The 108502-nt window shown below is 36.7% G+C and overlaps 2 protein-coding genes across 4 annotated transcripts; one reads left to right on the top strand and one right to left on the bottom strand.

The window, feature by feature from the left end:
- The first annotated feature begins 15626 nt into the window (after nt 1-15626).
- OSGIN2 (oxidative stress induced growth inhibitor family member 2) lies at nt 15627-39076 on the top strand. Of its 2 annotated transcripts, XM_046642303.1 has the most exons (6): nt 16478-16665; nt 23750-23904; nt 29234-29370; nt 29954-30145; nt 33170-33261; nt 35821-39073. In XM_046642303.1, exons 1-6 carry the CDS (start codon nt 16622-16624, stop codon nt 36848-36850), a joined length of 1650 nt encoding a protein of 549 aa, XP_046498259.1. In that variant the 5' UTR covers nt 16478-16621; the 3' UTR covers nt 36851-39073. The 2 variants fall into 2 exon arrangements, with proteins under 2 accessions (XP_046498258.1, XP_046498259.1); XM_046642302.1 differs by lacking the exon at nt 23750-23904 and having other exon boundaries at nt 15627-16665; nt 35821-39076.
- Nucleotides 39077-50599: 11523 nt separating this feature from the next.
- Nucleotides 50600-96077, bottom strand: NBN (nibrin). Of its 2 annotated transcripts, XM_046642246.1 has the most exons (16): nt 95904-96077; nt 93856-93986; nt 92548-92696; nt 91931-92090; nt 89488-89591; nt 84416-84533; nt 83357-83550; nt 77524-77621; nt 72376-72505; nt 69812-70087; nt 67291-67735; nt 63565-63636; nt 62030-62185; nt 59354-59467; nt 51990-52039; nt 50600-50785 (listed from the first exon to the last, which is right to left on the bottom strand). In XM_046642246.1, exons 1-16 carry the CDS (start codon nt 95938-95940, stop codon nt 50755-50757), a joined length of 2265 nt encoding a protein of 754 aa, XP_046498202.1. In that variant the 5' UTR covers nt 95941-96077; the 3' UTR covers nt 50600-50754. The 2 variants fall into 2 exon arrangements, with proteins under 2 accessions (XP_046498202.1, XP_046498203.1); XM_046642247.1 differs by lacking the exon at nt 69812-70087.
- Between the last annotated feature and the right edge of the window lie 12425 nt (nt 96078-108502).

Genomic DNA, 108502 nt, shown 5'->3' with positions numbered 1-108502 from the left:
GCGGTCATATAACTTTAGATACGAATCTGGCCATATAGATCGGCATGCAGGTGAGGATGCCCCGGGCTTCTCTCCCTGGGGCAGTCCTAATTCATACCATAAAAAAAGTCCACTGGGTCATATAGTTTGGCATGTAGGCCAGGTCACCTTGGGCTTCTCTAGCTGGGGCAGCCTTAATCCACATCACATACCATAAAAAAAGTCCACTGGGTTGTATAGTTTGGCATGTAGGCCAGGTCACCTTGGGCTTCTCTAGCTGGGGCAGCCTTAATCCACATCAACTATCTCGATTTTGAAGCAAACCTTATACTTCTTTGCTTTTCAATGACTTTTGGATTTGAAATTTTCAAACCGCAAAAGGAGATGAATGTACTCAGGGGGGTTAAAGAACAGATTTGAAATAAGCATTGTCTGAAATATATGGTTGCTGTTTTTGTAGTTTATAACTTAGAGGTATAAACAGGAAAGGCGATAATGATAATAGAGGAGCAATTAGAACTGAGCAGACAAAAATGTCATAGGAAAGTTAAAAGTAGGATGTATTTGGTATAAGGCTGTATTATTCATGCATTCACGAGACTAGGCAGGTGATCTGCTAGTGACAACATGTTTGCTATTTCTAGATCACTGAGGAGATGGAAAAATGCTTGGAACTAAAGGCAGCTGAACTAATTAATTTGCAATGGTGCTTTCAGACTGAAATGTTATATTCTAAGTTTCTGAAAGAATTATACTTTGTGGTCAGCTAAAGATCTTGGAAAGGAATAGACATATTAAACATTCTGACAAATATTTTTCTATTTACAGGGTTTTAAAATCATTAAAATGCCTGCAGTATGTGAGAATCTAAATAGTTAAACCTGTTTTATATAATATTGGGTTGTGATTTTCATTAATAATAGAACATCAAATAATGTTAAATCAACAATGAAAATAGTATGTACTTTTAGAAAATTTAAAAGAAAATTTAAGAATTCAATATATTGAAAAATAAACAGTAAAAACAAACCCCAAACCATTCAAACACAATTAATAACAACATTTAAAAAAATTTAATTTACTGATAACATTTTGATATATTTTCTTCCTATCTTTTTTCCAAACATAAATTTTGGGCATTTTTTTATATATAGAATTGAAATCCTACTGCATACCTGTTCTGCATTCTGTATGAACTTACCATATTTTATTTAACTATTTCTCTGTAGCCAGAAATAAAGAATATTTTAATGTTTACAAATATAAATAATATTGTTGGGAACATCTTTGTATACAGACTTTTCTGAATTCATTGTTATTTATTCTAGATTCCTAGCAACAGAATTGTTATTTATGGTTTTACCTATTTCACTTAGTGTCAATATTTATATATTTTGTTGTAAACACATTTGATTATATGTTATATAAACGTTTGATTATAGTGTGCTGCCTCAGATCCTGATGAGATTATTTGTGCATGATAAAAGGCATATGTTTAAAAACAATGTCTGGAATACACATGATCCCAAGAGTTTCATATATAGGATTGTGCACCTGTATGAATATATTTTATTTGATTTAGCAGCAGAAAATTTACATTCTGTATTTTTAATTCATTTATTTATTTATTTATTTTGGTGAGGAAGATTAGCCCTGAGCTAACATCCATTGCCAGTCCTCCTCTTTTTCCTGAGGAAGATTGGCCCTAAGCTAACATCTGTGCCCATCTTCCTCTATTTCATATGCGGAATGCCTCCACAGCATGGGTTGATGAGTGGTGAGTAGGTCTGCATCAGGATCTGAACCAGCGAACTTCGACCGCTGAAGCAGAATGTGTGAATTTAACCACTACTTGGCGGGGCGGCCCTTAAATCCATTTATTACTTTACTTACTTTGCCCTTGGTGGTCTTCTCTCTGTCGATTTAATAAAATGGAATACAGTATAAAGCAAATAAGCAAAATTTATTCATATGGCTGAGGACCACAGAAGCAGAGAGAATTATGTTTACAGTTAAAAATACTAGATCTTCAAATAGAACTCAGCTAACTCATGACAGGTTTTTTTCCTTTGGAATTAAACTTATTTTCTCCAAAATAGAATCAAATGCTAAAAGCTTGCATATATTATTAGTGCCATTTATGTCTGGAAATAGTAACTGATTGATAAAATAACTAAACACCCCCAAACTGGAGATTTTAATCATTTGGGTTACTCCCCAAGCTCTCCCTGATTTCATTATCTGTTACACTCCCCAAGGTCCACAGCCTCTGTGCCAAATAGTATAAATGGAATGTTTACAGCTAAAGTAAACAAAGTGAAACACATTTTGTCTTTTAGAAAAAAAAGGACCAGTCCTACAGGAAGTTTCCAAAGCAGAAACAGTATGTCTTTCTCACATTTGACTGTTGCAAATGTTCTATTTGTATCATCTGAAAAAGTCTCATCTGTCCAATGTAATCTCTAACAGTCCACAAGACCAAAACCACAGTGAATGACAAAAGTAAAGTCACAGCAATAAGCACGTGAATAGCAGAAGAATCATTTAAAATTTGTTTAACGATTAGTATAACACTAAAAATAACAAAAATTAAAGAGTAATTGTTGAAGCCAGAATATTGGGTTTCTGCTTTTTCTTAGATGTTTAAAAATCAACTCTAGGCCTTAATAAGAATTACATAAATTATAGAGTTGTATTCATCGAGCTATCTAAAAGTAGATAATCTTATCATCAGAATGTTAATCAAAAGTTTTAAATTCTAAGACCAATTGAAAAATGTAAACCTATAAGGTTTTATCTTTTCTTTTGGCTGTCAGGAGGTCTGGTTATTATTTTATGACAATTAACTTCCCCTCTTAGAACTATTGCAATAACTGAAAAGACATCGGACTAGGAAGGGAAGATAATTTTCCCTCTTTTTTGTCTAGCCTAATATTCTGGTTTAAACACGTATTCCTCAATTTTTGTTTATTTTTAGAGTTATACTAGTTGTTAATTTTTAAGTGATTTTTCTATGATTCAGATGTTTACGGCTGTGATTTTACTTTTTACTGGGCGAGTTAACCGTAGTTGAGAGCAGGAAAAGTTGTATCACACTACCTCTAGCCCCACTTTACAGTGTGGTACTCCGCACCTCCCTCATCCTCACAACTGAAGGGTCTCTCCCCATCATTAGGCCCTAGCCGGTGGCACAGCAGAGTAAAGGCAAGTCTATGGCACTTACAGGTTCCCCAGGGAAATGTGGTAGTGATGCGGGGTCGGTGAGCCGCCGAGGAGTCGAAAGAAAGATTTCTTAGACTCTCAAGATCTGGCAGTAGTGCTCTTTTATTTAGAGAATAGTGTGGAATAGCATGGGGACAGGACCCATGGGCAGTCAGAGCTTCTGCTGCCACCGCTTCTGCTGCCCCCGCTGGCATGGGGACAGAGCCCATGGGCAGGCAGAGCTGCTGCTGCTGCCCCCGCTGGCATGGGGACAGGACCCATGGGCAGGCAGAGCTGGTGCGTGGGGACAGGACCCACGGGCAGTCAGAGCTCCTGCTGCTGCCCCCGCTGGCATGGGGACAGGACCCATGGGCAGGCAGAGCTGGTGCATGGGGACAGGACCCACGGGCAGTCAGAGCTCCTGCTGCTGCCCCTAGTTGAGGGTTAGGGCTAAATTTAAGGCATGGGTATGTGAGTCATCTCTTTACAAGACAAAGGAAAAAAGTTAAAATGGTACCAGTGCCGGTAGGGTCCGGCCATTGGGCGGTCCCACAACTTTTAGATAAGAATCAAACCGGATTGAGTAAATGGCAGAAGTCACCGCTCAAATATTATCTTCAACTAAAGACAAAGGAGGATTTTGGGGTGGGGGGTCAGTTACATGAGGTTGCCAGACAGTAAGTGACTTAAGTTCTTGCCTTCCCCATTAAGAGTTTCCAGAGATAAGGCCATCCCCCCTTCCTCCTGGCGCAGAGAGGGAGGCATGGAGATTTCCTTCACAAATGCAATTGTCTCTGATCAAAGGGCAAACAAATTCCACTCCTTGGAGCCTGCTTCTTATCTGTAGTTTTAAAAGTAACCAGCCTAAAAATCCTCGTCATAAACTGTTTTAAAATTAAGCAGCCTAAAAGTCCTCATCAGTAGCAGCCATCAATTTAAAAAGAACCAGGAGAAGGAGAGCATAGGACAGTACTAAGCCAGCCACCAAAGCATAACCCAACTCCTCGTGACTGCTGCAGGACCATCAGTCACTTTCCTTTCAGTTCCACCGTCAGCAGACCCACACTGTATGGGATAGCCAGCTCAGGGTCACCTCCCAAGTCTCATCTTAAAGTATACACTCTAAAGCAGGCTGCAAAGAGAGTGAGCACTAGGAGTTCCATCAGTAGTGAAAGGAAGGATATAGCACCATGTTTAAAGGGAGATCTCACAACTGGTAGAGTTTTACACTTAAAACAATGAAAAACAATACCTTGTAGTGTTATTTATACAGTCATATACTTTATATCATTTTTCACTCAATAACTTTCTGAGGCAAGTAAACCAAGGAAACGAAAATGGAGATACTGAGAAATGCTCTGAGTTGACCAAGCATCATACACAACTGGAATAGAGAATAGTGGGTGAGAGTGTGCGCTGGGGATCAAGACTTCAGAGGTTGTAATCGTGGCTTCACCATTTCTGTAACAGCAGTCAGGGTCTGTAAGTGTTTCCTTATATTCAGTCCCCATGTAACAGCATTTTCTAATCTCCTAATTTGTTTTTAAGCAAAAGGAAAAAACATTTTTGCTTCTAGTTGATACTTATTTAACCTTTAAGCCAATAACATTCTAAAATAGGGGAATAACCTGGAAGAAGCGGCTGTCCTTAGGGGGGGCACTAAATGTAGCGGGTAAAAAGGTAATCACTCATCAGTGATAACTTGTCAGAGGCCAAAAAGCCACTCGCTCTAAGAATGTAAAGGAGCAGTCTGGTAACTTTGTGAGCTGTTCAGGCCACATCCTCCCATTCCCCTTAAGCAGCCATCTACTCGTCCTTTTTGAACTATTTTTTACACTCTCCTCTGTTGCCTGTATGTGACTCAGGAATTAGACCCTTCACTGCTTTATTTATGTCCAATGCCTGATATGCAAAAATGATTTATTATAATGTAATTAGAAATAAAATACATTTTATAATGAAAAAATTTCTTTGGTGTTAAGAGGTTTACATAGATTAATACGTATAATGTTCTTTGAAGTGCCTGACAAGTATTCTGTAAGCGTTAATTATTATGTGCCCCTTCCTTATTCTCACCCACTGAGCCCTTAGACTCAGGCCAGTCTTCTGCATTGCTTACAACTTCTTTTGCCAAATTAACATAATATCTGAGGGCCAGCAGCATCCAAAGACATAGTTCCATTGCTCTCCCAAATTATCCCAGGTCTCATTAAAGGTTCACCTGAGGGAGAAGTCTTGGAGAGAATCTTAGCTCTGCAGTCTCCAGGCCCAGGTATGGCACATTTGAGTTATTTGGAAGTGGCTGCAGGTTCTTGGCGTAAACCTAGTCTTTGTCCTAATGGTAGAAGCCTCCTCTAATTTCAATGAGGAAAGAAGAGGACATGCTGAGGGCTTTGGAAAGGGAGGGTTGTGAGCCTTCTTCCTCGCTCCGCCTTCCTCTCCCATCCAGCCGTCCATGCTCCCATAACCAACCATGTTTCTAAGGTTCATTTGGATTGTTTTGTTTCTGACCTAGCTTAGCTAGCCATTAAGCTTTGTCTTATCTACACAATTACGAGGTTGCTTTTTTCAAAAATATAAGGGAAATATGGTTCTTTAAATTTTTCCTTTTCAGTTTTTTCCAGGTCATGTTTCTGTGTCTATATTTTCAGATCAAACTAGGTTTTCTTAAAACACCCTCTGCAGAAAGCACAACATTGCACCCTCAAGTTCTTTAATTTATTTCAAGATTGTTCAGTTCCAGATAATGAAGTTTTTCTGGAAGAAATTATCTTAAATGAGCTTCCTTCTTAAAGCAGGGACTAGACTGATTTCTAATATAATCTGTGACCATGTGGCATCCATTAGAACACAGCATGGTTTGCTTTCCTTTCTTCTTTGTAAGTATTCCTTGTCAGAGCATTTTTGGAGAGAAGGAAGAGAATTGTGATAGAGATAGGGCCACTATGATCTAACTTTCTGCAGACAAATGGACTTTGACAAAAAGACCTCAACTCCCTGAGCCAACCCAAACTTACATGCACTGGGGGATAAAAACACACGCAAGAGTTCAGAATAGAATTTACCTGGTTTAGATGTTTATGTAAGCTACAGGTTTTACACCTAAATTTTCATCAGGAGGGAATATGGTTAAATATGTTAAGATATAAAATATATACTTTACTATTAGGAAACTTTTAAAGTAATATTTTTAAAGAATGTTTAATGAAAGCAAGATTTTAAAAGTGAATATGTATACATTTATCATGTATTTATATAAGTACATATATGTATGTATACTATAGAAAGGAATACACAAAAATAGTAATAGTGGTTATATTTAGTGGTAGGATTCTTATAATTCTCATTTTCTTCTTTTTTCAGAAATGAATACCCATTTTCTTAACTTTCTGTAATGACCAGGTATTACTTGTAAAGTATAAATTCAAATATATTTTTTAAAGCAAGGCATTGTTAGTTCAAACATGTTTGAAACTTATGTAAATATAAATGCTTTTAAAACATTCCAGACACTTGATAAACCCCAAAACATCTATTCCTAATAATATTTATTTTAAAAAAATTACTAAACTGTATATATCTGAAATATCCTATTTTCCCCCCTGAATATTTGTCCATTGTCTTTAGGTATAATAAAAATTTATACTTTTATAAATTTATTCATTTTATTAATTATATCATTCATTTAGCTTCTGCTTTTATTTGTTGCTTGATTACTGACTATATAGCAGCCTATCAGCATAAGAACATTAGGAAAAGTATCAGTGGCCCTGGAAATCTTTACTTCCAAGAATTCCAGAATGTGAGCTCTGTGCCCACAATTTCAATCCATGCCTTATCTTTAACAAAGATCACTTCAGCTCAGTGTTCCTAAAAGTGACTAAGCTGAATTCTACTTGCTATTCACTAATACTGTTTTGAAGGAGGTGGTAGAAATTAAATGAACAGTTTTCACAATTAGAATACTTAAAATATCTCACTACCTTTTGTTTTACACCATGCCCCTGCTTCCTATGGTACTGATGTAGTACATTGCTAAGAGACCAGAAAAAGCATACAGTGAGTTGATAATAGCAAAGATACAGAGGCTTCTACATTAATTATTCTGCTTTGTTAGAAAGTTTCCTTGTGCTGAACCAAAATTTCCTTCCTTGGAATTCTCCCCAACATTAATGCAAATCACTCTCCCAACCACTAAGAATTCCATTATGTTTCAGCTCCAACTCCTTTGACACAGACTTTTAGAAGGAAATTAATTAATCAAATTCTTCAGGAGGTTAAGAAGAAACCAGCAAGACACTATAACGTATCTGTTTAGACTGGGTTCTGCTGTTAGGTAGAGAAACCCAAAATACCCATTGTTTAAATGAGATAAGTCATCTAGGGTTGGTAGCATGCCTTCACAAACTATTGCACTACGTTTATTGCAGCAGGGAATACTAAGAGAAAGTATTATATAGAGAACTTCTATCTGATAAAGAATTTGTATTCAGAATCTAAATAAGCACATAAAAAATGCTCAACAGTGTTAAACATTCATGAAAAGCAAACTGAAACCAAAATGAGATGCTACTACATACCAAAGAATACCTAAAATTAAAAAGACTGACAGCACCAAGTGTTGTTGAGGATACTGAGTAATGGAAATTTTCATATATTGCTGATGGGAATGCAAAGTAATACAGCCACTTTGGAAAACAGTTCTGAAGTTTCTTCTAAAGGTCAGGATACTCTTGCCATATAACTCAGCAATTCCACTCTTAGGTATTTCCCAAAATGAAATGAAAACATACATCTATATGAAGACATGTATGCAAACGTTTACAGCAATTTTATTTTTAAATTTTACCCATGATAGCCCCAAATTGGAAATAACTCCAATGTCCATCAACTGGTAAAGAAGTTGTAGTTGTTTATATAAAGGAATATGACTCAGTAATAAGAAAGAGGACATTCCAGGGAAAAAGGAAAGCTGGCAAAAGGCTTAAGACAAGAAATATCTTGCTATATTGCTATAACTACTAGGATTTGGAGGTCCCTGGAAAGTTAAGTATAAGAGGCTAAGCAGCAGTTAAAATAGACCACATACCTTGTATGCTATGCTAAGGCCTAAGATTTATATTTTTGGTGAAGGAATCACTCCTACAATTCGATTTGGGCAGGATACGGCAAACAGGCAGGTATTGAGATAAAATAAATAGAAAAGAAAATATTTGTTCAACAAAGCATGCATTGACTTATTGTAAAGGAATTTTAACCTGTGCAAGTAGGCTAGGGAGTCAAAGACAGGGAAGAGAACAGTGGCATCCATTTAGATTTTCCAGAGTGTGTGATTTAAATACATAGGATAGGTCAGATACAAAGGTGTGTTTCTATGTCGTCTCTGTGTGCTTGCATTAGACATATGATTTCTCTTTCAATGTTCAGGTTAACACATTATTAAAGTCAGAGAAGTAGTGACTGTATTGACACTATTAGAAATACGATACTTTTTCAAGCAATTAAAAGACTATCTATAGAGGGAGGAAGAAACATAGGGTAAATAAAGTTTTAACTCTGTTTTACTCCAGGTGTTGGCTCTAATATATACCTTCATAAAATGAAGCCAAGAAGTTTAACACATCAATGAATTACACGGAGTTTACAGACCACACCTCAACGTAAGAAAGTAAAAAGCTTTGTTGAACAAAGCCTACCAGGATGAGTTGGTGATAGGAGTGCCCCAGATAGAAATAAAGTAAGAAGAAAAGCTGCATTATGGTCACCAGGGAAAAGGTGGCACCAAAGAAGTGAAGAGGTAAGGGAGGCAGTTACCAGAGTTGTAATAAAGCCAAGTTATATTAGGGAGGCTTATTGCCAACTGCTGCCTTTGCACCAAGATTCTCCTTGGCTGTCCTGAGAGCTCTGCCTGGGCCTGAAGAGTCCTAAGGAGGTAACCAGATGATCATTTGGGAAGGAAAGGATGTATGTCTAAAGGAATGAACAACAAAGATGGGCCTGAAGGGTAAGTGTGACACAATGAATCAGCTCCAACAGGTTATAACCTCTTCTCCAAGAGCTCATGACCCACTTGGCCTCATTTAATTTGCGCTGTGCCACGTATGTCTAAACTTAGCACAGTGTGGACTCTCGCTGACGTGTTCAGCTCGTCCACCTTGCGCCCTAATCTGGTAACTAGGCTTCTACTGCTAGCCAAAACTCTTGTGCCCATTTTGACTAATTCAAATTAAAAAACAGGCCTGTTTGTTTCATGTAACATTGTCATTTTCTGTTAGTTTTCTTGGTATTTCAGTCTATTCAGAGCTTTCTTGGCTTTGGCTAGTCCCACTCTCACAGAATGGAATCCTGACTCTGAGTAAATTCTACTGCCAAAGTAGTCTTCCTGGCTATAATTAGATATTAAGTATTGTGCATATCAACAGTAAATTCAAGTTCAAAGTACTGGTTTAATTCTTTTGAAAGAAAGAAAAAAATGATTTTACTTTACCCTAGAAATGATGAACATTCAGAAACCATATAATTTTAGACAAAATTCAGTCAACTATTTCAAAGGAGAAAGATGTGTAAAATTCTTTACTTATCATCTTTGTATCTATGATTCAAGTATAATGATAAGGAAATAATTAATAACCCCAAGCGGAACTCACAAGAAGTAGTGAAACAATGAAGGATTAGGAAGACTTGCATATATTACAGAAATTCATAAATTTTAAGTTAACATATGAGAACAAGTTGATATTAGAAGGACCCTTTCATCCTAAGGGAACACATGGATCAAATATAACACTGGATATCTCGAAACATATCAAGAATAAATTATATAATGGTGGAAACTCAGCTTTTCTTTCCAAATAATCTGATCTGTGATGTATTTGACATTATAGTTTTTTCTTTCGAATCTACAGGAAATAAATGCAAAATAGCAGTGGTTGTTCAATAAGAGTGAGAATCTTCAAATAAATTAGTCAGTTGTTAAGTACCTCTTAAGACTGAGAAACATGTCAAGAAGTAATTTAACAGTGAATATACATACAAAAGAACTGGTATATCATAAAACACTTATATTAACTGGGGAGGCCAAATAGTCTTTTAAAACTAAAAGAATAAAGTTAGGAGCAAAATAACAAAAATACACTTTAAAGTGAAAAAATAATGTCAGTGTCCCTATGAAATTATCCCATCTGGTGGCATAAATTGAAATTCTGAAGCCGCTAGAGAGAAATGTAGGAAATGGATCCCTTTCCAAAAGTAACTTTGCCAGGCATCTTAGAATTTTCTATGATTTAATGGGCAAATAAGCTTTGAAGAGGATGATTAGTTAGAAAGAACATCCATAATTATATTTGTTCTATGACTTTTTTGTGGATAAAATGGATTGAGGGAAGGTAATGCACCTTGCAAGATGCTGTTTGGATAAGTTTATACCAACAAAGTATCAATATTTAAATCAAATAAATACACTTGGATCTATTAAAAAAAACTAAAACAATCCGTTTTTTCTCCAGTCAGTATTCTTGATGACTTTGTTAATAAGGCTAAGCCACTATCATCATCCAAATAGAATCTCACCCTGGCACTAAACTGACCACTTAATTGGAACAAACTCTAAAACTACTATATCAATGTAAATTAATGAACTAAGTTAATTAAATTGTCCCCACATTTAATATTATCCTGACATATTAAAGAGCCTAATTCTATGAAAGAAATGAAAATTTTACTGTTTTCTTATGAACTTGAGAGACTGAATATGAAAACAGACCACATACAAAATAGAACTTTAATCCACAACCTGCAGCAACCGGCCCAGGGAGCCAACACCTTTATCCACAGTAACCAGATCAGGAAGCCAGATGGTTATGTCAGAACTGCAGGAAGCCAGATTGCTCTCTCTAATGATAATCCAGGAAGCTAAATAATAAGCTCTGTAACAATCAGCCCCAAATATCCAGGACTTGATAAATAATTGACAGCTTCCCTATTTTTTGTCTCTGCTTCTACTTAGTACCAAGCAGAGAAAGCCAAATATGACCCTCAACCAATCACATGGGATGCCTTGCTTCTAGTTAGTCCGCCTATAGCTTCCCCTTGCCAACAGCTTCCAACCAGGGCATACCTGAAGACTTCCCTTTTTTCCACTAAAAGCTTTCCTATTTGTTTGCTTTCCTTTGAGTTTCTGCCAAAATGCAAGTGACAGTGGCCAACTCCATTTCTATAGTAAGCTCAGAATAAATAGCCTTTGCTTTTCTCATCTCCTTGGTCTTCATTTATGTCCACAACCAATGCAACAAAAAGTATTACTAAGATTAATATTTCACAAAAAGTTAATTGCTAACAATTGTTGAGCCCTTGTCATGAACCATGTACTGTATTAAATGTTCGTACATAGATTATCTAATTTACTTTCACAGTAAATATAACAATGACTTCTGAAATTGGTACTATTACTATATTCATTTTACAGAAGAGGGAACTGAGGCTGAGAGACGATGAATAACTTATTTAATACATAGGCAATGAGTAGTCAAGCAAGGGTTAAAATAAAGACAATCTGATTCTAAAGAGGATAAGTTTCTTTTTGAGGAAGATTAGCCCTGAGCTAACATTTGCTGCCAATCTTCCTCTTTTTTGCTGAGGAAGACTAACTACGGGTTAGGCACTGTTCGACACACTTAAGTTTCATTAGTGAACAAAATAAAAAAACCTATCTTATTGGTTTACATTCTATTGGGAGAAAACAAGCATTACAGAGTAGATACATCAAGTAGGCAAATTATATAATATGTTAGAAAGTAATAAGTGCTACGATAAAAATAAAAGCAGAACAGAGTAAGATTGGGAGTACCGGTTTGGGACAAGGAGGGCAGGTTGCAATCCTAAACAGGGTGACCAGGATCAGCCTCATTGAGAAGGTTATGATATCTGAGGAGTTGAGACAGTTAGCCACATGGATATGGTGGGAAGAGTGTTCCAGGTAGAGGGAACAGCCATTGCAAAATCCTGAGAGGAGATAGCCTGCTATATTTGAAGAGAACAACATGAGGGACACTGAGAATAAAAAGTGAGATTAGAACTGTAAACTGGGACGTATGTGTGTGTAGGAGGCTTTTGATCATTGAATTAACTTTATCAATGAAAATAAGCTACATATTTTCTATTTACACTATAACTATGTATTATAAGGTCAAAGAAGTGAATGTAGTTCTTTTTCAGACTTTACCTGTATTATGAATATCAGAATGAAAAGTAGTTTGAAGCTCTAATTTGTTTTGTCAATTCAATCAATTGTGCAAAAATTGCACGTGAATTGTATGTTAATGATTTGAAGCACGTGCCTGTGGTCCCTTCATCAGAGACTTTTAATTTAATCAGTAGTGATGAGGGTGGGATAGGACGGGGTTGTACCTGGGCATTGGGTTTTTTAAGTGCTCCCTGGTGATTCTAATATTCAGCCATGGTTGAGAAGCATGTGGAAAAGAGAAGGCTTTTTCATTCCTGCTCCCAAGCAGTCTGCTTTGTATGCTCATCATCCTTGCTGCTGCAGCTCACTTCAGTGTCATCACTACCTGGAAGTCCAAAACCACGCATCCCCTCCACAGAAATCCTGGAACCTCTCCAGGCCACCCCATTGGAGGGGAAAGGTAGGACAAGCCAATTTCTCCTTTGCTGCCCCATTCATGAGTTCCCCATAACACCAACAAACAAGAATGGATGTGGGTGTCAGATGACTGAAAACTTTGTGTTAGAAAATGACAAAGTAAGAGGAAGGGTAAGAGAAGAGGGGAGCAACATGGTTAGCATCAATTGCCTAATAAATTTTTAAGAACAAGGCTGTCTAATACTGAATTTCAAATTTTGGCATTGTTTCAGTAGAAAATATCTTGTCTCTCCAAATCTTCTGTTTCACTTATGTGTGCATGGTACATTTCTGGCATACAACAAATATTTCTTATATGAATGAATGAATTCAAATGGGATGAACACAAAAAGCAACAAGCCCATCCTTTCCTCCCATCTTGTTCCCCAGAGGCAATCACATTTACCTCATTGCTATTCTCCTATCTCTAAATAATATACTTATGCTGTTAATTCTGGATGTATCAATGTTAGATTTTGCATACTTACTTTCTGCCAAGATAGATAAGGATTTTACTAAATTAACCACCCCAAATTTTCTCTAACTGTAACATCTAATAAATTATATCACTATTGCTACCTTTTCCATTAATTACATATATACTTAAACTTGTATTTCCTGGTTCAACTATAAACAGTCTCTCTTCACTTTGTCAAATAAGAATATTGTATCCCATACCCCTCTCTTCATCTCTCTTGTTCTCTTTTACATTGTCATGGTTAACATTTACAATCTGTTTTGTAATCATAGTTAAGGGGTTCTTGCTTTGCCTACAGGTGAACTGTAAATTTGAAAATCAGTAGAAGATGTTTATGTTATAGTCACATAAACATTGTTTACTGCCCAGGCAAGTTGTATTCTATATTGGTGTTTTGTATTTTTTTTTTTTTTTTTTTTGAGGAAGATTAGTCCTGAGCTAATTACTGCCAGTCCTCCTCTTTTTGCTGAGGAAGCCTGGCCCTGAGCTAACATCCGTGCCCATCATCCTCTACTTTATATGTGGGACGCCTACCACAGCATGGTGTGCCAAGTGGTGCCATGTCTGCACCTGGGATCCGGCCGGCGAACCCCAGGCCGCCGAGAAGCAGAACGTGCGAACTTAACCGCTGCGCCACCAGGCCGGCTCCTGTTTTTTGTATGTTTTTGTCATATAACCCACCCCTACCAGACTTCTGATTGCCTTTTTACTTTTGTCTTGAATTGTCTACTTTTATGGCATCATTAGAATAGGTTCTCCCACATTTCCAGGATACCGTCACATCTAGGGACTGTTTTGTTTTCTACAGGAAGTTCTCTTACCGCCTTGCAGTCTCCTTTCAGTTTGGATGGGTGGCTCTCAGGCCTGGTGCACAGTTTTTATCCTGGGACTTGCCTTCATTGCTTGTCTGAACTAGTTCTATTGTTCATAGATCCAACTTGCTCCAATTTCCTAGATAATTCCCTTGTTTTGCCAGCCCACATTCTCAGGTAACATCCTAAAAAAGAGTATTTGGGAGCTTTCTCAGTTTACGCTTAATTTTCTTTTTCATTCTACCCCCGTATTTTATCCATAGTTTCGCTTGGTATAAAATTGCAAGGTCAAAGTCATTTCTCTGTGGAACTTGCAGGGATTGCTTATCTCCTTATATCCAGTCCTGTTGATGAGAGGTCTATTACCAGCCTAATTCTCATTCCTTTATGGAGGACTTGTATTTGCTCTCTGGAAGCTTTTAGAATCTTCTATTTTTGCTATTCTTAAATTTTATGATATGCCTACGTGTAGGCTTTTTTCTTTTTCTCGCTCAGTACTCAGTATGTCTTAGACATTTGTAGACTCGTGTCTCCCTTTAGTTCTGAATAATTTTTTTTCTTGTTTAATCCAACAATTTTCTCTGTTCTCTCTGGAACTTTTATTCTGAAGTTGAAAACCTCGATTAATTCTGTATGAATATTTTTTCTGTCCTATTTTCTGTCTCTGACTACTGTTCTCTACTTTTCACATTTTCTCTACTCTTGTAGTAATACAAACAGAGCCCACAAGATGACCTTACAGGAAATGAGACAGACAAATGAGTCATAATTCATGTTTCTCCCTTCCAGTTAGTTAAAGGCTTATCCAGCATCAGCCCTGATGGGTCACTGGGTGAGTGTTACCTATGATGGTTTGTGTTCACTCCCACTTTATTATTGATTTGAAAATACTACAAGAGAACTCAAAGTGAAAACCAAGCAATAAAGGGAAAGTTATACAAAGTACTTATAAACATTCTTGTAGTTATAAACATTTCAATTCTCTGGATTGACACAGCTTTCAAGAATTTAGGTTCTTTAAAAGGATAATGTTATGAATATTGACAGAAAACTTGATGCTTCATTTTTCAAACAACATTCAAGTAAAATGAATGTGTCAAACGGTCAATAATTCAAAGAACAGAAAAACAGAAATTTTGAAGCAGGCTGAGTGCTACAATTTTCCTTTAAGCTCCACAGAATCTAAAATACCTGCTAAGCGCAAGTCTGTTCAATGACAGCATTCAGCAAAACTTGAGAACTTTTAAATAAAACTGTTTAAAAACAGAAACTTACGTATCTTATATTTTACCTGCAAAAATGATTGGAGATTTTTTGGGAGGAGAGATAGAAAGCCATCTCTGTTCAACAAGATATGCAATCAATCACTTCTAGGTTTTTTTCCCCCTCCCCTTTACTTTTTAACACCACCAAATAGGTGTGCTCATTACTCATAACTTTTCTAACTTTTTTGACACCACGATCACCTGGAAGGATTTAACAAACGCATGTTCCTGTCCTTTCCTCCTTCTCGAAACGGACTCGGTCAATCTGGGGGAGGGGCTGAGCACCTAGATTGCTAACCAGCGATACAGGTGAGTCTCACAATCGCGGAAGTTTGCGAGCCGCTTAATTAAAGAAAAGAGGGTGACCCATTCGAGAAGCCAGACTTCCACAATCCGAACTGTTGGCGGTGGGGCGCGGGCACCTGAGGTTTGGTGAGTTCCCCCAGGCAACTGTGATGCAGGGTCAAGAGCGAGAAGCGCGCGGGAGCACCAGGCGCCAGCGCCCGGGCCAAGCGCTGAGAAAGACGCTAAGGAGGGTTTCCGGGGCGGGTATCGGCCTTTCCCGGGCCTCCTCGGCAGGAGGCCCCCGCGGACCGACTCCGGCGACACCGCGAGGCTCGGATGGCAGAGGCCGCACGTTACGCAGGGATTTCCCCTGCGCCGTCCGGCTACCGGGGTCGGCAACTTTTTCTCTTCCTCTCGTCACCCGGCCCTCTCGACGAGCATCCGCCCAGCCCCGCCAAGCCCCCACGCCGCATGTCGGGCGCACGAGGAGGGGGCGCTGGACAAGGCCAGCGCTTGGGCTGCCGCTGCCGAACCCGTACGGTCGGCGGGCGAACCTCGGCCTCTGGCCCGCGCAGCCGCCGCTCCGTCAGGCCCAGCCCCTCGCCCCGACCGCGGCTCCACCAATCGCCGGCCTCGCCCCGCGCCGCACCTGCGAGGAGGAGCCCGCGCGCCGCCGTCGCAGCGTCCCGCCCCGCCCCCACCGCGGCGCCCCGAGATCGTCCGCTGCCGGCGTCTGGTTCCCGGCGGGCGAGGAGCGGAAGCTGCTAGCCTCAGGGGGTCTTGGGCGCGCCAGAGCCCGGCGGGCTGCTGAACCGCAGCTTCCGGGCAGCCGCGGCAACGGCGAGGCGCGGGTGTCGCGCAGATCCCTCTACCCCGAGCGAGCGGGCGGGCGCCGCGAACCGGCAGCCCCGCTGGGGGCGGCGGCCGTGGCGTTCGCGCTCATACGCCCTGTGCGCCGCGTTCCATGCCGGTGTGGTGTTGTCGCTGCTCCCTGGCCGGTCATTTCAGGTGACTTCTCCGCCGGGGAGGGGAAGGGAGCAGGACTGTCCGGCCCGCAGCCGGGGCCGGGGTGGGCAGAGGGCTGGCGGGGTCGGGTCGGGACGGGTCCGGGTGGAGGGCGAGCGCCCGGGTCTGCAGCGGCCTCCCGTCGCGCCCCGCCTTGCCGCCGCTTCCTGCGAGTTCCTACCTAGTCGGGGTTCCCGCCCCTGCTGGGTGGGCTGCTCGCTCCGGGAACTCTCCTCTCTTGTCCCCTTTTCCTCGCCCTGGACCATGCCAGTCATGGGACTGCGAGACCGGTTAGGCCCGGAGCGAGTCGGTCATTGCCAACTGAGACTTAATAAGTAGTGCAAAGTTTTAGTGAAGGGGTGTGAAGACCCTCCCCCACCGTTTAAAATGTCCGTCTTTACGGAAATCCAATAACCTAAGTTACCGGGTTGAAGGGAGGTAGGGAACTATGTTTTATTTTATGTTTGGTAGTGTTTAGTAGTGTGATCTAGTTACAGATAAGTTCTGACTGGTTAAGGTGTTAGTCATTGTAAGCCATATATATTGTAGAAATTAAATGTGGCGATTCTAGACTCACATTCTGGGGCAAGTTTTTAGGGATGATAAGGATAACACATTTTAAAATAAAACTGAATGTATGTTCTAGATCTAGCATGGCTGGCCAATACTTAAGTCAATTGTGGAGAGAAACACCAGACACTTGAAACTGGTTTTAACCCTGTGGCGAAGAAATACTAAGCTTAGCGAAGACATTAGTTAAAAGTACCTTGCTTTACATATGCGACTGCGAAATACGAAACTCTGATCTAGAGTTCTTAAATTTGGGTTCGTAGATAGAATTTAGGTGGCCCATGAATTTGGATGTAAAGAAAGGTGCAAGTCTCTAAATTTTAACCAAAATCTATTATTTTCTTCAATTACGAATATAAGCAACAAATCAGGGTAGTATTTGTGACTTTGTCACCAATAAAAATCACAAACATTTTCATATCACATTACAGTTGCATGTATCTAAAGATACTGTTTATGCTTATTTATTCAAAAATACAGTAATTATACATCACTGAAGTTGTTACTTAATACAGTAGAAAAGTACATATAAAATCACAATTTACTTTTTATAACCATATTTTAATATAATTGGTTTCCTTGTAAATCCTATGTGTCTTTCATGTGTTTGATAATAATATTCAAAGAAGAGGTCCAGAAGCTTCACCAAATTGCAAAAGGGGTGTGAGGCACAGTTCTGGTTTAGAACTGCTGTTGTAATAGAGAGCAATAATGCAAACTTGCCCAGCTTCTCAGTGCGTTTTGTAGAAGTCTCTAAATTCTGGATATTTAACAAAATTGTTTTATGTAATAAACTGCTGGCTTTTAAGTTCTAGGCAAACTTTTTTGTTGATTACTTGACAGACAGTGGTTTGAGAGTATCAGATCTACTTTGGAGAGTTTTGGAAAACAGGTTCCCCTGGTGAAAACTTGTTAAACTGAAGCCCCTGATTAAATAACTCGCCTTTCAGAAAATACTGTCTGAAAGCGTTTTGTCATCTATTGGTACAGTTGAACTCTTAAGATGCAGCTTGGGATTCATATCTATTCAATTAAGCCTAGGTGGTGAGTAACATATGCTTACCTCTTTGTACAGAAGTTTGGAGGACGTGATGAAAACAAAGTATTTGCTATATTTTGATCTTGAGGGATATAGGAAAACAAGCATATTAGCCAAAAGATAGAAGTTTTAATTAATAAACCATATTTCCATTGTAAAAACAGCTCTGTTGCATGTAAAATTTAAAAAATAAAACAATATTTAAAACAGCTCTTTTAGGAGAATTTTTATAATTTACTAATGCTATTTTTGGAACAATTTCATTAGGAACACACATTTTAAAACAGATTGTGACATCTACATTTTGGATCTTGTCAAATTTCTGAAAGGATAGGTGTTGTGAGAGAACTGTCTATTAACTTTCCAAGGGAGAAATCCCCATATTTCTGTTCTGGAAGATGAAGAGTGTGACTGACTTCATTTGTGACTTTAGAACCTTCTTTTCATATGGTAGTATCAGTTTGGTAACAATTTAGGATTATGCTTCCAAAGACTATAAAAATTCAGATAGTAAAGCATTTCATTTCAGTTGGATCATTTAAAGAAGTATTGCTAGATGTGAGACAAGTTTTTGTTATCCAAGTATTATGCCTATGCTGTCCTTGTAAATTTTTTTTTGAGGCTTTGGACTATAGTGTTTCCAAAACACAGGATGGAAGGCCTCTAAAATCATCTTAAATTTCAAGGAGTCTTTTGATGCCTAACAGTAGGTAACTATTTTTCTATGTGTGTAAAACATGTGCAGCAATACTAAATTTATAACTTAGGCTCTGAATTTTTTAGAAAGAACATTTACTATTAGGTCTTTGTTTCATTGTTGCTTTATAAAACCAGTGAACCATATTTTTGCTTTGTTTGCTTCTCTTGCTTCAGTTTTCCTGTCTGTGTTAAACCAGTATTAGATTTATCAAATACCATGCAAGTATATTACAAATAGTTTATACCGATATTATAGATTATATACAGTTTATATATACACAGATTATCCCAAAGACTAGTAGAAAATCAGAACAAATTATGTGTAGAGAATTTAGATAAGGTAAAACTTTGGCTCTACTTTACTTGGTTGTTGGAATAGACTACAGTCAAATTGCTTGAGGCCCACACACAAAAAAACCTACTAGACCTAATAAATTCAGCAATATTGCAAAATACAAGATCATTATACAAAAATCAGTTGTCTTTCTATACACTAACAATGGACAATCTGACAATGAAATTAAAACAATTCCATTTATACTAGCACCAAAAAGAATGAAACTCTTAGGAATAAACTTAAAATATATAAATAATGTAATATATTATTTATAATATCTACGTATATATATTTTATAATATGAAATAAATAATATAAAAATGCATAAATTTAAAGAAGTGTACACTGAAAACTATAAACCATCAATGAGAAGAATTACAGAAGGCCTAAATAAATGAAAAGGAATCTCATGTTCATGGATTGAAAATATTCTTAAGATGGTTGTATTCCTTGAATTGATCTACAAATTCAATGCAAACCTATCAAAATCCTAGCTGCCTTTTTTTCAGAAATTGACAGGCAGATCCATTTGCAATGACCCCACAATAGCCAAGACAATCTTGAAAAAGAATAAAGTTGGAGGATTCATGCTTCCTGATTTCAGAACTTACTAAAAGAAACAGTAACCAAGATAATGTGGTGCTGTCATATAGATCAATGGAAAAGAATTGAGAGTCCAGGAATAAATCCTTACGTTTATGGTCAGTTGGTTTTCCATGGGATCCTCAGACAAAGTCTCTTCGACAAATGGTGCCGGGACAAATGGATATCCACAAGCAAAAGAATGAAGTTGGACTCCTACCTCACATCATATAACTTAAAGTGGATAAGAGACCTAAGAATCAGAACTAGAACTATAAAACTGGTAGAAGAAAACAGGAGTAAATCTTTGTGATCTTGGGTTAGGCAGTGGTTTCTTAGATATGACACCAAAAGCACAGCAACAAAAGAAAAAATAAATTGGACTTGATCAAAAATTATAATTTTTGTGATTCAAAAAACAACATAGAGGCTGGCCCTGTTGCTGAGTGGTTAAGTTTGTGTGCTCTGCTTCGGCGGCCCAGGGTTTTGCCATCGCGGATCCTGGGCACGGACATGGCACCACTCATCAAGCCATGCTGAGGTGGCGTCCCACATAGTACAACCAGAAGACCTACAACTAGAAAACTAGAATATACAACTATGCACTGGTGGGCTTTGGGGAGAAAAAGAAGAAGAAAAAAGATTGGCACCTGAGCTAAAATCTGTTGCCAATCTTTAAAAAAAAGAAAACACACAAAATGAGAAGACAACCCACACATTGGGAGAAAATATTGCAATTTATGTATCTGAAAAGGACTTGTGTCCAGAATATATAAAGAATTTTTAAAGCCCAACAATAAAAAGACAATCCAATTTGAAAGTGGGCAAAGAATTTGAGTGTCTCTCCAAAGAGGATAAATAAATGGTCAATAAGTACATGAAAAGATGCTTAACATTACTAGTTATTAGGGAAATTCAAATCAAAACTGCAATGAGGTGCCACTTCACACTCACTAGGGTAGTTTAAAAAATAAGTGTTGGTGAGAATATGGAGAAATTGGAACTCTCATATATTGCTGTTGGTGTTGTAAAATGGTATAGCGACTTTGGAAAATAGTTTGGCAATTCCTCAAGATGTTAAATATAATAGAGTTTATGGCTCAGTCATTGCATGCACTCCTGAGAGTGTATGCAGGAGAAATGAAAACATTTGTCCACAGAAAAATTTATACGTGAATGTTCATAGCAGCATTATTCATAAGTCAAAAAGTAGAAGCAACCCAAATGTTCATCAGCTCATGAATGAATTAAACAAAATATTATATCTATGCAATGGAATATTATTCAGGAATAAAAAGGAGTGAAGTACCAGTACGTCCTACTACATGGGTGAAGCTTGAAAACATGCTAAGTGGAAGAAGTCAGACACAGAAGGCGACATAATGTATAAGGGGTTCCATTTATATGAAATGTCCAGAATAGGCAAATCCAATAAAGCAGAAAGTAGATTTGCGGTTGCTAATAGCTGGGGGGGTGGCAGGGGTGTATACTTTTGGGGTGATAAAAATTTTTCTGGAATTAGTGGTGGTAATTGCAAAACTAACAACCCTGAACTGTACACTTTAAAAGGGTGTTTTATAATACATGAATTACATCTCATTAAAGGCCTTGTTTAAAAAAAAAAAAAAGGCATTTTCTTTCCAGGCTCCCTTTATTTACTTTGGTCTAGGCCCCAATCAAATAAGCTGTTATGTTTCTTATGTTTTGGGGCTCTTGAAAGCTAGCTGTCTTTCTTGGTTAATAGAAGCCCAACAGGGGAGGCATTTTATTTCTGATTGTCTTAACCTCTCAAGTTTTTTCTTAAGTATAAACCACTTTGAGAGGACAAGTCCAATGTAATGAAAAGTACTTGCTTATAAAATGTATAGTCAGTATATAGAGTTGATAGCTGTATTAAAATTGAGGCCTACCAGAAAAAAAAAGATTTCTTGAGACATCCTGACTTAGAATATTAGATGCCTCTTAATGAGTTATACAAAAATTGTATTCTGCTGTACCTTTAAGCAAAGTGATTTGGAGTTAGTTAGTTTAAGCCAACACTTCTCTTCTAGCCATAGTTTGCTTGTGGTCTTAAGAAACATTTGAATGTTAAGTATTCATTTCACAGTATTTATTTGTAGACTGAAGAAACCGGCCAAGGCATTTTATATCATTGAGTTTTGCTTATAAAGTCAAATATGGTAGTAACTGCTAAAATGCTGTCATTCAAAGGATCATCAGTTGCTTTCAGAGTGTACAGGATATCAGATAATAATTTAAGTAGTCTAGCTTACTAAGTATATATATATATACTCTTAAGTTGACTCTAAGAGTCAACCCCAAGCATATCCTCCCTGTTTTTTAATGTGAAATGTTTAAGGTTTGAAGAAGGAGACATCTGTTTAATTGCCAGAAATTTAGAGTGATGATCATTTTTATTATTTCTCAGGTTATATATATAGAAACACAACACTGTTTGAGGTAAGGATGTCTGGAAGAAACTGAAGATGAGGTCTGCATCTCCTGAAAAAGAATTGTGGCCTTTACAACCACAATTATATTAATCAGGCCTGGGTATCCAAAAGGACTTTGGTCAGAAGCATTCTGAGGGAGCTGGAGAACTGTGTCTGGCACACACTTAGGAGAAATATCAGGGACAGGCCTGAGTATAATACATTCATGTTGAGTTCAGTTGCCAAGAAGCAGAAGCAGGCAAGACAGCTAGTACACCTGGATCTGATAAGATGTAGTAATTGGAATGATCTGAAAGGGATGGATTATGCACAAGATATTTCTTCCAGGGCCAGGGTTGCAGTGTGAGGAAGGGCTTTCTCTAGTAGCCACGACCAAAGAGTATTCTGGCCAAAAGGGGCCGTGTATAGTTAGGGGAGTCCAAATATTCGGTGTAGAAGTTACATCTTCAGTTTAGGAGAGCTGTCAGTGTGTTCTAGGGAACTCTGCCCTATCCTAGGGTATATTGGGAACTTGTAAATTTAAAGGGAAGCAGAAATTTTGGTCTGTGATTCTTTCCACTTATCACCCTCCTCCGGAATCAATGAGTCCGATGAAACAACCCATCCATCCCATGTTTATTGTTTTGGTAATAGTATTAAACGCACTCACCCATTAGTTGGTATTCAGTTTAATATTTCCAGACACTGGCCTGTTGCTAACTATATGAAGATGAAAAGTAACTTGGGGATTCTATTCTGAAGTAATCTCAAATGTAATGTAGAACGTTAACTCTGCTTGGAGTATACTCCATTTATTGTGTGGCCACGTCAGAATGCTAAAACTAGTTTCTAAGGAGGCAATTGAGAAAGAAGGTAGATTAGAAATCAACATTAAGATTTTCCATATTTCATTATCTCCTTGAGAATAAATATGATATATACTTCATTTTTTTACCAAAATGCACAATTTGTAATATATAAGCACAGTAACTTCTCTTTAAAATATTATATGTGACTACTCTAAATATACTGCCGTTAATGCACTCACCTTTTTATCAGTGAGAAAAAAGAAGAGAAACTAGCCATTCCTAGGAGCTCTCAGAGAATTATAAAAATCCTCAATACAGTGCTATGTCTTTGATCATTAAAAATAACTTCTTATTTAGGACTTGTCTTATGTAGGACTTCCCTACAAGGTACTAAAGAGATATTAGCAGCTATTCAGGATTTCTGACATTGGAAGTGGTGTAGGTTGACATGTAGCTAAGCTGTTAATTTGAAGGCATTAATCAGAAGGATTTCCTTTTTTCCTTTTATGGAACTATTGAATATTTTATGGACTAAATAAAATCTGAGTAATGACAGATTTTTATAAGGGCTATATTGACTTTATGTGTCTCATTTTGTTCCATGTTTTTTTTAAAAAAGAAGTTATAGTGACACTGAAACCGAAGGAGAGATTTTTAATTCCTTAGTGCAATATTTTGGTGATAATTTGGGGCGAAAAGTTAAAGCTATGCCATTAGTTGAAGAAACTACTTTACTTGAAGATTCATCAGTGACTTTGCCTGTGGTAGTAATAGGTAAGTTATCGCATTTTATCTCTTAAATTACAGTTATGATCCTTACTACTTTTATAAGTGTACAGTTACATAGCACAAGTTCTTAGGATTGTATTGAAAAGTATTCTTAGGTTGTTTGATATGGTAAAATAACCAATAACCAAATCATTGGAGAGAGTAATTTGTTAATCTGATATTAGATTCTATGTTAGAATACATCTTTTCATTCAAGGATGAATATTACTCTGTTATTTAAAAATATTGTCTATTGGTTGTGTTAATTATATGACAATGTCATGGTAAAGATGAACAACAGTATTCTTAGATCCCTGTACAGAGCATTCTGTGTACGTTATTGGATTATGCCTTACAACCTGACAGCCCTCTGATGTTGTAGGGCTAGCTATAGACAGGGAAACTCAGAAGTTGAATAACTTGTGCAAGTTAGTAACCAGTGCTTAGTTAGTAATGAACGTTATAGTACTCTGCAGTAATGTTTATAATTACCTGAACCATAACATTACTATTATATATCCTTTGTACCACCTCAACAGATATGCATATTAAAAATTAAGCTATATATAGAACCTAATTACTTTAGAATTATAAAGTTTATGATTTAGTTTTATTGCATGTATTTAATTACCTGTCATGTATATCTTTCATCTAATATTCAGACTCATGAAATCAAATAAGTACTATAAGGTGAAGCCAAGCTGAAGGAAAGAATTAGGGGACATAACGTACCATGATGGCATACAACTTCCTTAGTTTCTTTGATAGCCTGTTTCAACGTTAATGGGAAGGAGTGAAAAGTCCTGTCCCCTGACTGGCTTGTGGGAGATGAGGGGAAGGAAGGAAGGAAAGGAGGAAAGCAAGATAGTTCTATGTTAGATTGCCCTCTGGAGGAGATGACAGTTCTTGCAGTAGTTCTCATCCAGGATATCTCAGATCATACCTTGTGTTCCATTTTCCAACTTATGTCCAACCCTGGTTTTCCATCCTGCATGTCTTGGAATGAGTAAATGTCTTGTTCTACCTGGGCTATGGGAGTGTTAGAAGAGGAAAAACTACCTTCATCTGTTCCTGCCCACTGCACTCGCTCCAAAACAGTCCATTCCTATTTTGCCCCAGCTAGCCAATGAGTAGCTTAACCTAATGCATTAGAGCCATTACTGCCGGCAGTATCACCACCAGTCTGAGCATAGATAAAGAGCTAATTTCCTTAATAGAGGTATTGGTTTTGTGTTGTCATAACACTTTTCCACAAACCTAGTGGCTTTAAACAAAAAATTTATCTCGCAGAAGTCCAACACTTGTCTGATTGGGCTAAAATCATGGTATCAGCAGGGCTGCATTCCTTTCTGGAGGCTCTAGGGTAGAATGTTTCCTTGCTTTTTACAATTTCTAGAGGCTAGCGCATTCCTTGGCTCCTGGACCCCTTCTGCATCTTCAACGCCAGCAATGTTGTTTCGCTCTTCATAGTCATGTTTCTGCCTCCCCCCAGCTGGGAAAGGCTCTATTTTTAAGGACTTGTGTGATTATATTGGGCCCATCTGGATAATCCAAGGTACTCTCCCCATCCCAAGGCCCTTAATTTAATCACATCTACAAAGTCCTTTTGCTATGTAAAGTAATAGGTTCTTGGGAGTGAGAGAGCATTCTGCCTATATAGTTCTCTGTGAACTGCCTGTTTCTTTGCCTCTTGTCTGTTGAGTGTTGTTTCTTTTTGATTCCAGAAACTTGGCTCTTTGCCTCACATCTTAACTCGCACTATTTTTCATTTATTTAATATTTATTTTAATTAATAGACTTTATTTTTAGAGCAGTTTAGGTCTACAGGAAAATTGAGCAGAAAGTACAGAGAGTTCTCATATACTCCTTTTCTCCCCACCCCCTGCCGTTTCCGCTATTATTAACATCTTGAATTGGTGTGGTACATTTATTATAATTGAGGAATCACCGTTTATACATTATTAACTAAAATCTGTAGTTTACATTAGGGTTTACTCTTTGTGTTGTACAGTTCTGTTGGTTTTGCTGAATGTATACTGTCTTGTATCCACTGTTATAGTATCATACAGAATAGTTTCACTGCCCTAAAAATCTCTTGTGCTCCACCTATTCATCCTTTCTGTCAACTCCCAACCTCTGGCAACCACTGATCTTTTACTGTCTCTATAGTTTTACCTTTTCCAGAATGTCATATACATGGAATCATACAGTGTGTAGCCTTTTCAGACTGGCTTCTTTCACTTAGCATTAATGCATTTAAGATTCCTCTGCTTTTTATGCCTTGATAGCTTATTTCTTTTTATTACTGAATACTATTCCATTGTATGGATGCTTCACAGTTTTGTTACCCATTCACTTACGGAAGGACATCTTGGTTGCTTCAAAGTTTTGACAATTATGAGTAAAGCTTCTATAAACATGCATGTGTAGGTTTTTGCATGGCCATTAAGTTTTCAATTCATTTGTTTAAATACCTAGGAGTGTGATTGCTAGATCATATGGTTAGACTGTGTTTAGCTTTTTAAGAAACTGTCAAATTGTCCTCCAAAGTGGCTATTATCATTTTGCATTCCCAGCAGCTATAAACAGGAGTATCTGTTGTTCCACATCCTTGTCAGCATTTGAAGTTTTCTGTGTTTTGGATTTTAGCTGTTCTGATAGGTGTGTAGTGGTATCTCGTTTTAATTTGAAATTCTGTAATGATATATGAGGTTGAGCATCTTTTCATATGCTCATTTGCCACCTATGTATCTTTGAGGTGTCTGCTCAGATCTTTTGCCTACTTTTCAATTGATTGGGTTGTTTGTTTTCTTGGGGTTGATTGAGATTTAAGAGTTCTTTGTACATGTTACAAACAAGTATTCTATCAAATACATCTTTTGCAGATATTTTCTCCCAGTCTTGGACTTTTCTTTCTCTTAACAGTGTTTATTACAGAGCAGAAATTTTAAATTTTAATGAAGTCCTGCTTATCAATTTTTTCTTTCATGGATCCTTTCAGTGTTATATGTAAAAACTCAGTTACCAAACCCAAAGTCACTTGGATTTTCTCCTATGTTCTAGAGGTTTATAATTTTTTTGTTTTATATTTAGGTCTATGATCTGTTTCAAGTTAATTTTTGTAAAAGATAGAAGATTAGCATCTAGATTCGTAATTTTGCATGTGGATATCCAGTTGTTCAGTACCATTTGTTGGAAAGACTATCCTTTCTCCATTGGATTGCCTTTGCTCTTTGTCAAAAATAAGTTGACTGTATTTGTGAGGCTTTCTCTCTAGGCTTTCTATTCTGTTCCATTGATTTGCCTATTATTCTTCCATCATTTCCACACTATCTTGTTGATTGTAGTTTTATAGTAAGACTTAAAGTTAGATGGTGTCAGTCCTGACTTTGTTTTTCAGTATTGTGTTGGCTATTCTGGGTCTTTTCACCTTTCCATTTAAACTTGAGAGTCAATTGCCAATATCCACCAAGTAACTTGCTGGGATTTTTATTTGGGTTGCATTGAATCTGTAGATCTAGTTGGGAAGAACTGACATCTTAACAATATTGAGTTTTCCTATCTGTGAACATGGAATATCTTTCCATCTATTTAGATATTCTTTGATTTCTTTCACCAGTTTTAATGGTTTTCCTCATATAGATCTTACATATATTTTGTTTGACTTATACCCAAGTATTTCTTTTTTGTGCAAATATAAGTGCAAATATAAGTGTTGTATAATTTCAAATTCTACTTGTTCATTGCTGGTATATAGGAAAACAATTGACTTTTGTATATTAACCTCATATTGTGTAATATTGCTCCTATTATTTGTTAGTTCCAGGAGTTTTTTGGTCAATTCTTTGAGATTTTCTACATAGATAATCATGGCATTGACGAACAAAGAGAGTTTTATTTCTTCCTTCCCAATCTGTGTATCAAAATTTTATTTCCTTTTCTTGTCTTATTGCATTAGCTAGGTCTTCCACCATGGTGTGTGTTGAGTAGGAGTGGTGAGAAGAGACATCCTTGTCTTAACAATCTTAGAGGGAAATCACCTAGCTTCTCACTATTAAGTATGATATTAGCTGTAAGTTTTTTGTAGATGCTCTTTATCAAGTTGAGGAAGTTCCCCTATATTTGTAGTTGCTAAGAGTTTTTATCATGAATAGGTGTTAGATTTTGTCAGATGCTTTTTCTGTGTGTGTTAATATTATTGTATGATTTTTCTTCTTAGTTTTGTGTCTTTCTTTTTGCTTCCAGGAAATTAGCTCTTTACCTCAGATCTTAACTCCCACTATTTGTCATTTGTTTTTAATTTTTACAAAGTCAAATGGTTTCTTTTTCTTTTTGTCTTTTGAGTTTTGTGTCATGCTTAAAGGCTTCCCACTCCAGCATTATAAGTAGAAATATCCAGTTTTCTAATATTCTTATGATTTTACTTTTCATATTTACATCTTTGAGCTTATTTTATTTGAGGAAAAATATTAGGCAAGGAACAGGATTTTTTTTCCTGATGGCTAGTAGTTGTCCTAGTTGGATTCAGTTTTTGATAGATGAAGATAATAAAGAAGTGGCAGCCCATACTAAAGGAACTAGAGAAATGGAAGTAGTTAGGGTCCAACAAAAAAATCCGGTTTGGTTTTAGTTAAAGCATATAAAAATATAGGAAGGCAGTAATAGGAGATGGAACTGGAAACATGGTTGAGACCAGAACATGGAGAACACTGGGTAGTCAGAAACAAGCAATTAAGGCCTTTAGAATAGAGGGGGTAACATGACGAGGACCATGTGTTACCAAAACTCATCAATGTAGAATGTGAAATTATTTTGGAGTAGGTGAATATGGAGGAGAAACAGGAGGAGATTTTTGTCTTCTGAGTGAGAGTATAGGAGTGAGAATAGCAGACAACTGTATGGATATAGGTTTACAAAGTACGTTTGGAATTAGAATCTGATTAACTTAAGATTTTGCTCGTACCTTACTTTGAGAAGGGATGAGGTTTAAAAAGGATAGGGCACCTAAATGAAGGAACTCATGAATTTGCTTTTGAAAACATTGTGACTAAGTTATTAGTGGGTCAGTCAGGTGGAGTGAAGAAATAGCATGGTGGGATGTATTTTTGGGGAAGAGGTCAGCCTAGAGATCTAATTTTGGGATTCAGTAGCAATAGGGAGTTGAAGCTTAAGTAGATGAGACTCCCAAAAGAAAACAGGAGAAGACAGAAGTCAGAATCTTGTGAATATTTGGTTTTAAGAGTTTAGAGAAGGAGGAATTGGTGAGCGAGAAAAGCCAAGGAACAAGAGTATTAAGATGCATGACACACCTCTCTCCACTTTTTTTTTTAAAAAGGAAATGGACCTTCAGGAATCTGCCTTTCTTATATGTTATCAGGCTATAGACCATATTTGTCATCAGAAGCAATACATCCAAATACAATCTTACATAGTAAATTAGAAGAAGCAAGACATCTTTCCATTGTTGATCAGGTAGTATTATTATTATATTATTATTATATTATTATTATTACATGTCAATCTTTTAAATTTTATTTTTAATACTCAGGTTGTTTTTCTACTTACAGAAGCACTGTGTTTCTTAGCTGAAAATCCTTTCTTCTAAATAACATTTTCTATCATTTTAACTTTAAATTTTGTAAATATGTTTTGCTGAGTTACTTCTCTTTATTTTCCTGAATTGGTTTAGAGCAGAATTCCCTAAATTATTTTATGATGGAGTTTTAATAGGTGCCCTATGCTCAACTAAGTTTGGGAAGTGCTGCTTTTTATTGTTGGAGCATCAAGGTAGAAATATTAAGGTATATTAGCATATTAAAGGCATCTTCAAGTTTTACAGTAAAAGGATCTGATTAGCTTTGTTAAAACCCAACCTTTTCTCATATTTATTTGACCAAAGAATCTAACCAGATCTCAAGGACCATCACTGCTCTGTAGCACACTATCTGGGTAATGCTGGATTAGAGCAGTGGCCTTCACTATTATTATGATAGCTATGTTTGTTTTTCCAAATTCTATCTACCTTTTTTCCTTCTTTTTTAAAAAATTCATTCAGGACTTAGAATACTTGTCTGAGGGCCTTGAGGGCCGATCATCCAATCCAGTTGCAGTACTTTTCGACACACTTCTTCATCCAGATGCTGACTTCGGGTATGATTATCCATCTGTCTTGCAGTGGAAATTAGAACAACATCATTATATCCCTCACTTAGTTCTTGGTAAAGGTCCACCTGGTGGAGCTTGGCATGTAAGTATATTTTTCTTAGCATTTTTGTTATATGTCATCTTGATAAGACCATTTTGATTCTTAAACATTATGATACAATGTTATATGATGTTTACCAAATATTTAGCTGAGAATTTTAATGCTGTTCAGTTAAATATGGGTTAATTACTAGTAGAAGTTAAGCCAGATTTGATTAGTGATAGTCTTAGCATAAGTGTTTCTCTATATTATTTTATAAGAATTATACAGAAAATATTTCAAGAATATTTTGCATAGTAAAACATTTATTCATTTTAGAGTTTACAAAATCTCACACAGTATTTCATGCCAATATCCATTATTTTTCCTGTATTTTCCAGATTGTAAATGAAAAGTATTGTAAAAGAAAGAAGTTGTATTAGTCTGCTTGGGCATGGACTGAGTGGCTTAAACAACAGATACTTATTTCTCACAGTTGGAGGCTAGGAAGTTTTAAGATCAAGGTGTATTTAGTTCATGGTTATGGTCCTTTTCCTGGTTTGCAGATGGCTGCTTTCTTGCTGTGTCCTCACATGGTGGAGAGAGTGCTCTCTCTCTTTCTCTTCTTATAAAGCCACTAATACTACTATGAGGGCACCACCTGCATGACCTCATCTAGCCCTAATTACCTCTCAAAGGCCCCATCTCCAAATACCATTACATTGGGGATTAGGGCTTCGGCATATGGAGTTTTGGGGGTGACACAGTTCAGTTCATAGCAGAGGTTAAGCCAGAGAACCAATAGCGCATTTCATTAGGGAGCAGCAACTAATAATTCTTCTTCACTCTTGTGTCCTTAGCAGTTAGTACAGTGTCTAGTGAGTGCTCATTTCTTGTACAAATAAATAATTTTTGCTATATTTATGAAATAGACTTCATGGGAATTTTAACATTAAATATCCAATATTTAGTACAAACTTCACTTAGATCTTCCTGTATTCGTGCAGTGTTACATGTCTTAAAGTTGTTTACATTTAATTTTTCAACTGATTGTTTCAGGGTATTTGGGGACTTTCTAGATTAAATATATTGCTGACTTTTTTTTTTTTTTTTTTGAGGAAGATTAGCCCTGAGCTAACTACTGCCAGTCCTCCTCTTTTTTTTGCTGAGGAAGCCTGGCCCTGAGCTAACATCCGTGCCCATCTTCCTCCACTTTATATGTGGGACGCCTACCACAGCATGGTGTGCCAAGTGGTGCCATGTCCGCACCCGGGATCCGAACCAGCGAACCCCGGGCCGCCAAGAAGCGGAACGTGTGCACTTAACCACTGCACCACTGGGCCGGCCCCTCACTGACTCTTTTTAATCTTAATTCTCTTTATGGTAATAGGTAGCAACTACCAAATTATCTGTGCCTTTTAACTTAAGTGTTTAAATTTGCTCTATTAATAAGTAACATTCTTAATAAAACTGTATTTCTTGAAAAAGCCATAATATGTTTTTAAAAAGTTTTTAGACTACATTCTCTAAGTTCCTCAGGTTTTATATTGTACTTATATTTTTCTGCTTAGAAAAATGTGCAGGCAATAATTGATCTCTGTTACTTCATTTCTTCCACTTATATATATAGGAAAGTTAAAGTATGGTTAAGCCTTGATTGCTGAAAACACATTTGAGTCAGTGTTAAAGCTGAAATATACCTACAACTTGCTGAATTTTTTTTCATGCCTCATATCTACTAGAATAGGGATATAGATAAACGATATTTGAGCTGTGATCCAGTTGTCAAGCATCACTTCTATGAAGCTTCCTTACTTTCCCAGGCATAATTATTTGTCCCCACCTCTGCATTCTATAATTTATTCTTAATCTCATAGTGCTTGACTGTAGGACTGTTTGTTTAGGCAGTTATCTCCCCTGTGGTGCTTCACATACATTTCAGTTAACCTTGGTTATTACTCAAATGTAAGCTCCCTAAGTCTTTTTCCTCTCATATTAGTCTCTATATAGTTCTGTTTCTCTTGTGATCGAATTTCTCACCACTTTCCTCACTTCCAGACTTTCTATGTCCCTTCAACTCCATTTAGTAATAAACAAGCTTTCCTACACTCATTTCAGTTATGTCCTACTTCTACTTCTTTTCTTGAAAGCTTGCTCTTTCCTGAAGATACCACCCTCGCTCCAGCTCTCTGAAGTGGAGTCTGTTCATTCTCCCATAGCCCCATGTCCTATCGGGTTGGCTAGTGACATTGGTGCTGACTTTATTCCCTATTGCTCTTGTGTAGAAGCCCTTGTTCGTTTGAACAGGTTGTCATTTTCTAGCTTCTCTACCATTCCAGAATGAGCCCCTCAATTATTGAATCTGTGGCACCTAACTCATTGTCTTCCATTATATCCCAACTTTTATTTCACCTTGAATAACTTTACCTTTACGTGACACAGATCCAACACCTTAACGTCTTAGTCTCTTAATCTCTTCATTCTCAATGATCTTCTCTTCCATTCCTCATTAGGTACTAACTCCAGTGGCTCCACTGTAACTCTTACCTTTCCTAACTACTCAACTTGTAAACACCTAAATTCTCAAATCTTCAGGATCACAACTTTCTGTTCTTCCAGCTGCATCACCCCGTTACTTAACACTGTACCTAAACTTGTAACACAGAGAATGTTCCAGGCCCTGATTTTTAACCTCCTTACCTGTCCAGCTTAGGTTCTATAATCCATCGACTTAACCATTCTCCTAATTTCCTTGATCACATGGGCTTGGCAAAAAAAAGCAATTCATACAACTGTGCACTTTATCTTTTCCTATAAAACATTACCAGAAAAGAAAAAAATTCGTACAACTGTGAAAAGTATTCTCCAATGTCAGTTGGGTCCTGAACACTACATTTGGCAATCCTTTACTATTTCCTTATTAAGTTCTTCTCAAACCTCTATCCTTTTTTTTCCACCTTCCTGCTTAGAAATACTCGATTCTTACTTTATAGAGAAAATGAAATCTGAAGTGGGTTTGGCTAAAAAGAAAAAAATCCATGTTACTGCTGAAATATGTTTTTTGATTGTTCATTTTTCTTCAAATAGAATATGGAAGGCTCCATGTTGACAATCAGCTTTGGAAATTGGATGGAGCTACCTGGACTTAAATTTAAAGATTGGGTGTCCAGCAAACGAAGGTAAAGATTAAACTAGTCAAATTCTTTAGTGTACAATGGGAAAGAATCTGTTGTCAAATTTCGAAGTATTTTTGATCCTGTAAATGAATAATATAAATGTGTGTTTATTTCAAATAAAACCTTTTTCCAGCAGTGATTATGAGCTAGTTTACATTTGGAGATGTTATAGAACTAAGCACACAGAGGTAAGGGATTGTCTACAGATTGGGTTCCTTTTGTTTTTTTTTTAAGATTTTATTCTTTTCCTTTTTCTCCCCAAAGCCCCCTGAGACATAGTTGTATATTCTTTGTTGTGGGTCCTTCTAATTGTGGCATGTGGGATGCTGCCTCAGCGTGGCTTGATGAGCAGTGCCATGTCCGCGCTCAGGATTTGAACCAACGAAACACTGGGCCGCCTGCAGCGGAGCGCGAACTTAACCACTCAGCCACGGGGCCAGCCCCCAGATTGGGTTCCTTTGATTTCTTTGTTAATCATGGATTTATCCCACTCTCCTGTTAAACCACTCTACGTTTAGTACTTTCTCATCCACCCATATATCCTTTCTACACTTATTTTGTTAGTGGATACATAACTTCATGTATGCATATCTCATGTATACATACAAAAGTGTTTGACTTTCAGCGTAGAAGAGTGTATATCATTTATAATTTAGAATGATGGAATAAACTAGAATCTGTGAGATTGGCTCCTTGGATATAGAGGTAAATATTTAATAAGAAATATGAAAGTAGGAGTAACTCAAAAGAAATTTCAACTTGGAAGAGTTCAAGTTCATTTATTTTGGGAGAAAGAACTTGAAATTTAAAAAGAGAAATATGAAAAGCCCCATTATTTTCAAGGATAGTAAATATTAAATTAGATAGGAATTACTAATCCAGAGAACCTAGTCTAATTTGACTGCTCACAGAAACAATAAAGCAGGAAGTTGGTTAGAACAGGGCTATAACATTTGAATGCTTGACTTCCTGCCAGGTAGAAACCATGTTAATTCACAGAAATTATCCTTAATTTGAGAAGATTTAAGGAGAGCAAATTTAGACCAGCATGAATAATTGAGATTAAACATTTCACATTCCTTTTGGGTTTTTTAAAATGGAATTTTATATGAGTTTGAAATGTAAAGTTGCAAAATCAGGCAAGTTGTACGAGTTCTTGATTCTTTTTAAGCAAGCAAGTGAAATTGCTCAATATTCTTCCCTTTGTGATGTGGGTAAAAAAGGGATTATGTGATTTATATACCAGCAGTGTTCATCCTTCTAAGTTGGGCATACTCTGTATTGAAATTATATGTGAAAATGAGTCTTGTGATAAATAATTAGCTTTAGTTCCTGCCTTTGCATAGTGTTGAGAAGACTCTTAGATCTCTAGAGAGTGGGCGGGTTTGAATCCTGACTGTACAACTTCTAATGTTGTGACCCTGGCCAAACAACTTAAATTACTGCTGTCAATTTCCTAGTTTGTAAAAAGGAGATAATAATAGTAGTAACTACTACATAGGGTTTCTATAAAAATAGTTAATACATTCTAAATCTTATAATAATTAAATTTTAAGAAGAAATTTTTATGACTTTCTTCCAAGTTATAATGAATTATGTGAAACAATTTGGGTAGGTATGTTTTTATTATTATTTATCTCTAATTGGGGTACAGTGTTTAGGGCTACTAATATCCACTGCTTTAAAGTTCAAGTGGAAAATGAAAGAGGTACTAGTGCATTTTTTCATAAAGAGCAGATTATATTTATAGATCTCTTTATGAGTAGGAAAACACAGAAAGAAATGTCATATCTTATTTACTTAGATGATTTTGTTCAAAAGACAGTTATTTTTGCTCATCATGAAAACAGAAAGCAACTCATTAAAAATCGTGTCAAGATGGTACATATTATCTTTAAGAAGTATATGTATGGGGGCGGCCCCGTGGCCGAGTGGTTAAGTTCGTGCGCTCCACTTCAGCAGCCCAGGGTTTCGCCAGTTCGGATCCTGGGCACCGACATGGCACCGCTCATCAAGCCATGCTCAGGCGGCATCCCACATGCCACAACTAGAAGGACGCACAACTAAAAATATACAACTATGTACTGGGGCCACTTTGGGGAGAAAAAGTAAAAATAAAATCTTAAAAATAAAAAAAGTATATGTATTAGTTAGACTTGCAATATCTCAACAATTGTAATCTAAATAATTCAGTCTAGTTATAGGTTACAATTGTGAGATAGACTATAAAACAGTCTAATTTTCAGATATCCACATTTTAATCCCTTCATTTATTTAATAAGTTATTGATAAAGGCAGCTAATCTGAACAGCTATATGCCAAGGCACTGGGGAAACAAAGATGCATTAAATATAGTCTCTACTCTTATGGGACTTCTATTGATAAAACTAATTTATCAACATTTTTAAAAAGAAAAAGAAAACCTTGCTTTCTTTGTTAGGATAATTTCTAACTTAGTCCAGAGGAATTAAAAAGATATAATAGCTTACTAGGTAGAGAAGTAATAATCATAGAAACTAAAAGTACTATCCGGCTAAGATATTTTTCCTTTCCCTTTTTTAGAAACCTTAAAGGGGATCGAGTTATGCCAGAGGAAATAGCTCGCTACTATAAACATTATGTAAAAGTCATGGGTCTTCAGAAGAATTTCAGAGAGAATACTTACATTACGTCTGTATCAAGACTCTACAGAGATCAAGATGATGATGATCGTCCAGACAGAAATATTTCAACGCAGCATTTACAGATAGAGAAGTCACAATTTATCAAGAGAAACTGGGAGATCAGGGGTTATCAGCGAGTAGCAGATGGTTCCCACGTTCCCTTCTGTCTGTTTGCTGAGAATGTAGCTCTGGCAACTGGAACATTGGATTCTCCTGCCCATCTGGAAATTGAAGGGGAAGATTTTCCTTTTGTGTTTCATTCAATGCCTGAATTTGGAGCTGCTATAAACAAAGGAAAGTTGAGTGGCAAAGTGGATCCAGTGTTAATTGTAGGTTCTGGGCTTAGTGCAGCTGATGCAGTACTGTGCGCTTACAACAATAATATCCCTGTGATTCATGTATTTCGCAGACGAGTAACTGATCCAAGCTTAATTTTCAAACAGCTTCCCAAAAAGCTTTATCCAGAATACCATAAAGTCTATCATATGATGTGTACTCAGTTATATTCTGTAGACTCAAATCTTTTATCTGATTATACGAGTTTTCCTGAACACCATGTGCTTTCGTTTAAGTCGGACATGAAATGTATTCTTCAAAGCATCTCTGGATTGAAGAATATATTTAAGCTCTCTGCAGCAGTAGTATTGATAGGTTCTCATCCCAACCTGTCTTTTCTGAAGGAGCAAGGGTGTTACCTCGGTCATAACTCAAGCCAGCCAATCACATGTAAGGGTAATCCTGTGGAAATAGATGCATATACCTATGAGTGTATTAAAGAAGCTAACCTTTTTGCATTGGGTCCTTTGGTTGGAGACAATTTTGTTCGATTCTTAAAGGGAGGGGCATTGGGTATTACACGCTGTTTAGCTACAAGACAGAAGAAAAAGCATTTATTTGTTGAAAGAGGAGGAGGAGATGGGATAGCTTAAAGCAAGTTTACAAGTAATTTTATATGGACAGTTTACTGTTAAAAGATTTTTAATAGTGGTTTTGCAGTGTACTGGCTTGAATTTTCTGGACTTTGAACTAGCTGGAGAACAGCCTCAAGCTATAGTAACTATTTTTTAAAGTTACAAGAACTTGGTGTCCTGATTTATATTGTAATGTATCAAAACTGCCAGTGTTCAGACAAGTAGAAACACTGCCAATTTGGTATACTTTAAGCTCTCACTTAAGTGAAACATGGTTTTCTTTCAAGACTTACTTTTTGTGATCATTTTTGGTTATGTCTGATTTTAAAATATTACAGCCTTGAATCTATAAAACCATACAGTCAATAGGCCAGAAATTGTCCTCAGTATATATTGGGTCACCTTGCTGCTCAAAGGGTAGTGCAAAGATCAGCATCTGCTTCAGTTGTAACCTGTTAGAAATGTAGGTTCTGAGGCCCGACAATAGACATATTGAATTAGAAACTGCATCTTAATAAGATTCTCAAGGAATATGTATGCTCATTAAAGTTTGAGAGACACTGGTCTAAATGACAGTGGGATACAAGGTTATGTATGCTGGGGGTGGGTTGGGGATAGGAGGCATTTACAACTCAGGTTTTATTTATTTTGAAATTACCAATTATGTAAATTAATTTATTACCAAATATGAAAAGTATTTTTATTGAAACCTTAACAGGTACTTCATATTCTTAGCTTCTAATAATTTAAACAGTCCAATAATGTTGGCATATATTTAAGACATCCAGGAACCTGGCCAGGACTTTTTTTGAAGGTTTATTCTCTACTTAACTAGCGTTAACAATCTAGTTTGCAGTTCAGTGAACTGTGAAAGGAACTACTTATCGCTGTGTGACCACTGAGTTAAATTTGTCACTGAAACTAAGATATTTGGGCATAAGGACTTCTAACATTGTAATACTATTTGGGTATTGCTTTAGGTCAAAATTGAAAATAAGGTTAAAATCTGTCTTCTCCATTCTCAAGATGAGTACTTTGAAATTTATTCACTGGAGATGACAGAGCAGCTCATACTATGGTTATTTATTGAATTATATGCTGTATCTTAATTTATATTTAAGTGTGCTTAATGTCTGTTATTTATACACAAATCCCCAGAATTCTGAGTGTAAGATAAAGTCTTTCTTCTGAAGTTCTCTATGGCAAATTGAATTTCTCTCTTTTTTTTAATTTACATCTGGAATGTGTTTATTGAATGTCTAACTATTCCATTTTTTCTTAGTATTAAAAAATGGACTACAGTATCAGTATTCTGTACATCTTATTGCAACATTCTGTTCCTAAAATATAATTTATCTTAAAATTGTTCAGAATGTACTTCTTCCTCCAACTAGCTGTTTGAGATGAATTCTTACACTCTTGATAAACATGTCAGATTAATTTGATTTTAGCAATATAATCCAGTTTTAGTTTACTTTGATGGCAAATTGTTTTCAAATTAATTTCAACCTACTGATATGGTGTAAAATCCTGATTGTACTTGATTGAGCACTCTCCAGCTTGCCTGTTCTTAGGAGCTCTGAGTGAGTTGGATTGGATTTTTTTTTAATGTCATTTCTAAATTGAAAATGAGATAGCTATAAAGATGGTTTCTAGGAAAGGACAAGAACTGCTGACATCCCCTTGTGTCTCAAGTTTGCTCTTACCCCACCAATAGCATTTTTGAGATGAGAATATTCACCCAAAAAAACCTGATTTCAGGGAAAATAAAGCTTCAGTGAGGCCCTAAATAAACCTGGTGAATAATTTCATCTTGAGTAACCTTCCATTTCTCAATTGTCCCTCAAACTTAGCTGCCCTGTATTGCATATAACATTAAAGCTTTTCTCTGATGTACTATACTCTTATACTCTTAAATTGATCAGCTTCTGTCCCATAATTTCAAATCTTAATTTTCAGTATCAAGTAGCTAGTCAAGGAGAGGGGGAAAACACTAAATATTTGACTAGTTAGTCTTACTATGATGTGGGCATTGCTTCTTCATCCCTCAACAGTCTAGCTCTTGAAAAAAGGTTTAAAAAGCATAATCTCTCTGGGGTTTTAAAAATAATACAATAAAAATAAGATTTAGTCACAGCTCTGTCTTTGGGGCAATCTTGAGTTTGTGAACTTTGTTCAACTTTACTGTTTTTTTTTTAAAGATTTTTTTTCCTTTTTCTCCCCAAAGCCCCCTGGTACGTAGTTGTATCTTCTTAGTTGTGGGTCCTTCTAGTTGTGGCATGTGGGATGCTGCCTCAGTGTGGCTTGATGAGCAGTGCCATGTCCACTGGGCTGCCTGCAGCGGAGCGTATGAACTTAACCACTCGGCCACGGGGCTGGCCCCCAGCTTTACTTTTTTGAAAAACTTCATACTTTTATCATATATGTTTCCATGGAATCAAATTTTAGTTAACAGATTAAAAAAATTAAAGGATTTTAAAATATTATGTTGTCAATGGGAAATGGTGAAAAACTCTTCTAAATAAATCCTGTTATTAAATGAATGCAAGTTCTGTTAAGTTCCAGCTTCTGGAACACTGAGACACCCAGAATCAAACAAAATTAGACTGAATTTAAATGTCATTTAAAAATCTAACTTGGTTTCAGTCCTGCTTATTGCATAAAGCCATTTTGATCAGACCAGATCATATAGTCTTTTAAATTACATTGTATACATTCCTAGTGGAAGAAAAGGGCCAGGGTCCCTAAGCCTAAACTGAAAAGAGTATGTGGAATAAGGATTAAAGAGAGAGTCTACTGATTTGATTGGCCTCCCCCCACCCCCACCCCAACAGGCTAGTCAAGAAAAATGGTGTCTTTTAGGGAAGGAGCAGGGCAAAAAAATAACTGATAAACTAATATTTAAAAATAACCTTCAAATTTAAAACAAAAAATAAAGGGATAGCTTCCTGGTTTCAACCATGATGGAGTAATGCGAATTGGATTTACCCTTCACTGTAATCAACTATTAAACCAAAAAGAACCCAAAACATAAAGCAATGTTTTCACACAGTGGATAGTAGCCCAGGACTGATTTTTGTTTTGTTTTGTTTTTTGCTGAGGAAGAGTCATCCTGAGCTAACATCTGTGCCAATCTTCCTCTAATTTGTATGTGAGTCACCACCACAGCATAGTTGCCCATGAGTGGGGTAGATCTGCACCAGAGAACTGAACCTGGGCTGCTGAAGTGGGGTGTGTGGAAGTTACTTAACCACTAGCCACAGGGCCAGCCCCTCCAGGACTGATTTTTAAGAAAAAAATTTAGAGGTGAGCTCTACAATCATTCCTTCTGCCTGAGGGCACTTTCCAAGTTAACACTGAAAGTGGGGTGTTTCTGGGTGGAAGAAAACATAGTTCAGGGTTCCTGCTGGAATTTCATGAACAGGGTACCAGAGAGAAGGGAGCTCCATAGAGCTAGGCAGATCCAGAAATTTGCATTATGATTCTCTTAAATCTGTCTCAATAATAAACTGAGAACAGGGTGACAAACCAAAAGGCCCGGCAGAGATCAGTAACTAAGCTGAGGTTGAACAGAGATTCTGGATGAATACAATTTTATAAATGGAGTTCTGTCCAGCCAGAGTAGCAAGACCTTGCTGAACACCCACACTCAATTGAGACCCCAAAAAGGCCAAGGCTTGGGAATACAGTTATGCTAAATCCATGTTAGCCTAAAACTAAACCTCAACATGATCAAATTGATTTGCCAGTAAATTAACCACCTGCAAGCACAAAACAACACTCTTTAAAGGAAGATGACAAAATCCAGACTGTCAGCAACATCACAGCATCCAAATATCCAACATGCAATAAAAAATTCCTAGGTGTTAAGATAGACAAAATGTTGACATAACCAGGAGAAAAAAAGTAATCAAAACAGATCCAGAGTTGACACACGTCAGAAATAGCAGGGAAGCACTTTCAAAGTTACTATATAAATATGTTCAAAAATATTAAAGGAAAAGGTTAACAGTGAATTGGTCGTGAATCTCAGAAGAAAAACAAACAAATGAACATTCTACACCTGAAAAATACATTCTGAAATGAAAAATTGACTAGATTAACATAAAAATATAAGACACCAAGGAGAAAAGATCAATGAACTTGACAGGTTAACAGAAACTATCCAAACTGAAACAGATACGTAAAAGGATTAAAAAAAGACGACATATAGGATAAATAACAAGTGGTCTAACACATATAGCTGGAATCCAGGCAAGGAAGAGAGAATGGGGCAAAAAACATGTACAGAGTAAATTAAAGTTGAAAAATTTCTAAATTTGATTTAAAAAATAAAAAGTAACCCATAGGTCCAACAAACTCAAACTGCAAACAGGATACATACAGAGGAAAACACAACCATGCACACCACAATCAAGCTGTTGAAGAACAAAGATGAGAAATTTTAAAAGTAGAAGAAAAAAGACTTAGGAAAGGGAACAGTAAGAACAATAAACAACTGATCAGAAAAAATGATCAAGATGACAGTGGAACAATGTTTTTATAAAGTGCTGAAGCAAAAAATCAAACAAATTCTATGTCTAGTGAAAATATCCTTTAAATTTAATGAAAGCTGAGAAGGTTTGATACCAGGAGACTTGTACTACAAAAACTGGTAAAGGAAGTTCTTCACATTGAAGGTACCTGATTCCTGATGAAACATGTATCTACATGAAAGAAAACAAAGAGTTCCAGAAATGGTAAATAAAAATTATTGTTCTAATTAAAATCCATTTAGTGTTGAAAGGAAAATAATAGTGTTTAACCAGAGATAATTTAAAGTAAAAATTTAAAAACTAAGATTTAGGACATGTCAAGAAATAATTCTTGCATAAATAATGAGATAAGTGGAAGTACATATTATGCAGGAAGTGGTATGTTACATAAAGTAGACTGCAGTACGTAAAGAATGTATATCCTTTTAGCAAGTATTAAAAAAATTTAAAAGGTGTAGCTATAAAGCCAATAGAGGCAATCAAATAGAATACTACAAAATATCTGATTAATCTAAAGGAAGGCAGAAAAGGAGGGAAAAAAGAAAGAACAGACAAGACAAAGAGAAAAGCATGACTTCAACCCAACCACATCAATAATTATATAACATCTAAGAGTTGGTTAAGCACCACCAATTTAAATGTAAATACACTGGTTAAAAAATGAGCTTCAACACTGGTGTTTACAAGAGACTCATGAAAATATAAAGATATTGATAGGTTATAAGTAAAAGTATAGAAAAAGACAGCATGCAAACACTAAAGAGAAAGACTTCAAGACAAGAATTAAATCCAGAAGACACACCCATCTTAAATGAATATGCACCTAATTACTGAGTTTCAAGATACATCAAATGGAGTTCTGATCCAAGATGGTGACATGAGGCTCCTGAATTCACCTCCTCCAATGGATACACTGAATATACGACTACACATGGAACAATTCCCTCTGAGAGAAATCCAGAAACTAGCCAAGCAACTCCTACAGGTTGGGTAAATGAGAAAAAACCCACATTTAAAGGGGTAGGAGAGGCTGAGACACACTCTTGCCATGAACCGCACATCTGGCACAGTCACAAATAATCAGGAGTAATACCTGAGGAGTAAGAGGTTTGGACACATCACCCAGTGCCTCAACTTTTAAGACTTCTACCTGAGGGATGGGCCTCCAAAAGCCTAGTCCTGGAAGCCAATGGAGACTCATAAGACTATAGCAAACAACAGTTCTTAACTGGCTCGGACTTGTGTGGCTATCCCACAAGGGTTCACCTCAGAGGCAGCAGACAAAAACTCCCAGTGTTTCCCTAAAGGGGGATTATTTGCATATCTTAAAAGCTATAGCCTGAGGGTCAGGTTCCTAAGGCAGCACACAGCTAGAAAGACTGCTATCCTTCTCAGAGACCAGCAGATGTCATCTTTGCATTCTCCCTCTGCCTCTCCAAAAGCAGCTGGTGCACATATTTGCCACCCTAGCTTTTGTGGATGCCACCCAAGGACACACTCCTTGGTAGCCTGGCTGTAGTGGCTGGCAGGACTTAAGTTCACAGGTTCAACAAGACTGTAGCAAACAAACAGTTCTTAACTGGGTATAACCCTAGGGCTCAATACAGAGGTAGCAGACAGAAATGCCCTTCTCTCAATCTTTATCTAAAAGAGGCCTAATTGCACATCCTAAAAGCTGCAGCCTAGGAGTCTGGCTTCTAATTTATCTCACATGTAGAGAGAGGCTGCCATCCTCCGCATAGAACAGGGAAGCCAGCAGACACCATCTCTGCATTCTCCCCATCCAATCCAGTGTCTCACTCTAGCCCAATCCAAATCGTCACTATCTCACTGGAAGGAGCTTTTGTTCATGGATCACACAGGACTGCAGCAAAAAAACAATTCTTAAGTGGCTATTCCCTCAGGGCTCAGTGCAGAAAAATCAGACAGAAACACCTAGCTCACAGTTCTATGAAAGGTTATCAACTTGAATACTTTAAAAGCTGCTGCCTAAGGATCCCCAGCTTCCAATCAGCCTGCATCTAGGTGCTGACTGAGAACTTCCCCTTTTGGACACTTAAGAGAACTTGGCACACCCTCAACTACTGGGAGCCACTAAGAACAAATACGGTGACTTGGATAATAACCAAGGGCTAGGGCCTGGCTGAAAAATAAGGTTCATCTCCTACATGAGACCACTCCATCATGACTGGGAGAGGTGGCTATGTTATCTAATATACAGAAACCAACACAGAGAGCCAAGGAAAACAAAGAAACATAGAATATGTTCCAAACAGAAGAAAATAAAAACCCAGAAGCAGACCTTGATGAAATTGAGATACTTGACTGATCTGACAGAGTTCAGAATACTGGTCATAAAGATGCTCACCAAGGTCAGAACAATGCATGAACAAAGTATTTCAACAAAGAGACAGAAAATATAAGAAAGTACCAAACAGATATCACAGCTGAAGAATTCAACAGTGAACTGAAAAATTCAATAGAGAGGTTTAACAGCAGACTAGATGAAGTGAAAGAATCAGCAAACTCAAAGAGAGGGCAGCAGAATGCCACTAACCTGAGAAGTAAAAAGAAAAAAATGAGAAGGAGTGAAGACAGCTTAAGGGACTTACGGGACACCATCAAGTGGGCCAATAATTCACATTATAAGGGTCTCAGTGGGGGAAGATAGAGAGAAAGGGGCAGAAATCTTATTCGAAGAAAAAATGGCTGAAAATCATTTTTGGTTTTGGTTTGGTTTTGGTTTTCATGGGTGAAAACCTAAACTGTGAAAAGAAACAGACACCCAGATCCAGGAAGGCCTGAGAGTTCCAAACAAGAAAAATCCAAAAACACTCACACCAACAAGTTAAAATTAAACTGTCAAAAGTTAAAAACAGAAAATCTTAAAAGCAGAACAAGAAAGACAACTTACTTACAAGCGAAGCCCCAAAGGATTATCAGAAGATTATTCAGCAGAAACATGGCAGGCCAGAAGGGAGTGGAATGATTTATTCAAATTGCTGGAGAAACAATCCAAACTGCCAACCAAGAATACTCTAACCAGCAAGGCTGTCCTTCAGAATCAAAGGACAGATAGAGTTCTCCTGAAAGCAAAAGCTGAAGGAGTTCATCACCATGCAACTGGCCTTACAATAAATGTTAAAGGGAAATCTTCAAGCTGAAACAAAAGGATGCTAATTAGTAACAAGAAAACATATGAAAATAGAAATCTCACTGGTAAAGATAAATACATAGTTAAATTGAGAATACTCTAATATTGCAATGGTGATGGATAAATCTATAAATTGAGAATACTCTAATATTGCAATGGTGATGGATAAATCTAGTATGAAGGTGAAAAGACAAAAGTAGAAAAAAAAAATCTTAACTATCATGATTTGTTAATGGTCATACAAGGTAAAAAGATGTAAACTGACATAGGAAGAGAGCAAGAAAAGAAAGGAACAAGAGAAATACAAAACAATTTACAGAAATAAATTAGCCAGAAAAGAACTAGCAAAAAGGGCAGTAGTAAATTCATACATATCAATCATTACTTTAAATGTAAATGGATTAAATTGTCTAATCAAAAGACACAGTGGCTGAAAGGATGAAAAAAACACCACGAGAACCAACTATATGCTGCCTACAAGAGACTCACTTCAGCTTTAAGGGCACACATATACTGAAAATGAAGGGATAGAAAAAGATATTCCATACAAATGGAAACAAAAAGAAATGAGGAGTAGCTATACTTCTATCACACAAAATAGACTTCTATCGAAAGAGTGTAAGAGACAAGATTATTATATAATATTAAGGGTCAATTCAACAAGAGGATATAACAATTGTAAATATGTATGCACTCAACAAAGGAGCGCCTCAACATACAAAGCAAGTATTAACAGACTTGAAGGAAGAAACAGACAGCAATACAATAACAGTAGACAATTTCAACACCCCACTTTCAGCAGTGGATAGATCATCCAAACAGAAAATCAATCAGGAAACATGGGGCTTAAATGACAAATTAGACCAGATGGACTTAATAGACACCTACAGAACATTCCATCCAACACCAGAAGAATCTAAGTTCTTCTCAGGCACACATGAACATTCTTCACGAGAAGTCATATGTTAGGCCACAAAACAAGTCTTAATAAATTTAAGGAGACTGAAATCGTATCACCTTTTCCAAGCACACTGATATGAATCTAGAAATCAATCACAAGAAAATAGGAAAACTCATAAATATGTGGAGATTAAACAACATGCTACAGAACAATCAATGGGTCAAAGAAGAAATCAAAAGAGAAATCAAAAAATACCTGGAGACAAGTGAAAATGGAAACAAAACATACTAAAACTTATGGGCAGCAAAAGCAGTTCTAAGAGGGAAGTTCACAGGTACAAGCCTACCTCAAAAAACATGAAAAATCTCAAATGAACAATCTGACTTCATTCCTCAATAAAGCAGAAAAAGAACAAACTAAGCCCAAAGTCAGTAGAAGGAAGGACATAAAGATCAGAAAAGACATAAATGAAATAGAGACTAAAAGGACAACAAAAAAGATCAATGAAACTAAGAGCTGGTTTTTTGAAAAGATTAACAAAACAGACAATCTGTCTTATGCCAACTTAATTCTTCAACCAGCCAGAAGAACCTAGAAGGGTAGAGGAAAATTTCTTCCTGCCCTACAGCACTTACACAAACCTAGATAGTATAGCCTACTACACGCCTAGGCTAATGGTACTATTTATAGCTTATGTGGTCCACTGTTGACTGAAACATCATTAGGTAGCACATGACTATAGAAATCCTAAGGAATCTATAAAAAAAATTTACTAGACTGTGAATTTAGCACATTCTTAGCCTCTAAATTCAACATACAAAAGTAATTTTATTTCCATATATAAGCGATAAATCATTGAAAGATGAAATTTTTAAAAGTATCATTTACAATAGTATCAAAATATTAAATATTCAGGGAAAAATTTTAAACAGATGTGCAAGCCTCTACACTGAAACTACAAAACAATGCTCAAAGAAATTAAAGATCTAAGGAAATGAATAGATTTATTATGTTCATGGATTAGAAGACAGAATATTTTTAAGGTGTCGATTGTTCCCACATCAAGTTTTAGATTCAGTATAATCCCGATTAAAATCTTAAACTTTTTTGATAGAAATTGACATGCTTCGAGGACTTATAGTACCTGACTTCAAGACTGACTAAACAGCTTCACTAACCCAAGACAGTGTGGTATGAGTGTAAAGATGGATAAACATGTTAATTTAACAGGACATAGCATAGAAAAAGACCAACCTCTATATGATTAAGTCATCTTCTACAAAGTTGCCAAGGTAATTTAATGAGGAAACAATAGTTCTTTCAACAAATGGTACTAGACTAGATACTCACAGGGGTAAGAAAATGGTGACCCATACTTCACACCATAGTCAGAAATTAGATCAGACATAAATATAAAAATATATAATGTTTATCAGAAAAAACAGAATATTTTTGAAATCTTGATATTGAATCAAATATTTAAGGATAATAAAACATCAAGAATAAAAGAAAAAACTGATAAATTTGACTTTATCAAAATTTAAAGCATCTGTTCATCAGAAGACATCACTATGAAAAACAGTGAAATACGAAAATAAAAAAATATGGGCTAGGAGAAATATTCTCAATACATACATCTGACAAAAGACTTGCATCCGTAATATATAAAGAACTTCTATAACTCAACTATAGTTATTAGGGTAATGCAAATTAAAACCAAAATGAGACATCGCCACACACCCATTATAATGGTTAAAAAGGACAAACACTCCCAATACCAATGTTTGCAGACAGGAGCTACCAGAACTCTTGTACTGTTGTATGTATGGCAGTCTTCCTTAGAAAGGGAGTGTGCACATGACAGAGACCAATATTATTCTGTCCATTATATTCTTCACCTGAAAAATGGAGACCATACACATTCCACCAGTTTCACTGGCTAATTATTAAGCAAGACAATCAAGAGATTCAAATGATTCCATTTCACCTATCACTAAGCCCTGCCAACTCTACTTCTAAGGTGTCCATCTTCTCTCCAGTGTCACTGACCACTATCCTAATTCAAGTGTTCATAACCCCTTATACTATTTCAAGAATCTCTCAATCTTTTTCTTAATGTCTCTTAATTTTGATGCCTATTGTAGAAATTGCAGACTGGCTTACCCCATTCCTCTTCCTAGGGAGGCAGAGAATCTTAAAAACTACATTTCTCTGACTCCCTTGGCAGCTAGAATCCTGTTTACAAGTAAGCAGAACTTGCAAGTTGGTTAATTAGGTTCTGCCAAGTAGATACACTCTCCCAAGATGTGGAAGGTGAAAGTGAGGTAGAGGCTATCTTCCTATCCTTTTTCCTGTTTCTGCTTACAAGGGAAAGTCACAGAAAGATGTTTTCTCGACAGTGTTGTTCCATTCCTCATTCTCCAGACAACTGAGCAGCTGCAGTTATCTCTTTTTTTTTGAGGAAGATCAGCCCTAAGCTAACATCTGCTGCCAATCCTCCTCTTTTTGCTGAGGAAGACTGGCCCTGAGCTAACATCCATGCCCATCTTCCTCTACTTTATATGTGGGATGCCTACCACAGCATGGTTTGCCAAGTGGTGCCATGTCTGCACCCGGGATCTGAACCAGCGAACTCCGGACCACCGAAGCAGAATGTGCGCACTTAACCACTGCACCACCAGGGCAGCCCCTGCAGTAACTCTTGACTTCAGCTTTCTGCTCTCTGGATCAGAGGTACATGGATGTATTCTTTAACAAATAGCTTCAGTGAGACCTCAGCGTCAGCAGCAGCCTGAGTAGGTCTGCTCTAAATTGTTCTGGGAGTTTTTCTTGAAGGCCCAGAGGAGAACCTACTAGCCTAGTCACTTTAAGCATCTAATTCCCTGTATTAAATCCTTTCCTGGTTAAAATACATAGAGTTTACTCCAGTTAGAGTTCAGAATGGAAATGTCTCTAGCTTCTATTTCTTAATATATCTTACATGTAATTAACACACTGATTTAGAAATTCCCATTCAGAAATTGTCCACAGCTCTCCCACTGCCTACTGAATAAAATCCAGATCTCTTGGCCTGAGGGTTAAAGTCTTGCAATTTACTAACAAAACCAATGCTCCATTTTAAACAAGTTTTGTTCCCCTAGTTTGGGAGGCTAGCCCGTATAGTGACAGAGAGATGAGAGCGACATTCAATTCCATGGTTTAGAGCAGTAAAATACCTTCCAATAATTGTTCTCACCTCACATCATCCTCTTATAAAGGGAAGCAGAGTGATGCAAACTATTACGCTCATAAATTCACGGTTGACAGCCTCATAAAAAGGGCAAAAATGTTCAAAAGCAAGTTACATAGGCAGCCTTGTTAAACTTGAGGGAAGAGAAGACTTTACATAAGTCTCAACTTGCTTCAATGTTTTAGGAAAGAATTTGGATCACAATCAAATAGCAGATACCAACTCCCACTAGTGCAACCAACCACAAAGCTTCAGTTATGGAATTAGGAAGAAGTCTAGAAGGAAGATACTCCTAAGTAGAAGAGGGAAGGGGGAATGCCATCCAAAAGTGCTGTTGGGGAATGAACAATTGTGAGATTGTGGCCAAAGGCCAGGCCACCTCCTCCCCTGCCATCAGAAAGCTGGGCTAATCCACATCTCCTAAAGCCCCGGGCTGGAAATGGGGACACAGTTCCCATTCATCTGACTAAGGAAGAAAGGGAGGTGGGCAAGTTAAACCTCCCCCTCTTTCTCCTAAAACATGTAAAGGCTTAGAAAAAAGAGACCCCATCAGGGCCAGGTGAAAAGGTACACAACCTACTCAAGCAGGGAACGTTGTGAACTGAAGTTGTTCAGAGCAGAGCTAACAGCCTTATGAAAATTGTGCAGCACTGAAGGATCTATGCAAAGTAATGGGAAACATCTTCCATCTATTTAACAATACTTTCTATGCTAAATAGAACTTAAAAGGGAATTTTAAAAACTCATACCATCACTTCCTAGAAAGCAGAGACTTTCAGTGTTGTGGAGGGCAATGTTTTGTATATAATACATATTTAATAATGTTTCCTAAACAAAGAATTTGAAAGGATAATGATAGAAAGAAACAAAGAAGAAAAAGCTATAACATTTACAAACTATCTCCTGAAAAGAAAGTCTTCTGAGGGCTGGTCAAGGGTGCAAAGTATCTTTGCCAGATACTTAAATGTGGTGACTTCCCCTGATGGAATACGGAGGAACACTAAATCTTCTGTGAAGATCTAGCAATAGTACAAATTAATTTATGATAGAATTTTTCACGCTATGTTATCTCTAACAACCTAAAAAGGAAAGGTAAGCTTATTAGGGTGGCAGAACCTATGTGAGACCAGGAATCTTTCAGTCAGTATAAAAACCCTGTTCCACTTCCTAGGACATGATGCATTAGTCCTGAGAGTTGATAAAAAGACTTTACCATAAAATACCCAGCCAAAGTTCTCTATATTACAAGATTTGAAAAAAGACACTCATTTTTTCTTACCACTTACCTTTAAGGTAGAAAGAAGACAATCTTACCATTTCTACTTCACAGGTATGAAAACTAAGACTGTAAGAAGCTCAAAACAGAGGTATACTCAGCTCAGTAAGACCACCAAATAGGTCTTCCCATTCTAGTGAGATCTATCCGCAAGCTTGATGAAGTCTTCCATATTGGTTTCTGGTAGTAGAATAATATGTGGGTGACATCTTCACCACTGAGATCCATTTCATTTGGGTCACTTCAGCTCAGGGAAAATTACAGCATAATGGAAAACAAAAAAATTGTGTTCTGATATGCCTATGATCTTCCAAACTATTCAGTGAAAAAGAGGAAGGTGCAGAGACTGTATATGTTATAATTTTTGTAGGAAATTACCGAAAAATGATAAGCACAGAAATTTGAATAGGCATTCAAAACCTCTGGAAAGACTCATAAGAAATGAGTATCATGGATTTTTTCTGAGGAAGGGAACCAAATAACTAGAACAGTGGTAGAAGAGAGACTTTTTAATCTTTCACACTTTTGTACTTTTAGAATTTTGAACTGTGACTACATTAAGTATTCAATAAATAAAAACCACATTTAAAAATGAAAAAAATTACCATAAGGGATGAGATGACAAAGACTGAAAACAGAACAAACAATACTAATTGTTGCACACAAAGGAAGTGGAGTTTTGTGCATTTTATTTAACAAATTTAGCCCATAAAATATTTGTAACTTAAATCTTTTCTATACACTATATATGCATGTGTCCCAGAGGAAACCTGAATTAAATGCTTGATAGGAAATGTTTCTCCATGGCTTCTTTATACAATCCTCACTTATCTTCTCCTTTTTACATTAGGATTGTATCTGCAAAGAAAGCAATGAGGTTAAATGATATCTAGATAAATGATGGCATTTCTTTCAGTTTCAAAGCTAAAGGGTTTTCAAAACATAGTCACACTTTGGCAAATAGAATGAGAATGCTCATTTTATCCTTAGGATCAGATATTAAGCACTGATATTTTTACTTTCATTTATCCTTTTGATGTTGCTTGGTTGAATATTTGGTAAAAATAACATACCACCAACAGAGAAAATTCTGTAAAAGCATTAAAATAATTCATGAAAACAACAGTTTAGAAATAAATGTTTATATATTCAGTACAGCTTCAAACAGACCTGTCATCCCCCACTGAATTAAAGTATACCATTTTCACAGAACATAATGAACCTAAAATAGAATTCCTTTACAAAATTTTCTTCCATAGCAGTTAAACAAATGTAGCTGGGCAACCAGATATTCTCGTTTGACTATGAAAAAGCAGCATAGTTTGTCAACATTTTCACCAATGATTCATATTGTCAATAATGAAATTAAAGAATCAAATTGGCTACAAAGCAGACTCTACTGTATTGTACTTCTTGGTTCTGCCTTTAAGTTTGGGAAAATGTTATTCTCCCCTAGCCAGTATCCACCTATAACACAGTATTTCATGAGTATTTGAAAGCTAATTATTATAAGGTTTGTTGGGCCTGCAGGAATGCTGAAAATACGTTAAATCACCCATTCTATATAATCACCCATTCCTATCTAACTCCTCTAAACCTCCCTCAAAAACTTTCTTCAAAACTTTAATCTGGCCTCTTGTTTTTATGCATATGCCAATTAAAACTAAACAAATGGTCTGCTATTTTACTTGTCTTAATTTAAAACCCATTCATTCATAATTCTACTCAGAGCTGAAAATCTCATAAATTTCTCAACCAAACTCACCCAGCACAGGAAACTTCTTTTGCCTGAATGCCACCATACAAATTTTAAGTATCCTGTGATACAGTACAACTGAATCAACCTCAAAGCCTGAAGTATATCCAGTAAAATCAATTAAGAAGTGCTCAAGTAGTAAAAAGAAAAACATACATTAAAAAACAAAACAAAACATTTTTTAAGTGAAGGACTGTCTATTTCTAGAGACAGAAGAAACAAATATTTAATTTCTATTTCCAATGATTAGAAATTGAATTTTATATAATCTCAAAGATTCATGAGAAAGGTGAAATTAAACTTTACCTGAAAAGATCATCAGCAAGAGACTCTTCTTTTGCATGCTGATTTTGCACCTGTCAAAATTAACATAATTTCAAATATTTGCTCAATGATGAATATATATATAGTTAATGAACTGCTATACTGGGTGGTCACAATCATGCGTTCTTACCTCTACAACATCTCTCCTATTTAACAAATCCTCCATTTTTACCTCATGCCAAGGTTATTGTAAAAGTCTTCCAATTAAACAACTTTCTCCAGCCAATCTCTTCTCAAAGGCAACCAAAACATAATACTGCTAGCTTACTGAGTTTTTAAATATTTTTTCCAGCAGAACACTTTTACTAAATGAAATTTCAGTGTTTTGAGGTCATACCACTGATGCAGGGGCTGAGAGGGCAATATTTACTACACCTTCAACCAGAGCAGCCCTATAAGGTAAAGTGGCTCTCCTCCCCCAGAGTCCCAAGTCAGGGCTCAGAAGCCGCTCAATTACCTCACCCACAAAGTAATTTTAAACACAAACTCCCCAAACTCCTAGAGCACCTTCAAGAGTTAGGACCGGAAAAACACTGTACTGGGTGTGTCTTCCTAAAGTCGAGCTACAATCTTATCACGTGCCATTCATAACCTTTCAATGACTTCTCCTATCTACCAGAAATACCCACAAACTGTTGAGTTTGACCCTTAAAATGGGAAAGGCTCTTCATAACCTTGCTCCATTCTACTTTCTCAATCTCTTTTCACCCTCCTCTTCATGAACTCTGTATGCAGTTAAAACTAAATGACAAAAAAAAGAAAAAACAAAACAAAAAACCAGACTTGCCTCCTAATAAATGTCCTACTAAATGACCCTCTCAGCTTTTGTTCATGTTTCTCCCTCTGTCCAGAAGATTACCTCCTTTTTGTCCTCTTCCCACATCTGACCATCTTTCAAGGTGCATTCATTCAATAATTATTTAGTGCCCACTATGTATCAAAGAACATATTTTTCACCTCTTTAACAATGGCTTTTTGATCCTCTTCATTTAAAAATAATGTCTGCTATGAAGAACTCCCACAAAACTTCAGCCACACAATTCCTAAATGCTTATCAATTTTTACCTTCTGTTGTAAGTATTTATATCCTCACTAAAAGACCACAAGTTCTTTGAACACAGATACTGTTTATTTTTACTGTTAATAATTTACATTTGTGTATTTCCAGATACTATCTTAAAACTCTTTCTCAAAAAATCTCATTTAATCTTCATTTAACTTCATTACTACTATTACACTATCATCCCAATTTTGACCAATAAGGAAACAGAGACTTAGGTTAAGTAACTTGCAGAAGATCAAAAAGTCATCATATGAAAGAAGTGGAATTTGACCAGGTCTACCTAAGTAAGAGCACTAGCTCTTAACCAGGCTGTTACACTGCTTCTTAGTCTTTGGAAAGGGCATAGAAGAATGACATGCAGGGATTCAAACTTACAGACTAATTTTCTACTTATACAGTGAAATGTCAAAATGAAATTAAATCTTTTCTTTTCATATTTTCTAATAGGTATAAAAGAACATAAATGGGAAGATTCATGATTTTCATAAAGCAGTTGTCAAAAAAGCTGCTGTATCATTAATCTAATTATTCTTAAAGGCTTCCTGGCAGGGGATGCTAATTTGAAAGAAAAACCAGTGAGGAAAAACAAGCTTTATTGTATATATCTTAGTAAAAACATTAAGTAAAATAGTATTAAGAAATAGAAATCCTCACATTACTGGCATTTTTCAAGGCTTTGGGAGAACTACACTTCACAGTCTTTCAAAATTCAAATCAGGTTGAATATAGTTAGAGAATTACTACGTTTAATGTACAGAATGAAAACATCCTAAATTCAAGGAAACTTCAGGAACTGATTCTGTAATACTAAGATTGGCCTGCAGCAGCAATAAAGGGCTGAAAAAGAACAAAGGGCTGAGAATAAAGAAAAGCAGCTGGGGCAAGCCTAGGGAAATGAGGTGTCAAGACAGTAGGACATTTATATATAGAAGCTGAGCAATGCAAAGAAAGTTCACTCTATTATTTACTTTAAACAGCTGCCAAGATGAAAGCAAACAGCAAAGCTACTCTATGTATCAGAAGGGGGAAAAAGAAACTGAAACAGAACATGCAAAAGACAAAGAACTTGGTCTGCAAGAAATAATAACCCAAGAATAAAAAATAAATAAAATTAATAAGAACATGAAAGCAATAAAATAAGAAAAAAAGTCAGATGATAGAAAAACCACAATGAAATAAAAAGGGGAATGAATGCTAAGTAAACAAACTGAGACCTATAACACCATTCAGAATTAAATAAATTAGAAATAGCTAACACTGTTTCCACTACTATAAACGCTTTATAAATAGTATCTTATTTAATCCTCACAAAAAATCTGTGAAATAGAGATACTATTATTGTTCCCCTTCTGCACAGAAGGCAAGAGAGGTATAAAGAAGTCAAGTCGGGGATGGCCCTGTGGCTGTGTGGTTGGGTTTGCACGCTCTGCTTCGGCAACCCAGTATTTCACCCGTTTGAATCCTGGGCGCGGAAATGGCACCGCTCATGGGCCATGCTGAGGCAGCGTCCCGTGTACCACAACTAGAAGGACCCACAACTAAAATACATATACAGCTATGTACTGGGAGGCTTTGGGGAGAAAAAGGAAAAAAATAAAATCTTCAAAAAAAAAAAAGAAAAAGAAGTTAAGTCATTTGCCCAAGGTCACATGGCTGATGAGGAATAGAACAGACACAACTGAAATTTAAATTTGTGCCATAGTGAAAGAGCTTAAGAAAACCACAATGAATGCAGAAGAAATGGATGCAGAGGGCAAAGGTGATCTAATAAAAGGATAGTTATGTCTTAAATGTAGAGAACCCAAACAAATATAAAATGTTTTGAAAGATGTAATAGAAAAGTTCCTTGAAATAAAAAGGAACTGCATCTGCAAATCAAAAATGCACACTGTATTCTAGGAAAAACGAAGGGAGAATGATCAACATGGAGATATATTCTAATTGTTATTGACTTTCAAGCATAAGAAGGAATAATGCAGGTATGGAAAGTCACCTAAAAAGGGGAAGAAAAAGAACTGTCATAAAGTTGGGGAGGGGATGTGGAGGAAATACAAATAATTTCCTCACTAGCCACAGCAGGGAGCCAACAAATATTGTCTAAAATCAAAATATACAGTTTGAAACAAATACTGATTCTAACCTGATAGTTTTTTTCATATATTTCCTCATTAGTCTTAGAAAGATCTCAGGAAATAAAATATCTTGGAGAGAGGAAACATTTACACAAAGTCAGCAATGCTTCAGTTTTACTTCCTTCTATCAATCTCTCTTCTTCCCTTCCCACTCTGTCCCTGCTTCTCATTCCTCCTCAATAAAGAGATGTTTAGAGTATTATTCACTTAATGCTTAAATAGGCAATTTTTGGGCTTTGTGATTTTAAGTTATTCATTCTTGTGTGTACTACCATAATTCTTAATATTTTATAAATGTACATTCCAAAGAATTCTGCACCTATGCATCACTCATCAAGCCATGCTGTAGTGGCATCCCACATACAAAAAAATAGAGGAAGATTAGCATGGATGATAGCTCAGGGACAATCTTCCTCAAGAAAAAAGAGGAAGATTGGCAAGAGATGTTAGCTCAGGGCCAATCTTCCTCATCAAAAAATAAATAAAATAAATAACTTTTTTAAACAAATTGCTGAAGACTACATTAAACCCACAATAAAGCAAAATACAAACCATAAGAGGTTACCAAGTATCACAGCCAGCTTCGGCCCTGCCCTGTTGGTATCTGCAAACCATAAACACCTGGGCTCTGCTTTGATGTCTGTATGGGGGCTGAGTGATAGGAAAGAAACGCAAGATGGGGAATCTATTGACTCCAGCAGTAAAGTGTGAAAAAGGAATAAACTCTACAACACAAAAGGAGATAGCAAACAAACATGCCTGTCTTGACCCTGGCACACGGTGAAGGAAAGAAATAAAAAATCTTACTTAAGTTTATGACGACAAGCTGGACTTCACTCAGGCTTCTCACCCAAATATATATTAACTACCTGAGTGATCTAAAAAAATCACAAGCAGAGTAAAGTGGTCTCACATTGGTAGATCAAGACTGGCAGACACAGACTTATCTTTTCTGGAGGAAATAAACCTGAATTTAGGACACAAGGAATTCCTACAGATCAAGTTATACGGAAATGAGCAGTTCACATTCGAAGACCACAAAACATATACTTGGAAACAAGGTACCATAAGAGAACCAGCAGAAACAGATCGACGAACGCTTTAGGTATTGGTAGCATTAGGCAAAGAATACAAAAGAGGAGCTTAAAAATATCAGCAGAGAACAAGATTTAGAAATGATTGAATCAGACTTCCAGAAAAAAAAAATACAATAGGCTGAATGAAAACTCAATGGATGGATGGAACACCAACCCAACAGAGCTGAAGATAGAAGTACTAAACTAGAAGACAATCTGAAGAAATTACCAAAAACATAATCCAGAGAAACAAAGAGATGAAATACACAGAAGAAAAGGTAAGATACATAGAGAAGAAAGTGAGATTTAACTTACGTCATACTGGAGTTCAAAAAAGAGATACTGCCCTCAAGTAGCAAACAGCCCTACTTCAAACAGCCTGCTGAGATGACATGTCTGGAGCCCACCTTTGAGTTCCAATAGCACTGGATAATCAGGCAATACAAAGACTAAGAAGAAAACTTTCTAACCTTGGATGAGGCCTCTGATTCTCTCTCAATTCAATGGTCATGTGTTTCTGAATTCTTAACTGCCATGTAGTACTTCTTCTATAGCAAAAAGTTTCCCACTTTACTGAATTTTATTAAATTCTCCAGTTAAATAAAAAGTAAAGGGCTGAAAGAATTATGGATCAGGTGGATGGTCTTGTTACATAATATCCACCAGGACTCAAAACACCAAGGGACAAAGTAAAATAGAAGAACATTCTTGTAATTTTTCCTGTGAGTTCTCACTATAGCAGTGTATATGTAGCTGATACATGTAAATGATGAGTCCTTGGAAACCGCATAACAACATGGAGAGCTGTAAGCAGTTCCTATTTTTCCAAAACAGCAATGTTATAACTGAGGCTTGGGTTTCTGAGGCTTAAGGCAGTATATTAATTGTAGATATGATCAAAGAAATGCCATAAAGCAAGTATGGAAAACTATAAAATTGTAAAGCAATTTCAAATATCAAAATTATACTGCTAGTTCTAGGGTTTAAAACAATATGAATTGCTTATAGAAGTATTCTACTATAAAAAACATAGACATATTAGTACATGCTGACATAATATATATTTGATCAGAAACCTATGTTTACATTAAACATATAAATATGAGTGAAATGATTAAATGGTTGAGATTTTCCTTAAAATACTCCAGGAAGAGAAAAAGCTGGAAAAGGGAATAGATGAAGCAAGATGTGCAAAATGCTGATATTTATTGAAGGTGTGTGCTTGGGGGTTTGTTTTACTATTCTCTTTATATATGTCTGAAAACTTTTCATAACAATAAGTTTAAGAATCTAAACTAAATATTATAAATAATTACTACTTAATAATTAATATTATTTAACAATTTCTCTTCCCTTCTTAAAACTTAAAAAGTCTCTGTGGGGAAAAATGAGATAGATCAGTAACAAGTGCCCAGAGAAGGAGCCAAGTTTCCCACAGTAAGCTGTTGTCAATTGCATAACTGACTTTAAAGCTCTTCCCCTGACCTTTGAGATGGTGCTCATGCATCATTAAACCAAAGTGTAAATATGTAACCACCGATTATGAAGTCAGACTCTAATCTTATACTACATACAAAAATTAACTCAAAAGAGATCAAAGATCTAAATGTAAGAGGTAAAATTATGAAATCCTTACAAGAAAACATAGGGGAAAAGCTTCCTGACATTAGATTTGGCAATGATTTCTTGGATATGACATCAAAAGCACAGGCAACAGAAAAAATAATTGGACTACATCAAAATTTAAAACTTCTGTGTATCAAAGTACATGATCAATAGAGTGAAAAGGCAACCCAGAGAATGGGAGAAAATATCTGCAAATCATATATCTGATAAGGAGTCAATATCCAGAATACATAAAGAAAGAAAAAAAGAGATACCAGAGGGGCTGGCCCCGTGGCTGAGTGGTTAAGTTCACATGCTTTGCTTTGGTGGCCCAGGTTTTCCCTGGTTCAGATCCTGGGTGCGGACATGGCACACTTGTATGGTCACGCTGAGGCAGCGTCCCACATGCCACAACTAGAAGGACCCACAACTAAATATACAACTAAGTACCAGGGGGTTTGGGAAGAAAAAATAAAACAAATAAAATCTTAAAAAAAAAAGAAAGAAAAAAAGAGATACTAGAGAAAACGGGGAAAAATATTCACGAAAATAATGAACGAGAAACTCTGAAATGAATGAGAACTGCTGAAAGACAATTTTCAGATTTAGAAAGCCCAGTCCATTCACATAATATATAACTGATATATTTGTAATATCCTCCATATGACTGTATGACCATCCTTTTGTTATCCTTTAGTTTTGTTTTTTTAAAAGATTGGCACCTGAGCTAACATCTGTTGTCAATCTTTTTTTTTTTTTTCTTCTTTTCCCCAAAGCCCCATAGTACATAGTTGTATATTCTAGTTGTAGGTCCTTCTGGTTGTTCTATGTGGGATGCCACCTCAGCATGGCCCGAGTACTATGTCTGCACCCAGGATCCAAACCGTGAAACCCTGGGCTGCCGAAGCAGAGTGTGTGAACTTAAGCACTCAGGCACAGGGCCGGCCCCAGTTTTGTTTTGTTTTGTTTTTTTGGTGAGGAAGATTGGCCCTGAGCTAACTTCAGTGCCAGTCTTTCTCTATTTTCTATGTGGGACGCTGCCACAGCATGGCTTGATGAGTGGTGTGTAGGTCCATGCCTGGGATATGAAGCCATGAATCCCAAGCTGCCAAAGTGGAGTGTGTGAAGTGGCACTTCACACATAGTGGCATAATCACTATGTCACTGGGCTGGCCCTTCCTTCAGTTTTCTTTTAAATTTCTGTGGATTAAGTCTCTTTTTTCCCCTTTACATCAGGATGTAAACTTAATTAATTTGTTTAGGTCTCTTTTTTCTTAACTAACAAAATAAATTTAGAAGTCCCTTAAAGAAGTGTTACGGAAAGATATAAACTAATCTTAATGCTCTGTAACTCAGCAATTTTCCTGAATGAATGACCTTAAGTTTAGTTTTAAGAAGAATGTGCTCTAAGGAAACCACAGGGACCAAAATGCAAACCAAAGAAGTTACCAGGCCTTACTTCCTACTAACCTCCATTTCCTGCCTTAACCATTCTTCTAATTCTGTACTCGTTCGAGCATGATGAGCTATTAGATCTGATCCTCCAATGATGTGTGGAAGTTTTCCTGCTCCAGGAAATGTGACCTGTTAAATAGTAAAAGCATTAAGGTTAAACGCACTAACAAATTAAGACAATCATTTTTTTAAAAGCTCATAAAAAAAGCAAAGATTGTAAATCACATATAACCTAAGTGCCAATGATGTTTATATTCTATAAATGAAAATGAGAGACAGGTAATTGTGCTAGACCCATATATTTTTGCCTTTTACTACACCCAGATTTAGATACGTCTCTGGGATTTATCTATTAAGAAGATTTTAGGATTTTTAATTTGGAGTTTTAATTCAAAAATGGCCTTAGCTCATCATCTACCAATTAAAGCAACGCAAGGTGAACACGCACACACTAGAATTTAAAGTATTATACATTGTTCTAAAGATTTCAAAGTTTAAGCCCTTTCTAGTACCCATGAAAATTTAAGTCTTAAAAACTTTACAATTTATAGATCCCTAGCAAGAGATGTTAACAGTTTATACTTTTAATTGAAATTTTAATTGTTTACAAATAAAGGGGTGCTAATAAAAAGAAAATATGTGAAAATGCATATTAACCACATTGCTAATATTGTATTTACAGAGTAATAAATCCTTAATATTTATGTGACATATCTTTAAAATTTCAATATATGAAGTGGGAAGGGAATTTTAAATTAGTTTTCATCATCAAGTAGTATTTTAAAAGTACAAATAGAGTCATGTTATTGACTTGGGTATATAAAGAAAAAACTCAAGATAAATTCTTTCATTAGAGGCAATCCAGTTAAACATCTTTCCACACAAATTTTGGCTTGAATTTCTTTTAAAGTCTCAAAAAAAAATTCCTGAGGTAAGGATACTAATATTTTTAAGGGTTTTAAATTTTCCCAATCTACTCTCCAGAAGTTTGTACTACTTTATACCTCTTCACCATTCCTGGGCCTATAGTGAATATTACTGCCTTTGTCTTTGGTAACTTCATTAATTAAAAAAAAGTTTTTTTTTTTAATTCAATGATCTTTTTTAAATTAAATGATTTTTTTAACCAAAAAAAGTATGTTTTTTGAATTTTGATTTAACAATGAGATTTTGTAACACAACATTGAACATGAAGAACCCAGGCAGTAAGCGTGCCCCTGTGCTATTCATGAGCCACAGCTGTGGGGTGGGAAAGAGTAAGTGGGTGCTATGTAAGTGGGAGATATTTCCATCTTTCCCTCTGAGTACAGGAGATTCTTACTGTTAAACAGAGTTTAGAACCCTTTAGACATTGTCATAGTAGGCAGAAAACTAATTTAACTGAGAAATGTTTAACAGTCGTTCACATTAGAGAGAAAAAACTGCAACACCTGACAGTGACAGCAGAATCACAGAGATCATGTTCTAGAGGAAAGCAGTCTTCCACAGAAATTACTTTTGAAAAAATTACTGAATTCTGATCAAATGAATAAGCAAGAGCTAGCAGTCAGTAGTAGGTATGGGGCAAGAAGCAAATATCCCAGAACAGACAACAAAAGAATACAGACTGGATCAAAAATATTCTTTTAACCATACTGATAAAATAAATATCTTATTAGTTCCTAAAGGAAGAGGAACTCAGGCCTGATGGTAATACTCAGTGTACGTTTATATTTTGTTTTATATATACATGTAATAATAAAATGTCTAGCTTTCATGATTGAATGTACTCATTTATTTTCAACAAATCTGTTATTTTTATGAAGTCCTGAGTTAAAGAACCCCTTCAGGGGCTGGTTGGGTGGCGCAGCGGTTAAGTGCACATGTTCCGCTTCGGTGGCCTGGGGTTTGCTGGTTCGGATCCTGGGTGCGGACATAGCACCACTTGGCATGCCATGCTGTGGTAGGTGTCCCACATATAAAGTAGAGGAGGATGGGCATGGATATTAGCTCAGGGCCAGTCTTCCTCAGCAAAAAGAGGAGGATTGGCAGGAGATGTTAGATCAGGGCTAATCTTCCTCAAAAAAAAAAAAAAACGAAATAAAAGAACCCCTTCTCATAGTCACAGATCAATACTAGAACTGGGAGAACCCTAACAATATAGCCAAAAGCCTGCTGCTTAAGGTGAGGAGAACCAGGTAAACAGCACCCTTTTGTTTTTTTCCCTTAAAGATTGGCACCTGAGCTAACAACTGTTGCCAATCTTTTTTTTTTTTTCCTGCTTTTTTCTCCCCAAATCCCCCCAGTATATAGTTGTATATTCTTCTTCAGTTGTGGGTCCTTCTAGTTGTGGCATGTGGGACGCTGCCTCACCGTGGCCTGATGAGCAGTGCCATGTCCACGCCCAGGATCCAAACGGGCGAAACCCTGGGGCACCGAAGCAGAGCGCGCAAACAACCACTCAGCCACGGGGCTGGCTCCAAACAGCACCCTTTAAAGAATTCAGTCTTACTGAAGTTTTCTTCATTCTAGGTGTTCCATATATTAACTGCTAGTTCACGTCCTTCCTAGAGTCATTTTTTAAATTGTTTCAAGCACAAGAAATAGCATCAGTTTTCAACATGAACTGCTTTTATTACTATTATGCATCAACAGTATTTCTAAAAACATTTCAAACGCTCCTCTCTTGTGATACTTTAAAGGAATACATACCTTTTTGAATTTCTTGAAATTCTTTAGTTGACCATAATCATCATTTACTCTGGATGCATCTCTGGAGGTAGAGTTACTAACCACCAGTGATCTAAATTCAATCAGTAACACCTTCCTTGGAAGCATCTCACCATGATCCTGAAGCTCGTCATTGTTCTTAAACCAGGTTAAGATGGATAGGTAAGAAGAAATAAGAAGGAAAAGGAAAATTACTTGTCATTTAGGGGTCTACAGAAAGAAGCTCAAATACTTGAAAAAACAGCAGAAAAGGTTTATTTCTGGCACCTGAACTTTTCATCTGGAATTAAATCATATCTACTTCAAAACTAGAAAATTACTTACTCAAGTACTCTATAATTTTAGAAACATTTACAATATATTTACCTATGACAGAAGGCTAATAACCACATAGTATTTTTAATTTGGTATCCTATTCTAATAAATACCATCTCAATAAACAATTTATCTTCTTGAATATAAAATCTCAGTGTTATCTGCTTTTCATTAAAACCATACAAGATTATTATACAATCCTTTCTACAAGTTTTCATCTACTATATTTAGGTTTTCTTGGATTTTCAATAATTTATATTTTTTATTATTTTTGACACTTCTGGACACACTAGCTCATTAACTGAAAGCCACTTTTTAATTCCAGATGAACAGCTATTAAATCAGCCTGAAGATTCCTTCCTGTTGCTGGATAAGATTCAAGTCATTTATTATTAACCAACTAGTTAGTTAGATATCAACATTGTTACAGCTGCTCAAGGCTGACCATCTTAGTTTTTTAAACTGCTTTACTATATATTCATATAAAAGATGCTAATAGGACTAAGATGACAGTCAAGGAGAGAAGAAAAAAGGGAAAAGTCAAAAGAAAAGGTTTATTAACAAAATGTAATCAGGAACTCTAATAATAGCCTAATACTTTTGCATTGTGTTTTAGAGTATACAATATTTCACATTCATTACTCTATTTGACATAAACAACAACTCTGTTGAAAAACTATCAATCTGATTTTATAAACAAAAGACTTGAGGGGGCCGGCCCTGTGGCCGAGTGGTTAAGTTCGCACTCTCTGCTTCAGCAGCCCAGGATTTCGCCAGTTCAAATCCTGGGCGTGGACATGGCACCACTCATGAAGCCATGCTGAGGCAGCGTGCCACATGACACAACTAGAAGGACCCACAACTAGAAATACATAACCATGTGCTGGGGGGCTTTGGGAGAAAAAGGAAAAATAAAATCTTTAACAAAAGACTTGAGGTTCATAAATGTGGAAATGCCTTGTTCAAGGTCACATATCTATGAAGTAGAGAGCAAGGAAATACACTCAGGCTTTTCTCCATACTCTTTTTGCCATACCACGGTTGTAAATGCTATCCATTTCCAGAGGATGCATTATTATGAAATAGACCAAAATTATAGAAAGGGAATTAATCCTAAGAATGTAAACTGACAGAAATTGAAGTGATGGTCCATAAGTCAAATCTTTATAATAGTTAAATAAAATAAATAAAAATTTCCTCACAAATAGTTCTTCTTTAGTTGACCAGAGTGATTCTTTCTTGAGTTCACATTTCTTCCCAGTTTCACTTTCTTGCTAAAGAAATAAAAAATAGAATTCACAGGAGTTTAAAATGGTATCTTTCTGAAAACCATGAAATTCATGGTTTCTGAAATTCATGCTCTTGACCCAGGTAGTTGACTTTCAAGTCATCTTTCCAGAGAAACTATGAGATAAGAATAGAAATATATGTAGGAAAAGACACTGTAGTATGAGTTACAAGAGCAAACAACTGGAAGCAAAGTTCATATAGGTTATATATGTAAAGAATATTTAATTATTTGAGATAGGATCATAAGTGAATAAAAAATGGCTAAAAAATTGCATTAACACTTGATTCCAAGTTTGCAAGATAAGATTTAAAAAAGAAAATACCAAAATATTAACTATAGCTATCTCTAGCTGGTAGGAGTATCAACAAACTGTCACTATGTTTTTATTTTCTGTATTTCTACAGGAGTATGTATTATTTTCACAGTCAAAAATAAAAAGAATCACTTTTAAAAGATTCTATCTAAATCTATATTTAGAATTGAATTTTAAATCCCCCTAATTCAACAAGAAAGTTACTCTAATTGTCCAAGACATTCATCTGTAATAAACTGAAGACAGCCTTGTGTACAATCATACTATCCTTCACATTCATATATGTAGACCATGTTCTAGACACAATCCTATTACGTAGATGGCTTAAGTAAAAATTACAATCCCTTTGGATAGAACGGGGGGGGGCATATCATTTTACATCAAATCTGCAGTGATTCAGTAATAAAAATTCAGAAAAATTTTAATAAGAAAGTTGGAAAGGGCAGAAAAAGAAACGTACTCTGTGCTTGCTTAGAGACTAAAGAGAATTAATGTTTTCATTTACCAGTATTAAGATTAAAAATTTATATTCCAAGCCTACCATGTGCCCTTTTACTGAGTACTTTCGTAGACATCACCAAGTGGAAGGTGCAATCAGAACATTTTACTCCCCACACCTTTTCCACATCCTGCTCTACTCCCTCAAACTTGCTCATCCTCTTGAGCAAGTTTTTATTTCCTATCTCACAGAACCTACCCAGACACTCGGACTACAAGCTTGGGAAATATCCTATATTCTTTCCCCTCGCCTCATTTCTCATACTGAGTCAATCACCAAGGCCTGGAGATTCTACCTCCTAAAGGCCTATCAAACGTTTCCTCTCTGACTGCATTTCATGTTAGCACGCCCAGTGCCTAGAATAACTAAATGAATGAATGAATTAGATTCTGAGAAAGCTAACAGAAAAAAGCAGGGTAGACCTGTGTTTCAAATTGCTATTCACTGTGCCAAAGTCTAATATGACATTTATTTTGTACTGTATTTTTATTTAGAATGTCATGAATTCTGAAACAGTAAAATAAGGACAAAGAAAACTATGCTACAGAATCAAGAGTAAAATAAAATAATTATATTCCCTGAGATCATTATATAACAAGTATACCTTGGCTATTAAATGACAAGTGTTTTCAGGTTCACAAAGACTGTTTAATGTTTCCCGTATCACTGGTGTATGATGCTCACTTCTCATCTCTCCCAGTCTGGGATCTAATGAAATATAGCTTGGGTGACACGAGCCCTGGGAGAATGTGCGGTCAAAGTAGGTATTTAAGAAGATTAATAGCAGCCATAAAGGATGGACCAAAGAATTCTGTGACTTAAACCATAACAATTTCCAGACTGTGAGCAATGGGCCAATATGGGATAGAATTTAAGGAAAAGAAAAAAAAGGGCTATAAAAAAAGATTAAAGTACTTAATAGGACAAGAAGACTAGGGAAAGAATTAAGAACATATCAGAAAAAATTAAAAATAAATACAGGAGGAAAGGGTACCACAAGGGAAATGCATATCCAAAGGTGTGGCCAAAATAACAGAGCCTAACTTTCTAAAGACTAAATGCTTATAATATTATGTAACCTGAATACAGATTCTGAAAGAGTCTGGAGCTAAAGTGACAATGTAAATTCATAATGCAAGTAGAATAAACCTATCTTTATAAAGAGATGTAAAGTTATTAAACTTAGGAAATCATCCCTTGGATTTCACCAAATGCCATATTAAACTAACTTACCTAACTCTTCACTATAGTGGAAATTGATGCAGAAGTGACTTCTAGGATATATAAACCACTTGGTCCAATTAATGTCTTCTGTAAAGTGTCAGCTAATATTAAATCTTTGGTAATAAAGACCCCTCTGTCTCTAAAGTTCTCAATCTGGCTAGAGGATACCTCAGTATCCATTCCCTTTCTTCCTCTTAAGTTCATTAAGGATAGCAATGTACCAAACTGAAAACATTTCCCAGAACCCTGTTGTAAGTTGAGGGGGAGGGATGGGAAGTGGCACAACCATGACTAAATTCCAGTCAATAACAAAAGTTATCAGGTGGGGTTTCTGAAAAAGCTCCTTAGAAAGTAGGGAGGAACTCACGTAGAAAGACCTTTACCCTGTTCTCTCTCCACCTTCTTCTTCCTCCCTGGAAAGTGGACATGATGGCTAGAGGTGCCATCTCATAGATTAGAAAGACAGACACCCAGGAAATTAATATTATGGAACTGCCAAGCAGCTTTGGTTACCTGCTTCTGGGTTTCTTTCATAAGAAAAAAATAACTCTATCATCTTTAAGCTACTGACTTTAGACTTTTTAAAGACAGCAAAAGGTATTCTTAACCAATAAAGGGAGAGAACTTTTTCTGGGAAGTAAACTGGATGTACTGAATCAGGATCTCTGGGGCTTTGGTCTGGGAATCCATATTTTTAAAAAGCTCGCCAAGTAATTCTGATGCAGCTGGTCCACATAGGGCATTTAGGATTCACTTATAAGAAATAAGAAATGATTCTCTCCTTTTATATGAAAATGCCAACATATAGGCTAAATAGGACACACACTTTGTTTTTTCAGTAGTAGCTATAAATTTACATAGTGCCTGACACACACTAAGTTTTCATCAAATGCTTAATTGCTGCACCTTCCAATCACTTAATTCTTATCCTCTTACTCAGTCCTATCTTTATCCAGTAGCTGTTTACAGGAGGGGACAACCATAGACATGACTGAGAGTGGAGCTAACGGACCTATGTGGGAGATTAGAATATTAAATTTTGATTTCATGAGGTCAGTGTTCTCACCTAAAAAGCTAACTAGTCTACAAACAATATCCAACTTACTGATCTAAAAAATAGGAAATACTCTGAAGAATTTTCTTAGACCAAAGTGGGTAAGACAAATTATCAACATTCTACGAAAATAGGATAGGACATTAAAGATCAAAAGGAAAATAAAAATTTCTAGTGATATTATACATGTTTTATCCTAAAAAATTACTTAGTAGATATTTTGTTTTACTAACTTTATCTTTCTGTGCCTGTTTACTAAGGCATCTCCTACACTTACCGGCATGGCCAAATGTCTGATATAATAGTACAGCCTGGAAATCTATTAAAACAATCAGGAATAACAGTTTTATTTGTTGTCATTTATTATATACTGTCAAAGAATAACTGTATTTTTAACATTTACCTTATTGACCAACAAATTCCTATACTTAATACTGGGTGTTGAAGATAATTTTTTGGATGCTCATAGTGTCAATACAAATATCTAAAGTACTTTTTAACATTCTAAGTTTCTATTTGCAATACTTATTTAAAAAATGTTACTTACAGGTATTTTGTTACTTTCTGATATTGCTTCATCATTAAAAGTGCCATTTGTTTCTATATCAAATCTTGGCCTTTTTCTAATATTGATGGCTTCCTCTTGTTTGTGAACTTTCACTTTGATTTCCAACTCTGGTCTTGTGTTCTTGAGTAACTGTTCTAATACTTCATCTTCTATGGCTAAATCATCAATTTCTTGTCTTTTTTCTGATCTTAGCTTTTCTGTAGAAAGAAATTTACTGGCAGAATTTTTCACAGTGGATTTTAAATCTGTATCTGTAAGTAAGTTATCTGTTTTTTTCCCTTCAGGCTCATTCTGAGATAGATGTTGCTCTCTATTTTTCCATATTGAGGGTGTAGCAGGTTGTGTTTGTTCTAAAAGAGAACAAGACATTTCTATTCTTGCTGATTTAGATGAAGAAATTTCTTGATTTTCTTCATCCCTTTCCCTTAGATTTAAAAAAAGAGAGAAGAAAACAAAAAAAGAAAATGAACATAGCTAAGTAATTTTTTGGTTTGGCAATATTCACTCCCTCCCCCATTTATTTCACAATATTCTTGATTTTATTAATTAACAACATCACTGGAAATCAAAAAATAGACATCTGAAAACAGTACATCATTCACATACACTCTGTTTTGATGCGACTGATCAACCCTACGGCTAAAACAATTTGGAGATGTGTATCTTCTTTGCTGAAGCAGCAGTAGCTGATAAAGCAATGTGGAGGAAAAGGTAGAAAAACATAAAAATACAAAGGACTTGTTGCCAGGAAACAATAGCTTACTCTATAATTGAGGGAACTTGTAGGCAGGGAAAAATTACCCTGGAAACAAAACCTGACAGGTTAATGAGAACTTGATTCAAGACAGTAAGTCAGAGTGGCTAAATCCAGAATATAGTACACACTATACACTGCAAGTAATATGTAAATAGTTGACTAAGAGTTTTCTATTCGACACTACATCATTCATTCACATAAGAGTGGTTAAGATTTGTCGATCTCAATGTCATGGCCCGGGGTTCATTTGCCAGTCTGGGAACCACACCACCCGTCTGTTGGTTGTCACATTGTGGCAGCTGCATTGCTGTGATGTTGAAAGCCATGCCACCGGTATTTCAAATACCAGCAGGGTCACCCATGGCGGACTGGTTTCAGCAGAGCTTCCAAACTAAGGCTAAGAAGAAGGACCTCACCATCTACTTGCAAAAAAATTGGTCATGAGAACCCTGTGAATAGCAGTAGAACACTGATATAGCACTGGAAAGTGAGAGAATGGCACAAAAAGACTGGGCAGGGTTCTGCTCTCACAGTACACAGGGCCGTTAGGAGTCGGAATTGACTCACTGGCACTAAGAACAACAAGGCCCACAGAGGACATAAAAACTTGGGTCTCTGCTTTACAGGATTCATGTTGAACTGGAACAGTCAAAGTGATATTTTAATAAAGCTAATCTAATGTCAGGGTACTGGACAGACTGATCAAGAGGTTTCTGTAATAATTTAGGTGCTGAGAGTTTGAACCAGAGAGCTGGCAACACAAACAGATGAAAAGGGAGGAATTTACAAGACACTGAAAATAAGAATCAACACTACTAGTTTGGGGAGGCAGAGGAGAAAGAGTCAAAGATCTTGACAAAGTGAACTACTAACAAAAACACACATTCAGTGACAGGGGAGAAAAAGCTATAGGCCTATTATTCGGGAAAACAGCAGGAAACTCCTGTGGAAAAGTAGAAGTGAAATGTACAGGATGTTAGGGCCAAATATATTGATCATCTGCAATAAAATCATGAAACCATGAAAGTATAGTACAGAGTATATAAAAAGCAGGAGAAGGAAAAGGAGTCTTCCAAGGGGGTGAAGGGGAAAGTAAGAGAGGCAAAAGAATGAGGATGGGCCACCAACACAAAAACTGAGATGAGACTAGAAGAGGACAAAGGTTCAAGATTCAAGAGTTGAATGTTACCAAAAGGCTACTAGAGCTGGCAACTGTGTCAATGGTTACTTTCAAGGATGTCATGTAAAGATGAAATATTGCTGGTTAAGAACTATTTCATACAGAAATGGGAACAATAACAATAATCTCCTTTTTTGAGAAGTTTAACAGTGATTGTAAAAGACAAAAGGCAGTAGCTAACAGAAGAAACCAAGTCAAGGAAAGGTTTTAAAAAACAAAAGTCAGATAGAGCTTTTGAATACAGAAAAAAAGGACCTAGATGATATTAAAGGTGCTAGAAATTGAGAGAATAATTAATGGAGCATGGTCTTAAAAGAAGTGAGAGGTGACCAAGGGAAAAAGGTAGGTCAAAAGAACTAAGGTGTGGGAAAGCACTCCTTCAAGAGAAATGCAGCAAATGAAACAACAGAAGAAAAAAGGATCAGGGAGAATCTAACTTATGTGCTTTCTAAGAGGGAATAGGTCAAAGGGCATACTTAAGCAGAATAAGACTACCATTCTACAATCATATAACAAATATTAATATTTTTCAGAGATACAGGGAAGTATTAGTAAAAATATACCTTTTCCTGGTAGATGGCTGAAAGTAGTTTTTGATGGAGTTAGTCTGCTGCTGCTGAGAAGCCCGATCTCTACTTTTATTTACACTTGGGAATTTCGTTGGTGAAAGCTGATAGTTAGGGATTTTCATCCTAACCAGAGTATTTGATACTGTATTATTATTATTAGAGCTTATCTTGGGGGGTTCCTTCACAGTGAATGTTTCTTGTGAAGGCCCTCTGAATTTTTGTTTCATTCTGGAGATTTTGATTTCTTTTGGCCTTTCACTCAAATCCATACTGGAGCAAAAGAACAGAAGGTAAACAGTCACATTTACAGCAATTTTTATCTAGAAACAAAGTCCTTTAAGTAGTACTAATGTAATACAGCTTTAGAACATAATTATCTTCAGACAATATTTCTGCGAGTATATTTTACTAACCCAAGAAAGTAGCTCCTTTGTCATCAAAGCTCCCTGAAGACAGATGATACCTTTTCTCTTCTTCATCCTCTACAGCACATATTGTCAGGCATGGTCTGCTATAAAAAACTGCCAGGGCCAGCCCTAGTGGCCTAGTGGTTTAAGTTCGGTTCCTGGGCGCCGGCCTACAGTACTCATCTATCAGTGGCCATGCTGTAGCAGCAGCTCACATACAAAATAGAGGAAGACCGGCAACAGATGTTAGCTCAGGGTGAATCTTCCTAAGCAAAAATAACAAAAACAAAAAAACCCTGCCAAATACACATGGAATACCAACCTAGTATCTTATGATAAATTAAACTATGTGATAATCCTAGGTAATTTTTGCTTTAGGGGCCGGTCCTGTGGCCGAGTGGTTAAGTTTGCCTGCTCCGCTTCGGCGGCCCAGGGTTTCACCAGTTTGGATCCTGGGTGTGGACATGGCACCGCTCATCAAGCCATGCTGAGGCGGCATCCTACATGCTGCAACTAGAAGGATCCACAACTAAAAATATATACAACTATGTACTGGGGGGCTTTGGAGAGAAAAAGGAAAAATAAAATCTTAAAAAAAAAAAAGTTTAGGGGCCAGCCCCGGGGCTGAGTGGTTAAGTTTGCATGCTCCGCTGTGGCAGCCCAGGGTTCGGATCCCGGGTGCGGACATGGCACTGCTCATTAGGCCACGTTGAGGCGGCGTCCCATATGCCACAACTATAAGGACCTGCAACTAGGATATACAACTATGTACCAAGGGGATTAGGGGAGAGAAAGCAGAAAAAAAAAGTTTAAATTATTGCCAGGCATAAAAATTATTAAAAGACGGAAAGTCAGAAAAAGAATAACCTATCATTCCAGCATCATATATAATGGGGTATTTAGATCACTTTAGATGAACTGATATGGTTATATTCCAGCCAGATGGCAGTCTCTAGAGTAGAACTCTAGATGACCAGAAAAATTCTTTAAAAACAAACACACAGTTCTATTATGTATGGTTGAATATACACTGCCTCTGTTATTCTTATTTCACAATTTCAAAACATGAGTTTCTCTTAAAAAGTTCTACTTGGTCTTAATATAAAGCATGGTGTAGTAAAAATTTAAATATGGTCTAATACAGTGATATAATAAGTATCTTTCAATATGAACAGTTCACTATGGATTATTTAAAATAAAATATACTGTCTTAAATGAAAAATATCATAGAATATGAATGAACTAGCTTTGCTCTTCAAAAAAACTCCAAAAACAAAAAAAAACCTTTTCAAATAGAGAACCACTAAAAAACTATCTTTATGAACAAACATGAATTATTTAGATAGCCAGACAGACACATATAAGTATCTCCAAAATTGTAAGTAATGTTCTTTTTCTCTTTTTTTTGAGGAAGATTAGCCCTGAGCTAACTGCTGCCAATCCTCCTCTTTTTGCCGAGGAAGACTGGCCCTGAGCTAACATCCATGCCCATCTTCCTCTACTTTCTATGTGGGATGCCTACCACAGCATGGCGTGCCAAGCATTGCCATGTCCACACCTGGGATCCAAACCAGTGAACCCAGGGCCGCCAAGAAGTGGAACATGTGAACTCAGCCACTGCACCACTGGGCCGACCCCGTAAGTAATGTTCAAATACAGGCAACATCATATAATGCAAACAAATTTATTTAAAACTTATTTTACCAGTCACAAATAAAGTAGTATAATTCTTTATAGTCTTCCCTGTACATTTGCAAGGAACAAAAAAAAAATTATCATAAGACAAAGGTTGGTAAACTATGGACTGCAGACCATATCTGGCCTGCCACTTGCTTTTGTAAATTAAGTTTTATTGGAACACAGCCATACTCATTCACTTACATGTTGTCTAGGGCTGCTTTCATGCTACAATGGCAGAGATGAGGAGCTGTGACAGAAATCGACGGCCCACAAAGCCAAAAATATTTACTCTCTGGTCCTTTATAGAAAGTTTGCTGATCCCTGTCCTAAAATATTATTTTCCCTGGCATCCCACTCTCCCATGCTTATCTCCTAAGAGATGACCTGATAAGGCACTGACTTTATTTCTTGAATATACTATTAATTTATTGATAGAAAAATAACAATAGTTCATTAACAATGAAGTTGTACCATGTATCTGCTTGTTCTGATTCTGTGTCAGCTACATATGTTGTAGTATTCACTGGGGCGCTTGGCATCAGTTTTTCATTGACTGACAAGCCTTGAGAAAAGCTTGACCCTGGAGTCGTTGTCTTCAATCCTGAAAATCACACAAGTGAAAGAATCACAACTGCTAGACACGAGATGAACATTTGGTCACTTAAAACTGTTAGACTGCCATGCTGAGGGAATTAACTAGGCAATACAGCACACGGTTGTCTCCAGTCAGTAGAGCCAACAAATACTTAACAAAATCACCTATAGCAGCCTGTTGGCATCTGTGATGGGCTTATCTAAATCAAATCATTTTAAAGATACATCACATCCTTCGTGGTGAAGTATTATTAACTTAAATAAAAATAGAACCAACTTAAATTCTAATTCAAATTATGCTTTAAGTCAGCAGACCCAAAAATCACATTTCTTCCTCACAGAAAGTATAACTACCCTATCATCTACACAAATCAAAATCAATGTGAGTTTTATTTTTAGAAGGAACACAATATCTGAAAAGAAGACATAAACAGTTTTAGACAAATTTTGTGGCTATTCCAGAAAACCATGATTATTTCATCATTTTATTTACTAGAACAGCGATTTAATTCAAGTGCAAGCAATTTAATTCAATTTAATTCTTCTGGCATACTTTTCTTCAACCTCCCGCACTGAATTAGGTGCCCCTCCTTTTAGCTCCCATCCCACCATTTACATCACTCCATAAACTTTTAACACACTATCACTAATTGTGTGACACGTGTTACGTTACTTAACTTCTCTTAGTTTCCTCATCTATAAAATGGGGATAAATATAATACTTTCCTCACAAGTTCTGAGGGAAAAATGAATTGATATAAAGATAGCACTTAGAAAAATGCTTGGAACACAGTAAGCACTATGCAAGTGTAGCTGTTACCATTATCATCACTTTATACTACACTGGCTTACTTGTTAACTTTCCCTTATTAGACTTGGAATCTTCTTGACAAGAGGGACCAAGTCTTGCTCATTTCTATATCTTCAGTCCCTGAGCAATGTGTGGTATATAGTGGATAAAAATAAGTTAATGGAATTAAATTGTTAGCTGAAAATGTTAAAAGTTGACATTTCTCAAGTCTCTAAGCTAAATTATCAATCTGTTAGGCCCTCATGACATAGGATGTGTTTAATAAATGCTTATTACTGATTTTAAATTCAAGTATTTAAATGACTTCTGCCGTTTTCCTTACATGACCACCCCAGAAGCTCATTGGCATTTCCTTAAACACATATATCCCTAAAATTTATTTTGGCTTCCACAGAAGTTTGTAAAAGATGATAATTACAAATGCTTACATAATCACTAAAAGAAACAATTTATAAATCAAATCTAACAACCCAGAAAAACTGAGGTTTGTCAACAATAAGATTATTTACAATGTTCTCCTAGCCAAAAATATCATGAGGGCAGAGATCTGCTCTGATCTGCTCACTTCTTTATTCCAAATGTTTAGAATAATTACAAGTATATAACAAATATTCAATAAATACTTGTGGAATAAATAAATGAATGAATACGAACAGAAAGGACAAAAGAAAGGAAAGGAAAAAGGGAGGGAAGGAGGCATGCATTCACTCTGCTCCCCCAAAACTGGTTGTGTTCTAAAATTTTTTTAAGTTGGATGTCTATGGCTTAGAATCCACACACCTACCCATGAATATGTGCAAGAAGTAATACTACTCAAGACAGTGTAGATTTTTACCAATTCCTTATGATTTTGTTTCTTTATGAAATAATACAATAGAAAACGCACTGGTCTAGTAGTCAGAAAACCCAGATTTTAAGATTGGCTTGGCCATGAACTATCTATGGGACCTTAATGTTTCTCAGCCTTGAGATCTCCTACATTTTAATAGAAAGACAGATCAGATGATCTCTAAGCTCTTTCAGCCATAAATACACTTCCAACAGTGGATGATAAAATTTTGTTGCTCCACAGTGGCAAAAAGAATCTTGTGTACCAATGACTTAGTTCAATTAAGCAAAGAGTCATACTACAAACGAACACTGTGCTTGGTGCTGTGAGGGAATCCAAAATTATTAAGCGCTTATAATCAATCTATTGGCTGAAAGAGGCATGAAAACAACTGGTTATATTTCAAAGTAGGAAGAAACTCTAACTGGAATGCAAAAACAAAAAACAAAAACAAAAACAAAAATCAACCAATACTGGGGTATAGAATACAGAATAATCCTGACTTGGAGGAAAGTTATGGGAGACAAAACAACAAAGAAAAACTTCATGAAAGAGGTGAGCATTTGCAGAATGAGTCAGATTTTGAAGAGTAGTATTGGCATTCTAGGAACAGGGACCATGATGAGCAAGGTGAAGGAGTGCAGGAACTATACATAATAAGGCACATGTTAAAAAAAAGATGAGGATGGGAAGAGATAGGCTGTAGCTAACCAATTGATGGCTTGGAAGTTGAGACAAAGGGCTTAGGGGTTTATTCTATAGATAATGAGAGCTAGTAAAACCTTTTAAGAAAAGGGAAGGTGAGTCTAGAGGCAAAGTGAAATATTAACTGTAGAGATGAATATGGGGGCAGGACCATTACTCGGGGCAATTATAACAGCCCTCAGGAAAGAAAGACATGCAGGGTTCAAATAGGGCAGCGGCTGTGAGAGGGAAAATTTCAGGTCTACTAAGAATAAAAAATGACTGAATTGTGTACTCTGAGTGCCTGTTCCACATTTATAAAAGAGGACTCCTCTCTAGTTCAGTCTTTCCCTAGATATTCTAAGCCAGTGGTTCTTGGGGTTTGTATGAGAAACACGAACTAAAAATTAATCAAACCAAACCAAAAACACCCAAAAAACAAAACCCAGATGCCTTGGCTGCACCCCAGAATATTCTGAACTACAGAGAACGTGAATTTGCCTTAAAAAATGTTTCTGAAGCATATATATATAGTTGAGAACTAGTTTTCTAAAACAGAAACAAAGGCCAATTCTCCCAAATTGGGGCTGAGACAAGGGGAGCTACTCTCTTAGACCCAACAATTCTGTTTTTTTAATACATTTTTTGTAATATTGTTAAAATCTGAAATTACTAATAGGTTTTTTTTTTTTCTGTAACAGAAAAGAAATCCACTGTCAACAAAATAATATCTTTGGCACATGCCATTTCTAAAGGTTGTGCAGGTCTCTAACAGACAGCTTCTCCAAGAATATGGCTCTCCTTTGGTATCCACATTAAAGTAATTCTCTAAGAAAGGCTGAAGAGTTGGTCTTTAGCTTTTCACTTTAAGGACAAATTCTGGGAATGCTAGTCGTAAATTTTGGAGAAATATTCATCATATCACAATTCTACCAAAACAAGTTATTTGAACATGGTGGAAACTTCCCCATCACTTAAAACTGTATTTGAAGGTTACCTATGTACAGACAGAAACATACTTAGTGTACTCAGTGGGAAATGGAAGAGCTATCAGATGAATAAACATTCTTATGCAAATATTAAAATACTAACCTGTCAAATTTATGAGACATCAATCCTGTTACATCTGCTCCCATTACCTCTACACCATCACTTCCCAAAACTTTACACATCAAAATATGCACTGCAGTGTAATAATATCCTAACAGCTTTGACTTACGAGCCAATCTGAATCCAATTATTTGCTATGTGACCTTTGGCTAATCTTAACCTTTCTGTATGTTAGTTCCCTTATCTATAAAATGTACATGATATCATTTATCTTAAAAGGATTGTTTTGCAGATTAAATTTTGATGACATATGTAAAGTCTCTGCAAACTCAAGAAAGAGCAGTTATTATTAGCAATCATTATTACTAATGACCTACACATCTAATCAATTCCTGGTCATTAGGCTCTAAGGGCTTACTCCTTCCAAAATCTAGCTGAGCACTTACCTAATTTGTAAAACCTGTGTTGCAGAGTATAGCTAGTCAAGAGGTACACTGTCCAACTCCACAGATGCCATTCAGTAGGCCATAATGTGAATGATACCTGCTGGGGTGTATAACGACGTAGTGCTGTCCTAACTTGTATTTTTTAGCCAAAGTCCAATAACTGCTGACAACTAACTATAGATAGAAGCCAGGAGGCAAATAAATGTATACAAAGTATAGAATGGATACTCTGATAGCCAGGCAAAGAAGAGAAAAGTTACTAGAGAGAACAAATGTAAAAATATCTAAGGTAAAAAAGAATAAATGAACCATCTTCACGATGGCAACATCAGCTTACTTTCAAGAAAAGTAGGGGAAAATAACAAGGGGATAATAGTTGCTGCCTCTGAGTACAATGGCTTTTGTGATAGTCAACACTGAGATGACTATAATATGCATTCTTCATCTCAGTAAATGGCATCATCACCCAACCAGTTACTCATGCCAAAAAACTAGAAGTTGTTTCTAATTCTTCCACAGACAAGTTCTGCTGGGTCCAGTTCCAAAATACATCCTGAATCTGTTTATTTTTCTGCATCTCCATCCACTATTACCACTCTGGTCTAAGACACCAGGCTCTCTCTCACCTGGACCTCCACAATAGCATTCTACTCATAGAAAGCTCACTTCCATTTTGGAACCCTGGAATCCATGCTCCAGGCAGATGCCATTGTGACCTGTTCCTTCCACTTGGAATTCTGCTACCCAGATCCTCCCATGGCTGCCTTTTCTTGTCATTCAGCATGCATGGGGTCAAATATTACATCCTCAGTGAGACCTTCTCTGAGCACCAATCTAAAATAGCCTGCTCCCAGTCACTATTGCATCACCCTGTTTTAGCTTTCTCTTAGTACTTGGCCCTAAGAGAACTTATAAGATGTGTGTGTTTGGTTGTTAACTGTCTGAATCCTGACCTTTAGAATAATAGGTATCTTGTGTACTTTGTCTCACTGTACCTTCAGCACTTAGAACAGTGCCTAGTACAAGGCAGCCACAAATATTTATCAAATAAATGAATGAATGAATGAATGGACAAATAGATGAGTTTTAAAATATGGTGAAAATGGTTACCCCTGGCAAGTATCGAGCAATGTGCATACAGCCTATCATCAATTTACATAACAAATAAAGCTGCTAAAGAATCAATAAAATAATGCTTTAATTACCTGTACTGGGCTGGCCCTGAGGATCACAGTAATTCTCTGTAGTCATGAAAATAACTGCCAATCCAAGCTCTGCTTCAGGAATAGGTCTGAGACCCTGCCTATTAGAATAAAATAGTTTAAGTATGATAATGTATTAAAACTAACAACTTTTATTAAGATGATGTCAAAATGAATATATCCTTTTTTTTTTCCTCTAAAGAGATACTGCCATTTTATGGTATGGAGAGAATTTCAAAAACAGAATACTAGCTTACTCACTGGAGCAACATTACATTGAGCAAGTTCACCACCTTCTAGTAACTCAGTGATTTCATTTGTAAAATAAAGGTCTAGAGAAAAGGATACAGACCCTTCCAGTATTAAAAGTCTATAATTTTCAGAATAAGAAGAAAACACTAATACCCAAATGAAACAATAAAACAGATTTTTATAAGCAAATCTATGATTACTGGAATCCTAAGATAAAACTCACGAGAAAGAAGAAGAGGGGAGAAGGGGAAGGTGAGAAAAAAGTACGAAGAACCGTATATAAGCTACATCTATACATGTGCTATAATTTTAAGTTTAGTAAATCAAATGATTTTACCAAATTTACATGTATTAAGGAATTTTATTAAAGGAATCTTATGGTGAACTTATGTCATTTTATAATGTGACTAATGACTTATAAAACAAAGATAATTAATACAATTTAATAATAACACAGTATAGAAACTACACCTCAAATTTTAAGAGCTAGAAAACTTAACATTTATTATAAAGGTATCTTAACTGGTTGCAGTAGTCTAAAAGGTGTTTCAAATGCTTAACATTTGTTTTCTGTATGCATTGGGTTAACTTAAATAAAGCTCAACTATGTGCAATTATAATAATATTATGCTAAGAAAAGACCTGAAATATTACAACCAAGTGATCACATATACCTACTTAAAATTCACGCAACTCAAAATTGATATTGTATTACCCTACTGTTCTTGAAATTGTAATTATACTATGAAAATTAATTATAAAGATTAGCTATATAAAATAAAAACATTTTAAATACATATTTAATAATGTTATACAGACATTACATCATCTTAAATGGGGAAACATTGTGAGCATTCCTTCTAAAGTCAATAATGAGATGAATGTGGCTACTAACACCACTTCCATTCCACACTGCTCTAGAGCTCCCAGCTGGTACAAAACAAAGAAAGAGAGACAGAAAAAGAAAGAGAGGGGTATCAAAGGCATAGGATTAAAAAGGAGGATAGAGGGGGCCGACCCGGTGGCGCAGTAGTTAAGTGCGCACGTTCCGCTTCTGGGCGGCCCGGGGTTCGCCAGTTCGGATCCTGGGTGCGGACATGGCACTGCTTGGCAAAAGCCATGCTGTGGTAGGCGTCCCACATATAAAGTAGAGGAAGATGGGCACGGATGTTAGCTCAGGGCCAGTCTTCCTCAGCAAAAAGGGGAGGATTGGCAGTAGTTAGCTCAGGGCTAATCTTCCTTAAAATAAATAAAGGAGGATAGAAACATTATTTACAGATGATATGATTTATACAAAAAAAGACTACAGATAAATTAGAAATAAAAGGTAAGTCTAGGAAAGTGGCAGGATATAAGATTAATATTTAAATGTCAGCTAAATTTGTATATTATCAATAGTAAACCACTAGAAAATACAATTAAAGAGACAATATCATATGTTTATATTATACCTATCAGAGATACAATATCTACCAGAGAATATGTAGTAACCTAGGAATACATCTAATAAAAGGTATTCAAGATCTCTACAGAGAAATTATAAATACTGTTAATTCTCTCCAAATTGATTTGTAGAGTCAATGGAATTCCTAATCAAAATCCCAACAAGGTTTGTGAAAAGATGATTCTAAAATGTATATGGAAAAATAAAGAGCCAACAATAGCCAGGATGCGTCTGAAGAAGAGCAGAAAGAGATTTGTCCTATTAGATATAAGGACTTAAAGTTATAGTAATGAAGGAAGACAAAGTGGTAAATCTGGTGTTGATACAAGGATAGACATATTGATCAATGTAACAGAATAAAGCCAAAAACATTCTTATGCATGTATGGAACTCTGGTATAAAACAGAATCAATTCTAGATAGACTAAAAACAAATTTCAAAAACAAACATTAAATACTAGTAAAAAGTTAGTAAAAAATACAGGTGAATATCTTTTTGATTTGGGAACAGAAAAAGATTTCTTAAACAAAATACAAAAGCACTGACTGAAATAAAAGACTTAATTTTTAGTCTACTAAAATTAAGTGTTTTCATTCAACACAGTAAAAAGTTACAAAGTGGTAACAGATTCCGCAATACATATAACTGACAAAAGGATTAACATCAAGGATATAGAAAGAATACTTAACAAATCAAAAAGAAGAACACACAAATATGCAATTACCATAGAATCCAAGAACTGTACTCTTGGGCATTTATCCCAGAGAAATAAAAACTTATGTTCACATAGAAACCTGTACATGAATGTTCACAGTAGCTTTATCTGTAACAAAAACTGGAAAAACGCAGACGTCCTTCAATAGGCAAATGACTCAACAAACTGTAGTACAGTCATACTATGGAATACTACTCAGCAATAAAAAAAGATGAACTATTGATACACACAACTTAGACGAATCTCCAAGGCATTATACTGAGTGAAAAAGACAATCCTAAAAGGTTATATGCTTATGATTTCATTTATATAACATTTTTTTTAAATGATAAAATTTTTAGAAATGGAGAACAAATTAGCGGTTGCCAGGGACAGGGAGTGGGAGGTGGGTGTGGTTATAAAATTACAACATGAGAGATCCTTGTGGTGATGGAACTGCTCTGTATCTTGACCACAGTGGTGAATACATGAACCTACACATGTGATAAAACTGTATAGAACTAAATATAAACACACACGAGGATAACACATAAAACTGTAGAAATCTGTATCAAAAAAAAAGAATACAATTATCCCAATAGAAAATTGAGCAGGAGACATGAACAGCTATTTTACAAAAGAGGAAAAATGTTCAACAAATGTTTGAAGAAATGTTAAGCATCACTGGTGATCAAGGAAATACAAATCAAAATGACAAGATATGATTATATATCCATTCATTTGGCAAAAATGATAAAGTGCTGAAAATGATGTGCATCTAACTTGATCTCTCATATTAATGTGGGTGGGAGTATAAAATGGAAAACAGTTTGATACTACCTCCTAAAGTTGAGCATTCACATAACCTATGATCCAGCAGGTCTAACTCTGGTAATATACCCTAAATAAAATCCTGTACAAGTACCAACAGGAAACATACAAAAATAATCTTGCTAGCAGTGTTTACAATAATAAAAATCTGGAAACAAGATTTTTTTTCAATGGGGAGTGAACAAACAAAGTGTCGTATATTCACACAATGAAACCATCAAAACAAACAAATTACAGCAACATGCAACAAAACAGATGAATTCATATTGGCAATATAACATTGAGAAAAATCTCCAAAGATTACATGTAGCATGATGACCATAATATAAAGTTAAATCAACTAAAAAGTACACACGCACACACACAAACACACACACGCATTTTAGGAATACATAAACAAGCAATAAAACTATATATAAAAGAAAGCAAGTAAATGATAAGCACAGGAATCAGGATGATAGTTATCCCATGTAGGGGGAAACTGGGCTAGGGGATACAATACAGTAAGGTAGGTTGTTTTTAAGGATCTAGCTTGTATTTTGGGGGGGCAGATTCTCAGACACATTACAAAATTAAAAAGAACTAATTACATAATTAGTGAACAAAATGAATGTGTGCTATTTACTATAGTTCAGGGATGTACTGACTTCTATCCTTCTTCAGAAGATATTTAATCTTAACCACTGACATCCTATACCCACTTCTGACATCTAATCAATACAGCACCAATCCCAGTGTTGCCCTGTTGTCTGAAATTCAATCAATAGCTGGTTTTACTGGCCACTTGCTTGATATAAACTGCACCTTCAATGGCCATCAAGGGCTTGGACTAAGTGGACAGTTGTTATTTTAAGTGACAGTCTTTCCCAAACCGAAAAATTTTCCTCCCTCCAAAACCAAACTGTAACAGGGGCCAAAGACCACAGACCCAAATGTCCCCTCATGATCAAGGCACCAGCCTCTGAGCAATCTCCCACTCTAGCTATTTTCTTACCTTGGGATCTCTGTATATGAAAGGCAGTGAGACGTAATGGTGAAGAGCACAGACTCTGGAACTACACTCCCTGGGTTCACATCCTGGCTCCCATGCTCACTCCCTGTGTTCTACTGAAACCCCCTTGTGCCCTATCTGCACAATGGGGATCTTAACAGTAAATAATACATAGGGTTGTGTGAGGATTAAATGTCTTTACATACGTAAAACTCTCAGAACAGGACCTACTATATGGTATTACATAAGTGTAGCTATTATTGCTGCTGTTCTGCCTGGCTCTCTGAAAAACTAGCCTTAGGTAAAATGTTGCCTCGAAGAGGCCTTTTCTATTTAGAATAAACTTCTCCCGTCTACCCTGTTATTCTGCTTCCTTTATACACATTTGTAATTATCTGTTTACCTTTCTTTATCTGTCTTTCCCTCTAGAAGTAAGCTCCAATAGTAGCAGGGACCATGGCTATCTTGTTTACCATTATACTCCCAGTGCCTAAAACATACTAGAACCACAGTAAATTTTGGCTGTAGTAGTAAAATGGTTTTTGTTACACAGGGATTTTCTTTTCATAGCAGCTAATACATCTCCATTTAAGTAAAAGATACATGGGACAGATGACTGAAATTTTACTTTTTACTTCAGCAAAAAAGGAAAAAAGGAAAAAAAAATCTCCCTGGTCAGAACTCCTGGGACAGGAAAAATGAATATTGTGGGGAGCTAGCTATGGACTTTTTCGGCATATAAATGCCCTAGGCCCTCACTTTTTGTTAGCTGAAAGAAATTTAGTCAAATGACTGCCAAGCTTGATATTTTTACAATACATTTTGGTTTCAACATTGCTAAGACTATTAACACCAACAAAGAGTCTGGGAAAAAAATCCCTTGATTTAGCACTCTCACACTCTCCCTCTCCACTACAAATACTATTCTGAGATAGCTGATATTTTTTCCCACTTTCCCATAATGGCCTATATAAGATAGATAAAAAATTTTATATGCATTTTTTTTTTTTTTAAAGATTTTATTTTTTCCTTTTTCTCCCCAAAGCCCCCCGGTGCATAGTTGTGTATTCTTCGTTGTGGGTTCTTCTAGTTGTGGCATGTGGGACGCTGCCTCAGCGTGGTCTGACGAGCAGTGCCATGTCCGCGCCCAGGATTCGAACCAACGAAACACTGGGCCGCCTGCAGCAGAGCACGCGAACTTAACCACTCGGCCACGGGGCCAGCCCCTTTTATATGCATTTTTAATGGCTAATAATCATCAAAAGACAAATACATTTCAGCTCTAGGCAGTTTCAGAAAAAAATTTTACATTTGAGTTTTAACTTTCTCAACCGTTACATGTTCTACAGAAAAACAAATACTACTTTATTAATTTAGAGGTAAATTCTACAAATTCTATTAAAGTAACAAAAAAGCAGCAAAAAATAAATATTGAGGTAAAATTGTCATGAATAAAGATATTCTATTTCTAACATACTAAGTCATAATAAATTTTCAAGTACCAGACATTATAAAATCTTTATAATTCTTATATATACTTTTACATTGCTATGTGGAGTGCAACAACTTAGATATAAAATCACCTACTTGCTTATTTTTTTACTAACAAAGAATAATTCTCTACCTTTGGAGCATATCCATAATTGAATGAATCCATTTTTTCTGAGAGTCAGGAATTAAGTTCGGTGAATCTGTTATTCCTACATCAACAACACAAGTTCCAGGAGCTGAAAAGAAACTATCTTCTTCTTCATTTTTTTCTGTTATCAACCTAGCAACTCCTCCTCCAAAAACAACTGCTGAACTTAATTTTTTATGCTAAAATGGAAAGAAAAAGAAATAAAATAGCCACAATTAATTTTTTCTTTTCTTTTTTTTTTTGAGGAAGATCAGCCCTGAGCTAACATCCACTGCCAATCCTCCTCTTTTTTGCTGAGGAAGACTGGCCCTGAGCTAACCTCTGTGCCCATCTTCCTCTATTTTATGTGGGATGCCTGCCACAGCGTGGCTTGACAAGCAGTGTGTAGGTCTGCACCCAGGATCCGAACCAGCCACCAAATCCGAACGTGGCCCACCAAATTAGAATGTGCGAACTTAACTGCTGCACCACCAGGCCGGCCCCCACAATTAGTTTCTTGAGTACATTTTTTAAATTCTAAGAATCTGATTTGGGAAGCAACATAAAAGTAGAATTGGTTCTACTTCTTGAGAGGACAACCTGAGCCTCTACTCTGAGAAAATGCCTAGTTTACCAGGTATTTCTGCAGCCCTGGAATCATTACATTGTCTGCAGCTCCTCATCACACAGTATTCTAACTTTGGGCTTACTTGCATGATTTTTCCAACTACAACATAAACTTCTGGAATTCTCATTTCAGCACACAGAAGACAATCAACAGTTGTTTACTATCAGAACAAGTAAGGACTTAAAAGTTTTCTGTCTCCCCCCCACCCACCTACACATTTATATATACTTAAGTAATAGGCCAATTAACAGACATTAGAAATAACACAATCATATACTTGAACACTGGGCAGGTTCTGATGCCTGGGCAGTTTTTTATTCCACTTCACACTTCTCCACAAAATCCTGAAAGAAACTGCATTAACAACTATTGATAACAGTAATAATTTATCCTAGCTTATAATGTTTACTTTAGGAAAATTTAGCTTATAACATTACCTGCTTGGCATTTAGAAATACAAATGTTTTCCCTTTGAAGATTTGTTTTCTTTCCTGTCGTCCTGACAGATCAATATTTTTACTTCCAATAGCTGGTTCATCAATAGGTGGGTAAAAACTGTAAAAAAAAAGTATATTCCAATTATATATTACTCTGTATGTATACTACTGGATTTCTAAATGGACCAGCTATCTAGACACTAAAGAGGCTTAATTTCCATAATACCATTAAACTATGTCAAAACTTCTTTTGTTTTTGTTTTTTTGTTTTGTTTTGTTTTGCTTTTGAGGAAGATTAGCCCTGAGCTAACGTGCTGCCAATTCTCCTCTTTTTGCTGAGGAGGACTGGCCCTGAGCTAACATCTGAGTGCCTCTTACTCTACTTTCTATGTGGGACGCCTACCACAGCATGGCTTGCCAAGCAGTGCCATGTCCATACCTGGGAACTGGCAAACCCTGGGCCGCTGAAGTGGAACGTGTACACTTAACTGCTGCGCCACTGGGCTGGCCCCAGGATAAATTTTTAATCTCTCTTCAAACACACTTCATCCTTTCTCCCTTTTAACAAAAATTCTCCCATATCTTACACTTCTTTTAGTGTAAAAGGCAACTAACACTCCACTTACATACAAATGGCTAGTTTACAAATTAGTCTACATAGCAATGTAACAACACTAGATTACAGACCCAGTCTCAGACAAAAGTGGTATGTAAATGTTTAACACATACATAAGACTGAGTAGATATAAGATTCTTACTGCTTTCTACTGACACTAAAATATGATTTTTAAATTATCTACAGCTCTGTGTTATTCGCATGATCATTCTCAATTTTGCCACAGATGATAGTTTACTGTGTCAAGAGAGCAGTTAATTGTAGTTTAGTTCAATGAAGACTGAACATTTGTTATATCCTGAGCCAGGTTCCTAAAGAATTCCCTTAGCTCTCCTTAATGGCACTACAAGAGTTCCAGCTTTCACTTGTGTGATCCTTTAATGTTTGATTCCTCCACTAAGTGCCATGAAGGCAGAAAATGTAATGCTTTTCAGCTCATCATTATATCCTCAAGTCTATCTTGCCTGGTTCATGGTAGGCATTCAATAAATATTTGATAGTAAATAAACTGATAGTATAAAATACAAATAAAAATTTCACCTAATGAATTAAAATTAGACAAAAAGTAGAAACATCTCTCAATTCCCTCAATATAGATTTTGAATATTAAAATTCTGGGGTTGGAAAAATGTAGTTTGGTTTTCTTTGAGCCCCAATACTCAGTAAGACTGATCCTGAAAAAAAAAAAAACATTACTATATTAACAAGAATCTAACCAAATGTTAGAGCTGTGTATAGATACATTTACATATATATGATATAATAGATGATTGATAATACAGTGATAAATAATAAACTATGTTCTGGAACTTCATATACCTAGACAAGCCTTTTTCTTATTAACAATGTAAGCATGAGAACAAGAAAGACGAGACTAGTGACAAATGTGAAGAAAATACAATTAAAAATCAATTATTTCTGAAGCATTACATTCTAGAAGTTTCAAAGCATTTCTGAGGCTCTAGTGATTTGACAGCTAGTAAGAAAATTGGAAAACAGTAAATTAACTCAGCAACGACCTACATTAGAAGGACACTGTCTGAATACAAGGCTACCACAAATATAAAGTGATCTCCAATTTCTGTAATGAAAAAATTAAAACATCTTCTGGCACACTTACATAGAAACTTCAAGAGCTACAAATAAAATACTTATGTTTTATTATGCTATAACTGGTATATATTACTCACAAAATCTATAAAATATTAATATAGAAATAATCACTTTTTCCTATATATTTTACAGCTTTTAAAGTCTTTACATGATCTTCAATAAATTTCATCTAACCTTTACTTCTGTCCCAAGATTTTCCAAATACAGAATTTTTCTGAATTCATGTATAATTCTGGCCCTGAAAACTGTATTCAGAGACACAATATTTATTTGCCCAACATCTGGACAGCTGTTTATTTCATTAGTCCTGTAGGCATAATGTTCATGATTTCTAGTACTCACGATACTGCATTGTTTTGGTGATCTCTAAAAGGCTTGAATTATATTGATACCCACAACTTGCAAATGTGACGTCATATCTTCAGGAAAAAATTTCTACTATGTGCTAAATTTCTTTGCCTTGAATTTTAATTGATTACATAAGGTCAACTCTATAAGCTTCCTAAACTTTCATTTACTGTGACTGTTTCAGGGTAATGTGTCTTTTGGGTCTGAGATTTGAATACAAGCTACATAAGTTACCCTGTTCCTGTTTCATGGATGCTAGCTAATGACACAAGACTCCTGGGTCGGAGAAAAAGCAGCAAGCCAGTATGTTTAAAGCAGGTCTCCTCCCCAACCAAGTTCCAGGGGATTACAGAAAAGGTACATCCAGAGTTGTGTTCCAGGAGAGTTATACACAGTGAGTTGTGTTACACTGAACTTGGGAATCCACCAGTTTTATAACAAGCTATAAGCAGGCCTGCTCTTTGTCCTAGTCTGGGGAAGATTATTACCTCATCCCTCAAAGTTTCTCACGGCAAACATAACTCTGAGAAATGGCCTGGGTATAGGACGGTCAGGCCCTGCATACTTGGCATATCCAGCAAGCTTTGTATGAATGCAAAGACTCTCTCTCCCAACAATGTTTTCCAAAAAAAATGCTAGCTGTTTAAAATAAAGTAATTGAGAGAGCACTTTGTAAAAATTCAAATAAAAAGTAACTCCTTCTCTTTTCTAAGTGATCATTTCCTTATATTCAGACATGCGCAGTAGTTTAATGAACTTCCTTTATCAGAGTATAGATTATCAAAATTAAATGCTCCTCTTAAACAGAATCTTCTAAAGATGACTTCATCCACATTGCTATTTTGGTGACAGTATAGGAAAATGAGATATCACAAACCATATCAGGCAATGAACCTTGAACTCCGTCTTACCTTATCTCTCGGTAACAGTGCAGACATGTAGACATAACTGCACTTAAAAGGACTAACTTTTTGTTAGGTAAAAACATTCTAGTATGCCTAATTTAAATTCAGGACTAGTGATAATGCTTTTACAGAACTAAAGGAAGAGGTAGTTATGTAATAAAACAGCCACCACAATTTATTTCATATCCTTTTTGTAACCCATCCTACTACTATTTAATATTTTAAATTTAATCCTTTTTCAATTTAGTAGTTGAGCACATAGTGAAATAAATCTTCAACAAGCATATCAAAATGGATCCCAATAGGTAGAGGAATCTATTAAGGCAAAAAACTACATATTTTAAAATAATATTAAAAATTTGGTTACAGCTGCCATCATCAAACATGGGCTAATGTAATTGTCTTTCCTGGTTAATACCAAATTAGGAGTTACTGAACAATCTTATAGTAGAGATGTTTTATTGTAGCTATCTAAGTTAATACAGTCACAAATTGAAGAAACAGAAAAAAATTATGCCAAACCTAAAGTCAAAAACAGATCTGGGTTAAACACACCTGAGAATCTCAACAATCAGTAGGAATCAATGACTAATTCTGAAAACTCCAAGACCACAAACCATACCATCAGTAGTAAAACCTATCAGACCCCTGCATTCCCAAGTAATCTAGAATTAACAATGGTTTATCACCTGTAAACAGGGTCATTATTTATAGAATTTATCAACTCCCCTAGGGAAGTTTATAAATAGGTTTCAAGGGCAAATGTGATTCTCTTGAAAGATGACGCAAGTTGGTTGTACGTAATTGAAGTTTCTGGAGGAGAGACCAGTGCTTTCATGTTCTCACAGGGCTCTAGGACTCAAAAGGTTAAGATTAATCTATTTTAAAATCTGAGGATCTCTTTCCAGAGAGTCCAAAAACATTACATTATCTGTTAACCAGATTATAAAATACAATAAACTTCCCAAGTAAAAATTAAAAACAAAGAGAAATATCTGATTTTCAGTTACTTGTATGTATATGTATTATCAGGTGTAAAAAGTCCCTTAAAAATCCTGTATTGGGCAAAACAGCTTAGAATACCTAGTAATATTTTAAAATTAGTGACAAAATACTTAACCTGCATAATATTTTAGATTTTTTAAACCTCCTCAAATATTCAAAGTTGTCCTACAGAGATAAGATGATATACATATATAGTCAATCCATTACGCCATATAAACTATAATCTACTGACATATATTTTAAGCAAGCATGCTCTTGTGCTAAATTGACCAAAAACATCCACCATTTTATAGTTGCCAGCATTTTAACTTGCAATCTGGGAAAAAAAAAATTCAAACATCTTCCTCTTCAACTATACTTTACTACTTCAAACAACATTAATACAATATATACAGTAGATAGATCCTTTAGTCTGGTGGTTCACAAATTTAGCTGAATATCCAAAAAAATAAATAAAGCTATCATGAATCTTCGCAGACACTGCAATTAGCAACATTTCTTTTAACAAGCACCTATTATGATGCCAGGCAATGTGCTCAGACTTTGTATATACTGTCACTTAAAATAACTAATACTTATATTAATACTAATAATGCTATATACTTAAATACTCAGCAGTACAGGTATTAGTCTCATTTTTCAAAGGAGGTAACTGACACTCAGAAGAAATAAGCTCCATTCCCAAGGCCACAGTGCTGTTAATATTCTGGCCTGGAACTACGTGGCTCCAGAATAGGGTTGCTGCCCCACACAATTCCAGGGGTCCCGTGTGCATGATGCTTGGCACTGGAACATGTGCTCTATTGATTATCCCTCTGTGCCATTTACTGTCCTTCAGTTTTTTTCTTTAAAGATTGGCACATATGTAACATTTGTTTCACTAAGATAAGAAACAACCAGCAAAGAATTTGGGGGACTTTTCTTCACATACTAACAAAAAAAGTCATTAATAAAAGTGAACTATAGCATTACATCCTGAAACAGTCATTAAAGAGGGAAGTAACCTAAATAAAATCAGTGCCATCACAATACATCACATATATTTTGTACGTCATATTTTATTATATTTAAAATACACAACATACCTTTCAATTTGTGGAGGCTGTTTCTTGGACTGAACTGCTTTAAGAAATTCAGTAAAGTATTCTGGCTTTACAATTGGACGTCCACAAATGAGTGCACATATTGTCTAAAAAGAAGAAAATGTGAATACATACATACTAGCTTCTTTTAAAGAAAAGTTTTAAGTTATAGACTACAAAGGGGCTCTTATATCCTGTCTTTCCTCTCACCTCTTTAAATTTATAAGGTTGCCACAATCTATAAAATAGAAGTCAGTATTCAGTCACTGCTTAGTTTTAGTATACAAATCCCTACATAATCCTGAATATAAGAAGCCACTAATTACAATATTAATTTAAAAACTGCTTTGGGGAGACAGATAATACAACATAAAATATAAGTCAATTTTAAAGTGCATTCCAATTTTAAAAACATTAAAATGTTAAAAAGTGTTCTCTTAGAATTGAGGAACTACAACAACTGCCCTAGAGAAGACATGAGATAAACATGAAAGATAAGATCTTTTCAGCCTTTCAAATAGACTGTAAATACGGAAAAAGTCTCTTCAAGAAAATAAATAAATGAATAACTGGGTTGGGTAAAAGCTCAAAATAAGTATATAAGGGGAGTGGTAAGAAACTTCAAATAGCAAGTGAATTAAGCTATAAGCCTCAAACAAGATATATCCATAAAATTTGAGAAAGATTAGAAAATACCACCACTGGCAATGAAAATAAAGATTCAGCATAATTCTAGGAAATAATCCAACTAAAAAATTAAGTATGCTTCTAATAACGGGGTACTACCTAAATATGAGCAAGCTTTTTAGAGTGTCTCTCAAGAATGGAATCTGAAAGACACCAACCTCGAATGTGAACAAAATAACTGACTTCTTGCATGAAGCAGTAATGTGCAATTCAACAACCGACTGAGTAAGCCCCAATGCATGTGATGCTGGGCAAAGGATACAACTAACTGCTCTACACCTCAGTTTCTTTTCCAGAAAATGAAAATTGAACTGAATGCTCTTTAAGTTCCCTTTTACTTCTAACACTCAATGATTTCAAAAACATAAAACTAACCTGTACTTTTGGAAAATTTACCAAAAAAATAATATGACAAGGTTTCCTTTTTTGGCACGATTTGTCAGAAATATTGAAAAAGGAGGACTGCTCTGCAGGCCTGTGATGGTCTATATCAGTACTCACTAATACACTGGGCCATTAGCATCCTAGTCACTGAGACAGGGTGTACTCTGGTGAATGGAGGCTAGTTTCCAGGTCTGTCACAGACTCGGTAAAACATCTCTCAAGACCATCTAACTGCCTTTGCTCTCATTTCACAGCCACCAAGCAAGGGCAAGATTACCTATTCCATTTCTCAAAGACCCTGATATCTTTAAGGGGACCAGGATGGAGTCTACAGACAAATATTCTGGAAAGGTGCATCTCTACTGTAAACTAATAAATGGACATTTTGATTTATGACTCTAGTATCTGTGGGTTCATTAGGATAAATTAGTACTCAGGATGCAAATCACTGCTGAATTTATAAATCAATTTCACAAATTTGCAAAGATGAAAAGATCCTTGATCACAGATAACCCCTGCAAGATAAAAGCTTAACTTGAGGTTCAATCTGAGCAGTAAGCCTTTCTTTATGACGCCTTTTTAGCTATAATATAAATATTCTAATTAATTAAATTAGATATGAAAGGATTTCGTATCACCTAATAAAGGAATCTAAATATGTGCTGCTTTTCACTATAGATATCAACCCAAAACAGCTCCACATATCTATAGTCAACCCACTTAAAAGGAGACACATCACCTCCCAATGCCATTCTTTAATTAGCTTTGGATATAACCAAATCTGATGAAGACGCAAAATCTGAAAACATACCAAACCATATTACTGTTTTAATGAATAGTCAGCATCTTCTAAAGATACATATCCACCAGCTGTTTATTGTGAAGATACGTTAAAGTAATATTAAACTACAATAACTTAAAAAGTCTTTGTGATTAGGGCTTTAAAGCAAATAAAAAAAACTAAATAAGAGAGCATGAAATCATGAGGGGATCTGGAGGAAGACAACTTGATAGAAGAGACTAGAGATGCTAACTTTGAAGACTGGCAGCTGATCTCAGTCACTTGGCTTTTAGCCTGAAGACAAACTATGCACTGTAATAAACTTCTTGGTGAAAGGATAACATAAATCATTTTCTTAAATGCTATATCAAAATCCAAAATATAATTTTATGTGCTTTTGCTTGTATCAGATAATAAACAGTTATCTGAAAAGCCATTCTAGACTAAATGGTATACAAAGGCATGGAGCTGGCATATATAAATCTACAAGATAGTTTTAAAGTAAATGAATTTAAAAATGTCTGTGTATACTAGGGTGAGTACACTTAACTTCACAGAACTTATGTTAACATAATAACAAGGCATTCAACCTACTTTAATGGTAACTTTAACTGATATCATGACAAGGTGAGTGCATTCTTCTGTCCAATTATTTACTGTAAGTCCTCCAAGTTGCAATACAGCTTGATTTAAAGCAGTTTTCCCAGCGACATCTAAACAAGAAGAGCATGCAACCAAAGGCTCATACTCTACTCTGTAAATGAGAATAAGTTACACAAAGTTATATTATCATAGTTATGGAGATGGCAACTTACAGAACTTTAAACTTTAAGTTCGCATCACATGCTGTTATTTTAATTAATATGTATTATTAAACTTTCTAACTTATGAAATTTTCACATTCTAGGTCTTGAGTTGAAATTAAGAAAAAGCAAGGATCAAAGCTAACATTACACTTTCACCTATGGTGAATCAAACAAACGTACCTCAAGGTTCTCGGGGGCCACTCAACTCAAACTCATTCACTCTCGTCACTATCTATGATTAACAAAATGCACTAACCACATGTGGTACAAAGTTCACTACTGTGCTAAGAAGAAACTAAATTACACTGTTTTCAATTCAAGATCCATAAATATCCTTGTCCTTGAGGATATGATTAATGCGAATAAAGCTGTCCATTTCTAATGCCAATTAAAAAAAACTCTTACCTGAATTTACTTTCAAACACTCCAAAAGTAATTCTATCCCTTGTCTTCAAAGTTAAGGAAAGGCCATTCTGCATTTTTTCCTCATTAACAAAGGTACCATACTTAGAATTATCTTTTATTGTCAGTGTAGGGATTTCATCCGTTTGACTCTGAAAAAGAAAATCAGTAAATAATTGAAAGTCTTTTACCACTCAGCAAATACAATTCCCAGGAGACAAAGTTTCAAAAGAAAAGGCTGACAACTGTTTGAATAGGCAACAGATAGATGGCTAACCTCCCAACACAGCAGGCAATACAGTTATTGTTTTGGTTGCCTGCAGAGAACAATCACTCAACTAGCAATTAATGGAAAATTTCCTAACTCCAGGATCACTCCCCTTAGAACATACATTTTCTTTATTTTTTTAAGTCAGTGGAGATTTTCCTGACCCCTCAATTTCACACATTTGCTAATTCTTGCTTTTGTACAGTTTGTTTCATGTATAACATAACAGCTTCTCCTTAGGTTTTTTTTTTTAATTATCAAAATTACATAGTAAAAATTGGTCCAATGAGAAAAGGCTAGTATGTGTGACTTGCAGTAACAGCTTTGTTTTTTTTTTAAGGAATTTCAACAGTGTTTTTCTGTACCTAAAAGAATAAGACACACAAAGCCTAAATATTACTCAAGAGATCCAGCATTTGCTGATCTGCAGTCTTTGCTTAAAATAATGGCTTTTCTTTCCTATTACCACCAGCACCATCATGAGCACAGCTATTTCTATATATTTGTATTACTTTTTCATCACCCAAAGTTGTGGCCAAAACAAACCCAAAGTCATTCAAAGAAGCTGTGAGGCATAAGCAACAGCTGTTTTCCCTAATAAAACAAATCAATTCTCATTATGAAAACCTACCTTATACAGGAAATACCTGTGTTCAGAGGGCTACACAAACTCTTTAAAGCAGAAGCCGTGACAGTTTATTCTCTGCTCTATTCCCAGTCTTGCCACAGTGACTGACACACACAGTAAGCACTCAATAAATGTTTAAGTAAATAAATGTAAATATGCTCTGCTTCCTCTGAGTTTCTAAATCACTGAAACAAACAGTAAAATACTGGAAAAGAAACTTCAAATTTCAAAATAAATATATACCACTGGAACCGCAGCCAAAATTTAACTATTTAATTGTGTTAACATTAAAAATAAACTTAACAGCTTTATGAAGTAAAAAGTCCTAGGAATTCCCCTTACAGATGCACCAAAGTAATCATTTGTGATTTCAACCCCCTTACAGTAAGCTAGTGAAATAAAATTAGTAACATACCAGGTTGGTTACAGAAAAGTTAGCAGTTAACACAGCATGATTTCGACTGATTGACTGATCATCTTCAATTAGAATGCCACAGTTTTTCCTTCCAACAATGTACTCAACACCAGTCAAAAGTCTGTATGGTTCTAAGAGAATTAAAAAAAAAAGTAAATTAGTAAATACACACATAAGTGTATATGTATACATGCATATATGATACAGATATGGCAAATATTTAAATATTTCTATTTTGCTATTTAAATGTCAATAATCAACTTTATGTAAATCAAACTTGTGTTTTCTAATAAAGCCTCAGTGAAGGATGCAAAAGATTATCTAAATAGATGGAAAATTCTACCATTTTTCTAAAGAGAAAACAATATTGAAAAGTGTTACTGCTCGCCCAAATTAACTTATAAACAAAGCATTACCAAACAAAATCACAATACTACGTTTGAAATTGATAAATGGATTAGAAAACCCATCAGGAAAAATATAATAAAAACTGGTCAAGAAAAACTTGAATATTACAGGAACTACCCCTACTAGACTGTAAAATATGCCATAAAGCTATTGTAACTAAAAACTATGGTATTGGATCAGGAGTAAACAACATAGATCGATGCAAGAAAAATTCAGACGACATTCAAGTGTATATTTGGGAAATTTTGTTTTTATGTTAAAGGTAGCATTTCAAATCAGTGGGAAAGGATTTTTAGTTAAAAAAAGTTGGAAATCATAAACCGTTGGAGTAAAAGCATATATGTTCTAGACTTGTAGAGCTTAGTTTGGGTACACACGATTCCATTACAGGAGTGGTAGAGCGATTAAGGGCAGATAAACTAGACAAGTTGGAAGGAGTCCAGGTAAGCTTTGACTAGGTTGGGATTATATTTTGTTAATCAGAGATTCTTAACTCACAGGGAACTGTTTCAAGTAAAAACTTTTGTATGGTTTACTTACTGTTTTTCTAGAGGAATGGGCCCAAAACTTCCATTAGATTCTGAAAAGAGTAGCACTGTCACTAGAGGCAGTCTTCTGCTACCACCCTACCGGAACTCTGAGAGCCAGCCACAGGCTACTACAACTGTTCTTTGAAAGGAACTGAATCCTGCTGGCCCACCAACAGTGTATGCTCTATTTCTGCATTGCTCCAAATACACGGTAACGCCTTGATCTTTGTCTTCATGGTATTATTTAGTATTTATAATATTGTAGTATTTATTTTCCTTACCATTCGTTTGGCCATCTTCGTCTCCCTTACACTGTCAGTCAATTCAGCCTCTACATAGACCTTTTTTCCAATTATAATGTAAACTTCCTGAGGGCAAGACCGAAACACAGGCTACCTCTGCTTATCCGTCTATCAACTAAATACGGACTCACACAGACTAGGCAACCAAGTAACACGAGATAACCATTTCCACTGCTGGAAATGCAGAAAAGAAAAAAAATCTACTTTTTCAGTTGTGCTGATGACAAAATGGAAAAAGGCTCTGAAACATAACTGAAATTATGCTTTCCCGTGGTTGCCATTTCCCAAAGTCATTTCTGTGGTTCTTCACAAAAATAAACAATGAGCTCAAGACCTGTTGCCATCGTGCGGTCTAGCCTGTGATAACTTATTCCGGGTGTTTCCTCAAAAGCATAAAACACTAGAGGTCACAATAGGTACCCCGCCTCAGGCTCGCTTCGCCAGGCCATCTAGGCCGGGATCAGGGCCGGTCTCGCCGGCGGAGTGGGTCTCCACCACAGACAACATGGCGGCAGATAGAGGAGGGGCGGCGGCCTTCACTGAAGGGCCGGGCGCCTCACGCCTACACCACCCGCCAGGCCAACGCCTGGTTCGAAAGCTCTGCGCCGCTCGGAGGACCCCGCGGCCCCCACATCAAATGCGCGGCTTTCGTACTTCGCTCCCCGAGCCTCCCGGAGAGGGAACGAAGACGGCGCCGGAAGGCTGCGAGGGGAAGCAGAACGGACCGGAAGCATCGCTCGGCCAACCCTCTGCCCACCGCGGCTGTTCCCGGGGAAGCAGCCCCCGTACACCTCCCTTCAGCCCTTACCTCGGGCGGGGCCCGCGACGGGTACCAGTTTCCACATGGGTCCAGACCCTCAGGATCCAGGCCAACCTGCAGCCCTGAAACGGCAGCAAGTGACCAACGTGCGCGGCCGCAGCGCCTGCGATCGGCGCGGGCTCCAGAACGTGCGCGCTCCCGGAAGCCGCGCCTGCCTAGAAAACCGAGGTATGGACGAGAAGGCGACGTGGGCACCTTGGTCGTCGCCTGGTGGTTAGGACCGGAATAGCGCAATCTGCATTAACATATGGTGTATTAAATGGCTACGAAGGGGCAAGCCCGGTGCCCGAGTGGTTGGCTTCTCAGTGGACTTTGGCGGCCCGGGATTCGCCGGTTTGGGATCCTGGGCGCAGACCGAGCACCGCTCATCAAGCCATGTTGAGGCGGAGTCCCAAACAGCACATAACTAGAAGGATCTACTAGTTGAATACATACAACTATGTACTGGGGGGCTTTGGAGAGAAGAAGGTAAAACAAAACAAAAAGGCTATGACGTACTGATCTCATTTTAAGGTGTTCAATGGATACTAGATTATCTACTTTTTATGATTGTGAATGAAAATTATTTTAAAAATTAGCTCCAAAGCAACATAAGGAAACTTTCTCCTTAAAGACGTCAACATAGTGACTAGTTATGTAATTCCACGCCTTTGCAGTTTCTTAAGTTGCAGTCATTCATATGTATGGATCCTAATGATGGGGATAATTATCATGAAGACAAGAATTTCACCCCAAGTCAACTCATTATTTTTACTCAAAGCTCAAATCAACTTCTCCTAACTAGTCTCTTTTTTTTTAAGATTTTTAATTTTTTTTTTCCCCAAAGCCCCCCAGTACGTAGTTGTGTTTTTTTTTTTTTTAAGCTGTGGGTCCTAGTTGTGGCATGTTGGACGCCGCGTCAGCGTGGCCTGATGAGTGGTGCCATGTCCAGGCCCAAAATTGGAGCGAAACCCTGGGCCAGGGAAGCGGAGCCCCCGAACTTAACCACTTGGCCACGGGGCGGCCCTAACTTGTCTGTTTCATAATGTTGCACTTTCACAATTAATTAATTAGTAGCTTAATACTGAGAGGGTTTCTCCTTCCTTTTCATTTCCGTTTGTACCAAACTGGTCCAAGCTCCTTTCTTAATATTCCAGTAACCTCCTAATCATTCACCGCCCACCTCCTGCAGTAACCCATTCTACATCCTGCATACTACAAACTATAAACACCCAGAACACACTTCTGATCATGTAATTCGTTGTTTTCAAAAGCATTCCGTAATGAGAAGAAGGAAATGTGACTTTAAAAGTCTGGTTTACCAAGCTCTGTTATAAACATAGATGCAAAAATCCTAAACACAAAATTAGCAAGTTGAATCAGGCGGTATATAAAAAGGATAATTACGACTAAGTGGGGCTTATTTCAGAAATGGAAGGGTGGGTGTTTACTGAGGAAAGAAAAGCAATGCAATTCACCAGAATAATGGGAAAGATGGAGGAAAATCATGCTCATTTTGGTAGTTGCAGAAAAAGCATTCAATAAAAATTAAGCATCCGTTCATCTATCCATTAATTCTCAGGAAAATAGGAATAGAGGGAACATCCTTGATCTGATAAAGGGCAGCTACAAAAAAATGCACTTTACATTATACTTAAGGTAGATTTTTGAGTGTTTCCCTTGATATCAGGAATGAAATAAGGACATATTTGCTCTTAGAATTTATTTTCAACATGGTATTGGGTGTTTAACCAATGCAATGAAGGAGGAAAAGAAAAGGCATATAGATTGAAAAGGAAGAAATAACACTGTCATTATTCACAATGACACAATTATGTACATTGAAAATCTAAAAGAATTTATCGGCAAACTATTTAAATTAATAAGTCAACTTAAATGGTGACCAAATACAATGTCTATATACAAAATTTAATTACCTTTATTCCAGAAAATAAATAGAAAATGACGTATATAAGATAATTATAATAGCACCAAAAGTCATCAAATACCTATTAAGAAATCTATCAAAAGATGTGATACAAAACATTATCGATTATAAAACATTATTGACAGATATTAAAATAAGTCCTAAATAAATGTAGGGATAATATACCATGTTCATGGATTAAGATGTCATTTTTCCCAAAATTGGTTCAATGCAATTTCAAGAAGGTTTTTTTTAAAGATTTTATTTTTCCTTTTTCTCCCCAAAGCCCCCAGGTACATAGTTGTATATTTTTAGTTGTGGGTCCTTCTAGTTGTGCTATGTGGGACACTGCCTCAGCGTGGCTTGATGAGTGGTGCCATGTCCGTGGCCAGGATCCAAACCAGTGAAACCCTGGGCCGCCACAGCAGAGTGCAGGAACTTAACCACTTGGCCACAGGGCCGGACCCTCAAGAATATTTTTTTTTTTTTTAAAGATTGGCACGTAGGCTAACAACTGTTGCCAATCTTCCTTTTTTTTTTTAAGGATTGGCACCTGGGCTAACAACTGTTGCCAATCTTTTTTTTTTTTCTGCTTTATTTCCCAACCCTGACCCCCCATACATAGTTGTATATCTTAGTTGCAGGTCCTTCTAGTTGTGGGATGTGGGACGCTGCCTCAATGTGGCCTGACGAGCGGTACCGTGTCCGCACCCAGGATCCGAACCCTGGGCCGCCACAGCGGAGTGCGCAAACTTAACCACTCAGCCACGGAGCCGGCCCCCTCAAGAATATTTTTTGAGTGTAAGTTGATAAGCAGATTCTAAAATCTATGTGCAAATACAAAGACTGAGAATAGCCAAGGAAATTTTGAAGAAGACCAAAGTTGGAGTACTTATAGTTACCCAATGTCAAGATGTATTATAAAGTTATTGTTACTAAGTCAGTGTTCTATTGGTGCAAGGATAGAAATTAGGCAAATGTGTCAAAATTGAGAGGCCTAAAAAAGATCTACACATATAAGATAATTTGATTTTCACAAGAGATACTACAGAGCAATGGAGGAAAGTTTTTTTTTTTTCAATAAATGATCCTGGGGACATTGGCGAAGGGGAGGAAGAAATTTTCTTGGTTTTTCTGGCTGGCCTAAGAATTAATTTGACAGGAGACAGATGAACAGAAGAAAATCAATGTTTAATAACATATATACATGGGAGAGACCCAGGAAAACTGCATAACTTGCCAAAATGCCTGAAGCCACCACCTTATATACCATCATCAGCTAAAGACAAAAAAGGATGTTGAGGTAGTGGCTTGGAACTTTAAAAAAGGAGAAAAGTGATGAAAAAGCAAATTTTTTTTAAAATTTTTTATTGAGTTGATAGGTTAAAATCTTGTGAAATTTCAGCTGTACACTATTGTCTGTCAGTCATGTTGTAGGTGCAACCCTTCACCCCTTGTGCCCACCCCCCATGCCCCCTTTCCCCTGGTAGCCACTAATCTGTTCTCTTTGTCCACAGGTTTAAATTCCTAATATGAGTGTAGTCATACAGAGATTGTCCTTCTCTATCTGGCTTATTGCACTTAACATAATTCCCTCAAGGTCCATCCATGTTGTTGCAAATGGGACGATTTTGTTCTTTTTTATGGCTGAGTAGTATTCCATTGTATATATATACCACATCTTCTTTGTTGAATCATCTGTTGATGGGCACTTAGATTGCTTCCATGTCTTGGCTATTGTAAATAATGCTGCAATAAACATTGGGGTGCATAAGACTTTTGGAATTGCTGACTTCAAGCTCTCTGGATAGATACCCAGTAGTGGAATAGCTGGGTCATATGGTAGTTCTATTTTTAATTTTTTGAGGACTCTCCATACTGCTTTCCATAGTGGCTGCACCAGTTTGCATTCCCACCAGCAGTGCACGAGGGTTCCTTTTTCTCCACAACCTCTCCAACATTTGCTACTATTTGTTTTAGTTATTTTTGTCATTCTAATGGGTGTAAGGTGATATCTTGGTGTAGTTTAGATTTGCATTTCCCTGATGATCAGCGATGTTGAACATCTTTTGATGTGCCTATTGGCCATCTGTATATCTTCTTTGGAGAAATGTCTGTTCATATCTTCTGCCCGTTTTTTGATCGGGTTGTTTAATTTTTTGTTGTTGAGTTGTGAGTTCTTTATATATTATAGATATTAAGCCTTTGTTGGATGTATGACTTGGAAATATTTTTTCCCAGTTAGTGGGTTGTTTGTTTGTTTCAATCCTGTTTTCATTTGCCTTGAAGAAGCTCTTTAGTCTGATGAAGTCCCATTTGTTTATACTTTCTATTGTTTCCCTTGTCTGAGAAGACATGGTGTCCAAAAAGATCCTTTTACGACTGATGTCAAAGAGTGTACTGCCTACATTTTATTCTAGAAGCCTTATGGTTTCAGGTCTCAGCTTTAGGTCTTTGATCCATTTTGAGTTTATTTTGGTGAATGGTGAAAAAGAATGGTCAATTTTCATTCTTTTACATGTGGCTTTCCAGTTTTCCCAGCACCATTTATTGAAAAGACTTTGTTTTCTCCATTGTATGCCCTCATCTCCTTTGTTGTAGATAAGCTGTCCATAGATGTGTGGTTTTATTTCTGGGCTTTCAATTCTGTTCCATTGATCTGTGCACCTGTTTTTGTACCAGTACCATGCTGTTTTGATTACTGTAGCTTTGTAGTATGTTTTGAAGTCAGGGATTTTGATGCCTCCAGCTTTGTTCTTTTTTCTCAGGATTGCTTTAGCAATTCGGGGTCTTTGTTGCCCCATATGAATTTTAGGATTCTTTGTTCTATTTCTGTAAAGAATGTCATTGGGATTCTGATTGGAATAGTGTTGAATCTGTAGATTGCTTTAGGTAGAACGGACATTTTAACTATGTTTATTCTTCCAATCCATGTGGATGGAATGTCTTTCCATCTCTTTATGTAGTCATCCGTTTCTTTCAGAAAAGCCTTGTAATTTTCATTGTATAGGTCTTTCACTTCCTTAGTTAAATTCACCCCGAGGTAGTTTATTCTTTTTGTAGCGATTGTGAATGGTATTGTGTTCTTGAGTTCTTTTTCTGTTAGTTCGTTGTTAGAGTATAGAAATGCTACTGATTTATGTAAATTGATTTTATACACTGCAACTTTGCTGTAGTTGTTGATTACTTCTGAAAGTTTTCCAATGGATTCTTTGGGGTTTTCTATATATAAGATGATGTCGTCTGCAAACAGCGAGAGTGTCACTTCTTCCCCCCCATTTGGATTCCTTTTATTCCTTTTCCTTGACTGATTGCTCTGGCCAGGACCTCCAGTACTATGTTAAATAAGAGTGGTGATAGAGGGCATCCTTGTCTTGGTCTGTTCTCAGGGGATGGCGCTCAGTTTTTGCCCATTGAGTATGATGTTGGCTGTGGGTTTGTCATGTATGGCCTTTATTATGTTGAGGTAGTTCCCTTCTATCCCCATTTTGTTCAGAATTTTTATCATAAATGGCTGTTGGATCTTGTCAAATGCTTTCTCTGCATCTATTGAGATGATCATGTGGTTTTTATTCCTCAGTTTGTTGATGTGGTGTATCACATTGACTGATTTGCGGGTGTTGAACCATCCCTGTGTCCCTGGTATGAATCCCACTTGATCATGATGTATGATCCTTTTGATGAATTGCTGTATTCGGGTTGCCAAAATTTTGTTGAGAATTGTTGCATCTACGTTCATCAGCGATATTGGCCTTTAGATCTCCTTTTTTGTGCTGTCCTTCTCAGCTTTTGGTATCAGCGTGATGTTGGCCTCGTAGAATGTGTTAGGAAGTGTTCCATCCTCCCTAATTTTTTGGAATAGCTTGAAAAGGATAGGTATTAAATCCTCTCTGAAAGTTTGGCAGAATTCCCCGGGAAAGCCATCTGGTCCTGGGGTTTTATTCTTTGGGATGCTTTTGATGCCTGTTTCAATCTCTTTCCTTGTGATTGGTCTGTTCAGATTGTCTGCTTCTTCTTGAGTGAGCTTTGGGAGGTTGTATGAATCCAAGAATTTATCCATTTCCTCCAGGTTATCCATTTTGCTGGCATATAGTTTTTCGTAGTGTTTTCTTATAACCCGTTGTATTTCTGCAGAGTCTGTTGTTATTTCTCCTCTTTCATTTCTGATTTTGTTTATTTGAGCTTTCTCTCTTTTTTTCTTTGTAAGTCTGGCTAGGGGTTTGTCAATTTTATTTATCTTCTCAAAGAACCAGCTCTTTGTTTCATTGATCCTTTCTACTGCCTTTTTTTGATTCAATAGCATTTATTTCTGCTCTGATTTTTATTATTTCTCTCCTTCTGCTGACTTTGGTCTTTGTTTGTTCTTCTTTCTCTAATTCAGTTAGGTGTAGTTTATGATTGCTGATTTGGGATTTTTCTTGTTTGTTAAGATGTGCCTGAATTGTGATGAATTTTCCTCTTAATAGAGCTTTTCTGCATCCCATATGAGTTGGTATGGCATGTTATCATTTTCATTTGTCTCCAGGTATTTTTTTATTTCTTCTTTAATTTCTTCAATGATCCATTGCTTGTTCAATAGCGTATTGTTTAGTCTCCACATCCTTGTGCCTTTCTCAGCTTTTCTCTTGTAATTAATTTCTAGCTTTATAGCATTATGATCGGAGAAGATGCTTATTATTATTTCAATTTTTTTAAATTTGTAGAGGCTTGCATTGTTTCCCAACATATGGTTTATCCTTGAGAATGTTCCATGCGCGCTTGAGAAGAACGTGTATTCTGCTGTTTTTGGATGAAGTGTTCTATATACGTCTATTAAGTCCAACTGTTTTAGCTTTTCGTTTAGCTCCACTGTTTCTTTGTTGATTTTCTGTCTGGATGATCTGTCCATTGATGTGAGTGGCGTGTTGAGGTCCCCTACTATTATTGTGTTATTTTTGCTATCTTCTTTTAGGTTTGTTAATAGTTGCTTTATGAAGTTTGGTGCTCCTGTGTTAGGTGCATAGATATTTTTAAGTTTTATTTCTTCTTTATGAAGTGCCCCTTTGATCATTATATGTTGGCCGTCTATGTCTCTCTTTACCTGCCTTATCTTGAAGTCTGTTTTGTCTGATATAAGCATTGCGACACCCGCTTTCTTTGGTTTGCTGTTAGCTTGGAGTATTGTCTTCCATCCCTTCACTCTGAGCCTGTGTTTGTCCTTGGAGCTGAGGTGTGTTTCCTGGAGGCAACAAATTGTTGGATCTTGTTCTTTAACCCATTTTGCCACTCTGTGTCTTTTTATTGGAGAGTTCAATCCCTTTACATTGAGGGTGAGTATTGATGCATGAGAGCTTAATGCTGTCATTCTCTTGCTGGTTTTCCGGTTTTCCTGTGTTTCCTTTGTTTCTCGTCCTGTGTGTTTTAGCCTACCCATTGACTTCTGCAATTTGTTATGCTGGGTTTCTTAGATTTTTCCTTTTTTATGTTTTGTGTCTCGGTTCTGTTTTTTCGCTTAGTGGCTACCCTGAAGTTTGTATTCAGAATCTTGTGTATAACATAGTCCATTTTCTGGTGGTCTCTTACTTCCTTAGCCTAGCCTGTTTCAGTCCCTTCCCTCCTCCCCTCCTAAATTATTATTTTCATCTCTTATTCCAACTTGTGTTGTGAGTTCATGGTTAGAGTGATAAGATTGTCCTTGCTTTGGTGATTTCCTTCCCTTTAGCCTAATGCTATAGTTGAATATTTGCTATGCTATCAGATTCTATCTATTTGTCTCTCTACTCTCTGTTTTGTGATTGCTTACTCCGTTTTTTCTTTTTTCAGGTATGAGAGCCTTCTTGAGGATTTCTTGTAGTGGAGGTCATGTGACTACAAAGTCCCTTAGCTTTTGTTTGTCTGGAAAAGATTTAATTTCTCCCTCATATCTGAAGGATAGTTTTGCTGGATAGAGTATTCTTGGCTGAAGATTTTTATACTTTAAAGTTTTGAATATGTCACTCCAATCTCTCCTAGCTTGTAAGGTTTCTGAAGAGAAATCTGCTGAAAGTCTGATGCGCGTTCCTTCATAGGTTATTTTCTCCTGCCTTGCTGCCCTGAATATTCATTCTTTGTCCTTCATTTTTGCCATTTTTACTACTATGTGCCTTGCAGTAGGTCTTTTTACATTGACAAATGTAGGAGATCTGAAAGCTTCCTCCACACACATTTCTCTCTCAAGCCCTAAATTTGGGAAGTTCTCTTCTATTATTTCGTTGAGCACACTTACTGCTCCATTTTCCTTTTCCACGCCCTCAGGAATTCCGATGATTCTTAAGTTGCATTTTCTCATTGAGTCAGCTATTTCTCTGAGATTTTCTTCAGTTTTTTAAATTCTTAGTTCTCTTTCTTCCTCTGTCTGGAGCCATTCAGCCTGTCTATCTTCAATTATGCTAATTTGCTCCTCTGTGGTGTCTACACGGGCATTCAGGGAATCCGTATTCTGTTTTATCTGATCCATTGTATTTTTCATCTCTAGTATTTCTAATTGATTCTTCTTTATAATTTCAATCTCTTTTGTGAAATAACTCCAGAAATCGTTGACTTGTTTCTCTATATTTCCCTTTACCTCATTGAATATTTTGAGGATAGCTATTTTGAACTGATCTTCACTTAGTTTACCCATTTGCATGCCCTCAGGACCTACTTCTGTATTTTTATTGTTTTCCTTGTGGACTGGAGCTTTTATAAACTGCTGGATGGTGGAGGAGCAGTTTTTGCGCATGATGCTATTATTCGGCTGCAGTTACAGCCTGTTTCCACTAGATGGGGGTCGAGAGCCTTGGTTCTGAGACCTCTGCCTTCAGCGGGGATGGCTGCTCACAGCGTGTGTTGGAGGAGGAGGGGCACTTTCACTCATGCTGACATGGATTGGATCAGCTCTCGCTTCCTGGTCTCCCGAGGCCCTGGCTTGCTGGGGCTCCCCCACGAGAAAGCTTTCCCCCTTTAGAGGGTTTCCACTGCACCAGCAGTGGGAGTCCTGGACGATCCCCGGATGCGCGGCCCCTCCCCCGCTCCTTCCCTCACCCGCAGCAGCAATCCCAGTCTGTAGGGTTGAGAGTGAAGTTCTCTCCTACTCTGTTCCAGCTCCTCCAAGGGTGGCTCCAGCCTCTCCGCCTTGCATCGTTTGGCCGCTGTCTGTCTCTGACAATTTCTGTTATTAGGATTTTTATTTTTGGTTGGAAAGCAGTTGCTCTTTTTAGTTGTAATTTGGAGGGGAGAGAGTCCCGGGTGAGCTCATGCCGCCATGTTGCTGACGTCACTCAAAAAAGCAAATTTTTGGTAAATAAATGTTTGCCATGCCCTAAAAAGACAATAGGATGTGGCAAGAACTCTGATGTCTAGGCCCTGCCAAGTCTCCCCTACCACACTTAGCCCATATTCTTTTTAGATATCTTTGGTGATAGCTCTGTTTCTGTTACAGGCCATTTATCTAAATTCTTTTAGGCAGTTAAGGGGGAGGTAACAAGAAAAACTTTCTGAGTCTTTTTCTCTTAAAAATAATCAGCCTAGCTTTTCCATTTTCTTCACTTCTTGCTGCTTGCTGTGCCAGCTACGCTGTCCTGTACCCCTTGCAGTCATGCCTCACAAAATCAAAGAGATCAAGGACTTTCTGCTCATGGCCCAGCAGAAGGATGCTAAGTTTGTCAATGTGAAGAAAAAATAAGGAGGGTGCTGGCCACATGGGTGAGTGGTTAAGTTTGTGTGCTCCACTTTGGTGGCCCGGGGATCACAGGTTCAGATCCTGGGTGCTGACCTAGCACTTCTCATCAAGCCATGCTATGCGGCATCCCACATAAAATGGAGGAATATTGGCACAGAGGTTAGCTCAGCAACAATCTTCCTCAAGCAAAAAGAGGGAGATTGGCAACAGATGTTAGCTCAGGACCAATCTCCCTCATCAAAAAAAAAAAAAAAGATAAGGATAGTGTGAAGTTTAAAGTTCGATGCAGCAGATACCTTTATATCTTGGCCATCACAGACAAAGAGAAGGCAGAGAAACTGAAGCAATCCCTACCCCCAGGTTTGGCAGTAAAGGAGCTGAAATGAACCAGTTATGCTGATTTGAACTGTATTAAAAATTTTTTTAAAAATCAGCCTAAAATAATCCTCATGTTAAAGAGATACATTTTGGGGTGGCAAATTTGGTTTCCCTTCAGTGGTGAACACTATAGAAGAAATGAAGACTGACCTCATACCTCACAGACATAAAAATATATCAATTCCAGATGGATCATAGATCTAAATCTGAAGGTAAAATAGGTATTTTTAAAGAAAACGTGATCAAGAAATAGGGAGATCTTTCCTAAACAGGACACAAAAAAGTACACCCTAGACTCCAGAATCCTTAAATTTCACTGATTTGGTGGACCCTCAACAATTTTTAGGAATTTTTTTCTTCCTCTTCTGGAGTATACATGTCTCACCAAGGCCTCCAATAAACTTGTCACTTCTTGCTACTCCAATCTGATTAGCATAATTCCAGCTATGTAATAGACCAGTGTCATGTTCTGTGGGATGTCCAGATAATTCAAGTCTCTTAGGAATATATTATAATAGAGGGTAGGAGAGACAGTATAGCCCTGGGGAAAGACTATAAATATTTTGTGTTATTTTTTCCAACTGAACATGAACACTTTCTGATAAGGTTGAGAAAGAACACATTCATCATATCAACCAACTGAAACTGGTTACCTGAGGTTGTATTGATCTTCTCTTATAAAGATATCATATCTGGGACAGCAGCTCTAATTGAGCTTATTACTTGGTCGAGTTGCAGGCGTCTGTTGTTTATTCTCCAGGAACTGTTGGGCCTTTGTAGGGCAAAGTGGTGAATTAAGTGGAGATATGGTGGGACAAATATCTACCATTCCCCTATATTATTTTTTATTTACTATCTTGGCTGTGCAATTTAAGAGGCTCCCTGTTGGCCTTTCCCACTTCTATAGCTCTTACCCAAAGAACCAATGTGGGTGCTGTACTACCAAGTAGGTCCATTCCAATTACACATTTGAGAACTGGGGAAATACCACCAGATAGGTCCATGTGCTTAGTCAACCCACTGTATACTAGACCTGGACAAACACTCCATTGATTATCTTCTCTAGCTAGGGGCCATAATAGTATTTTAGGTTCCTGGTTATTAATAATGATTTTATCCAACAATCCTGGAAATGTTTAGGCATTCCCTTTTCCTCAGTGTATGGTCTCCCAATGGAATGGCCACAGGTTCTTTGGGGAAGGACTGGGGGTGGGGTCGGCTCGGGGGAAGCCATTACCACACATTCTCCCTTCCTCCTGGTGCTCCTGCCTCTCCTTCAGTCCATGGGTTCTGGTTTGGTAAACTGGATTAAGTCAGGAAACTGGGTAAGATACTGTGACTTTTTATTGAGGCTGCTGCTCTCAGCCTTGTGTTATCCATTCTTGATTTATTTTCATTTTATAGACTCAGCATGCCCTTGCTGGCTAGCCTCTATCTTCCCCCATAAGGATGCCATACTCTATCAACTATCTTCAGAGGTCAGGATCTTTGGCTGCACTCCAGTCTTGCCACTCATTTGGATAGTTGTACCCTTCTGAAGGTTAAGTGCTGCCAGCTGGCCTCTATTGTATCAGAATTCTATTATCCCTGTTGCTATCTGTGAACCCAGTTCTGTAACAGCATCTTTTGTCATCAGCCATGACCTACAGGGGAGAGCCACCACTGAGCTTCTCAATGATCCTCGTACCCCTCTCACCAGAGAATTCTTAGTCACTTTGATAAATGGAGGACCTGAATCAGAATGCTGTCATCTAATAGAGTTTCCAGGCTTACATGGTATAGCCCCTCTAGCATGCCCAGTTCTCTGAGCCTTTTGCTCCCTGCATCCACTATCTGCCATGGCAATTCTGACATTTCTAATTCTATTAGTGTGGGCCACCACTTTCTTCAAGCTTCTAAGAGCCATTGTAGAAGCATTATAGTATTTCCAAGGGTCCTTACCAGGGTATTAAATTCTCTCTCCCTGGAGAGTGCTCCCAAATCAATAAACTCTCCCTTATCCAAATTCATTTTCCAACTGCTCCTTGTTCAGTATCTTCAGGATATAGTCCCATATGTTCCTTGTTCCTGCTGATACATGTTGGCTAGGTCCTGCAGCTTCTTCAGGGCAAAGTCGCTTCCTTCCCTTATCAGGCCAAGTCCTTTCCCAGCTGGGTTATGCTGTAACTGTGTCTTATTTATTGTCTGATTCCCAGAAGGGAATCAGAAAGGAAGAGAGATGGGGGCAGTGTCAGAGTTATAAAGGCAAATTTATCTGTGGCTTGGCCACAACACAGGTCTGATAATCAGAGCTCAGAAAACTTTAAAAGAGAGAGCACAATGCAGATGGAGTTAAGATTGGTAGCAAATTGGTCTGTTTCTGCTCCATGTTCACTGCTTCCTGTGGCTTGCTGGAATCTCCTCTCACCTCCTGATCTGTTGTAAGCAAACCCTCCTAGATCTTTAAAGTCTTCGTGAAAACTTCCCTCTACATCTTCCTTAAATGAAATGGCTCTAACCCTGAATCTCAGCTTCCCTTGACAGGTTCTAGATGCTCCAATACCTCCTACACTGATATCCAACATATTTATTGGCTAATAGTACTATTCCCCCCTAAACCTTCACTTCCATTTTAGACCATTACTC

The sequence above is a fragment of the Equus quagga genome, chromosome 16 (genome assembly GCF_021613505.1).
Source record: "Equus quagga isolate Etosha38 chromosome 16, UCLA_HA_Equagga_1.0, whole genome shotgun sequence".
NCBI classification, from domain to species: domain Eukaryota; kingdom Metazoa; phylum Chordata; class Mammalia; order Perissodactyla; family Equidae; genus Equus; species Equus quagga.
Note: the sequence above shows the minus strand (reverse complement) of the source record. Positions and strands in the feature narration are given on the sequence as shown.

Excerpts from the sequence above, each read along its gene's own strand:
- NBN (XM_046642246.1), bottom strand. The coding sequence starts at position 95,940 with ATGTGGAAACTGGTACCCGTCGCGGGCCCCGCCCGAG. Across the intron at positions 70,088-72,375 it reads TCAGAACAAGCAGATACATG|TATGGATTTGAGTGAAAGGC; the intron begins GTACAACTTCAT and ends CTTTTGCTCCAG. Across the intron at positions 50,786-51,989 it reads CTTGCTGATGATCTTTTCAG|ATACAATCCTAATGTAAAAA; the intron begins GTAAAGTTTAAT and ends CTTTCTTTGCAG.
- OSGIN2 (XM_046642302.1), top strand. The coding sequence starts at position 15,828 with ATGCAGGGTCAAGAGCGAGAAGCGCGCGGGAGCACCAGGCGCCAGCGC. Across the intron at positions 29,371-29,953 it reads ATCTTTCCATTGTTGATCAG|GACTTAGAATACTTGTCTGA; the intron begins GTAGTATTATTA and ends AAATTCATTCAG. Across the intron at positions 30,146-33,169 it reads CACCTGGTGGAGCTTGGCAT|AATATGGAAGGCTCCATGTT; the intron begins GTAAGTATATTT and ends TTCTTCAAATAG.